General features: G+C 42.6%; 1 protein-coding gene across 2 annotated transcripts; it reads right to left on the bottom strand.

Moving 5' to 3' along the window:
• Positions 1 to 51,383: 51,383 nt before the first annotated feature.
• PKP1 (plakophilin 1) lies at positions 51,384 to 128,246 on the bottom strand. Of its 2 annotated transcripts, none has more exons than XM_088445774.1 (14): positions 127,864 to 128,246; positions 113,063 to 113,166; positions 94,562 to 95,031; positions 94,273 to 94,420; positions 85,365 to 85,572; positions 73,398 to 73,575; positions 72,246 to 72,360; positions 63,810 to 63,968; positions 57,818 to 57,994; positions 56,852 to 57,005; positions 56,574 to 56,760; positions 56,018 to 56,102; positions 54,701 to 54,813; positions 51,384 to 54,540 (listed from the first exon to the last, which is right to left on the bottom strand). In XM_088445774.1, the coding sequence occupies exons 1-13, from the start codon at positions 128,069 to 128,071 to the stop codon at positions 54,739 to 54,741; spliced, it is 2,268 nt and encodes a 755-aa protein (XP_088301900.1). In that variant the 5' UTR covers positions 128,072 to 128,246; the 3' UTR covers positions 51,384 to 54,540; positions 54,701 to 54,738. The 2 variants fall into 2 exon arrangements, with proteins under 2 accessions (XP_088301900.1, XP_088301902.1); XM_088445776.1 differs by having other exon boundaries at positions 51,384 to 54,523.
• Positions 128,247 to 144,179: the final 15,933 nt, after the last annotated feature.

Below are 144,179 nucleotides of genomic sequence, written 5' to 3'. Positions count from 1 at the left end.
ATATTCAATCTCAGCACAACAACATTAAATAAAACACCGGAATCGGTATTGAACAAAGGTCTAAAATTTGCCCCTTATAGAAACCTGAACAAATTTGAGACATACAAACCTGAACTAATTTGAAATATCACAATGACAATAGCAAGCTAGACTACAGACCAAAAGAGGGCACATTTGGTTTTAAACATTTAGATCTCAAACCTATCTCCAGATTCTACAACACATCAGAGGCTCATTTTTCAACACATTTGAAAAACTTGTTGTGAAGGATCTGGAGACCATGAAACCAAAGAAGAACTTAAAAATAAACTTTACTAAAGCAGAACAAACAGCACTCAGGGAGTTTTAAAAAAACAACAGGGATTTAATAGTCAAATCAGTAGATAAAGGGGGGAGGAATTACATTACTGGATAAATCAGATTACATAGCAGAAAGTAATAGATTATTAGAGGATAAGGACACATATGAGGTTCTAGACAGAGACCCCACAGTTACTTAGCAAGTACAGTTGAAACAACTTCTTGATGCAGGACAAAATAGAAGCATCTTAAACAAATCAGAGCATCAATTGCTAGACAATAGAATTCTGGTAATTCATGTCTTCTACTACTTACCCAAAGTCCATAAAAACCCACAGAAACCCCTAGGTTGACAGATTCCTACAGCCATATGTACACCAACAAAAATCATATATTCAGGACACATCAGATATACTAAGGATTCTTCAATTGACCAAATGGGAGGATGTCTACTGGCTCTGCAATATGATGTCACCTCCCTATATATGGTAAAAGAACATGAACAGGGTTTACAAGCAATTGAGGACATTCTTAAGGCAGATGCAGAGTTACAAATAGATCAATTTGATTTAATTACTGAAAGCATAAAGTACATACTCCAGAATAATTATGTGTGGTTCAACAACCGCTTTTTCCATCAGACCAGGGGCACAGCTAAGGGTACCAGATTTGCGCCAAGCTTCACGAATCTATTTATTAGCAATTGGGAAGACATTACCATTTTGGACAAGTGAGAGCTTGACGCAAAACTGGTCTTCCGGCGATGGTATATTGACGATGTTTTCTTTATTTGGAGGGGAGATGAGACCTCCCTCAAGTTTTTTTTAACATACATTAACAATAATGACAAGAACACAGTTTTCACAGTAGAGTGCAGTCAGCAGAAAGTAAACTTTCTAGATCTCACTATATTTATCAAAGATAAAAAAAAATACATACAAAGACGTTCCAAAAAAAGTTGATGTAAAAAGCTACATTTTGTCAACCAGTGGACACCATCCAAATTGGGTAGCCAATGTTCCCCCAGGTCAATTCAAATGAATTAAACACAATTGCACATTAGACACTTACTACATACAACAAGGTAGAGAAATGAAAAACCAATTCATAGTAAAACATTATGATCCCATGATGGTAGATGAAGCATATGACAAGGCCCTGATCAGACAGAGATACATTGACTCAACCTAAACCCAAAGCACAGACACAGAATGACAAATACAAGACATGCATGGTAACACAATATAGTCGTGACTCAGAAACATTGTGGAAAATACTTAACAGGCATCAGCACATTCTACTGAAAGATGATAAATTATCAGATATGCTCCACAGCAAATCAAAATAAATTTTCAAGAAAGCACCGGATATTAAGTGTCAGCTCAACAAAAGCCACATCCCACCAGCAATACCTAAACAAAAACACTATCAAATACATTAGCAAAAGGAGGCTTTTTCCATTGTGGCACATGCTCCTCCTGCTGGACCTGTATAATTACCAAAAAGAGAATAAGCTCGTTCACATCCAAACAAACAAATAAGTAATAATAAATAGAGCACAAATCCTGCACCAGCCATCTATTTTGTAATTAATAGTTAACAGTTTGGTTTGTCCTCTCTCCAATTAGCTGTTATTCAATTCATCTGTATCGACAGAATAAATATAAAGCTTGCTGAGGTGCTACCCACTACTTAAACATTATAGAAATCACATATACAAAGAAGAAAAGTGAGTAGCTTTAATGGGTGCACTGGGACCCACGTTGGTAATTTAAAATGTAGTATTTTTAATAGGTTTCCATTAAAATATCACTATATTAAATTTGCTAAGATAGTGAAATATAAAAAGATAGAATTGTGCAAAAGAGATGAAAATTAATGTGTACAATAAAATATGCAAAACAAAACCATTGTCAACTTGTCATTGTTTCAATATGATCAGTGTTTAGTAGCACAGTGGTTCATTGCTTATTATAGTTTATTCTGTTATTTATGTTGCAAATAATTATTTCTAAAGGTTAAATGCCTTCATTAGCTCCTAGAAGGAAGTAGCAAATTGTATAAAAAAATACAGTGACTGATATTGTGTAGTCAGTTTTCTAAACTGATACAATGTCTTCTCTTCCTGTACTTAGATGCCTTATCCATATGTATTGCCATGCAATGCTTATAGTGAATATTTGTTAGCTATGCAGTATACACAAGTATATGTTGTATTCTGAATCCCTTAGCTGTAAGGTTAAATCCCACACAGCAGGTATATGTTAGTATATAATTGGTCAACACTCCTAGTATTAATGGGTCTCCACTACGTGATATATTATAGTAGTAGTTCCCATTATATCATGTGTGTGTGAACCACATACCATAAAAAAAGATTTTAAAGGTAAAAATGTTAACCTTTGCAGCTCTGGGTATTCATGTATACAATACTGCAGCTGAACCTTTAGGCAATTGTAATCATTCCCAGCACTGCATATAGTACAAGTATCATTTTATACATCAGTAGCTGGAGCATAGGCCTCATATATTTAGCATAGCTTTCACTAATTGCAGGCAATAGCAATTAGTTTTAGCACTATGTATAGTGCATATATCATTTTACTTTGACATCAATGGCTGGGATTTATATCTATTTAGCAAGTCCTGATCACCGGCACTCACGGGTTCCACAATGTCCTGGGCCGGGTGCCCTCCACAGTCAGTCGCTGCCAAACAGGACGAACTGAACATAATCTCCACAAGGCGGCACTCCGTGTAAAAAACGACCAAATGTGACAAGATGCTGTCTGCAACGTTTCAGCGCCTATTTAGCAACATATTTAACATTGAATTTTAATTACATGACATTGTCAATTGGTTACAGATAGCCTACGGCCATTTCACCAGTCATGCTTTCTGGAGGCATCACCTGTCATGTCATTTCCTTTTCCTTAAATCCCCTTCCCTAAGTTCTGATTGGTTGTCAGCAAATCAATCATGTTTAACATTATTAGAATGGTAGTATAGTCTTAATAGTAATCCACCAACATCCACTTCTTAAAACATAAATATGAACAATTTTTTTCATTATATTAAGTATAATATTAAAATACATTCTCTGTGATTTCGCAGAAAGATATCCTATATAAAATTTGATTTTGAGTTTATCCATTATATACATATAAATTATTCATTTATGTCAGATCTTCTATATCTTTCCATTTGATGTCCAATTTAATCAGATATTTTTATATATCTCTCTCATAGGGAGTGATGATATTTTTATCATGATGGAAAGAAGTATGCATTGTGACAGTGATTTATGTTCCCTAAATTCTGATTGGTTGTCAGCAAATCAATCATGTTTATTATTTTTTGAATGGTAGTTTAATCTTAATAGTAATCCATCAACATCCACTTCTTAAAACATACATATGAACAATTTACTTCATAATATGAAGTATAATGTTAAAACACATCTTCTGATGTTTTTATTTATGATTTCACAGACAGATATCCTATATAAAATTTGATTTTTGAGTCTATCCACTATAAACATATAAATTATTCCTTTATGTCAGATTTTCTATATCTTTCCATTATTATTATATTTATATATATCTCTCATAGGGGTGATGATATTTCTATTATAATGAAAAGAAGTATACATAGGGACAGTGACATATAAGACACATATACCAATATATATCCAAAATATATCACAATCCATCTCCATCCATCTAGCATTATCATGGTACATATTATAACAATGTTCAACATTCATTGTGTTCGACTTTTAGATCACTTCATTTCAGTATTATTATCTTTTAGATATTGATCACATTATTAGAATGGTGGTATAGTCTTAAAAGCAATCCACTAACATCTACTTCCTAAAACATAAATATAGTAAATTTACTTCATAATATTTGAAGTAACATTAAAATAAATTTTTTGATGTTTTTATTGTTGTTTAATGGCCCGATGTCCTTTATAAAATTTGTTTTTAAGTTATCCATTATATCTATATGAATTAATGCTTTTTACCAGATCTTCTATATCTTTTCCATATGATGACTAATATATTATCCAATCATGTATCTTTTATTAATTAATATCACAGGGAGTGGTGATATACCTTATGAGAAAAAGTAATGGTATATGTGACATACATTTCACATATGTATAAGGTGTATCACAATCCATCTTCATCCATCTAATGTTACCAATTATCATAGTAGATTTAGTAACAGTGATTTAGATTTATTATAATCGAATTTTAGATCTTTTCATTTCAGTATTATTACCATTTCAGGTGATGTGATCATCTTAATCATGTTTAACATGGTTTGAATGGTTGAATAGTCCTAACTAATTCAAAATGGTTATAATAAAGTTTTCTAATTAGAGGGGGATTTTTAGCCTCAGTTATTTTGTGATCATATAAAAGGATTAAACAATGTGCTTAAACTACCAAATTAACCCTACTATTGCTAAAAGTGATAGTGATAATTTTTATTAAATACCGTGCACTGCAAATGTGTTACTATCTCAAAAAATGCTAATTCAATGTGTTTGTGCAGTTCTAATACACATATGTACTAAAATATATAATAAGTATATTAATGTGAATATTTAATAATTCTCTGTGCTCTTATAAAAGTGAAGTAATTGAGTGAATACAGTTGTCAATTTAATAATCTCCTATAAGTATTTAAGTAAGTGATCATATTGTGAATTTTTAATGAGGCTAACATATAATATGAGGTACTGTAATATCTGGTAAGTACAAGGTGTGACAGATGATGAATTGTCTATATCACTCTCATTCTCTAATCCCCTAATAATATCCTATCTTAGATCTAATAATGGTCCTTATTGATATGTTGTTTCCCCCTTATTGTTAGGGGATTTGTATATTCTCGATACTCTCCAGTTATTTGATATCAGTTTTACACAGACTCTGGGCCTAATGCAGACCCACTCACGAGCGCTGAGCGCTCACAAGCGGGTCGATGTTGGCCCGGTGAGCATGCGCACGAGGGAGCCGGCTCCGTCGTGTGCATGCGTGATACCCAGATAGCGACAGCCAAGCCGTCGCTCCGGGTCTTGCTACAAAGGGGGTGAGCCGTCGATGGTGAGTGACAGCTCACCCCCTTTGGTGGGCGTGCTGGGGGTGTGGCTGCCCAGACAGAGGCATTCCCATGGGAATGCCTACCATCTGTCTGGGTCCGGCCCCACTGACATCACAAGTGATGTCAGTGGGAGTGCTCTCGGCTCTGATAGAGCCAAAAGAACTCCAGGGCTTGCGGCAACAAGACCCTACCACAAGGGTCTTGTCGCAAGCCCAATGGTCGTGATGGTCTTGACCATCACGACAATCTTTTTGGCTGCTCACTATAGCTGTGGGTGGTCACCCACAGCTATGCAAGTGGAAAGGAGGCCGCTCTAAAAAAAGAGAAGGATGGCCCTGATTCAGAGCGAGCGCTCTGTCAGAGTGTCCGGCTCTGAATCAGGGCCTCTGTTCTCAAGTTTGTATCGTTGTGGGGATAATCCATTTATTTAAAGGGATCAGAGAAAGGCAGCAAATTGGTTATTTTCATTCATTCCCTTTGGTTCAATACTGTCCATCAGGAAGATCCATCTTGCCTCCTTCCGGAGAAGATATTGCGTCATATTCCCTCCTCTGATTCCCAGATATATTTTTTCCATTCCAAATGCTGTCAACAAGTCAGTATTTCCATTATGTGCTTTCAGAAAGTGTCTGGCCACACTAGTCAGGGTTTTGAACTTTCATGGTCCAGCTTGGCATTTTTAATGCTCCTCAAATATTCCATCACTAAATTCTCATGGCTCTGCTGGTCATGCCTATGTACAATTTTCCAGAAGGGCATGAGAGATAGTATATTACTCCAATGGATCTACAATTAATGTAATTTTTAATGACATGGTTCTTACCAAATCGGTCCTGAAATTGTTGCATGGGTGTTATATACTTGCATGTATTGCAGTGTCCACATTTGTGGCATCCAACAAGTCTCTCTTTTTTGTTAATATTTAATGAGAAATGGCTATGCACCAAGATGTTCCTAAGGTTGGGTGATTTTCTCCAGCTTGTATATATACGATTCCCCAGTAACTCTTTTGGATCTTTATCTGTTGTTAAGATGTTCTAGTGATTTTGGAGAATGTTCTGAATGTCCCTCCATTCTGTGCAAAAAGTGCCTATAAACATTATTTTTTCTTCCATTTTGTCAGGTTTTCTTTTTACTTATCAGTGTCTCTCTTACTGTTCTTAGCCACTATGTATCCCTGCTTAATGATAGTTCCAATATATCCTCTCTGCTCTAATCTAAGACTCAGTTCCCTTTTTCTGTGATTAAATTTTTCTTCAGTTGAGCAGTTCCATCGCATCTGGAGGTATTCTCCTTTTTTAACTCCTTTTATGGTAGTGGGGAGATGTGCACTTTCAGAGGCAGAATACTGTTAGTTGCTGTTGGTTTTCTAAAGAGATCTGTAGTGACTCTTCCATCTTTCTCAACTTCAATCGTCAGGTCTAAAAATGTCACCGATCTCCGGCTCATCTCTGAAGTCAGTCTCAGGTTCAATTAATTCATATTTAGGATGTTAAGGAAGTATCTTCTGTTCTCCTTCCCATATTATCAGTACATCATCAATGTACCTGTACCAACTTATGATGTGATTGGTATAGTACTCATTGTCTTCTGAGAAGACCAGTTCTTCTTCCCACCACCTGAGGTAAAGATTGGCATACATGGGTGCACATGTACTTCCCATCGCTGTACCTTGGGTCTGTAGGTAGAACCGCTCGTTATATACAAAATAATTTTTTGTGAGTACAAAGTCTAGAAGTTGGAGGATAAAGTCTATATTCCTTTCATTTTGATAAAGTACTCCACGGCTATCTTTCCTTTGGCGTGGTCAATACTTGTATAAAGTGACTTACTATCGCAGGTGCAGAGCCACATATTGGAGGTCAGTGTAAGATTTTCCAATCTCCCCAAGATATCCAGAGTATCCCTTGTGTATAAGGGTAATTGGAGGTCTTTTCTAGTATCTTCTGTTCTCCTTCCCATATTATCAGTATGTCATCAACGTACCTGTACCAACTTAGGATGTGGTTGGTATAGTAATCATTGTCTTCTGAGAAGACCAGTTCTTTTTTCCACCACTCGAGGTACAGATTGGCATATGTGGGTGGACACATACTGCCCATTGCTGTACCTCGGGTCTGTAGGTAGAACCGCTCGTTAAATACAAAATAATTTTTGTGAGTACAAAGTCTAGAAGTTGGAGGATAAAGTTGTCAAATGTCTTCAATCCTTTCATTTTGAGAAAGTACTCCACAGCTATCTTTCCTTTGGTGTGGTCAATACTTGTATAAAGTGACTTAATATCACAGGTGCAGAGCCACATATTGGAGGTCAGTGTAAGATTTTCCAATCTCCCCAAGATATCAAGAGTATCCCTTGTGTATGAGGGTAATTGGAGGACAAATTCCCTAAGTTGTTTGTCTACAAAAGTACTCGCCTTTTCTGTAAGTCCTCCAATTCCCGATACAATGGGTCTTCCTGAAGGTTTTTCCTTGTTTTTATGTATCTTGGGTAATATTTAAAATGTGGGTATTTTTGGAAGTTCTACCCATAGGTAATCCCTTTCTCTTTCTGTGATAACATTGTTTTTGAAGTTCTCTTCAATCATATTTTGATATTTTTTTAGAAAGTTAGCCGTAGGGTTAAATATCAGTTGTTGATAGCATTCTTTATTATTAAGCTGTCTCATCACTTCCTCCAAATACAGTTCTTTCTTCCAAAGGACCACATTGCCGCCTTTGTCGGATGTTTTCACTTCAATATCCTCCCATATTTCTATCTCTCATAAGGCTTTATACTATTCTGTAGTAATATTATAGTGTTTATTTCTCCTTTGTATGATAAGGACATCAAGATCTTTTGAAAGTAGATCGAGGTATATTTTTTCTTGAGGACATATCTGGAAACTAGGAATGAAGGTAGACTTCTTTTTCAATGTCTTATCTCTATTGTAAAGGTTTTCACTTGGAGCTGGTTCCACATTCTCTGTGAGTAGTTCTTCTAAAGTATTGACAGCTTCTTCATCCATGTTATCCAGAGTAGGGCCCTCTGAAATCAGGAAATCCTAGTTTACTTGGTTAGTATAAAACTTTTTTAGCAGGATTTTTCTCACAAACAGGTTGAGGTCTTTCTCAATGAAAAACCTATCCATCAGTCTTGTAGGGGAGAATGATAATCCTTTAGCTAATACACTACAGTGATGTTCATTTAGAACCCTGTCAGTGAGATTGACAATTTTCAGGTTGTCATCTGGTATCATCTCCTAAAGCTGTTGTATTTCTTTTGTGGGTTCATTTCCCAATCTCCCCTTTCCCTTTTCCTTTTGTTTCTTATTATTTTGTCCCCTCCGAGTTCTCTTAAAGGTCCTGGGTATCCTTGTGTGGCTGGGCCTAACCCTAAAAAATGTTGTCTTCTATCCTTACTTTGGTTGCCTCCTGTTGGCTGATCAGACATCTCACTTTCTGAGGTTTCAAATTCAGATGTGGAATATTTTTGTTCCCTTCTTCCATCTGTCTTGTATTGTCTTTTAATATTCCACTTGAAAATATTTCCTTGCAAATAATCATTTTTATCCCTAATGAATTTTTGTTTTTTACGTTCTATAATTTTTTTTTCAGCAATTTCCACTTCATTTTTGTATTTGAGGTATGTTTTCTGGAATAGTTCTATACTTTCAAATTGTTTCAGACTTTCCCCTATCTCCGAGATCTCATCTGTATAAATTTTTAACTTAATCTTGTCATGTCTGATTAGAATATTCATGAGATTTTTAGAGCAGGTGAGTAGTGTATCTTCCCATTCCTTTCTCAAACTTTCCTCCAACTCAAATGTTGGGAAGATTTTGGGCCGCAAACCTCTGGGCGTCAGATTATTCTTCTGGTAGCTGTCAAACATGGTTTTGTTCCAGAATGTTTTTGTTTGTTTTAGTAATACATTTTTCAAATCCAATAAACCACTTGACCACTTAGCACCCAATTTTCCACTCTCTCCATCAATACCTCTCCAAAAGTGGTTGCAATATTGGTCTGCCATTTTTCTTGTCTACTATTAAGATCCTGACTTAGATTGAATGATGCCATGTTTAATCAAAATCCGTAATAATCAGATAAGTATATATAAGGGTGATTTCAATAAGTATTTCAGTTATATGGAAATGTCAGTATTCAGGTGAATATTAGTTTGTAATAATATCAAGTGAGTCCTCACTTATAAGATGCTTAATTTGTGCTGTGCAAGGATTTTTAAGAACGACTGGTAAAGTACCAGTCTTTTGATCCAAAAGTAGTTACAAATAGAGCACAAATCCTGCACCAGCCATCTCTTTTGTAATTAATAGTTAACAGTTTTGTTTGTCCTCTCTCCAATTAGCTGTTAATCAATTCATCTGTATCGACAGAATAAATCTAAAGCTTGCTTAAGCATTATAGAAATCACATATACAAAGAAGAAAAGTAAGTAGCTTTAATGGGTGCACTGGGACCCAAGTTGGTAATTTAAATTTTAATATTTTTAATAGGTATGCATTAAATCTCACTATATTAAATTTGCTAAGATGCTGAAATATAAAAATATAGAATTGTGCAAAAGAGATGAAAATGAATGTGTACAATAAAATATGCAAAACAAAACCATTGTCAATTTGGCATTGTTTTAATATGATCAGTGTTTATTAGCACAGTGGTTCATTACTTATTATAGTTTATTCTATTATTTATGTTGAAAATAATTATTTCTTAAGGTTAAATGCCTTCATCAGCTCCTAGAAGGAAATAGCAAATTGTATCAAAAAATACAGTGACTAATATTGTGTATAGTCAGTTTTCCAAACTGATACAATGTCTTCTCTTCCTATACTTAGATGCCTTATCCTTATGTATTGCCATGCAATGCTTATAGTGAATATTTGTTAGCTATGCAGTATACACAAGTATATGTTGTTTTCGGAGTCTCTTAGCTGTAAGGTTAAATCCCACACAGCAGGCATATGTTAGTATATTATTGGTCAACACACCTAGTATATTTGGTTCTCCACTACATGTGATAAATAATAGTAGTAGTTCCCATTATATCATGTGTGTGTGAACCACATAGCATAAAAAAAAGATTTTAAAGGTAAAGATGTTAACCTTTGCAGCTCTGGGTATTCATGTATACAATAGTGCAGCTGAACCTTTAGGCAATTGTAATCATTCCCAGCACTGCATATAGTACATGTATCATTTTATACATCAGTAGCTGGAGCATAGGCCTCATATATTTAGCATAGCTTTCACTAATTGTAGGCAATAGCAATTAGTCTTAGCACTATGTATAGTGCATATATCATTTTACTTTGACATCAATGGCTGTGATTTATATCCATTTAGCAACATATTTAACATTGAATTTTAATTACATAACATTGAGAATCAGTTACAGATAGCCTACGGCTGTTTCACTAGTCAGGCTTTGAGAAAGTGATGCCTTGAGAAAGCCTGACTGGTGAAACGGCCGTAGGAGTTGATGAAAGCATTTAACCTTAAGAAATAATTATTTGCAACATATATAACAGAATAAACTATAATAACTAATGAACCACTGTGCTACTAAACACTGATCATATTGAAAAAATGCCAAATTGACAATGGTTTTGTTTTGCATATTTTATTGTACACATTCATTTTCATCTCTTTTGCACAATTCTGTCTTTTTATATTTCACCATCTTAGCAAATTTAATATAGTGAGATTTTAATGCAGACCTATTAAAAATATTAAAATTTAAATTACCAATGTGAGTCCCAGTGCACCCATTAAAGCTACTTACTTTTCTTCTTTGTATATGTGATTTCTATAATGTTTAAGTAGTGGGTAGCACCTCAGCAAGCTTTATATTTAGTCTGTCGATACAGATGAATTGACTAACAGCTAATTGGAGAGAGGACAAACAAAACTGTTAACTATTAATTACAAAAGAAATGGCTGGTGCAGGATTTGTGCTCTATTTGTAACTACTTTTGGATCAAAAGACTGGTACTTTACAAGTCATTCTTAAAAATCCTTGCACAGCACAAATTAAGCATCTTATAAGTGAGGACTCACTTGATATTATTGTAAAGTAATATTCACCTGAATACTGACTTTTCCATTTAACTGAAATACTTATTGAAATCACCCTTATAAATACTTATCTGAATACTACGGTTTTTGATCTAAGTCAGGATCTTAATAGTAGACAAGAAAAATGGCAGACCAACATTTTAGAGGTATTGATGAAGAGAGTGGAAAATTGGGTGCTGTGGTCAAGTTGGATTTGAAAAATGTATTACTAAAACAAACAAAAACATTCTGGAACAAAACCATGTTTGACAGCTACCAGAAGAATAATCTAACACCCAGAGGTTTGCAGCCCAAAATCTTCCCAACATTTGAGTTGAGTTGAAAGGAGTGAGAAGATACACTACTCACCTGCTCTAAAAATCTCATGAATATTCTAATCAGACATGACAAGATTAAGTTAAAAATTTATACAGATGAGATCTCGAAGATAGGGGAAAGTCTGAAACAATTTGAAAGTATAGAACTATTCCAGAAAACATACCTCAAATACAAAAATGAAGTGGAAATTGCTGAAAAGAAAATTATAGAACTATAACAACAAAAATTCATTAGGGATAAAAATGATTATTTGCAAGGAAATATTTTCAAGTGGAATATTAAAAGACAATACAAGACAGATGGAAGAAGGGAACAAAAATATTCCACATCTGAATTTGAAACCTCAGAAAGTGAGATGTTTGATCAGCCAACAGGAGGCAACCAAAGTAAGGATAGAAGACAACATTTTTTAGGGTTAGGCCCAGCCATACAAGGATACCCAGGACCTTTAAGAGAACTAGGAGGGGATTAAATAATAAGAAACAGAAGGAAAAGGGAAAGGGGAGATTGGGGAATGAACCCACAAAAGAAATACAACAGCTTCAGGAGATGATACCAGATGACAACCTGAAAATTGTCAATCTCACTGACAGGGTTCTAAATGAACATCACTGTAGTATAATAACTAAAGGATTATCATTCTCCCCTACAAAACCGATGGATAGGTTTTTTATTGAGAAAGACCTCAACCTGTTTGTGAGGAAAATCCTGCTAAAAAAGTTTTATACTAACCAAGAAAACTAGGATTTCCTGATTTCAGAGGGCCCTACTCTGGATAACATGGATGAAGAAGCTATCAATACTTTAGAAGAACTACTCACAGAAAATGTGGAACCAGCTCCAAGTGAAAACCTTTACAATAGAGATAAGACATTGAAAAAGAAGTCTACCTTCATTCCTAGTTTCCAGATATGTCCTCAAGAGAAAATATACCTCAATCTAGTTTCAAAAGATCCTGATGTCCTTTTCATGCAAAGGAAAAATAAACACTATAACATTACTACAGAATAGTATAAAGCCTTATGAGAGATAGAAACATGGGAGGATATTGAGGTGAAACCATCTGACAAAGGCAGCAAAGTGGTCCTTTGGAAGAAAGAACTGTATTTGGAGGAAGTGATGAGACAGCTTAATAATAAAGAATGCTATCAACAACTGATATTTAACCCTACGGCTAACTTTCTGAAAAAATATCAAAATATGATTGAAGAAAACTTCAAAAACAATGTTATCACAAAAAGAGAAAGGGATTACCTATTGGTAGAACTTCCGAAAATACCCACATTTTAAATATTACCCAAGATACATAAAAATAAGGAAAAACCTTCAGGAAGACCCATTGTATCGGGAATTGGAGGACTTACAGAAAAGGTGAGTACTTTTGTAGACAAAAAACTAAGAGAATTTGTCCTCCAATTACCCTTATACACAAGGGATACTCTGGATATCTTGGGGAGATTGGAAAATCTTACACTGACCTCCAATATGTGGCTCTGCACCTGCTATAGTAAGTCACTTTATACAAGTATTGACCACGCCAAAGGAAAGATAGCCATGGAGTACTTTATCAAAATGAAAGGAATATAGACTTTATCCTCCAACTTCTGGACTTTGTACTCACAAAAAATTATTTTGTATATAACGAGCGGTTCTACCTACAGACCCAAGGTACAGCGATGGGAAGTACATGTGCACCCATGTATGCCAATCTTTACCTCAGGTGGTGGGAAGAAGAACTGGTCTTCTCAGAAGACAATGAGTACTATACCAATCACATCATAAGTTGGTACAGGTACATTGTTGATGTACTGATAGTATGGGAAGGAGAACAGAAGATACTTCCTTAACATCCTAAATATGAACTAATTGAACCTGAGACTGACTTCAGAGATGAGCCAGACATCAGTGACATTTTTAGACCTGATGATTGAAGTTGAGAAAGATGGAAGAGTCACTACAGATCTCTTTAGAAAACCAACAGCACCTAACAGTATTCTGCACTCTGGAAGTGCACATCTCCCCACCACCATAAAAGGAGTTCCAAAAGGAGAATTCCTCCGGATGCAACGGAACTGCTCAACTGAAGAAAAATGTAATCACAGAGACAGGCAACTGAGTCTTAGATTAGACCAGAGAGGATATATTAGAAAGATCATTAAGCAGGGATACAGAGCAGCTAAGAACAGTAAGAGAAAGACCATGATAAGTAAAAAGAAAACATATGACAAAATGGAAGAAAAAATAAGGTTTATAGGCACCTTTTGCACAGAATGGAGGGATATACAGAACACTCTCCAAAAACACTGGAACATCTTAACAACAGATAAAGATCCAAAAGAGTTACTGGGGAATCGTATATATACAAGCTGGAGAAAATCACCCAACCTTAGGAACATCTTGGTGCATAGCCATTTCTCATTAAATATTAACAAAGAGAGACTTGTTGGATGCCACAAATGTGGACACTGCAATACATGCAAGTATATAACACCCATGCAACAATTTCAAGACCGATTTGGTAAGAACCATATAATTAAAAATTACAATAATTGTAGATCCATTGGAGTAATATACTGTCTCTCATGCCCTAGTGGAAAAATGTACATAGGTATGTCCAGCAGAGCCATGAGAATTAGGGTGATGGAACATTTGAGGAGCATTAAAAATGCCAAGCTGGACCATGAAAGTTTCAAAACCCTGACTAGTGTGGCCAGACACTTTCTGAAAGCACATAATGGAAATACTGACTTGTTGACAGCATTTGGAATGGAAAAAATATATCTGGGAATCAGAGGAGGGAATATGATGCAATATCTTCTCCGGAAGGAGGCAAGATGGATCTTCCTGATGGACAGTATTGAACCAAAGGGAATAAATGAAAATAACCAATTTGCTGAGTTTCTGTGATCCCTTTAATTAAATGGATTATCCACACAACGATAAAAACTTGAGGACAGAGTCCGTGTAAAACTGATATCAAGTAACTGGAGAGAATCGAGAATATACAAATCCCCTAACAATAAGGGGAAAACAACATATCAATAAGACCATTATTAGATCTAAGATAGGATATTATTAGGGGATTAGAGAACGAGAGTGATATAGACAATACATCATCTGTCACACCTTGTACTTAGCAGATATTACAGTACCTCATATATAGGTTATCTGTCTGAGAAATCATAAATAAAAACATCAGAAGATGTGTTTTAACATTATACTTCATATTATGAAGTAAATTGTTCATATCTATGGTTTAAGAAGTGGATGTTGATGGATTACTATTAAGATTATACTACCATTCAAAAAAATAATAAACATGATTGATTTGCTGACAACCAATCAGAATTTAGGGAACATAAATCACTGTCACAATGCATACTTCTTTCCATCATGATAAAAATATCATCACCCCCTATGAGAGAGATATATAAAAATATCTGATTAAATTGGACATCAAATGGAAAGATATAGAAGATCTGACATAAATGAATAATTTATATGTATATAATGGATAAACTCAAAATCAAATTTTATATAGGATATCTGTCTGAGAAATCACAAATAAAAACATCAGAGGATGTGTTTTAATATTATACTTAATATAATGAAATAAATTGTTCATATTTACGTTTTAAGAAGTGGATGTTGGTGGATTGCTATTAAGACTATACTGCCATTCTAATAATGTTAAACATGATTGATTTGCTGACAACCAATCAGAACTTAGGGAAGGGGATTTAAGGAAAAGGAAATAACATGACAGGTGATGCTTTGAGAAAGCATGAATGGTGAAATGGCCATAGGCTATCTGTAACTGATTGTCAATGTCATGTAATTAAAATTCAATGTTAAATATGTTGCTAAATGGATATAAATCACAGCCATTGATGTCAAAGTAAAATGATATATGCACTATACATAGTGCTAAGACTAATTGCTATTGCCTACAATTAGTGAAAGCTATGCTAAATATATGAGGCCTATGCTCCAGCTACTGATGTATAAAATGATACATGTACTATATGCAGTGCTGGGAATGATTACAATTGCCTAAAGGTTCAGCTGCACTATTGTATACATGAATACCCAGAGCTGCAAAGGTTAACATTTTTACCTTTAAAATCTTTTTTTATGGTATGTGATTCACACACACATGATATAATGGAAACTACTACTATTATATATCATATGTAGTGGAGACCCATTAATACTAGGTGTGTTGATCAATTATATACTAACATATACCTGCTGTGTGGGATTTAACCTTACAGCTAAGAGACTCAGAATATAACATATACTTGTGTATACTGCATAGCTAACAAATATTCACTATAAGCATTGCATGGCAATACATAAGGATAAGGCATTGTATCAGTTTGGAAAACTGACTATACACAATATTAGTCACTGTGTTTTATTATACAATTTGCTACTTCCTTCTAGGAGCTGATGAAGGCATTTAACCTTAAGAAATAATTATTTGCAACATAAATAACAGAATAAACTATAATAAGTAATGAACCACTGTGCTACTAAACACTGATCATATTGAAACAATGACAAATTGACAACGGTTTTGTTTTGCATATTTTATTGTACACATTAATTTTCATCTCTTTTGCACAATTTTATCTTTTTATATTTCACTATCTTAGCAAATTTAATATAGTGATATTTTAATGCAACCCTATTAAAAATATTACATTTTAAATTACCAACTTGGGTCCCAGTGCACCCATTAAAGCTACTTACTTTTCTTCTTTGTATATGTGAAACAAATAAGTAATACATTATTAGAAATTACATTACATTTGATAGTTCAGGAATTATATACCTAGCAGAGTGCCCCTGTAGGCTTCAGTATGTGTGGGAGAACAAAGAGGAAACTTAAGGTTGGAACTGCTGAGCAATTGAGGAATATCCACAGTTTATCGAACCACTTTAAGCATATGCACAACAGTAATCCCAAAGTGTTGAAGATTGTAGGCATTCAACAGGTTAGACAAAACTAGAGGGGTGGAGATTTTAGTAAGAAGCTGGACATGGAAGAGTTAAAGTGGATTTTCACATAAAAAACAGACTCCACGGGGGCTCAACATTGACAATGAAGTCAAAGCAATTATCAACCAATGAGGAGGTACATTGGTCATAGCTACTTTTACACACACAATGGTGATCAATTATCTAGAAGGATGATTCAAAGATCCTCAAAACAACAAGGTCTGCATTACATCAACAGTATTCCAAATGACTCCAACTCGATTAAATCCCAATACACAAAGGGAGGGAAGCAGATGATGTTGGTGGGATATTACCAGTCAAAGTTAAACATAAATTAGGTCTGAACAAACAGATATATTAGACATTATTGATCAGGAACCTCATCAGAAGATCTGTCACTTTATGCATCACTCATAGACCCAACTCCCACCTGGTCCTTAAAACAAGATTATAGGCTACATTAATTCTATGCACTTACTAGGTTTATTTCTGTATTAGAAATGGGTTAACTTATTGTACATAGGTGTACACTTGAATGAGGAATGGAGGCAAGAAGATCTGTTACTTTTATCAACTGCTTCCATATTCACTTAATCCACACCCTATGGACTGTATTAAATTTGAGCCGAAAAGTCCCGACTTTTTTGCCTGCTGGACTTTTCACCTGTTTTCCAGGTGGAAAAGTAGCGCATGCGTGCCCACTATTCCCCGTATTCAATTACAAAGTAGGCAAAATCTGGAACAGGCAAAACTTGGATCGGCAAAAAAAATGGGAATTTTTGGGAAATCATCCTAGGACCCCCCTAAAGATGTCCATACATGGGGGATCACTATGGGTACCCCCATTTTTGCCCACCAGAAGAAAGTCTGTTTTTTAAATAGCCGCAGCAGGTGCATAAATGCGGCTTTGAAGAAGGTGATGCAGAAGAGCATTTAGAAGTTTTTTTGGGGGAAAAATAACTATGGGCATCAAATTTGGGGTACTTGAAAATGGGCGCAAGCATATTTTTACGTCCCTTAAATGATTTTTAAAAATGCCCTACCCCTTTGTCGCTGCAACTTTCCTTGTCCTTCAAACCTTCTTCAGTAAGGGAGCATATATCAATGAAATCTCCTCTCTCGATTTCCTTCCTAAGCTTCTTAGGCAAATGCGCTTCCAATGCACCAAGCTCATACTCCGCTGAACTCCCTTGCTGCAAGAAACCTGATTTAGCAGTTTCCATCTGCCCCAGCCTGCTCGTTGCTACGTTATCCCCCATGGCAGATAACCTTTTTCTTTTACAGTTCACACTTGCCAACTTCAGTTGTTCCCTTAAAACTTTACATGATGCATCCTCTTCTGAGTCAGAAGTGCTGCTAATAGCAACGCCCTACTCTGGCCGCTGTTCATGTTATCTACAGTAACATCTTGACCCTGAACCTCTGTCAGCTTAACACTATGCAAGCTGTTAACATTGTTTAACATAACATCCCCACTCTTAGCATTGCTACCATGACATAACATAACATTAGCATTTTGAACATTATTGACATGACTCATGTCACTGCTCCTGTGTGATGTGGCTATGTGCTCTTGAGCCGCACTTGCCATGGCGTTGGCGATGCTCACTGCCGATGCTGCTGTGCTTGCCTTGGCACTAGGCAGTTCCGAAGTCCCGCTGGATGAGGCATGGACTGCGCTGCATTGACCTTGTCTTGCACAGCACTGTGGCTCCCTGGGCCGGTGGTTCCTGGACCTCTGCTTGCAGCATTCTGTTGCCCCTATTGACAAGTTCCTGCTTTCCAGATGTAACACCTGTTGTGCCATCCTGTTCTTCTGCCCTTGTGTATGATTGCCTCCTATAGATGTTGGTGTGGGTTGATGGTATCCTTCTTGGAGGAGAGGGGTACAGAGGGGATGGTCAAGATGACCCTGAGGATCCCCCATGATGTCCATATCCTGTGTGCCTTCTACGTGAACTTGGGACGGTGAACGGGGCTATTATACTGTTGAGACTCCACAATAAACACCCATTTTCCCCGTGGTTCATGATCTGGGGACCCAGTCTGGTTTGGTGGGTTGCTTAGTTTACTCTTCCTTGCCCCCCGCTTTTTATATAATCTTCTGGGTCTGTTACTTAAAAGACCTGGGGATGACTGCAGCTTGCTGGCATGCTCCTGAGGGAGGAGGTATATTGGCCTGCTGTGGCATGTGGAAACTCTGCCCCCCCCCCCCAATACTGGACAGTCTGACTCTGTGCCTTCTGGAGCCAAGCCCTCAAGCAATGGGTTCATGCTCCTCCGCCCATTGCCATTGTTTTTGCCTGATCCCCGTGAAAGATGACTTCCGCTGCCCCTGTGCTCTGTACATTGACTTTCCTTTAGTAACTCTTCGCTGGGTATCCTGCTTCCTCTTACATGTTTTTTGTCCACCAGATGGCGCCCCTGTGACTCTCCTCTTGTAACCAGGATGCTGGATGGGAAGACTGGCTGCCTTGTGGAGCTGTATCATGGAAATGCTGTTCTCTCCTTCCCTGTACTGGAACGGGAGAGCCCTTCTTCTCTCTGGGTGCTCAGTTGTGAGATGCTGATCAGCCTGCATTGTGCCCAGCTGCTGTTGCAATTACTTATGCAGCATGCTGGCTACCTGGTGACCCAGTCGGAAGTGTGTCTCGGATGTGGGAGAGAGGTAACCGTGCCCACTCCCCTGCAGTCAGCCCCACTGCCTCCCACTGGCAAGTGGGGCTAGCGAGGTGCTAAAAAGGGGACAGGTCTGGCCCCTGGCCCCCTGTGTCCCCCCTCACCCAGGGATTTGTGCCGTTGGCCCGCAGACTGCCTAGCGCTCCTCCCCCTTATCCTGTTGCGGTGCCATTTCTCGGCACCTTTGCCCCTGTTAGTATCACAAGCTTCGAGTTCAGTTCTCATAAATCACCAGCACACCATCAGTTATACACCCTTCTCAGGTCAGATAATGGGCGCTATCTAGGTATTCAAATGCCTGTAATATGGCTACAGTGGTGATGAATTTATATAGTGATAGTTATCCTGGTTGACAACTGGCTGTATTGTGTACAGTAATCAAGACTCATATTTGTTCAATGTGATATCTGATGTGCTGCGACCTGCCTGCTAACACTGTATAGCTTGTTCGTTCTCTCTGATTTACATGTGGCAAACAGTGATTATGCTTCTTAGTATATAGTATGTGCAGTAGCCTGATGCCGCTATTGCACCGATTGTCACTATTTATAGTGTAGTACTCTGTTCTGCTTGCTGACAAACATCCTTCACTTATTGTATTACTCCATTAGCGATCAGTTTCCGTGCCACTTTATCAATAATCATTAGTGCAGCCTGATATTGCTAACACATAAACATTCACATACAGTATATTCACATTTTTCTTTTTGCATATTAGGTAAACACTTTGGTACAGAGGGCACTCATACCGACGTACGTTTCGCTCAATGCTTTTTCAAGGCAAACAGATTGCCAAGAAGACCGGGACTTTTAAACCTAGTTCATCCGATCAGGTAAGTATACGTGGATGTCTAGCTTCCTCCTCTTTTAATTATCTCCTTCAGGGAATTGAGTATATAGTATATGGATGCTACATACTTTCTAGTCATAATTTAAAGATCATTTGTTATATGTAAATTATGGTATTTTCAGATTTGTTCTCTTATCTTCAAGTACATAATTAATATGCTTGTAATAGTCGACAATAATATATTGATCTGTTCTTATGTTATTGATCCAACAATATTATAACCCTTATAGGTAGGACTACGATGTTAGTATTGTTGATTCCTAAATAGATTGCTATTTGCCCATAATGGATAATATTATCAATTTGGTTAATAAATGATTCACCTAGTTAGTAACAGTTATTTATCAGACATGTTCATTCCTGCAGAAACTTCTGCTGTGTCAGGGATAACAGAAACATACTGTGTACACGTAATTAGACACTTTGGGGTCTATTTACTAAGCAGTGTTAGGAGACAGAGTGAAAAGTGATAATGTGCCAGCCAATCAGCTCCCAATTGTCATTTTTCAAACACAGCCTGTGAGATGGCAGTTGGGAGCTGATTGGCTGGCACCTTCTCACTTTTCACTCTTCACTTTTCACTTCTCCTAACACTGCTTAGTAAATAGACCCCATTGTGTCAGATTACCAAGCTAAAAAGTAACAACTAAAACTTCAAGCTATTAGCAGAGAATAAGTATTAAATCTTAAACCAGTGACTTGAATCCAAAGTCAGCGGTAAAAAACATTAGAACACTTAAATAATAAACACAGATATAACAACATTTACACAATGGATAATAATTAACTCCTTATCAACCAGACTATGAGAAACAATTAAACATCTCACAAGAGATTAATTGAGTGTAGAATAATTCCCATAAAGAATATCACATATTGTTAACGTAGGGGCACTCCTCCCAAGAGGAAGATTTTAAACACTGTTTATGTTTAATTGCACAGTTACTATTTTAATATTTCACTATTATTTTATGAGATAAATTAAATAAAAGTTAAGTTTTATTTTAAATATATTGATACATTGGATAGATATATACTTGTGTGTTATCAGGGGTAAGTGCACTAAATAAGTGAACCCCTTTCTTTTCCCTTTTCACTCCACATTAGAGTAGAGACAAACCAGTACCGCCAGATATCGCAATACTTCCCTTGATCCCGACATATCTCTACAAGCTTCTGGGGATAATGTGAGTGTGTAACAACGCACACACTCCCCCTGCCACTGAACTACTTCAAGTCTCCCCACATCCAGTGTAGAGCGGCCAGCTGCAGTCTTAGACAACCAGAGAATCTCATGACTGAGAGGGAACATGAGACCCGACTGTCACATCGCTTCTGGTGATTCAAAGAGGACCACATAGCGAGTGTGTAACGTTGCACACACTCCATCAGAGGCAGCAGTGACGTAGGACTACTGACCACTTGGAAATAAGAGTAAGTTGTCAAACCAGAGGGCACGGGATGCCACCCAGAGCGCAACAACCCAAAGACTATATATATATATATATATATATATTTGCATCACCTTAAAGATTGGTACCTTATATGGACATAAGTCTGTAAGGTGTTATTACCTACATACCACTTAGTATTTTATCTCAATTTCATTATAAGGGAGCATTGTGAGTACCCTTATATTCTAGCTATTCTCAATAAAAACAAAAATTTGTTTTCCTCGACAATTATATGCATAATCATTTATGAATACTGTGACCATTTACAGATTATTATCAGGGATTTAATTGATTTCCCACTTTTACTGAAGTGCAGGCATCTATATGTAATTTACACAAATTAGTAATGGAGATTGGGATTATCTCCATAGTGCCAGCAGTTTTTTCATTTAGATCATTAGAGTGAGAGCAGATCGAACACTGATTTCTATGAAGTACAAAGTAAAGCCAGCTTAACTGTCACCAATTTCTTACCTAAAGGGGGGTCCCAAAACTCATGTGGTGGAGTAACTGTGAAAAAAAAAGTATGCGCAGTCAGTTTGCCTCATTCTGAAAAAAAGACCCCTACACTATGTCTTTAGGTGAACACAATAACACAAACAAATACATAGAAATATTGGATTACTGTACACATGAATACTGTACCAATATAGTACTGTACACTAATTACAGAGGGCAAAAGTGAAAATATAAATCCTAGGGAATTTTGGGGTAGTAAAACACAACATACTGTACAGTACACCAAAACAAACAGTCTACTGAAAGAGTGTACATAGTGCATGAAAAGTGAAAAATACAGTAATACAGTACAAGAAAAACATCTTGGCTTGTACAACTAGTACAGCACTGCACTGTTGTTACTGGGCAGTACTTGGAAGCAATGTGGCCACCTTTGTAGGGTACAACACAATGAGTTCAAGTGAGTTAAAATGATGGGATGCAATGCAAAAAAAAGCAATAAGAAAGTAAAGTACTGAGATGCTTGGTTGTTCAGGAGACCATACTATACAGGGAATCGGTATGAAATACTGCCGGCCACACGGTTCAATTCCCGGCAGCCCGACAGTGCTAGAAATCTCAATCGTCCTCAGGTAAGTAATAACTAACCTAACCTAATCCCCCTAACCCTTCTTAGGGGTGCCTAACCCTAACCTCCCCCCAAGTACCTAACTCTAGTCCCTCCTGTAAGTGCCTAACCCTAAACCCCCCTTCCCCGCTGCCTAAACCTAAGTCCCCCAAGGGGGTACTTACCCCTAAATCTCCCTCCCCCTAGCCTAACCCTAACCCTAGAACAGTATTGTACTTTAGTTACTGGGAAGTACTTGGAAACAATGTGGCCACATTTGTAGAGTACAATACGATGACTTCAAGTCAGTTAAAAGGCAGGGAAGCAATGCAACAAAGCAATGAGAAAGTAAAGTACTGTGAGATGGTTGGTTGTTCTGGAGATCACATTGTACAGTATCTCCTGAAGTACACAATAACGCTGGAAAGCAAGGTGAGCAAGGGAGTAATTGGAGAGTACAGTACTGTACTTACTGGCTGGGGGAGGTCCACTTGGGCCAGCTTGGGCCTGTGGTGGTGGTGGTGTCTGGACTGTGGAAAAATAACACTACCATAAGTTTCCCTCAAAACAATTGAAAACAAATAAACCCCTACTGTATGATTCTTTACCAGACCCTCCATAACACCAAAAACAAACAAGGTCTACTGAAAGAGTGTATATAATACACAATAAGTATTATACTGTACAAGAATACTAACTGCTTGAGGGATGACAGGTTCCTCCTCCTCCTCAGTGTCAAGGTCAATGATAAGGGCATCTGTGTGTATAAGAAAAAAAAATATTATACAAAAAAAGAAAAAAGACAGTGACAGTAAGTGTGTCCATAACTGTTGTAATCATTACCACTATCAATTTCATCATCATCCTCCTTCTCCTCCTGTATAAGGTGGCATGGTTCTGGTCATGTGAAAACAAATAATGTAATATTGCCTCAAAATAATTTAGAAAAAATTCATAAATAAACCCTGACCATACAATTATTACAAGTGTAGGGAAAAAAATAACAGATTAAAATCCCCAAAAACACTCAATACATGATAAAGCAAGGAGGGTACCTACTGGCTGGGGGAGGTCCACTTGGGCCAGCTTGGGCCTGCGGTGGTGGTGGTGTCTGCACTGTGGAAAAATAACACTGTACCATTAGTTTCCCTCTAAATGGTTTTAAATCCCTACTGCACAGTACAAATCTTTACCAAAATACCACATAACACCAGAAACAAAGACAGTATACTGAAAGACTGTATAGAAATTACCAGCTAGGCAGTTCTGGTGTCTCTGCAAAGAGACCTGGACTTGTCGGTACTCCCTTTGCCGCTGCTGAATTCCTGTTAACAAAAAAACACTGTAAAGTACAGTACAGTAATTTACAGTAGCCTTACAGACATTATGCCACATTTTACTAGTGCCTTTATAGACATTATGCCACACATTAGCAGTGCATTTATACACATTACAGTACAGTATGCCACAGATGACTGTAATGTCCTTAGACACAAGAGTAGAGCCATTATACTGTAGTGTTCACTCTACTGTAGTACCCTGCACTTAATAATTGAGGAGGGAATAATCTACTATAATAAAAAATTAATTATATTAAAAACATAGTACAGTAGCTGTAGCGATACATCACGTCTACAATGTTGCCTTTAAAAAAAAACCAATAGTTATGTCCACATACAGGACTTCATTCAGAGTCGGTCGAAGCGGCCGCACCACGGACGTACGCAGCCGATGTTCGGTGATCTGCGCATGCGTACAGTTCGCAATGCGCTTGCGCAAACTAGCAGCTACGATCAGAAATTTCTCTCTCCTTGAACACCGCCAGGTCGGTAGTTTGAGTGACAGATTGCAGCGTTTGTGGGTGGTAACATGGGAAAGTGCTTGAAAACGGGGGTGTGGAGATCCGAATGCAGGCGTGCCTCATTATGTGAACGACGTTTTAAGGGAGTGCATAATTAACAAAGTAGTGTCATGGCACACGTGACAGGGGAGGTTTTACACTGACATGATCGTAGAGCTTAAGAGACGGTCAGGTCAACCTTTAGCTCTACAACCAGTTCCGATGGCATACGATGCTCGTGATTAATCCTTATGTAGCTGGAGATGACGTGTTATGCATACGAGTAGTGGGCGTATTTTTAGCGATCCGACCGCATCCACCCCTTGGTCGGCCAGCTAACGATCCGACCTTAGGGACGCAACATGCGTGTGCATCATTTGCATATCCGGCCAATTTTTCTATACGACCGTGCGGCCGCTTCGACCGACTCTGAATGAGGTCCACAGTAACTGATTAGGCAACAAAGGGTGTCAGAATGAACATTACTGTACCTTAAGGTGTGAAAAACAGTTCAGGGAGATTGTGAAAGCAACACCTATAGTATAGTATGAGCACGTTGTTAAAGTGGACGTGTACTGCTACAGTACATGTGAAAGGCATGTCATAATACTGACTTACATACAAATGTAAATGATCCCCAAAGCAGTTAGTAATATCTACAGTATTTGGTGATGAAAAAACACTGATACTTTTAGAAAAATACATGTAGTCATAGGGATCATTGTGCTTAATAACCAATGCAGATACTGTACTAATAATCCCATTTTAGTGTACAGTATATACAGATCAGGAAGATCTGTGATGCATGCCAGTGGCAAACGCAGGATTTCCAGAGGGGGATTTCCAAATGCTTCATTTTACAGCGAGTGTGGCCTGTCAATGAAGAGGACAGAATTAGTACTTTAATAATCATTATACAAAGTGTATTGTGTGTAATAATTCCAGCATATACAGGACCAGTGATCACAGTAAACCATTAAATGCATCAGCAGGCCATATTGCCTGAGCAGAAAGTATTTATTTTAGATGTGGGCACCATTCCAGAGCATTGCAGCAAGTCCGGGAGCCTGGAGGAGCAACAGAAGAACCTAGCACTGCCTTAGACATATATGTACATATTTGGCTATATAGCAGTTCATCTCTAACAGAGCATGTTTTCCAGAATTCCTAGATGGTGCACAGGTGACTTTATACTGGCTGATACATGTTAAAAAATCCACAGGTGGTGCTAATTATAGTAACATTCTATTATATTACTATTTCTATTGTGGTCATGGTGTGGGCTGGGGAGGGGGGTTTCCAGGTAGGTGGAAACCCCCCCTGCATTTGCCTATGCATGCAGCTGTCTTTAATAAAATAAACACAGATGCAGGGATGGATCAGTGAGAACTGTCCATGCATCTGTGAAAAAAAAATTAATAACTTCAGTGGTGGGAACCGCTCATTGGCTGAGAGGTGGAAGGCCACTATTCTCTCATCCAATGATCACTCAGCACTGGGATTTCTATAGTGAAATTCCGCGGCAGAGCGGTTATTCGGGCTGTCCTTAGAGGAAGTACTACTGCAAGTTCGATGATCTGGGTATTTCTGTTTTTTTGTTTTACATATAGGAGGAGGTTGATTATGGATTTTTTTTTTTTTACAGGTACCCTATGGATTCTACATGGAGAAAATGATGTGATGGCTTCGGGGATACATAGGTAATTACAGTATGTGAGATAGTGTGTGTGCATGTATGTTTTAATAAACTTTTACTTTCTACGGTGTGTGTTTTGTGTTTATTTTAATATTTATATTGCTGTGGAAGTACAGGTGCCAGCAGGCCTGTAATGCCCTCCATGCTGGTACTTGTTGTTCTCCAAGTACCAGCATGAAGGGGAGGCTTGCTGGGACCTGTAGTTCCAAAGCAAAATACTATATTTTTAACTCTTTTAAAATGCACCACACAATACATAATCAACCCGGCGCCAACCGCTGAGGAATGCCCCTGGCTATCAGCCTAGGCCAGTAGTGCCCTGGATAGGGGGACCACTTTATTGGGGGCCTGCTCCCCAGGGATCCCCACCCTGGGCTGACTAGTGGTATGGGATAATGCTTCAGCTGGGGGAACTGGTGAAAGGGATCCCCTGGCTGTGGCATTACCCCCTCTAGAAAAAGTTTGGTGCTGGTTCTGGAAAATACAGGGGAACCCTACAAATTTTACCTCCTGTACTTCCAGAACCAGGACCTGCTCAGAGCCCAGTGCTGTTTGTGCTAAATACAGGGAATCTCTATGTTTTTTGTCCCCTATATGTTGACAACCAGGAGTGGCTCTGAATATCCCAGTGCTGGTTGTGCTATTTACAGGGGCTCCCTACGTCATTTGTCCTCTGAATTTAGCATAACCAGGACTGGGTCTCCAAAGGCCGGTGCTGGTTATTCATTTTTTTTTTTTTTTTTTTTTTAGGGGTGGGGGCCACGCCATATTTTTATTTTATTTTAAAACTTTCATAAATTTTTTTTAACAGATGCACAGATCTATCCCTGCATCTGTGTCTCTTGTCGCAGGTGCTTGCCGCACAGATCGCACTTATCTGTGCATGCATCTGTGTCACCACACTTCTATCATTTACAGTGCATTAAGGCAAACAGTATGCCCCTATTCCAGATACTGGCTGTATAATGACAGTAATGTATAGTACTGTACAGTACTTACTATGCTGAACTTGGGCCCTGAGACACTGCAGCCACCGGGGGTCTCTCCTGACTAAATCGCTCTACCTCCTTTGAAGGGAGCAGTGTGTCTATTGCCAGCCATACTTATATAGTATGTCATGGCAGGCATTCATATATACCCGCCATTCCTTGCTATTGTTGGCGAGTGCCCTGTCCCGCCAATGTACCAGGATCAGCAGATCGCCCTGCAGTAAGGCCTAAAGCGAGCTGCCATATTGTCAAGAATGAGTAAGTATCAGGATGGCATGATGCATGATGCAGGACACCCTGAAATGTGTACAATACAATGTCTACTGCATAGAAGTTTAGCATAAAATGCAGCTGGGTGGCATACAGTAGCATAGAAATGCCAGGTGGTGGGAAATAGAGAGCAATGTATTGAGTTCAGTAGACTTGCATAAGAATACTGAACTTCACTTGCTCGGCCTTTATGTAATGCTGGGTGTGCGTCATCTGGTCAACACAGATACCTGTATGTACAGTCAGGTGCATAAATATTGGGACATTGACAGAATTTTCATATTTTGGCCTCTATTCACCACCACAATGGCTTTGCAATGAAACAAATAAGATGTGCTTTAACTGCAGACTTTCAGATTTAATTTGAGGGTAATTACATCCAAATCAGATGAATGGTGTAGGAATTACAACAGTTTCAATATTGCCTCCCACTTTTTAAGGGGCCAAAAGTAATGGGACTATCAACTCAAAAGCTATTTCATGGACAGGTGTGGGCTATTCCCTCGTTATTTCATTATCAATTAAGCAGGTAAAAGGTCTGGAGTTGATTCTAGGTGCGACATTTGCATTTGGAATCAGTTGCTGTCGACTCTCAATATGAGATCCAAAGAGCTGTCACTATCAGTGAAGCAAGCCATCATTAGGCTGAAAAATCAAAACAACCCATCAGAGAGATAGCAAAAACATTAGCTGTGGCCAAATCAACTGTTTGGAACATTCTTACAAAGAAATAATGCACCGGAGAGCTCAGCAACACCAAAATACCCGGAAGACCACGGAAAACAACTGTGGTGGATGACAGAAGAATTATTTCGCTGGTGAAGAAAAACCCCTTCACAACAGTTGGCCAAATCAAGAGCACTCTTTAGGAGGTAGGTGTATATGTATCAAAGTCAACAATCAAAAGAAGACTTCACAAGAGTGAATATAGAGGGTTCACCACAAGATGTAAACCATTGGTGAGCCACAAAAACAGGAAGACCAGATTAGAGTTTGCCAAACAACATCTAAAAAAGCCATTACAGTTCTGGAACAACATCCTAAGGACAGATGAGACAAAGATCAACTTGTACCAGAGTGATGGGAAGAGAAGAGTATGGAGAAGAAAAGGAACTGCTCATGATCCAAAACATACCACCTCATCAGTGAAGCATGGTGGTGGTAGTGTCATGGCGTGGGCATGTATGGCTGCCAATGGAACTGGTTCCCTTGTATTTATTGATGATGTGACTGCTGACAAAAGCAGCAGAATGAATTCTGAAGTGTTTCAGACAATATTATATGTTCATATTCAGTCAAATGCTTCAGAACTCATTGGATGGTGCTTCACAGTGCAGATGGACAATGACCCGAAGCATACTGCAAAAGCAACCAAAGAGTTTTTTAAGGCTAAAAAGTGGAATGTTATGCAATGGCTAAGTCAATCCCCTGACCTGAATCCGACTGAGCATGCATTTCACTTGATGAAGACAAAACTGAAGGGAAAATGCCCCAAGAACAAGCAGGAACTGAAGACATTTGGAGTAGAGGCCTGGCAGAGCATCACCAGGGATGAAACCCAGTGTCTGGTGATGTCTATGCGTTCCAGACTTAAGGCTGTAATTGCCTGCAAAAAATTTGCAACAAAGTATTAAAAAGTGAAAGTTAGATTTAGGATTATTTAGTTTGTCCCATTACTTTTGGCCCCTTAAAAAGTGGGAGGCACATATAGAAACCGTTGTAATTCTTACACCGTTCACCTGATTTAGATGTAATTACCCTAAAATTAAATCTGAAAGTCTGCAGTTAAAGCACATCTTGTTTGTTTCATTTCAAAGCCATTGTGGTGGTGAATAGAGGCCAACATATGAAAATTCTGTCAATGTCCCAATATTTATGCACCTGACTGTATAAATGACAGATCTCGCATACGAACTGATTTATTTTAACCCTTTAGTGAAGATTCAAAAGAAAAAATAGAAAAAAAAAATATTGATGTCCATTTATCATTCATGACAAATCACAGTCCAGTCAGCCAAGCAGCAGACAATGCTTGAGTTGTACATAACTCCACTTGTGGAGAGGCATTACTGGGTATAATGGGGCATTTGCTAAGTTCACTGAGGTTACGTGGAGAGAGTGGTGTGTACATGTAACCCCCCCCTGACTTTAGATGTCTATCTTGCTGGTACAAGAGTGCATTGATAATAATGATGGCTTTCAAACCAAGGCCCTGATTCAGAGGCGCTCGCTATTTGTGAGTGCTCGCTCTGAATCAGGGCGGGCCAGTTTTTTCTTTAACCCGGCCTCCAGGATTCTCGCTAAGCTGTGGGTGACCACCAACAGCTTTTGTGGGTGGCCTATCAATGGTCGCGATTATCGCGACCATCGGGCTTGTGACAAGACCCTTGTGGTAGGGTCTTGTCCACCACAAGCCCCAGTGAACTTCCTGCTCTAATAGAGCAGGAAGTTCACTACTGACATTATGTTTGATGTCAGTAGGGCCGCCAACAAACGGCAATCGTTCCTTCGGGAATGCCTCCGTTTGTGCAGTCACCCCCCTGACCCTGAGCTGTCGATCAACATCAACAGCTGCCCCATCTTGTTGCGAGCTCCAGAGCGAGTGATTACTCAGTCTGGGGCTCGCCTGCACACTACCCGACCATCGACCCGCTTGTGAGCGCTATGCGCTCGCAAGCGGGTCTGAAACAGGCCCCAAGTGTACAGATACGGAATAGTCCGGCCTCATAGATGTACATAACACAGCATTTAGTTGCATGCCATGGAGGAGCAATTATGACTGACATGAATATAACCCTGCACCAACCCCTTTATAGCTCCCTCCTATACTACACAGAATAGGAAACATCAGCAAATAATAATAAAGAGAAATAACCCTATCCTGTAAAGTTCTGATGGAATAAAAGGGAGTAGATGGATATAATAACAAGCATTTACAACAAAAAACGATCCTTAAAAAAATAGATAAAAATAAATAAAATTGGTTTAAAATAAAAAATATAAAAATGTAGGTACTCCATGAAATATATACAGTACACATCCCATTGGACTTATCTCATAGCGCTTGTTTAAAGTATTACAGATACAGTGCATTCTAATTTATCTAATATTGTAAACCTTGTGCTATTTAGCATGTGCTTGTAAGATATTTCCCAGTTCTTGTCTTTAAACCACTTAGTTTATGCTATTTATAGTGTATCTGCATTAGTTTTTATCGGTGCATGATGAATCTTATCTATTACCTCCTACTATCGTTATAACCTCTACTCACACAAGGACACATATGCACACATACACTGCCAGGTTATCAGAGAAAGAAAGGGAAAGAATGAGTTTTTCTCTACATATGTGAAGTGAATCTTAATATATATGTAAATAATATTATTGCCTCTCCCAGCAGACAAGGATTCCTCTATTATATAAAATATGCCTTGAACACATTCCACAATAATATAATTTGTATTACTATTCCCCTTATACATCAGTTTATACAGAAACTGTCATACAATACATATTCCAAAATATTAGAGGATAAATGTAACAAAAAGTAATTGCTACTTACATAAATCATATACTGTACCATGAACAGAATACAAAGAAGAAAATGTAAGATGTACTGATCACAATGGCCTGATTCAGAGGAGCACACAGTGTGGATGCTGCATGCTAGTGGCCAATGTTGTCAGTCAGCACATGCTTCCGAGCTACACTGCGCATGCGTCCTAATTGTTACCACCAGGATCTGCAGCACAAATTCAGAAGCATAAAGATGCAGTTTCGGTGGGTATTTGTGGGTGGTAATTGGGATGGATAGCCAAATGCAGGTGCAACGCGAGCACATCATGGTCAGCGACTGTGTCTTAAAGATGTAGTTGCACTGACCCCATTGGCCATATTCAGATTAAGAAATTGCACTTACATAGGGCTGGTACAATCTCTGATGGAGTGTCCATTTGTACAACCAATGCGGCTGATGGCCCGTCTTAATATGCACAGAGGATTAGCACATCTGAATCCCAGCAGCTGAGGCACTAGCATTAAAACTCAGTTGCACTGCAGAATAAGACAGTTGTACTGCAGAAAAAGACACAGTTGCACTGCAGGAAAAGACAATTTGCAATGCAGAAAGACACAGTTGCACTGCAGAAAAAGACACAGTTGCACTACAGAAAAAGACACAGTTCCACTGCAGAAAAAGACACAGCTCCACTGCAGAAAAAGACACAGTTCCACTGCAGAAAAAGACACAGTTGCACTGCAGAAAAAGTCACAGTTGCTCTGCAGAAAAACAGTTGCTCTGCAGAAAAAGACAGTTGCACTGCAGAAACCCATATTTACACTGCAGAAAAAGACAGTTACACTGCAGAAAAAGGCAATTACACTGCAGAAAAAGACTCAGTTGCACTGCAGAAAAAGACAGTTGCTCTGCAGAAAAACAGTTGCTCTGCAGAAAAAGACAGTTGCACAGCAGAAACACATATTTACACTGCAGAAAAAGACACAGTTGCACTGCAGAAAAAGACAGTTGCACTGCAGAAAAAAATACAGTTGCACTGCAGAAAAAGACACAGTTGCACTACAGAAAAAGACACAGCTGCACTGCAGAAAAAGACACAGTTGCACTGCAGAAAAAGACACAGTTGTACTGCAGAAAAAGACACAGTTGCACTGCAGAAAAAGCCACAGTTGCTCTGCAGAAAAACAGTTCCTCTGCAGAAAAAGACAGTTGCACTGCAGAAACCCATATTTACACTGCAGAAAAAGACAGTTACACTGCAGAAAAAGACAGTTACACTGCAGAAAAAGGCAATTACACTGCAGAAAAAGACTCAGTTGCACTGCAGAAAAAGACAGTTGCTCTGCAGAAAAACAGTTGCTCTGCAGAAAATGACAGTTGCACAGCAGAAACACATATTTACACTGCAGAAAAAGACACAGTTGCTCTGCAGAAAAAGACAGTTACACTGCAGAAAAAGGCAATTACACTGCAGAAAGACACAGTTGCACTGCAGAAAAAGACACAGTTGCACTGCAGAAAAAGACACAGTTGCACTGCAGGAAAAGACAATTTGCAATGCAGAAAAAGACAGTTGCACTGCAGAAAAAGACACAGTTGCACTGCATAAAGACACAGTTGCACTACAGAAAGACACATTTGCACTGCAGAAAAAGACAGTTGCACTGCAGAAAAAGACACATTTGCACTGCAGAAAAAGACACATTTGCACTGCAGAAAAAGACAGTTGCACTGCAGAAAAAGACAGTTGCTCTGCAGAAAAACAGTTGCTCTGCAGAAAAAGATAGTTGCACTGCAGAAAAAGACAGTTACACTGCAGAAAAAGGCAATTACACTGCAGAAAAAGACAGTTGCTCTGCAGAAAAACAGTTGCTCTGCAGAAAAAGACAGTTGCTCTGCAGAAACACATATTTACACTGCAGAAAAAGACACAGTTGCACTGCAGAAAAAGACACAGTTGCACTGCACAAAAAGGCAATTACACTGCAGAAAAAGACAGTTGCACTGCAGAAAGACAGTTGCACTGCAGGAACATACACAGTTGCACTGCAGAAAAAGACACAGTTGCACTGCAGAAAAAGACACAGTTGCACTGCAGAAAAAGACAGTTGCACTGCAGAAAAAGACAGTTGCTCTGCAGAAAAACAGTTGCACTGCAGAAAAAGACAGATGCTCTGCAGAAATACATATTTACATTGCAGAAAAAGACACAGTTGCACTGCAGAAAAAGACAGTTACACTGCAGAAAAAGGCAATTACACTGCAGAAAAAGACACAGTTGCAATACAGAAAAAGACACAGTTGCACTGTAGAGAGACACATTTACACTGGAGAAAATGCCACAGTTGCTCTGCAGAAAATGTCACAGTTGCTCTGCAGAAAGACACAGTTGCACTGCAGAAAGACACAGTTGCACTGCAGAAAGACACCTTTACACTGCAGACCAAGACACCTTTACACTGCAGACCAAGACACCTTTACACTGCAGAAAAAGACACCTTTACACTGCAGAAAAAGCCACAGTTGCACTGCAGAAAAAAACACAGTTGCACTGCAGCGGCAGTGAGACGCATTGCAGGATGCTACCCGCTGTGCATTGGCTTGGTGAGTCTGAGTCGCTTTACTAGCAGCTGGGTAGGTGAGTATGGCAGGCCAGCCATAAAGCACAGTTGCTCACACTGCAGAAAAAGACACAGTTGCACTGCAGAAAAAGACACAGTTGCTCTGCAGAAAAAGACACAGTTGCACTGCTGAAAAAGACAGTTGCACTGCAGAAAAAGACACAGTTGCACTGTAGAGAAAGACACATTTACACTGCAGAAAAAGCCACAGTTGCACTGCAGAAAAAGCCACCGTTGCTCTGCTGAAAATGTCACAGTTGCACTGCAGAAAAAGACACAGTTGCACTGCAGAAAAAGACACAGTTGCACTGCAGAAAAAGCCACAGTTGCACTGCAGAAAAAGACACTGTTGCACTGCAGCGGAAGTGCGACGCGTTGCAGGATGCTACCCGCTGTGCATCGGCTTGGTGAGTCTGAGTCGCTTTACTAGCAGCTGGGTATGTGAGTATGGCAGGCCAGCCATAAAGCGCAGTTGCTCACAGTGATAATTTGCCAATGTATATAAAAATTGTGCACAATATAAAAACTACTTAATTCCTGTGTATGTGGGTGAATGGCCAGGGAATGTGGTGCAGTTTTAAGAGAAGCCAGCTGATATAGATTGCTGGGAATCTGGCTTCCAAAAGAGAATTTATAAAGCCTCCTAAGTTTGTCCATAAAGGGATAAAGCAGTGTAATATGGAGGAGCTTTTGAAAAGTTTTGCTGAATTAGCAGAAGGGCAACAAGTTCTGGAAGCAGGGCAACAAGCACAGATACAAGGACAACAAACTCAAATTCAGTTATTACATGCAGAGTTAACTGAAATAAGGAAAGTTAGGCATGAGAAGTGTTACAGAAGCTTACTCCATCCGATGACATTGGAGATTTTCTATGCACCTTTGAGCATACTGCTGCATGTTTAAAATGTCCTGAGGTGGAGTGGGCTGCCAGACTTGCTCCCTGTCTCACAGGGGAACCTCAGAGAGCATATGTTGATTTAAACGTGACTGAGGCAAACTCCTACCCGCACTTGAAAAAGGCCATATTAAGCAGAGTTGGAGTGACTGGACCTAGCCAAGCTCAGGAGTTTCAGGAATGGTGGCTAAACTCATCTGAAGCACTAAGGGTCCAGATGGCCAAATTAGCCAGGCTGAGTAAGGCGTGGTTGCAGCTGGATAAGAACTCTGCTCATCGTACAGTAGAGATGGTGGCTGAGAGGGTACTAGATTGTGTGGTGCAACAGTGTACCCTACAGGCTGATCCTCAAATGTTTGAGGAGTTAGCAGTGGTGATTGAATGGTACCTGACTCTTGGGAAGTGAAACAAAGCCAAACAGGAATTCCAGCCAATACCCAAGCCTAGAACCCAAGTCCCAGTTGTTAATGCCAACAACCCAGCTCCAGTTGTGTGTTTTGACTGCGGCAAGCCTGGTCATTTGTGCCAACACTGCCCAAAGCACAAACCACCTTATTTCATTTGATGATGTGAGTGGAAAGCCGGGAGGTCTGGGCCTTAGTGGATACTGGCAGCAAATTAACCATCATCTCTGCCAACCTGGTTCCACCTGGGGCTGATCAGGTGCTACCCCCGGTAAAGGTTATATGTGTACATGGGGATGTAGAAGAATGCCCGATAGTGCACTTCCCAATAAAGATCAAAGGGCAATCCCTGAAGGTGATAGCAGCAGTAGCCGCCAGGCCACCATACCCATTGATCCTACGTCAGGACTTTCTGTTATTACAAGAGGTGGTTATGTGGCATGATGCAGCAGAAGGTCCACATCAGAGGTGTCCCAGGAGCCAAGCTCTGCTGTTTCCCAAAGTTTGGTGGTTGTAACGCCCTCCTTGGCCAGTGAGCAACTGGAGGGGAGTGAGACCAAGACACAGTGGGTTCCCATTGGCAAGAAAGTGTCCTTGCAGGACTTTGACCAGGATCAACAGAATGATGGGAACTTGATAATTGCATTTGAAAATGTTGTAGCGATAAATGGTAGTGATCACGGCTTTACCAGCAGAAGGTGTACCATACTTTGCATAGAAAAATGATTTGTTATATCGTGTAACCTATTTGCAGGGTAAGAGAGTAGACCAATTGTTGGTTTCCCAGAAACACAAGCAGTTGGTGTTAAGGGCGGCTCATACACACCTGTAGGGTGGCCATTTGGGGGAGGAAATAACTCTCTAGCATATTCAGTTAAGATTCTTCTGGCCCGGCATTCATGCAGCAGAAAAAAAGTACTGTCAGGAATGTCGTCTGTCAGAAGACAGCACCCCTGCCAGGGTTTCGGGCACCCTTGGTTCCCCTCCCTGTCATTTCCGTACCTTTTGGGAGAATTGGTATGGATCTGATAGGGCCGTTGGAAAAATTTGCTCATGGGCATCAATACATAGTGGTGGTAGTTTATGCCACAAGTTACCCAGAGGCCATCCCTGCTACGGAGAGAGAGCGCACTCCTCAATAATAGAATACTTCACCAGATAATCGCAGGTACCTTCCAAGTCAAAAAGACATACAGTGCAAATCATTTCCAATGTGACGGCACTCGTTGCAAAAATAGACACATGTACACTAATTTGTTATCAACATTTAAATACAAATATGTATATACACACATATATATATATATATATATATATACATGCACATGTATATATAAACTTGTGTTTCAATATATTTGTATATATGTTGAGGATATTTATATATATATATATATATATATATATATACACACACAGGTGCATAAATATTGGGACATTGACAGAGTTTTCATATTTTGGCCTCTATTCACCACCACAATGGCTTTGAAATGAAACAAACAAGATGAGCTTCAACTGCAGACTTTCAGATTTAATTTGAGGGTAATTACATCCAAATCAGGTGAACAGTGTAGGAATTACAACGGTTTCTATATGTGCCTCCCACTTTTTAAGGGGCCAAAAGTAATGGGACAAACTAAATAATCCTAAATCTAACTTTCACTTTTTAATACTTTGTTGCAAATCCTTTGCAGGCAATTACAGCCTTAAGTCTGGAACGCATAGACATCACCAGACGCTGGGTTTCATCCCTGGTGATGCTCTGCCAGGCCTCTACTGCAAATGTCTTCAGTTCCTGCTTGTTTTGGGGGCATTTTCCCTTCAGTTTTGTTTACATCAAGTGAAATGCATGCTCAATCGGATTTAAGTCAGGGGATTGACTTGGCTATTGCATAACATACCACTTTTTAGCCTTAAAAAACTCTTTGGTTGCTTTTGCAGTATGCTTCGGGTCATTGTCCATCTGCACTGTGAAGCGCCATCCAATGAGTTCTGAAGCATTTGACTGAATATGACCACATAATATTGCCTGAAACACTTCAGAATTAATTCTGCTGCTTTTGACAGCAGTCACATCATCAATAAATACAAGGGAACCAGTTCCATTGGCAGCCATACATGCCCACGCCATGACACTACCACCACCATGCTTCACTTATGAGGTGGTATGTTTTGGATCATGAGCAGTTCCATTCCTTCTCCATACTCTTCTCTTCCCATCACTCTGGTACAAGTTGATCTTTGTCTCATCTGTCCATAGGATGTTGTTCCAGAACTGTAATGGCTTTTTTAGATGTTGTTTGGCAAACTCTAATCTGGTCTTCCTGTTTTTGAGGCTCACCAATGGTTTACATCTTGTGGTGAACCCTCTATATTCTCTTGAGAAGTCTTCTCTTGATTGTTGACTTTGACACATATACATCTACCTCCTGGAGAGTGTTCTTGATTTGGCCAACTGTTGTAAAGGGGTTTTTCTTCACCAGGGAAATAATTCTTCTGTCACCCACCACAGTTGTTTTCCGTGGTCTTCCGGGTCTTTTGGTGTTGCTAAGCTCTCCGGTGCATTCTTTCTTTTTAAGAATGTTCCAAACAGTTGATTTGGCCACACCTAATGTTTTTGCTATCTCTCGGATGGGTTTGTTTTCATTTTTCAGCCTAATGATGGCATGCTTCACTGATAGTGACAGCTCTTTGGATCTCATATTGAGAGTCGACAGCAACTGATTCCAAATGCAAATGTCATACCTAGAATCAACTCCAGAACTTTTACCTGCTTAATTGATAATGAAATAATGAGGGAATAGCCCACACCTGTCCATGAAATAGCTTTGGAGTTGATAGTCCCATTACTTTTGGCCCCTTAAAAAGTGGGAGGCACATATAGAAACCGTTGTAATTCCTACACCGTTCACCTGATTTGGATGTAATTACCCTCAAATTAAATCTGAAAGTCTGCAGTTAAAGCACATCTTATTTGTTTCATTTCAAAGCCATTGTGGTGGTGAATAGAGGCCAAAATATGAAAATTCTGTCAGTGTCTCAATATTTATGCACCTGACTGTGTGTGTATATATATATACACACACACACACACATTATAAGGGCACGGACGTGCCCTTATATAAAGGCTGCATCTAAAAAAAATTATTTCTCCATAGAGAATTCCAGAGGGGGGGCATGGTGTTTAAGGGGCGTTAGCTGCGGCAAGAACCCGGGGACCGTAGCGGGCCTCAGTGGCTGCGGTGCGGCAGGCGTTGGACCCAGGGGAGGTAGCAGCACACAGAATGCAGGATCAGATCTGGAAGATCCGTGATACCTGCTTCTCTGTTTATAAAAAAATAAAAAATGGTGTGACCCCACATCCCTTTGGAGACCCAGTACTGGTTGGGCTAAATAAGGGGAAAAATGACATAGGGGTCCCCTGTATTCAGCACAACCAGCACTGGGCTCTGAGCTGGCCCTGGTTCTGGAAATACAGGGGGAAAAATGTATAGGGTCCCCCTGTATTTACCAGAACCAGCACCAGACTCTTTCTAGTGGGGGGGGTGATGCCACAGCCAGGGGGACCTTTCACCGGGATCTCCAGCAGCAGCATCACCCCTTACCGCTAGTCAGCCCAGACTGGGGATCCCTGGGGAGCTGGGGACCTCCCAATAAATGGGTCCCCCTTTCCAGGGCACCCCAGGCCCAGGCTGATAGCCCGGGGCTATCCCCGGCACCCCTGGGCGGTGGGTGCCGTGTTGATTGTGTAGTGTCAGTGTTGGACTGCGGCATTGAGGGCCCATCAGGAAATACAATGGTAGGTGCTCAAGCTTAAGGGGTGTGGCCAGCCACCAAAGAGGGTATGGCTAGCCACAACAGATGGACCTGGCCAACTATTAGAGAGAAAATGCAAGAACAGGGCCCCTTTATAAAAGAGGACACTGGGGTGTGTCAGCACCACCCACTTTAATAGGCAGGAGGGCTAATCTTAATGTAGTTTCCATAGAAATAAATCAAGCACCCAAGTTCATCTGACCCTGCTTCACCCCTAGAGGAGGGGGTGGGGTCCTCAGGCAGTAGGGCCCACCAGGGATTTTCCTGTACCCCTGTGGGCCAGTCCGACCCTGTGTAGTGTTGTGCAAGTAAAGTTAAAATATTGTCTTTTTCTGTGGCACTACAGTTCCCAGCAAGCCTCCCCCACAAGTACAATTTTATTAAAACATACATGCAAACACACATATCTCACATATTCACTTAGCATCCCTGAAGCCAATCTGTCCTCTTCTCCAGTAGAAAATCCAATGAAGTACCTGTAATACAAATTCCATACTCACCTCCTCTTATGCATGGATCTGTCCTCTTCAGGCAATCCAGGGTCTTGGCAAAAAAAAAAATGCAATTATGCAAGCCCACGGACATTAGTAGTGTCCTGTAAGGATACTACTACCCGAATGACAGCTCTGCCCAGCATTTCAGTTCAGAAATCCTGGTGCCAGGCGCTCATTGGCTTAGAATGGCGTGCCTTCCGCATCTTAGCCAATGAGCTGTTCTCACCATTGACTTCAATGATGAGAACGGAGCATGCACTTTGCAAAAATGGCGCCTCAGTGCCATTTTTTAAATTTAAAGATGGCCACCGCAAGCCAATCATTGCTCATGATGTCATCACCCCGCCCCCTCGGCTGGCTTATGGGCAGCCAGCGCAAGGCGTCGTCCACTCACAGTCCGTTGGGCAGGAGGCAGCAGAGAAGAGCTGCCAAAGAGAGAAGATGCCGCGGAAGCCCTGGATCGGCGGTGGGCGGGAAAAAGAACTTAAAGGCTGCCGTGCTCCAGGTGAAGTTGCCATAGAAGTCCTGGGGGAAGCGGCAACCATGGAAAAGAGCTTAAAGGTTGCCGCCCCCCAGGTGAAGGTGTGCGGCATAATAAAATATTTTTTAATAATTGTCTTTTTTATATTATATTTCTTTTGCAAGCGTACTATAGGTACCAGCAGGCCCTTAATGCCCCACCTACTGGTATTTGGGGTTCTAAAAGTGCCAGTATGCGGGGATGCCTGCTGGGACCGGTAGTACTACTGCAAAAGACAATATTTATATTTTCATATGCACCATGCAACACAGTCAACCCAGCACCCACCACCCAGGGGTGCTGGGGATAGCACCGGGCTATCAGCCTGGGCCTCTGGTGCCCTAGAGAGGGGAACCCTTTTTTTTGGGTGGGGGTCCCCAGCTCCCCAGGGATCCCCAGCCTGGGCTGACTAGCAGCCAGGGGTGATGCTTTGGCTGGGGGGCATGGTGAAAGGGCTCCCCTGGCTGTGGCATCACTCCCACTACTAGAAAGGGTCAGGTGCTGGTTCTCATAAATTCAGGGGGACTCTACACATTTTTTCACCCTGAATTTCTAGAACCAGGGCAAGCTCAGAGCCCATTGCTGGTTGCTCTGAATACTGGGGACCCCTACATCATTTGTCCCCAATATTTTGGCAACCAGGGCTGGTTCTGACTAGCCCAGTGCTGGTTGTGCTTAAGTACAGGGGACCCCTACATAATTTTCCCCTGTGTTTAAACACAACCAGGAAAGGCTGTTAATGACCTGGTGCTGGTTGTGTTTTGGGGAGGCACCTTTTATTATTTTACACATGGATCTCACTGCTGCGTTGGTGCATCTGTGACTTTTTATTTTCTTAGGTGCATATGCATTACCAGTGAGCCCTCTGTTGTCCACTGATGCCCCCTATGCACTGCACCACTTATACTGCTCTGCACCACCACTGCTGCCGCTACCCCGCATGCCTACAGTTGTCTCGCACTCTGCACCACCCAAACCACTTCCTGTGTGCTGTCCCCTCTTCCACCTGTGCTAGTGTACCATTTTGTTGCCTTTCTCTCCTGCAGATGACCCGGTTTGCTCATCCCAACCCTGATAGTTAATACATTTCAAAAAAGCTATGAATTTCCATAGACAAAAAATCTTATGGTTTCACATGTCTCATTAAAGCTGCTTAGACAAGAACTGAAAATTCACAAAACCTATTGAATTTCTGCCACTCAAACTCCAAAAAGCATTGAAATTATGATCATTAAAGCTGACGCCTTAATGGATGTTTTCCTGGCGTAATATAGATATGGTATGCCATGACACCATGTGGTTAACTGCAGCTTCAGCACTCTCACAGAGTGAGAATGCTGTCACTCACAAAATGGTGGAGTTGCTAATTCACAGAATTGTGTGCTCATTGGAATACACACATGTAGTCTATGCAACTGAGGTCTGAGCAGAACATACAGCTGCGCAGATTGGATAAGATTATAGTGGATGGGGGACAGGAGCAGAACTATGGGAGACAATGGAGGTGCCTGCCATCGGGTGCCAGCACTGAAGGGGCACCTCCTCCATTGCCCATAATATATTCACCCCGCTTAAGGGTATTTTATATTAGTGTTTTTGTGCATATGTAATACATATAAAGATAGATATACACAATATATATTTTCCCTTTTTTTATGGGGGGGCACCAAATTAAAACTTGCGTCTGGGCATTTGGGATGAACTTACACCACTGTGGAGGAAGGAAACATAGCGGTATGGATGGGGCAGAAAGAATGGCATGTAGAGGGGAAGATTAGGCAGATGGGGGCGAGCCAAAGTGATGCAGATTGTGGAAAATGGTGCACATGGGAGGGAGTCAGAGTGGCACAGTTTGGGGGAACAGAGCGACATGAATGGGGGTTACAGAGTGGCATGTATGCGGGAAGACAGAGGAGGGGTAAAGCCAGATTGGTGTGGATGAGGAATACAGACTAACACAAGTGGAGAAGACACAACAGAAGGGATTGGGGAAGACAGATTGGTACAAATGGGTGGGAATATAGAGTGGTATGGGTGGGAGGGGAAAGACACAGTGGCATGGTTGGGAGGGACAGAGTTGTGCAGGAATAAAGAGTGGCAGAGATAAGGGGAAGACAGAGTGACGTGGCTGGGCGCAAGGCAGTGGTGCAGATGGAGAGAAACACAGTGGCACAGATGCAGGAAGACAGGGCGGTGCACATGGGGAAAGACAAATTGGTGTGGATCAGGGCATGCAGACTAGCACAGTTGGGAGAACACACAGCTGTAGGGATTGGTGAAGTTATAGCAGCATGGAGGCGAAGATAGTGTACATGTATAGACAGAGTATGATAGTTTTAGAAATTGGGAAGCTGAATGTGTATATGAATGAGATGGATGTATGGAGTGAGAAGGATGTTGGAACTCAGTGAAATTTTTGTGGTGACTGAATGGGAAGATTGTGGGCACTGAGTGGGATGTGTTTGCCGCATAACTGCTCAGACCTCAGTTGCATAGACTGCATGTGTGTATTCCAATGAGCACACAATTCTATGAATTAGTAGCTCCATTTTGTGAGTGACAGCAATCTCACTCTGTGAGAGTGCTGAATCTGCAGATAACCACATGGTGTCATGGCATACCAAATCTGTATTACACAAGGAACACATCCATTAAGGCGTCAGCCTTAATGAATGTAATTTCATTACTTTTTGGAGTTTGAGTGACAGAAATTGAATAGGTTTTGTGAATTTTCAGATCATGTCTAAGCAGCATTAATGAGACATGTGAAGCCGTAAGGTTTTTTTGTCTATGGAATATATATATATATATATATATATATATATATATACACACACACACGTGTGTACATATATTTAATATATATTTCTATACATGTGTGTACAATGTATACAGTGCCCATGTCTTCTCCTGGCATCAGTGAAGCGTGTGAGATTGTGACCCAGCAAAAAAGCTGAACCCTCAGACTGTGCATAACCGACTAGAAGTTAATGCATGCATGGGACAAAATACAGGAAGGTCTAGTTTTTGGATTTTTTGGATAGCTGGGAAAAAAATTGATGAAGAAAAAAAGATGTTACTCTGTTATTAATTTCTGTATAGACAGGTGGATTGGTTCCCACAGGAGCACCCCAGCAGATGAACTCAGGTTACCGTGAGTGCATGATTATATATATATATATATATATATATATATATAATTTTTTTTTCTCTCTTTCCCTCTCTCTCCTGTATGTCTATCTGTGTATGTTTTAAACCACATAAATAGACTAATATGTGTACACATTAATGCCGCCATATACACTGCAGGGAAGGAGATCTCAGAATGGCATTATATACTATAAATAATCTTTTCTGGATTTAATTTTTTTTAGGTTTTCATGCTTGCTGAATAGCAAAAAACGTTAAAGAGCTGTAAAGAGCAATGACTTGCTCTCTACAGTGCGGTTCTGTGGGAGCTGGGTATTAATGGAGTACATAAATTTTCTCTGCAACCCTTTAGTGACTAGTGAAAATACTTTAAAAATGCAGAACGCTCATTTCTGTATTATTTAAGTGGAAATTTGATTGCTGGAAAGAGCCCATATCGGCGTATTTCCGTGGATTCGGGTTCAGAGCAGGCCGCGGAGGGTGCAAGGTGCTGGTCCGTTGTCGGCGTTCTAACGCCGTTGCAATGGCAACTCGCACCCTTCGTGGCTAATTGGATTGACCCCTAAAGCTGGGTATGCACTGATCAGATATATCTGCAGATGATGATCTGAACGACTGTCTCTGGCCGTGGATCCCGCTGAATGGGGGGAGGTGTCCTGCTCCTCCCAGCGGCCCCTACTGCAAGTGTACGGGCGGTCTGCAGACCGCATGTACACACTGCCCGATGGACAGATATAGCTGCAGATATATCTGCCATCAGCTGTGCAGCAGAGCCGCCGCGATATGTCTGTGAACGACGTCGTTCACAGACATATCACTGATACAGACTGGCCGATGGGCACCCGATATATTGGCTGATCAATTGATCGGCCAATATATCTGTCAATGTGTACGCAGCTGTACACTGAACTTCCTATATGTTTGCTATCAGAAGATGACACCCGCTAGCACCCGTAATCATCTTGTGTTGACAGACAGGTTCCACACTATAAGCAGAAAAAAAGTCCAACCAAACTTGACTTTGCCTGATTTGTCAGTCTTTTAGCAACCTTTTTGTGGTTGGTACTGAATATTGTTCTACTTCTTATCAGTGCACCCATTTAAAATCTGATCCTAGAATGTGAACTGTCCCAACACTCGCAAATACTGCATCATACTTTTCGGGGAAAAAGGATTTGCTTTTTCTCCACAATGCCACAGGATCTGTCTGCAGGCATATAGGAATGTATGTATTTGTGTGCCTCTGTGTGGGGGGAAGTTATTTGGTGCTGTGTGGGATTGTTAATGGGTAAATAGTTTGATGGGTGCTGTGTGGGAAGATCTTTCTGGGAGCTGATAGGGTGGATGAAAGTATTAATGGGTGATGGGAGGGTGAACTTTCCACCAGTGAAACTAATAACATGAGTTGGTATCTTTTGCTATGAAACACTGATTAGATGTGGTATTTATTGCTGTAAAATACCATTTTCCAAGCCCTGTACCAAAGGGATTTGGATCAAATTGGTAGTTTGGATCTGGAAGTAATATTTTAAACCTAGCCAACAATTTGCTGCCACCTAGAATTCATTTAACATTTTTGGGGGATTTGGTACCTTTTGGAAACGAGCTCCACATATGTGGACACTAACTTACTAAAAAGAGATTTTATGAACCTTAATACCTTCCTGCATGGAAAATTTACCTGTATATGTTGTCCTATGGATAAATAGTTATTAAGCTGTTTTATATGTTGGTTTATTAACGACTCCGGCCGGTGTTAAATTGTATTACAATTTTTTTTATTTATATTAAAAAGAAATTTCTGACATATATCGCTTCGCTTTTTGGAATTTGGTACATAGGGATCAGATCGTCGTTTCCATTGATAATAATGGGGACTGTGATCTGCAGTGCTCATTAACATTATGCATTAGATTTCTGTGAATTCTCCTGCATTGTTCTATTAGTACATAGCAAAAAATAATAGCAGAAACTGCAGTTTCTACATAATTTTCAGAAAAAAAAGCTAGATACATAGGCCCCTTAAACTTTAAAACTTGAAATATTCTGTGATCAGATTGGGGAGCAAATGAAGCAGACAGATGTTCTTATACTAGATACCTAGTTCAATTAGCAGGTAAGCTGGTCAAGTAATTTCAGTGAACTATATCATGAGTGAGTAAAAGATATTGCCAATATACTCACTTAAGGACTTACATCACAAGCACTTCACGTATTTCATGAAAAATGTGGGCTGAAATGTGAAGATTAATGATATTATTATTATTGTTTGATGCTTTTAGTATGTTTTATTCTAGGAAGTTTTGTGAAAGTTTTAGATATTTAGAACTCGTAACAAGAGAAATCTCTAAGCGAGGGGGGTGTTGACATGTGGTTAATTGGTTAAACACTACCAGCTGTCTCTGAACTGAGTGTTATTGTGCATGACTCATCAGCCACAATAACACCACATGTTGTTTGTGTTATTGTGCAAAACTCATCAGCCTCAATATCATCACATGCTTGAGTCACCGGACTTAAAGGTCAAGCTAATTAGACTGCAGTTGCAAGACTTGTTTAAAAGGGTACTGTGTATTGGAGCCTCACAGTGCTGAATGGCTATACAGCACTTAGTCCAAGAGAGATTGATACCTTATCATATTGACTGTTTCTATCACCTGTATCCTGTTATCTTCAATAAAACCTACTCTAATTTGGATTCAACGTGTGGACTAACCTCCTTGCTCACATCCGCTATGCAACTTGTAGACATCTGACAATATATCTATCGACAGCTTCCAATACGGCCAGCTCTGCAAGATAATATAAATGTGCCTTTTTCTGCGGCCCCTTTTGCACTTGGGATGTAGAGGCAATTTTTATCCAACTCAGCAACTGTATATAATTATTTCTCAAAAGTTCTACAGTGTCCCACAAAATATCACCTCTGCTACAAACTGGGAACACTGGATTTTCCTATTTCCCACAAGAGCTGCAAACCTCATCTGTATCCTGTACATAAAGGAGTAGCAGATCCTACACTTCAAGAAAATAAAAAGTGTACTGTATGTGGTCCCTAGAGTGTTGTAGTGAGCACAGATAAGTTAGTGTAGGTCATGATGGTACCTTACAGTAGAGACGGCAGCTCCACTGGATATTCCTCTTCTGTCTCTGACAACAACTACACAATCTTATTCGTTTTTGGCTTTAGCAGAAGGGCTAGCTCCCATACACACAGTAAAGTGAATTAATGTGACAGCCTTGATAAAGAGAATAATTTAGTAGATTTATTAAAGTGGAGTAAGAGCATTTGTGTACAGTGAACATGGGTATGGATAAAATAAGAATTCTCATACAAATGACATGCAATCTGACACAAATGAAACACTACAACTATATGACAATAATTAGCAGTATGGTAATAGCATACCTCCCAATAACCAGAATTTCAGAATCTGGACTTTTACAAGTGAAACTAAAGCGTGCAAGAGATAGGTGTGGCCACTTTTCTACTAGATCATGATCTCTGATGTGTGAAATTTTAGGAGCAAGAAAGCGTGTGACACTACATGCCTCATTATGCTGGGGGCAAGCCCAGCACTCAGGCAGTTGCTGAGCTGTCCACAGCCTCCTCCCATCTCTAAATAGATGCTGGGCATATGCGCCCGGCATCCATTCACCAGTGTTCAAGTATGCAGAGCAGTGGTGACAGAAGCCCTGATTCAGTGCCGGACGCTCTGACAGAGTGCTCGCTCTGAATCAGGGCCGTCCCTCTTGATGTTTAGAGCGGCCTCCCGGCTGCTCGTATAGCTGTGGGTGACCACCCATGGCTATAGCGAGCGGCCAGGAAGATGGTCGCGATGGTCAAGACCATCACGACCATCCAGCTTGCGACAAGACCCTTGTGGTAGGGTCTCGTTGCCGCAAGCCCTGGTGTGCTTTCGGCTCAAACAGAGCCGAGAGCACTCCCACTGACATCACTTGTGATGTCAGTGGGGCCGTTCCCATGGGACCGCCTCCATTTGGTACGAAACCCGGAGCGACGGTTTGCCCGTCGCTATCCGGGTCTCGCGCATGCGCACGACTGAGCCGGCTCCATCGTGCGCATGTGCGCTGGGCCAACATTGACCCGCTTGCGAGCGGGTCTGAATCAGGCCCAGAGTGTCCTCTAACCTCCCGACCACCAGTGGAAGAGTGTGACCTATGGGTGGGACAGTGCTCAAATAGCGGGACTGTCCTGCTAAACTGGGTTGGTTGTGAGGTATATAATAGATAAGCAATAGGCAATAAATCTCTTTATTAGTTAAAAAGCTATTTTATCCTAACTGCTGCAGCACCTCTTTAGATATAGAAAATGCAGTTTATAAATTACTCTCATACACAATATTCTAAACACACAATATACTTCTCAAAAACATATATAATAGCAAAATAAATTATTACTTAGCAAGCTAGCAAAACTCCAGACTGGTCAGTCGCATACTTTAAAGTGAACACAGAGTGCCTGATTCAGAGATGTACGCTAATGCATTCATTCACAACTGCAATCTCTTAAGGACTGCAGTTGCTAAAATATGCTAACGCTTTCCAAAGCTTAGCCGTGCAGGACGTCCACTGCTGCCTTCTCATATGTGTTTGTCAACGTGCAACAGCATAGACATTGGTACCACCGATGCAAATTGTGCAGCCACGCAGTTTGTAAGTCAAGTCTGACCAGCCGCCAAACACTGCAGCTCTCCTGACACGTAGAGAGCTCACATATGCAGCAAAGGAGATCGCAATGGCTAATTTATGCACACCCATGAAAAGGCATTTAAACGGTCTAACCACCCCTCCGTTACCACCTCCAAACATTGATTACCTGTCACTCATTTTGTGAGTGGTTCCAATGTATGATTGTAATCACAGTGCAATCGCTACACGTGCGCAGTGCGGCTTTCGCAGATGCACATTTGCAAACAATTGCTCGATCTGCAAAAATATTGACTTTGCATAAATCCCCGCATCAGGCCCTGAGTTATTTTGTTGGAGTGCTCTCTTGCTAGGTGGTCACCATCCTATTACATGCAAGTACATACTTTTAATCCTCAATAGGTAAAGCTTTAGCATCTAATGCTGATCTTTCTTGATTGCTGAGAAACAATAGCTACAATTTCCCAATTTTAAGGCACAATGAATACAGTTCAACTTTAGCAACAAAATTAACATTCAACACTCACAATTTGTATCTCAGTCCGAAATGTACTTGTAGTCAGCTCTTATATTTGTCGTTCTCTCAAATTGGCCTCCTCTCTTTGCAATAGTCAGGCCCTTAGTTCAATTATACATACTGATTCAGAGTTGTACGTAAACCCGAAGGTTTGCATACAACTCCGATGTTTGAAAATCTGTATTGCTCATGTGCAGATTTCCGTCTGTGAGCTTGACAGGTTGTGGCCATTAGGGGTAGGCTTCAGGCAGCATGCTGGAAAACTGGGGAGGAGGTGTTGGCTTCATATTCTGGGCATGCTGATTCCAGTGGCTGCATCCTTCTATGCAGCTTCACTGGCTTCAGCTCTGTGAAAACACCGGCCATCCTGAGTAACCTTAAGTACGAACTTAAAGCTGTCTATGCAATACAAAAGAAGCCACACCCTTGCTCCAACAGAACCAGAACATATGTGTAAAAAAGATATCAAGTGTATGCAATGGCGCTAAATGCAAAAGATTGCAAATGACAAAAATCACACTTCCCTTGAATCTTTACGGTTGTCCACCAGTCAATTGATTCTCAGATACATTTGCAAATTACACAAAAACATCACAGTTTAGGGTAAACAATAATCTCTGAAATTTCTTGGCCCTGCACCTTTCCTTAGTGTCTCCGGAGCTCCACCTCCACTGTGACCTGCCTTGGTGAGTCATTATTCTAAAATCCAGAAAAATCTGAAATACAACATGCTTCTGGTCCCAAGCATTTTGAATGTGGGAGACTCAATTTTTATTTAAAAGAAAAAAAAAAAGAACAGTAACAGTGGAGAAGCACTAGAGGTGTAGCATGGTGGCTACGGCACCCCCCCCCCCACCAAAAAAGAAAAAAAGTGTGTGCTAACTAATATATCTAATATACCTGCTATTTATATGTATATATATATATATATATATATATATATACACACACACACACACATACATACATGGCAGGTTCATCCATACATACAGGCAGGGTCACGCATACATTCATTCATACATACATACAGGATCGATCACACATACAGGCAGGGTCACATACATACACACAGGGCTGGCTCTAGGGGTGTTCGACCAGTGCAGTCGAACAGGGGCACCACACATAGAGGGCACACCCCTCCCCAACATCCAGTACTGTCCCGCTGTTCCACCCGTGGGCCGAAGTGGCCCGTGGGTGGTCCAATCGGGAGGTTGGGAAACGCTGGAACCCGGAGTCTGAATGGATGCTGTGCGCATGCGTCCGGCATCCATTCAGTGACGGGAGAGAGGCTGGGGGAAGCCCAGCTAGTGAGTCTTCCCACCAGCCAACCTGACGTTATTTGGAGGTGTGCCATGCGGGCACGCCCCCAAATAACGACATGTAGGGGGCATGGCCTACAGTAATTAGGCCATGCCCCATTTCCAGTCGCACGCTGTAAAGAGCAGTCACAGGGTGATCCAACCCCTGGAGCTGGCCCTGCATACACACATACAGGCAGGGAGGGTGATAGACATAACTGGGGTACCTCTCACCTTAAGGTGGACCCTGCAGCTTCTTCCTCGTCAACATGCTACTGTAGCCCCGCTCTCTGCTGGGGTCAGATGAACATGTGCTGAGCTCCACCAATCAGGGCTCAGCACAAGCTCCTCTGACCACAGAGTCTCTCACTAGAGCAGCAGGAAGGCAAGACAAAAACGCTGCTGCTGCTCTATATCACAGCACCTGGAAGGCTGGGCACGGACCCGGCAGGCTGTCAGCTACTTGACAGCTGCTTCCGGAGTCTGACTTCAGGGTGCCCTCTGGCAACCAAGGCGCCTGGAGCTCACGCTCCGGTGGAACTGCCCTCCGTACGCCCCTGGGTGGCTACAGACACTGGCTCGGGGAAGGTGGTGGATACAATGTGCTAATTAATGGATATGGACACGTGGTGGATACACTGTGCTAGTTCCTGGACCAGGGCAGGTGGTGGATACACTGTGCTAATTCCTGGATATGGACAGGTGGTGGATACACTGCTAGTTCCTGCTCTGGACAGGTGGTGGATACAGACACTGTGCTAGTTCCTGGCTCTGGGCAGGTGGAGGATACAGGCACTGTACTAATTCATGGCTATGGGCAGGTGGTAGATACACTGAGCTATTTCCTGGCTCTGGGCAGGTGGTGGATACCGGTACTGTGCTAATTCCTGGATATGGACAGGTGGTGGACACACTGTGCTAGTTCCTGGGCCTGTAGTGGATATACACTCCACTAGTTCCTGGCCCTGGGAAGTTGGTGGATACAGACACTGTGCTAGTTCTTGGCTCCGGGCAGTTGGTGGATACAGACACTGTGCTAGTTCTTGGCTCCGGACAGTTGGTGGATACAGACCTTATTGCTGGTTTCTGGCTTTAGGCAGTTGGTGGATACAGACACTGCTCTAATTCCTGGCCCTGGGCAGTTGGTGGATACAAACACTGTGCTAGTTCCTGGTTCAGGGCAGTTGGTGGATACAGACACTGCTCTAATTCCTGGCTCTGGGCAGTTGGTGGATACAGACATTGTGCTAGTTCCAGGTTCTGGGCAGTTGGTGGATACAGACACTGTGCTAGTTCCTGGCTCTGGGCAGTTGGTGGATACAGACCTTATGGTTACAGACCGTATGGTCTGACTCTAGGCAGATGGTGGATACAGACACTGCTCTAATTCCTGGCTCTGGGCAGTTGGTGGATGAGACAAAATAAAATTCTTGCCTAGGGTCTACACATTGTGTATGTGTACTACTGTCAATGATATTTTTCTAAAAGAATGTTACTTTTCTAAAAGGTGGCTAAGATTTTAATTACGCTTTAGAAGAAAATCCACATTTGAATGTAGTAAATGTAATTATGACATGTCAGTAGCAGTCTACTGAAGTTCATGGTAAATGAACCATTACATTTTCCAACAGTGTTATGTGATTACTACCATTGTCATCAATAACTGCAAATGGTGAAATTTCAAACCTGAGGTACCTAGCCAAGAATCATAATAGTCCAGATAGCTGCAATATCTAAAAATCCTGCATTCGCCATAACTGTACATTTTACAGAAAACAAATACCCAGTCAGGAGGATAGGAAAAATATAGTCACATACTTGAATTTAATCAAAATTGTATATTTTTATTCAGCATTTCCACAAAATGATGTATGCGCAGCACAATGCAAAGTGACTCTGGAGTTTACAAACTTAGAATTCAGACATTTTTCAATATGTGCATATATATATTTATATAAAGGGTACATGCATAGGCAGCAAAACCAAAGTGAAGCTAGATTAAGCTACGAGTAATCTCAGTTCTAACTTTAAAAGTTTGTTTAAACAGCTACAAGCCAATGAACATACAGTAACATCACATCGCTTACTCTTTCTCAATACTGATCACGGTTTATATTGTCAAGTTTAGTCTTATATATAATTAGCATTAACTACAAACACTCTAGAGTGGTATGGAATTCCCAATGTAGAACATCCTCATTGTATAGGTCTTGTATGTCTAACATTGTCTTCTCTGTACCTTCTTGGTAAAATGGATTGGTATGTTTCTGTAAACCTTTAGAGAAATTTACTGATATCATTCTTTTAAAACAGAACCAGTGATCTCTGTGTTGCTGGACTGTTTGATTATATATTACATCTTTCACAATTCTGCTTTTTCACTGGTTATTTGTACTGACTGCTGACTAACTTCATCTCAAGCTAAGCTCAATGTTTCCATCTGAATGTAATCATTGTCCAGCTATTTCAAGTTGCTCTATTATGATCTTAATGTATCTACCTTATCATTGGCTTGAATAGTCGAGATTGGAGTGAGCTATTCATACAAATGTTACTTCCACTGATGTATTTGTTTGGAGTGGTTGAAGTTATTAGGGTCTGTTTTGGCAGCAATGCCCCTATGCCATATCAACTTGCTGATGTAGTCAGATATGAGCAAAGTGGGAGCTTCACGACAGATAAGAGCTATGTACACTTTATATACTATAGCAGAGTCTATACAGAAAATGTTTAAAGACAGGATAGATAGATATTTTTAAAATAGGCCTTTAGGGTTGGATTACAATCAATACTGCTGATTATCCAGTTTGTGCTATTTGAAGACTCAGTATACCTATTGTGTACAGCACAACATGTAAAACACTATTACGCTGTACACCTAATGGATAAATATTGACAGGGATATTCATTGATTTATTTTTTATAAATAATAAAATACCTGATTCAGTTTTACCTGAGTCCATGTTTTTAATAAAGTGCCACGTTGTCACCTTACATGACATGATACATTTCAAACAATTATTAGGTACTTTACATGAAGCAAAAGATATGTTTTAAACTACTTGAAAAATATTTATTCAACAAATACTGAGAGTCATTTACAAACCAGAAAACAATATTAAACAGCTGTGCCTATTGGCACACAATGTCTATGTAGTAGCTCTGTGCAGTATTTTGTTGGCTTGTGATGCATAAAAAAACATGTAGATGTACTAACATTTTGTCTGACCACCCCTTTACTTAATTACAATTTTTTGTTCAATAGAGCCCCATTCATATCTTATATAACACATTACAATAACACGTATGTAAACATCCAAGCTTTATTTCAAGTGTCAAATGACTGCACTTTCTGTTTAGATTAAGCAAAAAGACTGCCTTTATAATTTGTAAAAGTATAACGTAGCACCCAACGCCTAATTAAATTCACCTCCAAGGTAATTTAAAATCTATTTTGTGACCCTGATGTCTCCTCAAACATACACAGAAGCTCATCAGTCACATCCCCATTGCATCTAGACACCTAATAGCAGTCAATTGAAAAACAGCCAAACTCCTCCCTTCCCTCGATACGTATCTTAATCAAGAAAGTCTGGCAAATTTACTCTCTTGAATGTATTACTAGTATACTTCTTGACCGTCATTCCAAATTTTCCAAAGTATGGGATGCTTGGCTATCCCACTTCACACCTCGCACCACATCTCATAGCTAAGGTACTTTCCTTCCCAAAGTTTTATCCCTTATAACCGATGCATACTTCAGAACCTCCCCCCTCTCATTTCTTGTACTAACATGGCCATGCTTCTCTCCCTTCCTATCCTGGTCCACCCACAACCAACCCAAAACTTGTAGTACAACACCTGAACAGCTTTTTGTGGTTCCCATTCCTTTTGGTAATGCTTCGTAGCTCTCTGCACTATGACATCTGCGACTAATATATGCCATATGTTGTTTCCACTATTGTTCACTCTTTGATATGCTCCCACTCCCCTCCCCTTTTTTCTTATTTCTGTATCCTCTCCCCCTTCTGTAAAAAATCTATAAAATGTATGGTTACAAAAATAATCTATTTTGAAAGCCTACCAATAGTGTACTGTACAAACAAGTGCTAAAATGGAAAGCCTGCATAAATACACACTGTGCACACTTCTAGCCCCACAGAACAGAATGTTGTCTCTGCCATCTTTCCAAGAAGCATTTTCAATATTGCAACTAGTCCATATTATCCATGGAACTTCTGCCCATACAATATCTGGCCGTCAATTTCATTAATCCCTAATAATGTGTGTGTGTCTTTGTGTAAAAAAACATGGACCTTTGCTTAAAAAAAATAAGCACATAGAACACCAGAGCAAGTAGACTTTGCTCTGTACATCTGCTTTTTTTGGCTTGTAAATAACTCACACAGTGAGATTTCGGTAGCATTGCAGTCGTTGTACGCAAATTGCTGCTCCTGCTACGTTCCTGATACTGGTTGTACTGATTGCTAGTGCACGTTTTGCAGAGTACAGTATATAAATACAAAATTAAGAAGGAACACTGATCTCTTCAGGATTTGGCAGTAAATAACATGACATGTTTAGATGAAGGATACATTTTTTACAATAGTTTCCCTTTAAGGCATACATCTATAATTTGTCAGGCTCACCCCAATGTCACAAGTATACAATAAATTGAAAAGTGGACAAAGATACAGTATTTACATATATTTTCTAACACCATGGAAAAACAATGATTGAATTACAATGCAAAGCTTTAGCTATAAAATACTATGGAAGTGATCTTCAATGGGTTGCAGAGACAGTAATCCCAAAGTGGAGTGTAGTATTAAAAATATTTTAAAAATATATAATTCAAAAAAGCAAAAGTTGTGCAATTTTTTAAGTGTATTGTTTATCTTCTTAAAACTGTACTCTTCTCCCAACGTTTCTGCAGACTGCAAGGACGGATTCTGTACAGTGACTGAAAAGAGAGGAAATCTGTAAGGAAAAAATACATTATTTTTACATGTTATACTTAGCTGGTGATAAGAACATTCATATTGTACTGTATACATAGCAAAACAATACAAGTTCACATATAAACTTTTTGTAATATGTATCTAGTTAATAGTGGCAGACAATGGCAATGTTCTATTACCTTTAAATATACATACTGTCTTTCTACTGAAAGTGATTTTAGAAAGCCCGCAACACTGTACTTCTAAGGGCCGAACTCGCCAAGGATCCCATAAGGCTTTTGTCAAGACCTTGCTGTTTTGGAAAAGAATGATATACAATGACATGATTGCTTTCAAGGAGAAGACACCTTAGAATAATGTTGCAAATAAGTTTATTAACTAAAATGGTAAAAACGTAAAAAAAATTCATACCAATGATAAAATAAATTTGCTTTCATTGTCTAGTAAAAAAACTCAGTGAACAGTTATTTCAGACTGGTTGATATGGACATTTGAATTGTATTAATAAATATTCACCAGAAAAGCAATATGATGCCAGAAAGCTGATCCAGACAGAGGACATATGTATACACAATGTGCGCTTCCTGCAGTACATGTGCCATTTGCACCTACTGTACTGTATATCTCCATGCCTGCACATGTCTTTACAGGGAACTGCATTTATAAGTCAGGATGTGATGTCTGCAAGATGTAAAGTAGTACATCTTATAATGGTAGGTGCTGGGTATATGAGGGAATGTATATGAGAGAAACCTTGCAAAAACCAAGATTTCATCTCGAGGGAGAAGATTATTTAAATGTGTATTTGATGGTGGCAAATTTCCATTTCAGCGGGGGTTGCATAGGACTTTCCTCCTAGCAAAAGTAACTGAATTTTACATTCTCTTGTAGTTCTTTGTATGCTCCAATTGTGGGAAAGTTTATCTTAAGGCCCCTACAAACTATACAATATTTTTGACGATTTGGACAATTCCGACACATCAGAACGACAGATCGTTGAAAATGTGTAGTGTGTATGCACTACATCTTGTAGTGCGTGTTCCTGTCTGGTTCATCAGCATCATCGCATGATCTTTTGTACATGCAGTAAGATCAGGCGATGCGGCTAACGATCCCATGCAGCACTATGCGGGGGGAAGGCGGCAAATCGGGTGGTCGGGCACCGGATCGCCCAGTGTGTACGATCGTGGGCGACATAACTGGGTACACAATTGTTTAGGGTGTACCCAGCTTTAAGGTGAATTTTGACCAATGTAAAAGACAATACACACAAAAGTGGCACATATAATAACTACTTTCATTTTTTTTTACTAATTTAAGACAAAACAAAAGTCTAAATGAAGCAGTACTTTACAAGAAAAAGTGAAATTAATAAAGGTGGAAGCCCAGGCATTGTAAAATGTTACACTGTCAAAAATTACTTTTAAATAAATGTACAAAATGATGATTGCTAAGAATAATGATATAGAAAATACATTTTCTGGTTTATACTTCACCTGTTTCAGTATTCCTTGTAACTCTTTCTGAGACCACATGTCAGTCAGGAAAAGACGAGCAGCCTCTGCAGCTTTTGGTGAAGCTCTGTAAGAGTAATATATAGAAGAAACAACTAAGACATTGCTCAAGCATTATCTTATATTTATGTACAACAAAAAGATTAATTATTATTGTTAACTACTTTATACATATAGCAAATATAAGGATACTGTAAATACATATTTGAACCACATAAAAGAACACTTACTTATACACAATTTAATATTACATTGTGCGAAGACAAGCAGAAGTGTTGCTCTTGCAAAGAGGACAGCTTTGATTAGGGTATGTGAGAAGATAAGCTGGGAATGGGCATAAGGTAATTAGGCTTCCCAAGGAGCAGTCCTAGAGTGCTTGACTATCCATGGGTCACATATAAACAGATGTTGGCATAAACCTGGCTACTTATCAAAGTTGTAAAATATTTTCAATGACTATGAAACCCCATATACTTATCACTGTCAAAATTTAAGCAACATAAACCATTTGAAGGAATACGATGCTAGAAATACAAACCCAGATTTGCACATATTGACCAAATTTCCCAGGAGGTTGCTAGAAAGATTCTGCTTTGCCAGCTGAGGCTGGGCCATTACAAGGTTTCTCATGGTGTAGCAGGCTGAGGACAAGATATCTTCTGAATTTGTTGCATTTCCAGAGGTTTGTGACAGGAGGCGAGAAACATCAGGGAGTACCTGTGTTCCTATAGACAAAATAAATTGGTAAAATGAAAGGCACTATGAAAAAAAGATTGCAAAATAAAAAATAAATAAAATAGTTGTAAGACTTCTTACCCATGCTCCTGTGAAGAGATGGGTGACGGGACATATTGCTAAGAAGCGAAGTTCCCGTTTTCACCACATCAGAGTTTCCGGATTGAAGCAAGCGTGTGATTTGGGGCAGTCCATTTTCTTGCAGGCCAATGATCTGACTCATCCCATTGGACATCTGAAAACAAAAATAAATATAAAGTTATTCTCCTTCACAGTGTTTGGCCAACAGCAGAAATAGGGGAGGCAGCTGTACTGTAAGGCCTGGTGCATCTACTTTCACTACTTACAATTTAACGGCTGAGCTCAGGAGGCAAAAGCACAAGCACAGCCTGCGCACTTCCCCTGAATTATGGAGCAGCTACCGACCTATTGTACAGTAGTTACCAGGCAGTTGTCACTATTGTATGTTGGCCATGCCGCCAGAGAATGGGCACTAATGAACACTGGGCCACCACAGAATGGACTTTTCATTGTACACCAGTCACTAGACAATATATCCTGAATTGTTTATGAGTTAAAGTGGACTTTGAATACTATATGTGAGGTTGTGGCTTTGCACTGTACAGTATACCACACGCTAAACAAATGGCTTTGCATTGTACACCAGCGACCAGGGAAATGGCTCTCCATCATATACTTGTTTGAAAAATTGGCTCAGTGGTTACTGCACTTATATATTGTGATGAATCATTGCAGGTTCTTATGTATGGAGGCCAAATTGGGTAACAAACGAGCTTGTCTCGTCACTGCTCCGTTAAGTAAAGCTTTGCTTCGCCTACCATTGACATAGGCCAATAGCAAACCATATTGATATCTATTTTTTTTAATTTTCAATGAATGTATTGAACATAATAAATCACTTTAGTGTCATCTTATGTTAATAAAGTTATTGAGAGTGGCAGCCCAATAAAACTACAGGCTGATGTAAACAAGAAAAATAAATTACAACATAAAGTTATTATGGTTTATTATGTGGTTGTAACTCACCGGTCCCTTGCTAGCAGTCAGATTTTGCAGCGCTCCAGCACATGCCTCCAGAGTGGAGTCTTTCTTGCTCTGTCCCAGAAGAGACAGATATGTTTTTATTGCACTAGAGTGAGACAGAAGCGAAGGGCCTTTGGGGTTAGCATCCTCTTCTGGAAGTGGCAACTCAAAGTTGTTATTCTGTAGAAGAAATAATAATAAGAAAAATTGACAGCAATGAAGGTTGGGAGAGAGCTAGAAATAAATTAGATTTTTACATTCAGGTTTAAACATCTTATGTAAAATGTATACTGTACTCCATTGTATCACTATATTGACTATCTTTCAGTTTTCAATTGTTGGTTGATTACAAATGATACTTTGCTTTCCAATCACTATTTTTATTGCACACTACTTGCTAAACAGATAAGTTAAGTTAATAACTATCAGATATTTTAAATAATCAATAAGGACTCAAAATTGCAGAATTTAGACAAAATAAATTAGTAGACAATTACACTTTAAAACGGAATGTATCATCACAACATGAATTAGCAAACCAAAACATGTATCATCACAAAATGAATTACCATCCAATACCAGGGTAATGGTGGCCTCATTGTTGGGTGATAACATTGAGCCTCCATCAATTCAGAAATGATCTTCTGAGCATAGTGTGTGGCCTGTCTCTAACAAAATCCTCCAGTTGAATAACATTATAAAGCCACGGTGGGTATCTATTGGTACTGGGACTATTGAATGTTATTACATCCAACTAAAGCAATGAGATGAAAGGAAGCAGCTATCTCTCCAGTCTCTCACCTTGCAGTGTACTGTAACTGGTGAGGGATCTACTTAACCACTGGCTATTGCTGGACCAGACGTGCTGGAATATTATGCATTCCCTCTGTTGTCCCTTCAGTCTGTGAACTGAGACAATGTGTTCAATCCCTGCAAACACTTAAACGTTTATTGCACCATTTTTCTAATAAATGTATTTTCAACACTTTTTGTTGACCTACAAAAATGTATATTTGTCTAATTAGAATATTTTTCCTTCTGATTCACTAATGAGACTAATGTTTTGCTTTCTTTGTGTTTTTTGTTAACCTTCTATTTGAACATGTGAGTATGTAATAAAAGCTCTGATTGCATAAACGTTTGAAAATGTTAAAAGGTCTGAATTTGCAAGTAACTGTATTTAATTATACATCTTCAATGGACATCATCTTAATGATATGTATAATAACTTCCCTATTTTGCTATACATATGGAGTGAATCAGAGGGGTGCCCTCTTTCATTCTGCTTTTCAACATTTCTATAGAACAATCTTCATACAACCTGTAAAAAGCTCTGCCCCCAGCCTGACCAAACAACACCAACAAGTTAACCCATGTCCAGTTTCCCAATAGGCTGCAACCTTTTCTGGGTCACAAAATTGGAATAACTATGCATTACATTGTAAAACCTCTAATGAGCAGGGCCCTGCCTACCCTTTTTGAGTTGAATTCTTTATGCTTTCAATCATGTAACCCTTTCTTCTGTCACGCATGGCTTAATGGATTCCCCTACGGAGGGGATGGAAGCTGAGGTTCCTGGAGGAGAGAGAAGCCGAATGCATGGGACCTGAAGATAAGATTTCCTCAACCACAGTATCAAACATTGACGAGACATGCCCAAAGGTGCGGAGTCTAACCAACTGGGAGGTGTTCACCAGTGACCCTTCCAAGCAAGATATGGGTATTTTGCTGTACCCAGCTGACAGGTCGCGGCCGTTTGAACAGGTGTCTGAGACTGAGGGAATAGAGACCAACTAAGCGATAGCCCAAGAGATATACTTCTACCAGAAGTACCTGGACACTGATACGGTACTGAAATGGCAGGTGCTTGAGGCACTATCACTATGACCTGGTGACAGAATATATGACGCACAGGTGCATCAGATGTGGGGTTACTAGTGTTGCCCACCGGTGGGGTAGTTGGACGCCTAATTGCATTGGAAGGATGTAATTGGATGCCCAGTTGCGTCGGCAGGTGGTACTAGTATATCTGGTGAGGTATGCCGGCGTGGTATCCGTATTGCACACAGACGAGGTGTTAGACGCACTGTGGCTCGAAGTGTTGGTATTTATATCGCACACATGCAGGATGGTACAGACACACTGTGGCTCGAGGTGTAGGTACTTGATTAACAAGGAGATCGTGTAGGGAACCTGCAACATGGTATCAGCAATACACAGGGTAGCGACAACGTTGCACAGGCCCGAGTTTGACAGCACTGATCTAGACCCATAGGTTCACATTGTAATACATTTTACAAACTATACATCTATAAATTATACATAAATATATATATCATATATATTACAATAATCATTCCCTTACACAATGTATATAATCTATTTATGACCCACAAGTAGTATTTACCTCAGAACCTATTAAATTTATCTGTAAATATACACTTTAAGGGTTAGGCATCTAAATATTAGCCATGCTTGATATGGCTACACTCATATTATTACTCAGTTGAATGCATCTATATTTTTCATTATATTAGTACCTATGTTACTTCCATGATGCAAATGTAAATGCACGGATCACATCTAAAAGATAATAATAAGATTTCATACCCAAAAACAATTACTGTACAGATCTACCGACATTAATGAAGAATTGTGAAGACTCATGTTATTAGATAACACATGTTACTATGTGATTATATCTTGGGAAGAAAATCCCAACTCCTTCAATCACAGTTGCATGCAATCCAGTATTATACTTCTGAATTAAATGTATTGTGCGCCCTCCACACACATTACACTGTTACCGAGAGAGCAGTCCTTTGTGCTTTCCTTTAAGCATACCGGCGTAATCAATGCCGGTATGCATGCGAAGAGTGGTGGGATGCATCGCATTATGTGCTATTCGATCTAATTCTAACTTTTTGAACAATCAGATTATAACATGTGTTGGGTATCGTATCTGTTTTTCAATTAAATGTGAACTAATATTGTCTGCCACTTACAGGAGCTAATTCTGTTTGTAGATGACAGTGTTTGTTACATATTAATTTAATAAAGAACAACAAAGATGTATTCTGGAACTATGAATGATGATAGCTCCTTCTCTCTGTATAGGATCTAACATGAATGTTCTGTACACTAATATTTGAAGTGAAAAATGGAGATAAGATCAATGAAAATGAAACTATTGCTCATATTTTGAGATCAAAGATTAATAAAGTAGAGATGTATAACAATAACAAGTGAGCCAGCAGATTGCTTGCATTTATAGGCTACCCTACAACTGGGGTTGTCAACTGCAATCCTCAACTACCCCCAAAAGGTCAAGTCTGCATGAGTTCTGCCTGTAGAAGCAGATGGGATAATTACTGACTAAGCAAAATGTGCATGATTAAAGACATCCTGACATGATGGGGAGTACATGAGTACTGAAGTTGAAAAGCCTTGGCCTAAGGGGTCTATGTATTAATAATCGCGGCACTGCCTGAAAGAGACACACAAGAAAAAGACAGTCTCAGGGGTGTATTACGGTAGTGTCACGGGCGTATCAGTGAACGCGGCTGTGTTCTCAAATCAGATCCACAACCACAGATGCCATGTTTAAAGGATTCAGGCAAGTAATGTGCTATTGAGATCATGCACTATGTTAATCAGGCTGTCTACCATGCCAATTGCAAACACGGCAGTGTACTAGGGCATGTATGAGAGGGCCCACTTTAAAATAATTTAAGAGACAGATGAAATATATATGAACCAAGAGGCAATCCACTGATGATAGGCCTGATTCAGAGGTGCACACAGTGTCCATGTTTGAGCAGTTGAGCGATTAGTTGCTACTGTGCATAAGTGAAAAGTCCTGGAAACCCTTACGGCGCATGCATACCACTGAGTGTATGCAGAGACTGCTGTTGCGTATGGGATTTTAGCTGGCGGCAGAAAGCCATGGGTGTTCATTGGCGGTTACTGAAAGGTGGATTAAAGTAGACACACACAAAAAAAAAAAAGACAGTCTCATCAGCGTATTATGGTAGTGTCACAGGCGTATCAGTGAATGTGGCTGCGTTCTCAAATGCAGATCCACAACCACAGAGGCCATGTTAAGAGGATTTTCAGAAGGAAACATTTCGCCAATGTTGAAGTGTTTACAACTGGCGGCAGACATGCACTGTGCACAAGCATTGAAAGCGTCCGTCATACGCTAGGACACGGCTTAAATTTGCAAATTGCTGCCACTGCAACTCCACAACAATTTGCAGCCGCGCATACAAAGCGTCCACCTCTGAATAAGGCCCAATATCACTTGTTATGTTGAATGATGAGAATAATTAAACTGAAGATGGTTTCCATGTGTAGCATTTTTCGGAAAACATATGTGATGTTTAATGTGCATATGTGTTCTTAGGGCTATTTTTCAGCAGGAACAAACATGAACTCAGGGCCTGATTCAGACCCGCTCGTGAGCACTCGCAAGCGGGTCGATGTTGGGCCAGTGCGCATGTGCAAGACCCGGATAGCGACGGGGAAGCCGTCGCTATGGGTCTCACTACAAAGGGGGCGTGCTGTCGATGGTGAGTGATAGCATGCCCCCTTTGGGTGTGCCGGGGGCGTGGCTGGCCAGACGCAGGCGTTCCCATGGGAACGCCTACCGTCAGGGGCCAGCCCTACTGACATCACAAGTGATGTCAGTGGGAGTGCTTTTGGCTCTGATAGAGCCAAAAGCACTCCAGGGCTTGCGGCAGACGAGACCCTACCACAAGGGTCTCATCGCAAGCCCGATGGTCGCGATGGTCTTGACCATCGCGACCATCTTTTTGGCCGCTCGCTATAGTTGTGGGTGGTCACCCACAGCTATGCGAGCGGCCAGGAGGCCGCTCTAAAAAAAGAGAGGGAGGGCACTGATTCAGAGCGAGCGCTCTGAAAGAGCGTCCGGCCCTGAATCAGGCCCTCAGTTCCTGAAACTCTCATTAACTATGACATAATATCCTGGGCCAAAATGTATTTTCCATAAAATATTATTTTAAAGGCCCATTTGAGTGCCTTCTTCTCTAAATACTATATATATATATATATATATATATAATATATATTTCATTATATATAATATCTATCTATATACATCCACACAGCCCCAGCACTCCAGTCACCGACTTGCGTCGGTGCCCTCCTCAGGGGTCAGTGCCCCCTCTGTATAGCAATCCAAAACATGAGGCAGCACTCAGAGGTTTGAAAACAGTGAACCCAGCCTGTGGGTACTTTGGGCCTGATTCAGAGCCGCTCGTAAGCGGCCGCTCGTTCGCTCCGAGCGATGTTCGCACATCTGCGCATGCGTATGGGTTTTAGAACGCATGTGCGAACCAGTCATTGCGGTCGAAAATCGTGTGCTCGCAAAATAGCGAATGCCTGCTAATTTGAGTGACAGAATGAGGCGTTTGTGGGTGGTAACAGGGGAAGGTGCTTGAAAACGGGGGAGTGGAGATCCGAACGCAGGCGTGCCAAACGGTCAAAACGGGCGTGTTAAGGGTGTGCATAATTAACAAAGCAGCGTCATTGACCACGTCACTTGGTTGTCTTTTAGCCTGAACTGCTCGCATGACTGCGGTAGGAAAATCCAACCACAAGCACTGCGAGCAGTTCATACGCCTATCGATGTACTCGATTAATCTAATAAATAGCGGAGATGACGTATGATGCGAGCGGCCAGGGGGCGTTTTTTCCAAAATAGTGAGCGCATGTTTCGTTTGCTCGTTCAGACATAGAGGCGTCAACAGACCGCAAAGAGCGAGCGCTCTATTTAAATATCCGGCCCCTTTTTCTGAACGAGCGACCGCAAATAGCATCCGGCTCTGAATCAGGCCCTTTATTCCGTGGTTTCTCTATTGCTCCACCTCCAGTTGCTCAATCCACAGTTCCTGAACCTATTTTTCCAGAAAAATATCCCTGTGAGTGATTAGCGTAGAAAACAATAATTACAGTTTATTATTCCACTATTCACCTGCAACTTGTCACTCTTGTTACTGAAGCAGCCTGTGGAAGTCTTGTCTGTTTGCTGATTGCGCAACATTTGTTCATTCAATTGGGAGTATTTATTTGGTACTTCCGAGTCCAAATGGTAAGACAGATTGTGCAGGATACAGGCACAGTTCTCCACTGACTATAAGTGAGATACATTCAAGTGAGAATTATAACAATGGACTTTAAAATAATATTTAATCTGCACCTATTTATTAACACATGGATAAACTACGGATTATACAATCATCCTGTTTTATATGTAGGAAAATCAGTTATTACAACCAATTTAAATTCAAAATGACAGGCAAGGATGTTATTATCTGAAGCACAACTCAAAATAAAAGCAGATACTTCAGATAGACATGCAATCTGCTAACAAGAACAAATGCTCTGACCACACAGTAATCATAAAGCCCCCATCCACTCATCCAGACCCTCTTCCTTCTCCCAATGGGTGTGCACCCTATGCGGATTGCAAAATCACCACCAGCCCTTACACAAAATTTGCTATAGGGGACTAGCAATGCACTGTTCTGCTCTTAATTTATACACAAGCATCTACTTTCAAGGCACAAATGAATACAGTACACAAAAAAAATTGAAGTATATTTATATATTTTTACTGCTATTTTATACCTTGATCAGCATTAAAATACCAACCTACTATTACTAAACTACTGCTCGTGAGCTTACTGATAATACAATTTACAGCTATTTTAATATTGATTCCTAGCTATAATTACTATACCTTGAATGATTCCTCTTACATGCAATACCATGCAGGACCTTAATAACTACTAAAACATATGGTTGTTACATAGAACGAAAAATATATGAGGAGATATATCTAGCATGCTGAAATAGAAAGAGTAAGAATAGTAAAGTAAGTAAAAAAATACAGCAGGTAAGGACCAGTAGTTAATAAACAGTTATTGTTTATGGGATTATATTGTATTGCCAATACTGAACAGTATTATATGTAAATTAATATATGTACAACTCATCTAGACTCAACACGCCATGCAACACGATATGCCTACCGTGACTGAGCAGTCAGGTCCCGTGCAACTCTGATAGCGCCAGGCATCTTTTTTTCCCGAAAATGAGTCTAAGTCACAATGTGATGAGACTATTACACAGCAGGAAACTGTGCTGATCACTTTGATATGTGACACTTGTATATCTGTGCGCGGCTGAGACTTTAAACGGAACCTGGCGTGGAAAAAAGATGTGGCTGCTGCATCTTAGCACTTTGCATGCTGACTTAGAGACTTAGGCCCGTATTAAATTTCAGGTGAAAACCCGTTATGGGCGATTATTTATTGCCGATTGTCATTATCCCCGTATTCAATTACAAAGACTTTTGGTGCGAAAAGTCTTTGCAAAAAAAACGGGGATAAGTTTTCTCCAGCCTTTAGGTGGTGAAAAAAAGTGCAGAATTGGGGTTTAGGGGTGCAGGCTTAAAAAAAATATCCAGCACCCCTAGGAATGTCCCCTAAAAATTATCTGTGTAAAAAAACGTTTTTTTTTTAAAAATCGGTACACCCCAAAAAATTACATTTAATTTTGGGGTGACAAAAAAAAAAAAGGGGTGCAAACTTCTAAAGTACCGAAATTAATTCCAGAGGGATTCCCAAGCATGCGGCAGGAGTTTTCTTCATTGCGGGTAGTAGCGGCAGATGCATTTTTGAAGAATTTTTAAAAATCATTTTAGGGACTTAAAAATATGCTTGCACCCATTTTCATCTACCCCAAATTTGATGGGCATAGTTATTTACCCCCCCAAAATTGCTAAATGCTCTTCTGCATCACCTTCTTCAAAGCCGCATTTATGCACCTGCCGCGGCTAAACCTGACTTCCCTTCAGCAGGCAAAAACGGGGAGTACCCATGTCTGGATATCATTAGGGGGGTCCAAGGATGATTTCCCGAAATTTAACATTTTTTGATCGCCGCCTCAAGTTTCGCCGGGTCCCATTTTCGAGTCCTTTCAAATTGAATACGGGGAATATCGGGCACGTGCACGATACTTTTATGCCTGGAAAACAGGCGAAGGAGGCGAAAGGTTCAGCAGGCGAAAAGTCCAGACTTGAATACGGGCCTTAGTCGCACACACATATACAAGTATCACATGAAGGAATAATCAGCACAGTCTCCTGGTTCGGCCTAATCACATTGGACTTAGATACATTTTCGGCAAAAAATACGCCCATATCTAGCAGAGTCTCGGGGGACCAGGCGCGCAGTATGCATTGCGGCGATTGTAGGCTATTATAGATATATGTGCATACTGTAAATTACAGTTTTAATACAGTTACGATTGGGCAACAACACTGTGGTTGCATGATATTTATGTGATGGAAAGTAGTGGAGTAGGTGTACTATGTACTAAGGTGAAATAATATGAGATATGGTAAGAACTTACCCTTGTTATCTCTATTTCTACGAAGTCCATAGGGTTCCACAGGATACCTTGGGGTATAGGTGTGACGTCAGTCGCAGGGCACCAAAGAGTTAAGCTTTCAGCCTCCCAGGATGCACTAGGTCCCCCTCCTATACCCCGCCCCCGGGCCAAGGCACCTCAGTTAGTTACCAAGCCATAGGCCGGAGGAGGAGAAGGAAGAGAGAGAACAAAGATCTGGACACATACAAGAATCACATTCTCACCAGAGGGAGACGGAAAACCAGTGACCAGAGCAACGCCCATCTGCAGCACAGGTGCGACAGGGCGGGAGTCCTGTGGAACCCTATGGACTTCGTAGAAATAGAGATAACAAGGGTAAGTTCTTACCATATCTCATATTTTCTACTTCAGGGTCCATAGGGTATCCACAGGATACCTTGGGGATGTCCCAAAGCAGTATCCTTTAAGGGTGGGGACGCTCCTGTGCAGAAAGGAGAATCCGCCGCCCGAAGGAAGCATCCTGAGAGGCGAAGGTGTCAAACCTGTAATACCTCACGAAGGTATGGACAGAAGACCACGTAGCAGCCTTGCAGATCTGAACTGCCGAGGCACCACGTCGAGCTGCCCACGAAGGACCCACAGACCTAGTGGAATGAGCCTTCAGAGAAGGAGGGACCGGTAGGCCTTCATGAAGATAAGCTTCAGAAATAGCCATACGGATCCAGGCTGCCAAAGTTTGCTTTGAAGCAGGCCAACCCTTTTTACGGAAGCCAAAGAGGACAAACAAAGCGTCCGACTTCCTAAACGAAGAAGTGCGGTCAACATAAGTCCTTAAGGCCCGCACAACATCCAAAGAGGCCTCACCCACGGAAAGACCCGGTGAGTTAAAGGTCGGAACAACTATTTCCTCGTTAATATGAAACTGGGAAACAACTTTGGGAAGAAACTCGGGCCGAGTGCGGAGCACTGCCCTGTTCCCATAAAAAACCAAGAAAGGGGGTCTACAAGAAAGAGCCCCTAACTCAGAAACACGTCTGGCCGAAGCAATGGCCAGAAGGAAAACAGTCTTAGCTGTTAGCCATTTAAGATCCACTGAGCCCAGTGGTTCAAACGGCGGTCCTTGGAGAGCCCTCAGGACCACAGCCAAATCCCAAGGCGCCACAGGTGGAACAAAGGGCGGCTGAATGCGGAGAACACCCTGCATAAAGGTGCGCACATCCGGGATTGTAGCAATCCTACGGTGAAACCAGACAGATAGGGCCGAAACCTGTACCTTCAAAGAAGCAAGGCGAAGCCCATGATCTAGTCCCGCTTGCAGGAAGGCGAGAATCCGAGACAGACGAAACTCCCGCGGTGCATAACCTCTCGGTCGACACCACTGGAAGAACGTATGCCACACGCGATGGTATATCCTCGCGGAAGACGGTTTCCGAGCTCGCAACATGGTACGCACCACAGAGCTGGAAAACCCCCGGGACCTCAGCATGGCCGTCTCAACAGCCACGCCGTCAAAGACAGCCGAGTCAGGTCCGGGTGAAGGCAAGGACCCTGAGACAGAAGGTCCGGTCGTAGCGGCAACCGCAGAGGAATGTCCACGGACAGACCCTGAAGGTCTGAGAACCAGTGCCGTCTGGGCCACGCGGGAGCTATCAACAGGAGCGTCCCTCCTACCTGTTTGAATTTCCGGATTACCCGTGGAAGAAGGGAGACCGGAGGGAACAGGTATGCGAACCGGAACGTCCACCGGACGGACAGAGCATCCACCAGAGACGCCCCTTCGTCTCTTGTGCGAGACCCGTACACCGGCAACTTGTTGTTGTGCCGGGACGCCATGAGGTCGATTTCTGGAAGACCCCACCTGTCCACCAGTAGTTGAAAAACGTCCGGGTGCAGGGACCATTCCCCCTGGATGAACGTCCTGGCGACTTAGAAAGTCCGCCTCCCAATTGAGCACTCCCGGGATGAAGACCGCTGATATGGCCGAAAGATTGCGCTCCGCCCAAACCAGGATCCGAGAGACCTCTACGAGAGCCGCCCGACTGCGAGTTCCTCCTTGCCTGTTTATGTAGGCCACGGTGGTAGCGTTGTCCGACTGGACCTGCACCGGGCGACCCTGGAGAAACCGCTGTGCCTGCTGGAGAGCATTGAAGACCGCACGGAGTTCCAAGATATTTATTGGAAGCTCCGCTTCTGTCGGCGTCCACCTGCCCTGGAACAAGTGTGGACCCGAAACTGCTCCCCAGCCCCGAAGACTGGCGTCCGTTGTCAACAGGACCCAATTTGGAACCCAGAACGGACGTCCCTTGTTGAGGTGGGTCGTCTGTAACCACCACGTAAGGGACAGGCGAACCTCCTGGGTGAGCACAATCGTCTGGGACTTCAGAGACTGAGTCAGCCCGTTCCACTTGGACAGGATCAGGTGCTGCAGAGGTCTGGAGTGAAACTGGGCGTATTCCACCATGTCGAACACCGACACCATGGAGCCCAGTAACCTCATCGCCGAGTGTAAGGACACCCGGCGGCTGTGCAGACAACTGCGCACCCTTGACTGTAAAGCAGAGATCTTGTCCTCCGTCACGAAGATCCTTTGCTGTCCCGAGTCCAATAAGGCTCCAAGATGCAGAATCCTCCGAGACGGGATTAGAGTGGACTTCTGCCAGTTGATTAGCCAGCCGTGCCGTTGCAGCAGTGCAATGGTCAGGTCCAAGTGGCGTAACAGGAGCTCTGGAGATCCTGCCACCAATAACAGGTCGTCCAAATACGGCAACATGCGGACTCCCTGCAGCCGCAGAGAAGCCGCCATGACCGCCATCACCTTGGTGAAAACACGTGGTGCTGTTGCCAGGCCAAAAGGTAACGCCCGAAACTGGAAGTGGTCGCTGCTGATTGCGAACCTGAGGAACTGTTGATGGCGCCAAAGAATAGGGACATGCAGGTAAGCGTCCTGTATGTCCAATGACACCAAGTAGTCCCCAGGTTCCAGCGCCAGAATGATGGACCGTAGGGTCTCCATCCGAAACTTCGGGACCCGCAAAGACTTGTTGAGTGCTTTGAGGTTGAGAATCGGACGATATGACCCATTGGGTTTCTGTACCAAAAATAGATTTGAATAGAAACCCTGGCCCCTCTGGGAGAATGGAACCGCCACTATAACTCCAGCCTGGAGCATAGTGTGCAATACCTTCCGCAGCTCCGTAGCCTTGTTCCGGTCTGATGGGAGACCCGTGGTGAAGAAGCGAGCCGGGGGTCTGTGCCGGAAGGAGAGGGCGTATCCGTGAGAAACCACCTCCAGAACCCAAGTGTCTGTCGTAGTGGTCGACCAACACTGGGCAAACTGTAGCAGGCGGCCTCCCACCCTGGGATCCCCCGAAGGGAGGCCCGGACCGTCAGGCCGCAGGCTTGTCATCTGGCTTGGGGGCCGGACGTCTGGTACTCCATGCCTGCTTCCGGGGCTTGACCGATTTCTTAGGGCCAGCCTGTCGAGGAAACGACTGTGGTTTGGGCCTGCCCTGGGCCCTAGATGACCGAAAGGACGATGGTCCCGAACCAGAAGGAGCAGCGGCCGACGGGAGACAGGCAGATTTGGCTGCCGCCAGCGTGGCCACAATCTTATCCAGATCCGGACCGAAGAGAACTTCTCCGGTAAACGGCAACGCTTCCAGACCTTTCTTGGAATCTGCGTCCGCCTTCCAGGATCGCAGCCACAAGGTGCGACGAGCAGCTACCGCTGCTGAAGAAATTCTAGACACCAGAGTACTAATGTCTAGAGCCGCCTCGTTGATGTAGGTGGCCGAATCACGGAGATTGCCAATCAACTCCGCCTGATCGGCCGGACAGTCGGATTCAAAAGAAGCCTCTAATGAATCCGCCCAGCGCTCCATCGCTCTGGCAACCCAGCAAATGGCCATAGCCGGCCGTGCTGCCCCCCCTGCAAGGGAATAAGCGGACTTCAGGCAGATTTCTACCTTGCGGTCCGTAGCATCCTTAAGGGAGGACATGGATGGCATCGGCAATGTGGCACTACGGACAAGACGGGTCACGTGAGAATCCACCTGTGGAGGGGATTCCCACTTCGCAAAATAATTATCCGCGAACGGATAAGCCACCGCCAGGCGTCTCTGCGGCTGGTATCTTTTGCCAGGTTGTTTCCACGCCTCCTCTAAATGGTCCACCAACTGACCCGAAAGAGGAAAGACTGTGGCATCGCCCTTCACATCTTTGAAAAAGGCATACTTAGATTTAGCCGCTGGGGGAACTTCGTCCTCAATCACCAAGGCTGTGCGGACCGCCCGAATAAGTCCAGGAATATATACTTTGGACTTAGCATCAGCGTCCTTAGTATGGAGAGGTTCCTGATCGTAAGGATCTAGAATCTCCCCATCATCAGACGTCCCTTCGTCATCCTCATAAGGAGCGGACAGAGACGCCACCGGCCTTTTATGAGACCGCATCACAGACTCCCCTTGCAACACATCCGACAAGTGCTGTACAGAACTCGTCAGGGAGTTAACCCACGCTGGCTCCTGAGAACCCGGGAGCGGGGAAATAGGGAGACTGTGGGGTACCACCAATTGTCGTGGGAACCCCTGCATGGGTGACGACACCACAGACTGCTGGGACAAACCCATCGGAGTAAACGCGGGCTGCGGAGCTAACTGGCCCACTAAAGCTGTTAACGCCTGAGCGAAACAAGCCCAGGGCGGCTCCTGTACCGGTGCTGTAACCGTAATAGGCCGCGCCATGGACAAACACTGCCGGCAAAGGCCCTCCGCGCTACCCTCCCCCTCCGCTAACGATACTTTGCACGTGGTACACTGTAGCCGGAGGGGAAAATCACTTTCAGACATGATGGCACCACGTATGTGACCTCTCTCACCAATTAAGTATTAAATAGGCGAGAGACCACCCTGCAGCACCGCACCGCAAGGGCTTTAGCAGAAAGAACAGGGACAGTAATAAAGCTGACAGTTTAGATGAAGAAAAGATTACAGGCAGCAGCGCTAGCACAGTCACATACAATGCAGAGAAATAACAATTCCTGCACTAACAGCGCTGATCACTCAACTACACAGACACAGGGCCTGGTAGGACACAGCGCTGCATACACAGACCTGACCACAGCGGAGGAGAGGTATGCGGGGGGACCCAGACCACGATGCTTCCGTCCAGCGCTTCCAGCAGCGTTCACCATGCGTTCTGGAGAAGATGGCCGCCGAGGAGCAGAGAGGAGGCTGGCCTGGGGGAGGAGCGCTGCCACAGGACCAGTCGGCAGCATGCAGAGAGGGCTGTGTGCAGCGGGGGAGGCGCCGGCTGTGAGACAGGGAAGGCGCGCTCCCCTGGCATGCATTTAACCCCTGGGACGCCGCAGCGCTACCGCACTGCTGCGGTCCGCTGTCCCAGGGGGTAGTGGAAGCGCAGGTTGGTCGCCTGGCTCCACGCTGCAGCCAGTCCCCAGGGAGCCCCCTGCCTGGGGACTTAGGACCATGTGATCAGCGGGGACCCACCGCGGGACCCCGCTGCTTACCTCTGTCCCCCTTGAATCCGGCCATGGTCCGGAGCATCTGGGGTCACCGCTAGCTGTGACCCCAGACGCCCACCAGCATCCCCGGATCAGTACCGGCGTTCTGGTACCGGCGGGGTGTAGGGAAGACAGCATGGACGTCAGGACTGACTGTCCATGCTGTACATCCAGTTGTGCAGCCACAGCTGCATGAAGAATAAGCTTCAGGGGCTCTTCTAGCCCCCACTCCAACAGGTGCACCCGACTCCGGCCGGGCACCAAACTAAACTGAGGTGCCTTGGCCCGGGGGCGGGGTATAGGAGGGGGACCTAGTGCATCCTGGGAGGCTGAAAGCTTAACTCTTTGGTGCCCTGCGACTGACGTCACACCTATACCCCAAGGTATCCTGTGGATACCCTATGGACCCTGAAGTAGAAAAGAAATGTGTAACAACATTAAAGAATAAGCATCTATTTTCCTACTTCACATAGCAAGATCAGATTATAATACTACCTTGTCATCAGAACAATTATTGGCCACACACTGCTGGATATAATGCATTAGAGAGTCCACTAGTCCGGGGGAGTTGCGCATGGTCTGGCGTCCAACATCTGCAGAGCTAAGGTTCCTGAAAAGGTTAAGAGACAATAGTCTTGCACAAACTTCATATAAAAGGAGAATTTGGAAGCTAATAATTTCACAACATTTTTTTTTTTTTTTTATTTGTGTATAATCTAGACCAGGGATGGGGAACCTCTGGCCCGGGGGCCGTATAAGGCCCCCGGAATCATTTGGTCTGGCCCTCTGAGTTTTTTTGTGCTAGCCTCATCTGGCTAACAGGGTGCCTAGATTGGCAACCTGCAGCCAGAATCAATGCAGCAGTGCAGTCTGGGGCATCCTTAGGATGCTTCAGATGGTCACAGCGCTGCCCTTCAGGCTCCCTAGAACAGCCTCAGGATTATACGGGCATTGCTGTAATCACCGGCGATTGTAGTCCCGCCCCGTGTGACATCACACGGAGGGGCCGGGGCCTGCACCAGGCCCGTAATAATGTTATATATATTAAAATGGCCCTCGGACGAAAAAAGGTTCCCCACCCCTGATCTAGACAAATTGACGTATAAAGGGTCTGATTCATCACAGATTGCAATTGCAACAGCGTACGTAGATCAGGTGATGTAGCGTACTGCGCATGCACCTCAGTGCGCAGGATCGAATTGCGATCACACTGCGATCATGTACGCAGATACAAAGCCATCGCAGAATGAGTGATGGGACATCAGCGTTTGGGGGGTGATGATGGGGGAGTGGTCAAATTAGCCACTGAGATGGCATCCACAGCTTGAGTACTCACTGCATGCGGCGAGACTTGCAACTTCTGATACAGGTCAGACCTGCTGTAATTCAGCGTGAGAGTCCGATGTTATCGATGTATACGCAGGACTGCAAGGTCTTACGTATGCGGGAAAGCGGTAGTGGGTGTCTCTATGCTGGCTGTGCAGTTGCAGACATTAGCATATTTTCGCAGCAGAACTGCGTGCGTAATCGCAGCTGCGATCGCAATAGCGATCCGTAATGAATCAAGCCCATAGTTATAAACAAATGAATAATCATTTGAAATAAAACATTAAAAAATTGCAACATATATACATTATCATATGTCACCTTAAACATCCAGTTGCATTGAAGAATATTTCGGGATCTAATGCACTCTTTTCACCAGATATCGAATTATTTGGCCAACCAGAAAACGGTATCACAACATATTCGTTCAAGACAGGAAGAGCTTCCTTAATAAGTTCCTCCTTCAGCTGGTCTGTAGAGGATAAATTCCAGAGCAAACCTGTAAAAAAAAGGATAAAGTATTACACAATATACTTATGCAAAGGATCAGAATTTTATATTTTTCAAATTTCTATTTTGACTTTGCAAAATATTGTGAAAGAGGTCAAAAATAGCATTTTTGATTACGTACCGTTGAATCCTTTTTTCTACCATGGGGTTGCCGCTGGGTGAGCAGATGCCAGCACTCAACTACTGTAACTTTAAGAACATTAGCTCCTCCACCTACAACCCCCAGAAGGTCAGTACAACTTTATAAGAGCCCATCAAGGAGAAGCAATAACCCAGTGAAACTATTGGAATCAACAACCAAACAGAACCGTAGGGAATGGACGAAGAAGAACAAACCACCGCACGACTGAGTGTGAGGGAGAGAACACACTGTCCCACAGCCTGATTCAGAGAAAAGGATTCAATGGTAAGTAACCAAAAGTCCTATTTTCTATCATCAAGGCTGGGGGACACTGGACCATGGGACCTTCAACAGCCGCCCCCAGGGGAGGGAACGCTTAGGCTGCCTGACCAGAGAACGGTACACCCAAAGTAGATGTCACCGGAGGCATAAACCTAATAAACCTAAAATTGTTAAAAACATGTGAACAGAGGACCAGGTAGTTTCACAGCAGACCTGTTCTGCTGAAGCCCTGTGCCATGCTTCTGAGGAGGTCGCCACTGCATGTTTAGAATGCGCCGACACCTGGTCCCGTACCAGTCGACCCACACTAGAATAAGCGTGAGTGATGACCGAGCGGATCCAACACACAATGGTTTGCATTATAGCTGGCAAAACACATTTCTGGCGTCGTAAAAAACAAGCAGGGAATCTGTGCGGCAGACAAAGGAAGTTGTGTCCAAGTAGACACTCAGGGCTAGGACTACGTCTACCAGAGTCAGATCATCCCGGTCCTGGGAAGTCGTTGATGGAGAAAATACTGGAAAGAAAATTTCCTGCTACAAGTGGAAAGCTGAAACAACCTGCGTTGGCACGTGGGAACCATACCTAGCATCATGGAATATGAGAAATGGTATCCTGCAAGACAAATTGCAGAACTCGGAAACACGCCGAGGCACTAACCATAATGAAGACTAACATCAAAGTGACTAACTGAAGGTCTGCCAAATCCAAGGCGAGGACCAGGTTAAGATCCCAAGGAGCTCCCGGCGGATGAAATGGTGGCTGAATCGTAACACACCATGTAAAAATGTCCAAACCTCTGGAAGAAGGGCGAGACACCGCTGGAAATTAACAGACAGTGCCGCTGCACTTTCAAAGAAGGAAGCCATAAATTGGCCTCCAAACCCTCCTGAAGAAATGCCAAGAAATTAGGAAGGTGAAACCTCGAAGCATGAACTCCACGCTTTTTTCACCACATGATATAGATCAGTGATTCCCAACCTCGGTCCTCAAGGCACACTAACAATCCTGGTTTTAGTGATAACCAGGCTTGTGCACAGAAGGTTAAATCAATATAACTGTGGTACTAATAAAGTCACCAGTGCTCAAGTATGGCTATCCCTAAAACCTGGACTGTTAGTGTGCCTTAAGGACCGTGGTTGGGAACCCCTGATATAGATCTTCCAGACCCTGTGATAATTGTATGACGAAAAGTAGTTTCCGGCCCCGCAACATAGTACAGATCACCGAGGGAGGAAAACCCTGAGCCTGCTACAGCCCAGTCTCAAAATCTAGGCCGTTAAAGCCAACCAAGGAAGGTCCTTGTGCAGAAGATATGGCCTCATTGGAAGATGCCACCCGGGGCTTACGGACCGATTGAGAACATCGGCATACCAGGACCTGCGCAGCCAGTATGGAGCCACTAGGATGACCGTCACCCATTGATCCTTGACCCGCTTGAGCACCTGAGGCAACATCGGGGGAAAAGGTAAGCCCCCAGAACAGTCATGGCATCCACCACAAAAGCCGTCTGGCATCTGGACCTCACACAAAAAGCACTCGGGTCTCTGGACCTCACAAGAAACAGTGGAACTTTGCTATTGTGACGAGAGGCCCTGAGGTCCACCTCCAGAAGACGCCACCACCAAACCAATTGATGGAAGACCTCCGGATGAAGTGACCACTCCCTGGGAGAAACGTGGTTCCGCTGAGAAGTTCCATCTCCCAATTTTCCACACCCAGTATGAACACTGCCGACATTGCAGGAACAAAGTCCCCTGCCCAGGAGAGAATTCAGGCCACCTCCTCCAGTGTCCCCTGTGCTCTTGGTGCCTGATTTATATACGCCACCGCCATGGCATGTCCGACTGGATCTGCACTGGCCGGCCAGTTAGGACAGACTGAGCCCCCAAGAGAGCTAGACAGATGGTAGATCGGTAGGGAAGCCTCCAATGATGACCAAAGACCCTGAAGTTGAAGATGTAACGTCACGGCACCCCAACCGAGGAGTCTTGCATCTGTTTCCAATGCAGCACTAGAACCGGAGCAACGACTCCTACAGAAAGCAGAGAATGTATAGCTTGGTCTAAGGCCACTCTCTTCTCCGCATCTCAGGGAAGAGCGGTGGCGAAAAAACGTTGTGTAAAACAATTATGGGCCTGATTCCCATAAGCCTTTTACTTCAGCCATGTCTGCATCTTATGCTATGTGCTAATGCTAAAGTACCCACTTGCAATTTCTTGCCGTGGTGCATTTTCGACTTGGAGCATCATCGAAACATGCACCAGTCCTATGGAAGATGCAGTTTCTCCATCTGAATATGGCATCCTGGGTGTGTCCTTGGACGCAGCCGTTTCCAGCAATATGCCCGCGTCTGCTTAGGCACCGCTGTTACCCCCCAGGAACACCACTGAAATCCACAGACCCTGCGTCCAAATCTGTTCTATGTCATTACCACAATGAGGGCACATGCACTGCGCGACTCAGACACATGCGCAGAAGAAGAAACATCAGCCGTTTGTGTGAATATCGCATAGGGTGCGACATTGACTATAACACATATTGTCTTATTCAAAGTGACTTCTAATTAAATATAGCAATTTCCTGAAAATGGTTTTGATGGTAAAAATATCTCATTTAACTGATTCCCTTAAAAGTTGTTTGTCATACTGTACAAACTTTTATTCATGTTCACACTATGGGGTTGATACAAGAGTAGAGCATGCCCCTGTTTGCGGAGCATATCTTGTGTGTTTTCTCTTCGCATGCTCCGAAACAGCGGGTATGCAAGTACAGACGATGCAGAGTCGTATGCATTTCAGTTACATCTCTACTTGCGGCTGACGGGACGCTCTCATTCAATCAATTTTCAGTGAGGTGAGATATCTGGATGTGTATATAGCTATCAAAACAAGGCTTCCTTGATACAGTTGGGAACCTGAAGTGCAGGGAATTAACGTGACAATCATATTTTCATAATAACTGTTATATATTTAGAAGTTGACATTGTACAGCTTGACCTCCCTTGACCAAGCTGTTTTATACATTGCTATCCCTGCACTGACCTATATAATCTCTAGAAGTGTGGACTTCCTAAATGCCTTGCAGGGAACATCTCTCAAGCAACTGGTGAGGGAGCCCACTCGCAAAGATGCTATACTAGACATCATACTCACAAATGGTAATAAAATATCAGATGTAAGTGTTGGAGAGAACCTAGGATCCAGTGACCATCAAGCAGTATGGTTTAGTATAAAGACAGGGTTCGACTCATGCCACACAAAAACAAAAGTGTTAGGAAGGCTGATTTTGCAGAGATGGGGAGATGTGTAAGCAATTCATTGGCAGATTGGAGGCACTTGGAAGGAGTGCAGGAGAGGTGGGAAAAAATATAAAATGCAATACTGAAAGTATATAAATGAAAGAAGAAAATCAAATGGTGGAATAATAAGAATGAAGACAGACAGTGAGAGTCTTATGGATGGAGACAAGACCATAACCTGAACGGTTATTTTTGCTCTGTATTCACTACAGAAGGAGAGGGAAAAGCGCCACAGTTAATTTGCAAGGATATACATGAGGTAGATACAAGTATACTTACAGAGGAAAAGGTTCTAACAGAACTGACAAACTGAAAGTGGCCAAATCAATGGGGCCAGATGGGATACATCTAAGGATACTAAAAGAGCTTAAAGGGGTGCTGGTAACACCATTAACCAAATTATTCAAACAGTCTCTAGCTACAGGAGTAATTCCAGAGGACTGGAAAAGAGCAAATGTAATCCCACTGCACAAGAGTGGGAGCAAGGAAAAAGCAAGTAACTACGGACCAGTGAGCCTTACATCAGTAGTAGGAAAAGTAATGGAATCATTATTAAAATAAAGACTTGTAGAACATCTCAAATCCAACAAAATACAGGATCCCAAACAGCATGTGTTTACTAGGGGGAGATCATGCCAACCAAATCTTATTGATTTTTTTTACTGGGTGACTAAAGTAATAGATGAAGGTGGGGGGGGGGGGAGGGGCGTATAGATGTATCTTATCTAGACTTTAGAAAGGCTTTTGACATGGTCCCACATCACAGTCTGATAAATAAACTTGAAAACTTTGGACTGTATTCTAAGATGGTTAAATGGATAAGAACTTGGTTGCAGAATAGGAAGCTGAGTTGTAGTAAATGGAGTGCAGTCTCAGGAGGGAATTGTGACAAGTGGTCTACCTCAAGGTTTTGTACTTGGACCAGTGCCATTTAATATCTTTGTTGGTGACATTGCAATTGGTATTAAAGGGAAAGTATGCCTTTTTGCAGGCGACACCAAAATATGCAACAGGCCAGGAGGGGTAAGAAAAATGATGGAGACTCTAGGTAGGCTAGAGGAATGGTCAAGAACATGGCACCTACAGTTTAATGCTAAAAAATGCAAAATTATGCACTTGGGTCTCAAGAACCCAAAAGCTAAATATAGTATTGAGGGTACTCTCATGGAAACTACAGAGGAGGATAAGGATCGAGGAGTCACTATGTCTCGTGACTTAAAGGCAGGTAAGCAATGAGAAAGGTATAACAAAGCAATGAGAAATGTAAGTCAGATGCTTGGTTGCATAGGGAGAGAAATCAGTAGCAAGAAGAAAGAAGTAATAATACCACTGTATAGATCATTGGTACGGCCTCATCTAGAATACTGTGTTCAGTTCTGGAGGCCACATCTCCAGTTGGATATATATATACACATTAGAGACTGTACAAAGAAGGGCAACTAAAACTTACCAGGAAAGACTAAGAGATCTCAATATGTATAGTCTGGAGCAGAGAATGGAAAGGGGGGACATGATAGAAACTTTCAAATATATCATGGGTTTTAACAAGGTGCAGGAGGAAGACATTCTTCAAAAGAAGAGTAGTACTAAAACACGAGGACATGCACTGAAACTGGAGGGAGGTAGATTCAAAGGAAATTTGAGGAAAAATTACTTCACAGAAAGGGTAGTAGATAAGTGGAATAGCCTCCCATCAGAGGTGGTAGAGGCTAAGACAGTAGAACAATTTAAACATGCTTGGGATAGGCAAAAGAATATCCTTACAAGGAACTGAGGATCACAGGGTTGAGGTAAAAAAGGGCAGACTAGATGGGCCAAGTGGTTCTTATCTGCAGTCAAATTCTATGTTTCTATGGTATCATCTTATTATCTGTTTCCCCTGCACCTATATATATCTTTATCACCCTCTAATGTTATTATCTCGTAAGCCTGCACTGTACTACTATTGTACTGATATTAATCTGTATGTATGGATGACTACTTAGTGCAACTTCATCGGTACTATTTGCTTGGTGTAAACCATTTCCTACATATAACACCGGTCAACAAAAATATATATATTTTTTGAGTCTTTATTTTGATGACTATTTTCTGATTCTCTATATTGAAAAATAACCAAAACCTTTATTTATTTTTGAAAAACTTTGCTTTTGTCCCTTTTACAATGAGCAATAAATATTAAAGTTTTTGAATGACCATATAAGGAGAAGCGTGATTTTGTAAGTAAGGGAAAGGACGAGTGGGGAGAAAGCAAGTGGTATTCTGACCCTCATTACACGTAAGCAGTGTGTAAATATTCAGATAGCTAAACCATGTCCATCTCTCAATGCACAGGCGATGAGATTTCTGGAACTGTAAACCTTTTATTAATACAGACTAGAATGATTGTCTATATAATATAGCTGTAGTTCTGCAGAATAGATCACTATACATGTACCAAAATACCTCTGGTCCCAAGCATATGGGAGACCTGTATACCTAAATCAATTACAAATCAAAATAAGGGTGACAGAACAGAATGACAGTGAAATCCAACAGTCTGTACATAAAGACATACACACAGTACAACGTATCTTCTTCTGTGTGCTGGATGTAAATACCTTGGTGTAATCTGTATGTACAGTATAGCTAATTTTATTTCATGTGCCGAGTGCACTGTTCGTAGTGGTACAACTTCTCATCTTATGTGCAATGGATTGCGCCTTGTCTGTTCCTAATCGAAGTTAGGGGTTATACGGTGTACAATGGGTATGTAAGACTAATGTTTTTTACGATGAGTGCGATTTTCTGGGTGTGTAGCAATTCACTGGGTGCGCCTTTGATCTGTGTATAACTACTTAATATAGCTCCTGCTGTCCTGCATGTTGAGGGTAATTTGCTGGGTTGTGTTCTTAACCGGCAGGTATGACAACTACTTAGAGTAATTGTTGGTTAGGATGCGCTAAGGGGTGTGGTGGTGTTTGGGGATATGTAGTTAGGGTTCGGGGGGGGGGGGGGGTAGTGGGGATGGAGTTGCAGCGTAAAGTAGGGGTACCTGATCCTACTTGTGGGTTAAAGTGATAAGAGATAGGTAACATGTGCTCCCGGGTTGTGTGTGTATGGTCAGGGAGGGGAGGGAGAGAGAGGAGGGAGTGGGTGGTGAGTGTGTATTGTGGTGTGGGATAAAGAACACGCAGTAGGCTGGGTAGGTGAGTGAAGGTGACAGATTTTATTCGTGTTTATATGTGTTGGTCATAGTTTCTTCTTTTGATTGGAGGCACAGTGCTCCTCGGGGATTGTTGCGTTTCTGTCTTGTTCGTGGGGGCTTGTAGTTGCCCAAAGTGGTTGTGGAGGGTATGAACAGGTGCAGTCCACAGTTTGGGAGATAGGTATACCCTTTCAGGGGGCTCGTTGACATGCGGTCCTTACTACTGCATGTTCCACTGCTGGACCTTTGGTCTACAGACTTGAGAACTGGGATGCCCTGGTTGTGGTGGTCGGGGGTTGTCCCCAGTTGTGGCGTCCCGCACTGGTGAGGAGGGGTGATGCTTACCTACTGGTAGGTGCCCGAAGTTCCAGTTGGGGCCAAAGTGTCTGTTTGGCTGACGTGGATCTTCCACGTGCCTGTGGGTGCAGAGCAGGGATTGTCCTGTGGCTGTGTGTGGTCGCCCTTGTTCAGGTGCGACGCAGTCCCCGTATGACGGTTGTCGCTGCGGAGTGTGTGGTGCGCCAGCTGTCCGTGCTTTACTCGACCCAGCAAGCCTGATGGGGAGTGGGCACGGTGATGGTGTCTGGGCCGCATGTGCTGCACGGGTCGCGAGGCGCACAGCCAATGGTGAGAGATGCGGGTGTCCAGTGTGTGCACCGTGGCCGCCACTGGCGGGTGGGTGGGCGCCTGGACGTTGATCTGTGTGCCGCTGGTGGTCACGGGCTGGTGAGTGGTTAGGCAGTGCGATTTCAGGAACGGTAGTTGGTTTGATGGGTGCAGAAGTCTCCAATATATTTCGGCCCATTGGCCTTTCTCAAGGTGTTACTGAGCTGTAGTGAGGGCTGGCTTTTAAGAGCAGAGTTTTTGACTGCTGGTTATTTATTATTATTTATTAACAGTTTCTTATATAGCGCAGCAAATTCCGTTGCGCTTTACAATTTGAAGTAACATTATACTGGGTTGCAAAAGACATACATACATAAAAGACATACATAAGGGTAAGAGGGCCCTGCTCGCAAGCTTACAATCTATAGGGAAATAGGTGTTGACACACAAGGAGAGGTGCTACATATTGGTCCTGCCCGATTGCAGATGTTCTTGGTGGGCTGTATAATCCAATCACACTGGAAAGTTGGCCTGGGGTTAGGAGGATGTTAAATTGAAGAAAGAGAAGATGTGATAGGTGTTTACTATAAGAAGAGAGTTAGATATGGAGCTATAAAAGGTTAGGTGGGCAGTCCTAGAATCTGATAAGCTTGTGTGAAGAGGTGAGTTTTCAGAGAACGCTTGAATGTTTGGAAACTAGTGGAAAGTCTTATTGTGCGTGGGAGGGCATTCCACAGGGTGAGTGCAGCCCGAAAAAAGTCCTGTGACCGTGCATGGGAACAAGTAATGCGTGGGGATGAGAGAAGCATGGTTCATCATATGTCATAGATTGGGCCAATCGAGGAGCAGGTGGGAGTGGTTCAGTGGGATAGAATGATTGGTGTGGGCGGTGGTGGCGGATGTCCAATGGGATGGTAGAGGTGTGTGGACGTGTGTGAGGCTGATGGAAACTATGGTTACCAGTTTGTATATGTGTGTATGGAGGTGCGGCTGTTTGATTAGCTGGGTGACGTGACATGATGTGTATGGGGTATCGGGGGATCTGTGGGGATGTGCGGGTTGTGGGACTGGAGTGGCGTGGGTATTGAGTAGGTTGGGGTAAGCGGGAGTTGGCGGGGATGTATAAGGGGTGACTATGTGGCGGGCAGATGATGTGGTGGGTTGTTCGGTCTGTGTTTGGATGTGTGGTTTGGTTGTGGGGACTGTGTATGTGTGCTGCTAAATTGGGCAGATGTAGGGTCGTGCTTACTAGATGGGTTGGTTGCGGCTGTATCGATGTGTGGCACCTGTATATTGAGACACAGTGCTAGGTATGGCCGTAGTGACGGTTGTCTGATTGTGTGTAGGGTACATGTCTCTGTGTGTGTCTTAATTGTGTCAGTGGGTAATGTTGGGTGTTTGTGATAGGGTGTGGTCGCGTCTGATTTGTCCGTCATGTGGGTCGTTTTGTGTGTCTGTAGCAGGGGAACATGCAGTAGTAAGGACTGCATGTCAAGGAGCCCCCCCGAAAGGGTATACCTATCTCCCAAACTGTGGACTGCATCTGTTCATCCCCTCCACCACCACTTTGGGCAACTACACGCCCCACAAACAATACAGAGATGCAACGATCCCCGAGGAGCACTGTGCCTCCAATCAAAAGAAGAAACTATTACCAACACAAATAAAATCTGTCACCTTCACTCACCCACCCAGCCTACTGTGTGTTCTTTATCTCACACCACAATACGCACTCACCACCCACTCCCTCCCTCCAACTACCCCCTCTCTCTCCCTCCCCTCCCTGACCATACACACACAACCCAGGAGCGCACGTATCTCTTATCATGACAACTACTTAGTACAACTATAGGCTGAGTGTAAGTCATTGGTGTACATTATTAATCCGTATGCATAGATAACTGCATAATACAACTCCTCTTTTAATTCTCTGCTTCTTTAATTACTACTTGGTACAATTTATTATATTCCATATGCTATGTGTAATCTCATGGTGTGTTACACAGTACAACTTCCCTTGTTCAATAAGCTGGGTGCAACTATGCAGTTATTATTTATTTGTATAGATAATTGCACAGAATAACTTCCCTTGTTCTATAAAATGGGTAACTATCTTGGTATTATTAATCTGGTTGCATGGATAACCACACAGTAAAATTTCCCCTGCTCCATAAACAGGGGTAACTATCAGGGTGTTATTAATCTGTACGTACACAGTGCAACTTCACTGGTTCTATAAACTGGGTAACAATGTGGGTTGTATAAAAGTCTCTATGGATTGACTATACAGTATAACTTCTAATTTCTATATGCATCCAGCAATTGTTTGCAAGTGTTTTAATCTGTATGTATGAAAAACTGCTCAGGACAACTTCGGAAGTACGACATGCAGGCCGTAATTCTCTGTGTGTGTTCTCAATCTGAGGGTATAGGTCCAGTACAACTTATTAGGTTCTGCATGTGGGGGTAAATCTATGGGGTACTGTTAAATTGTACGTACTGTATGAACAACTACACAGTGCAAATTAACATCGCTATTCTGCTACACAGGGCAACCTCTAATGGTGGGTACACACTGGGCGATATTACTGAGCGACTGCACGATTACGACATCGTAATCGTGCAATAGCTCAGTAATCGAGCACTTTTATGTCGGAAACGACCAGCGATGCGCACTCCCGCTGGTCGTTTCCGACATTGTCCATCGCCTGAACATGCAGCACAATCTGACGACCTCGTCAGGTTGCTGCATGTTGGGCAATGGGGGAGAGAGCCCGGCGCTGAACGATATCGTTAATGATATCGTTCAGTGGCTGTGCTCAATGTCATGAACGACATTGAGCACAGCCTGCCGGGGACACACTACACGATATCGCTCAGGGAGCATATGGCTCAGATTTCAGTATGCAGCCACTGGATCCCTGCAGACGTACAATATTTTGCTGGGATGGGATGTAGTCAACATCCCGACAGTCAGAATCCTAGGCTGCGGTGGGGAGGAGGGTTAGGTTACGGGAGGGGTAGGTTAGGGTTAAAGTGAAAATGCACTCAGTAGTGGACTGTGGGCCTAATTCAGCAGTGCACGTTAGTGCACTACTCATCACAGATTCCCGATGTTCAGGAATCTGCGCAGGCGCGAGACTCATTCTGCGTATGTGCAGAACGGATCTGCGAGGCCGCACGCAAACTGGCAGCAGACTGTCAGTGATTGACAGTCTGCAGCCATTTGTGGGTGGGGAGGGGGGTGGCGATGCCCTCCGTTTACAGAACAGAGGCGTGTTGCCGCCGTTGCGGGGAGATTAAAGAAGCCAGGATCCCCGTCTCGTGACGGAGATTTCCTGGCCTCCTCCTGTAAACTGCGGCGGCCAGCTGCGGGACTCTGGCCGATGAACGCAGATTAACCGATGCTGTGTTGGACAACGCAGCTCCGTTAAGTAATGCACAGGAGGCGTGATGGCTCCTGCTGCATTACCATATATGCCTGCGTGCAGCTCTGCAATTACGATCCTTACAGTATCAGGCCCCTGTGACCCGAGGGTAAGCACTGATTTTTTAGTTGGTTGGGTTTCAGGGGGCACAGATGAGGGGTAATAACCTGCAGGAGCTACTACTTAAATGTCATAGTTGAAAGTAGTAGCTTCGGCTTATGCAGACTAGCCGAGGGCTGCGACCATCGCGACCAGTCGCTATGGTGATCCAATGCTGCATTTTTGGACGCAGTACTTTGAATGCAGATGCATGCAGGAGGCTCTCTATTTTCCTACAGATACCTCCTGCTGCATTTGGATTTAAGTTGTACGGTATTGCTCAGTCGCTTCCCTGCGGCTGGTCAATACTGTCCACATCAGAATCAGGCCCTTAGTACCTGCCTATTCATCTGCCAGAACACACACTCCTGGGTATATATCCCATGCAAAATACCTATGGCAAAAATCCATAATTCCTACCTGACAATGGGCCTGATTCAGAGATGTTGGGGAAAATTGTAGTAGTATAAAATGTATTTACTATTTTTGTCTCTTCAATGTTATTTTAGATTGTCTGATTTGACAATATAGAACATAGGTATTGCTATAACATAATTTGGTCTTAATAAAAACTGTTTAGTAAAATTTTTATTCATAATACTCTGCATGGTTTGTTTAAATTTAAAGGGTTTACATAAGATAAGTAAATTATGAGAAAAAATACTTTGCCCCTACCATTGATACAAAGATAAATACAATTTAATACAGATACAGAAGTAAATACAAATTTGGCATTTTATCACAAATTGCTGACCTGTTATCTGTTTCTGGGTTTCCTGATTGGGGGTCCTCCTCAAAAGATTGACCGCCTCACGAACACCTCCTTGCCGGCTTGTCTCAATTTTATTTGGGTTATTTTTAAATACCAAATTTCTCAGGGCGCCAGCTGCTGCCTGCTGCACATTCTGATTGGAGCTCTGAAAAAGGTTGATTAGCCTGAAGATACCATTTTGCTGGTAAACCTGAAAACAGAGACCAAAAGAATGAATTGTCATCCAAGCTCTATTCATATACTAAGGGATAAATATACTAAGATTCAAATTTGGTCAAGTTTTTTTTTTTTTTTTTAATCTCGATTTGCATAGCCGAATCTCGGGTGATTTTCCCGTTTTTCATCTCGCAAATTTACTAAGTGAGTTTAGCTGAAAGTGAGTTTTCCGATGGTGAAGTAGATCGAGATATCTCCCCCGAGTTGCAAGTTTAGATGAGATTATCTCACCTGAGACTGCAGTGTTTTCTCTCTGCAAGACTCTCCCGAGCTAGCAGCCTGCACATATCAGTGAGATATGTGAAGGCTGCTTGTGTGTTGTAACTGTAAAAAACGGGTTAAATGTTTTAAAAAAATTGACCCAGGGTCGGGGGGACCAAAAGCATAACCAGCCCCGGCCTGGTCAGCCAGTCCTGGTTCCAAAAATTACTGGGAACAAAACGAGTAGGGTTTCCCTGTAATTTAGGAACCAGCAACTGGCTGCAGGGCCAGTGCTGGTTGTAGTTCCACTGTAAAATACAATAGTTTTCTACTATTTCACACTTTATTACCCCTGTACCCACAGCCCTGGAGTGTGGAGAAGAGCTCCAGCCTTCAGACCAAGCCATGGGTTTTGGGAAAGGGGGGACCCCTTCTTGTGGGAGTTCTCACCTCCCCTGAGATCCCCAGCTTGGCCTGACCGGCTTGGGGTGAGAATGCTTTGGCCATGGAGACCCGGTAATAGGGTCTCCTGGCTGTAGCATTACACCCCGGTCGGTTTGGGTCTGGTGCTGATTTTAAATATAGGGGGACCCTATGCAATTTTCCCCCCCCTATATGTAAAACCAGCACTGGCCCTGCAGCCAGGTGCTGGTTCCTAAATTACGGCAGAACCCTTCTCTTTTTTTTTTCCCCGTAATTTTTGGAACCAGGACTGGCTGACCAATCCGGGGCTGGTTATGACTTTTGGGGGAGGACCCTACATAATGTATATTTTTTATATTATAAATAAATTAAGTACACATGCAGAAACATACACAAATCACACTGATCTGTATATGTTTCTGGCAAACTCGCAGCTCAGGAGTGTGAGTTTGCTCTAATCTCACCCGAGATTGAAATCTCGAATCTTAGTAAATTTGCAAACTGCATCTTTTTCATGAAAAGTACTTCCGAGTTTGCCCGATGGTGAGAAAATTCGAGTTTGCGATCTCACCCGAGTTTTATGAGTGAGATTAAAGAACTCTCTCCCAAACTCACCAGAGTTTGCCTTTGGTAAATATGAGAGATGAAAAACATGCCTAAACTCACCCGAAATTGTCATCTCGACCAAACTCGAATCTTAGTAAATTTACCCCTAGGAATGGAGTAAAATGTTATTTTACAGATACAATGCAAAATAGCCATTACATTAAATAGTAAAGAAAAAGTGGAATTTGAAGTCTAGCATGAAGGATGGGGCAGTGCTAAGCCAATTAAAGGGAAGTGGTACCACTCAGCAAAATTGCGCAGAGGAAGGATGTATTTTCCCGTCCCATTAAGTAATTATAATAATAAATACAACTTTTAGTTGGTACAGTATGCGTTAAAATGGTTTGCATGTCATAGACACGTAAAGCACACATTAATAATACAACTGGCACTTTGGGTTTTAGGATTTGGCTTTAACTTTACCTAGATCACCTTTTCCATGCATGGAACCTTTGTGCACTGCTAACCAAAGCTTTGTGCTTATCATCAGGGAAGCTGTGTGATGCATTGGGCTACTTTTATTTTTTAGATTGATCAGTGCCTAAAAATAATTTAAATCAATCAGTTGTCCAGCAGATGCATTTAAGAAGGCAGTGGCATGGTAATGGCCTCCTAGTGTGGGATTGACAATATAAATCTACATTAAAATCTACAGTGGTAGGGATTAAGGGCAATAGCCTACAAACAGTACTATAATGGTGCGTACACACTACACGATATGCTCCCTGAGCGATATCGTGTAGTGTGTCCCCGGCAGGCTGTGCTCAATGTCGTTCATGACATTGAGCACAGCCGCTGAACGATATCATTAACGATATCGTTCAGCGCCGGGCTCTCTCCCCCATTCCCAACATGCAGCAACCTGACGAGGTCGTCAGGTTGTGCTGCATGTTCAGGCGATGTATAATGTCGGAAACGACCAGCGGGAGTGCGCATCGCTGGTCGTTTCTGACATAAAAGTGCACGATTTGTACACGATTACTGAACGACTGCACGATTACAATGTCGTAATCGTGCAGTCGCTCAGTAATATCGCCCAGTGTGTACCCACCATAACTGTCTTCTTAACATATAAATGATGACTCCTAAACATAGTGGGCAATTCAATTTCAAGCGATGTTCATACCATACTGGCTGGTAACCATACAATACCACAATGCCATCCTAACTGGATTAAAGGACCATAGCTACCCATAGTTATGAAGCCCTATATATAAACACACACTGCTCTTTGGGTAAACAGAAAAAGGGGGAAAGGGGTAGTATTGTGGTCGAAGAATTGTGGTATTGAAGCACAACATTTAACTTTTATTTAGTGCTGGTTAAAATACAAGGACCCAAAAAGAGTTGGTTGGATGGCGAAGTATTAAAATTAAAAGAGATAGAGAGAATAGATAGGGGTATATTTACTAAAGTGAGAGTTTTTATAAGTGGAGATGTTGCCCATAGCAACCAATCAGATTCTAGCTAATATCTTCTAGAACACAGATTCTCAAACTCGGTGCTCAGGACCGCAAACAGTGCATGTTTTCCAGGTCTCCTCATAGAATCACAAGTGAAATAATTAACTCCACCTTTGGAACTTTTAAAATGTGTCAGTGAGTAATGAATACACCTGTGCACCTGCTAGCTGACCTGGAAAACGTGAACTGTATGGGGTCCTGAGGACTGAGTTTGAGAACCTCTGTTATAGAAGGTGCTTGTTAAGCAGAATCTGATTGGTTGCTATGGGCAACTCTCACTTTAGTAAATTTACCCCCTACAGTTTTCCAACTCTTGAACAGGAGTCTGCCTTAACTTGGGAAAAATAATTGTATTCAACAGATGGAGCAAGAAGAAAAACAACACAGATCTATCGTCTTATACTTCTCTACTGTATACTTTTCCTGATATTAAATGTTATACATTGAATAAATAAAATAAGAGAGCTATGAGTTGTTTTTATTTCTCACTACTATATATGGAACACTGTGTAAAACAAAACTGTAATAGGAGTAAAGCTGGGCATCCACTATATAATTTTCTGTCAGATATCTGTCCAATTTGGCTGGTTGGAATGAAAACCTGGTAATGTATGGGAGCAAATGACAGTCAGTCATATGGTTTTAAACATTGAAAAAAAAAGGACAAAAAAATTGTTGTTCAAATTGGTTAAATTTGTGTGTTTTAACCAAGTTGTCTGAACAACCATTTTTGGCTATTTTCCAGTGTTTGTGAGCAAATGGACGATTGTCATTTGCTTCCATACATTACCAGGTCAGATTGGACAGATATCTGACAGAAAATTGTATAGTGGACGCCCAGGCTTTAGTCTCTACTCAGCACACCTAAAATAACATCTTCTGTTGAATAGAGAATCCAATTGTAAATTACAAAGAGTTGTGCGTATTATAAATCCTCCTTGTTGATCCTCATAGTCAGTCAATTTGTCATAATTTGACTGCTGAAGGAGATACCGCTGCGCTCACTACCTCCTATATACTGATAGTGGTGCCTGAAATTATGCACTTCCGAACAAAATCTAATATCCCAGAGGTCACTGATTGTCGAAACATTCTGCCATATTATGCTACAACAAATACTGATATAATCAATTGCTTCTGAAACTCAGTTGTATAACCATTGTGGGTCAAGGTTATCAATTGGGTATCTCCTGTCAAAAATCTCCCTGCAGAATAATTTTAGTGACGCAGGTAATATCACCATATTTGTACAACAAAAGAAGCCTCCAATCGCTTCAGAGGCCAGCGTTCCCAGTGATGCACTGTGCGGGTGACGTCATGGCGTCGCCCGCGATTTGAGGAGCCTGTTCTGTGCGCCTGCTGGATCTAGACAGATCCAGTCAGAGCAGAGGCAGCAGCGCTGAGATAACGGGAGACAGCGGGAACGGGAGCCAGCATAGTAAGGTAAGTACTGGGCTGGGTGGACCTGCGCATGGGGTTCTACTTTAGGGGGCACTAATTTAGGGGGTACTGCATAAGGGGCACTACTTTAGGGGGTACTGCATAAGGGGCACTACTTTAGGGGGCCATGCATAAAGGGCTCTACTTTAGGGGACAATGCATAAGGGGCACTACTTTAGGGGACAATGCATAAGGGGCAAAACTACAGGGGGCACTTCATAAGGGGCAATGGATAAGGGGCAAAACTACAGGGGGCACTGCATAAAGCACACAAATACATGGGCACTGAATAAGGGGTAAAACTACAGGGGGCACTGCATAGAGGAAACATATACAGGGGGCATTGCATATGGGACACAACTACAGGTGGCACAGTATAATAAGCACTATTGCCTGAGAACCAGTGGGGGGGTGGTTTGAGTGATACATGAGGGGCTGCTGCAGTGGCATGGGGGGGGGGGGCAATTACACACGTGGGCTGGAATGGCAAGGGTGGGGGCTGGAGTGACACATTGAGGAGCTGTGAAGTATTATGTGAATCTTGCTTTTTCAATGCATTTTATGTGGTTCTGGATTTCAAAATGTATTTTATGTGGCTGTGGCCTTTTCAATGTATTTTATGTGGAAGTGGCTTGCTGCAGGGTAATTTATGCTGAAGTGGTTTTTTCAGTGTATTTTATGTGGATCTGGCTTGTTTCAGTATATTTTATGTGGACCTGGCCTGTATTTTCAATGTGCTGGGCTTGCCCCCAGCATGACTAAAAACGGGGCTGTATCTCACATTTATTTATACATGTGTTTGCTCTAGTCACTATGTCTTTAGCTATATGTATCTCTTATTGTACTATGCCTTGATAAAGTTTCTAATGCGGACCAAAATGTTGGCAACTATTTCTACGCATGCTAATAAAGCTTATGTATTATTGTGAATAAACAAGTCTGGAGAGTGCCTTAATCTCCGCAACCTGTGGAGTTACTTTTGGTTATTATTGGGTTACCCATATGATAGTGGGAACTCTAAGGATCACCCCAGCATTCATTGTAATAGCATAAAAGCTGTGAGTGCCAGACCATAGACCGTCATATATATATAGATATATATAGATATATACAGTCAGGTCCATAAATATTGGGACATTGACAGAATTTCAATACAAATATGTATATACACACATATATATATATATAAACTTTTGTGTTTCAATATATTTGTATATATATTGAGGATATTTATATATATATATATATATATATATATAAATATATATATATATATATATATATATATACACACACACACACATACAGTCAGGTGCATAAATATTGGGACATTGACAGAGTTTTCATATTTTGGCCTCTATTCACCACCACAATGGCTTTGAAATGAAACAAACAAGATGTGATTTAACTGCAGACTGTCAGATTTAATCTGAGGGTAATTACCTCATCCAAATCAGGTGAACGGTGTAGGAATTACAACGGTTTCTATATGTGCCTCCCACTTTTTAAGGGGCCAAAAGTAATGGGACAAACTAAACAATCCTAAATCTAAACTTTCACTTTTTAATACTTTGTTGCAAATCCTTTGCAGGCAATTTCAGCCTGAAGTCTGGAACGCATAGACATCACCAGACGCTGGGTTTCATCCCTGGTGATGCTCTGCCAGGCATCTACTGCAAATGTATTCAGTTCCTGCTTGTTCTTGGGGCATTTTCCCTTCAGTTTTGTCTTCATCAAGTGAAATGCATGCTCAATCGGATTGACTTGGCCATTGCATAACATTCCACTTTTTAGCCTTAAAAAACTCTTTGGTTGCTTTTGCAGTATGCTTCGGGTCATTGTCCATCTGCACTGTGAAGCGCCGTCCAATGAGTTCTGAAGCATTTGACTGAATATGAGCATATAATATTGCCCGAAACACTTCAGAATTCATTCTGCTGCTTTTGTCAGCAGTCACATCATCAATAAATACAAGGGAACAAGTTCCATTGGCAGCCATACGTGCCCACGCCATGAAACTACCACCACCATGCTTCAATGATGAGGTGGTATGTTTTGGATCATGAGCAGTTCCTTTCCTTCTCCATACTCTTCTCTTCCCATCACTCTGGTACAAGTTGATCTTTGTCTTATCTGTCCATAGGATGTTGTTCCAGAACTGTAATGGCTTTTTTAGATGTTGTTTGGCAAACTCTAATCTGGTCTTCCTGTTTTTGTGGCTCACCAATGGTTTGCATCTTGTGGTGAACCCTCTATATTCTCTTGTGAAGTCTTCTCTTGATTGTTGACTTTGACACATATACATCTACCTCCTGGAGAGTGTTCTTGATTTGGCCAACTGTTGTTAAGGGGTTTTTCTTCACCAGGGAAATAATTCTTTTGTCATCCACCACAGTTGTTTTCCGTGGTCTTCCGGGTCTTTTGGTGTTGCTGAGCTCTCTGGTGCGTTCTTTCTTTTTAAGAATGTTAAAAACAGTTGATTTGGCCACACCTAATGTTTTTGCTATCTCTCTGATGGGTTTGTTTTGATTTTTTAGCCTAATGATGGCTTGCTTCACTGATAGTGACAGCTCTTTGGATCTCATATTGAGAGTTGACAGCAACTGATTCCAAATGCAAATGTCACACCTAAAATCAACTCCAGACCTTTTACCTGCTTAATTGATAATGAAATAACGAGGGAATAGCCCACACCTGTCCATGAAATAGCTTTTGAGTTGATAGTCCCATTACTTTTGGCCCCTTAAAAAGTGGGAGGCACATATTGAAACCGTTGTAATTCCTACACCGTTCACCCAATTTGGATGTAATTACCCTCAAATTAAATCTGAAAGTCTGCAGTTAAAGCACATCTTGGGCCTGATTCAGAGCCGGACGCAATTAGCGCTCGCTCGTCCTGAAAATAGGGGTGGCTATTCAAATGAACCGTTCGCTGTTTGCGGTCTGTTGACGCCTCTAAGTCTGAACGAGCGAACAAAACTTGCGGTCGTTTTTTGGGAAACTACGCCCCCTGGCCGCTCGCATCCTACGTCATGTCCGCTATTTATTAGATTAATCGAGTACATCGAACAGGGTATGAACTGCTCGCTATTCTTGTGGTTGGTTTTTGCTACCACAATTTTGCGAGCAGTTCTGGCTTAAAAAAAACCCAGTGACGTGGTCAATGACGCTGCTGTTTTAAATATGCACACCCATAAAATGCCCGTTTTGACCTTTAAGCACGCCTGCGATCGGATCTCCACTCCCCGTTTTCAAGCACCTTCCCCTGTTACCACCCACATACGCCTCATTCTGGCACTCAAATTAGCAGGCATTCGCTATTTTGCGAGCACATGAATTTCGGCCACACTGACTGGTTCGCGCATGCGTATAACGATCCGTACGCATGCGCAGTTGGGCAAACATCGCTCGGAGCGAACGAGCTGCCGCTTACGAGTGGCTTTGAAACAGGCCCCTTGTTTGTTTCATTTCAAAACCATTGTGGTGGTGAATAGAGGCCAAAATCTGAAAATTCTGTCAATGTCCCAATATTTATGGACCTGACTGTATTATATAATATGGAAGCCCCCCTAAAAATCCTGCATTTGTCCCTGCTGGCAGGCAATACAAAAGCTGCCAATTAAAAATGTATTATATTATTTATTATTAAACAAACATGTTAATAGGAGGAATATGTTGAAATAATGAACAAAGACTTTCCAATATTGCACATTGTTATGTATTTTGCTATTGTTATTAGTGTACTTACTGTATGCTGTCTTAAACTCGCAAAACTAAAAATTTGCAGTATGCTGTGCACAGCCTAAGCGATGAATGATGACCAACTATGAGCAGCAATACGCATGACAGATCGCATTTAAGTTAATACACCTGCCTTTTCTACAAGTCATCATGATCATCACCTGCCATGTAGCAGGTGGAAAAGATCTGTCTCCTAACAGCTACGTGCCAATCTGTATGAGCCGCATATATGTGATATTTGCCTTACTGAGCTTTGCTAATGTGAGAAAGCCCCTTTCCAACTACATAGTGACTCTCCAGTCATAAGGTTTGACACATGCAAATTCCGGACAATATAGGAGCATACCTGAGCATCTGCTCTGTGAGCATACTCTGTGCAAATTCATGCAAGGTTTTTATTCGGCATCAGCCCCTTAATGATCAATAGATGTGCTTGGCAAAAAAAAAAACAAGGTGCACTAGCTATATTAATCCTGATAAAGAGCAATTCAAAAATATTAATTTTAGCTACTGCATATATTATTCTATAATTGTTACTACACCAGTCCTACAGAACAGATAGAATTGAACATATTCATCCCAGCTCTATAGATGTACTGTAGACATTAAATTCCAAGAAACGTGAATTTACACACACATTGTTGAATGGCACTGCACAGAACGGAGAAACAAAGCACCTCTAAACAACGGTAACGTCCAAACTTCAAAACAGTCTGTTCTGCATGAAACACGGGCTGTGTGAAATCTAAACTTTGCTCAGCTTTATGGGTTACCAAAACTAACTCCTGTACCAGACATACCAAGCTCTTAGCATTCTCATCTTGATAGCATGTATGCTGTATGTAGTTGGCTCCAGAAGTCTGATACTTTTCATTTGTAGATGAAAGGAGTTCCACTGCTCGTTCTATTGACATAGACGCTCCATCAAATTCATCACGGGAATCCATCCTGAAATTAAAAAAAATGGGCACAGGGTAAAAAACTGATGACAATAAAAATTGATGAAGGTGAAATAAATAAAAGTATGTATGTAGAAAGATAAATTACTAGAGATTCATCTGCTATAGTCGTTAGAGATTACTGACTGACCTGGATGGCACCTGCATACATCCATAGTTATCCTGCTTCTGAATATAACATGTATCATTTTTCTGCATTGCGTTGTGAATCAGTGGCTGCCGTACAGCCGAGTTGGAAGATGGTGTGCGTGTTGGCTGCATGGTCCCTGTCTTCCAATTCTGTGCGCTTTGATGGCTGTAGAAGCTTGAGTTGTGGACACCTTTCCCAGTGCGTCGTTGTTGTTGCTGCTGCTGCTGCTGCTGAGCGTACTGGTTTTGTGTGTTATTACTGAGGTTTTGGCGTCTCAGTGTGGCCTTCATATTAGGACCTGTGAGGTCTGGCTCACTTCGACTGCTTTTGAGGTTTGCAAAATAGCCATATTCACTTCCTGGACTTAAAGGACCTCCAACAGATATGTACTGTTGTCGACCCCAATTGTCAAATTGACTTTGGGAGCTAAAGCGTTTGTTTTCCTTCTTTAGAGTCCCATTATACTGAGGCTGTGAAGGAGTAAAGGCAGAAAAAATCAAACATGAATTGTCATTATCAGTGAAAGTTTATCTTTCATCATATAAACAAGTTAATACTGATATATATATATATATATATATATATATATATATATATAACCATTCCTGTGACATGAGACACAAAGGGTGTGGTCTGCACTCATAGAATGCAGCATGGCGCGTCCCTCCACACCATTGGACCCGGCATCGGCAAGGGTGTATGCACTTGCTGCATGCCACGCCCCAATGCCCGCAACTTCGGGCTGAGTACACATTATCTGATGTGTACCCAGCTTTAGAGAAGTGTAATATGTATATTCACAGGCCAGGTTTTAGAGTGCCACAGGCTCATTTTTCAAAGTACATATGTCACCAAACATCTTTCTACCGTGCTGTATCCTGACTGTAATGCTAATGATGTTTACGACTTGCCAAGATTAATACAGTGTTAGACATTAATGGGCTGATTCAAGGTTACAGCAAATAAAATGAAAAAGCAATTTGCATTTTGGTAAAACCATGTTGTACTCTGGGTGGGGCAGATTTAATGTGCAAAGAGGTGGATGCAGTCCAGTTGCTTTGTGAATCCATCAATGTGCTTACAAAGTCCCACTATTGGACATTGCCTATGGCAGAGTGACTGGAACTGCGTTTTTACATGCAATCACTGACAGTGACACGCCCATGACAGTATGGAGATCAATGCAATATCAATGGGCGGTAACTAGGGGTGGGGTAACCTTAGTTACCACCCATTGATATTGCATTTATCTCCATGCACTTTTGCTCTGCGTCTCTTTGCGGTAAACATCAGGACGCATATGCAGTGCGTCTCGGACACATTCGCAGAAGTAAAACATAGGGTGCTGGTGAATCACCGCCTTAGTCGAAAGGATTGCGTCCTAACTTAATTCTAAATGCATTTTAAACACAAAGTTGCACTGTATTTGCATATTACATATAAAAGTGGACAATTTTTTCTTTGAATATAAAAAGAATAAAATCCATATGCGACTCTTGTTTGCACCAGGTGAAAATTGCTCATATTTTATTTGCTCCAGTCCTAACTCTGAATCAGGCCCTAAAAGTGTAAAACAACAAGTTAAAAAAAAAGTTTAAAAACAAATTGACATTTAAATACCTAAGACTATAAAATAGCTTTTCAATTACTATAGCCACAATTCTTGATAAATAAGCTTCCCCATTCAACGGCACAGGAATATTTGCCCATTTCATGTATAGGAGACAGCAACAGAAAGCCCTATTGCTGAAACAGCATTTTGCCCTTTACGACACATCAATGAGTCATGGCATATTTCAACAAAATTGCTAATTAATTAATTCTATCCGTATTGTGTTAAACTAAAAGGGTGTGTTATTACAATGTTATAATATTGAACCTGGCTAATAAAAATTAAATAAAATTGCATTATAATTTTGTACAGTTGTCATGTTATGTCTACATGCATCTGCCTAGTTTGTAAACTTCCTCTGTAAACTGTATGTATTTTTGCAATGATTACATTGCAGCTGACACAAAAATATAACTTGTTTTCCAGCCTGGATAGTTAATGATAAAAATGACAAATGTTAAAAGAATCCTGTGTGGAAGATGTACAACTGCAATGACTAAGGGGCCTATGTATCAAGCTTTTTTTTCCCCATAAAATTATGTTGAAACTGCAGTTTCTGCATAATTCTATGTATTGTAACTATGTACTAATGGCACAGTGCTATTTAGCACTGCAGATCGCAGTACCCATTATTATCAATGGGGACTACGATCTCAGCCCTATGTACCAAACTCCAAAGCTTTTCCCTGCTATTTTACACCATCTTCAGATGATGTAAAATTGCTTGAAGCCTAAGGTGGCTTGTGAGCAGGAAAGAGATCTTTCGATTTCTCTCCCGCAGCCTCAGGCCGCCGGCGGAAGCTGACACTGCTCATGCGCATTGCCACCTTCCACAGGAGACGTCTTTCACAAACATGAAAGACTTTAACAATATGCCGGGGATATTTCTCGCATGGACAGCGGTTCCCCTTTAAAAATGAAAATATCCGACAAGATATGAAACTAATAATTGTGGCAGTTCTGCGATTATTAATACATAGGTCCCTAAGAATGGTTAGGGCAAAAATTACTTTCTGATGCAACTAAGGATATATAAATGTGAAGAGTCCTACAGTTATTGGGCGGGTGCATCCAGCATCACATTTTGCATGCCATGCATCCCGCCACTCATCGCATGCATACTGGCGTAAATAATGCTGGTATGCAGGAATAAAATCACAAAGGACAGCTCTCCTGGTAAGAGCTTTCCTTTACGATAGAGGGAATTTTGGGTATATGAATAGGCTTCTATTTGGTATTTGCGGTGAGCGGTCGAATCTCTGAAAATTTCACTTTCGGAGGTTTGACCGCAAGAAACGCAATAGTACATCCCGCCCATCCCACAAATCTTTTCATAAGTCCAAGATTCATAATTTACACGAGTTAATTAAAGGTGCATTTTAGAAAAAGGATTGGTATGTACCATCTTGTATCCTGACACTGTTTATTACTGTGAAAGAAAATTATATAAATATCTATTGACATTGGATAAGCCCCTTTCCCTTCATACCTGAATTTAGTAGGTTTGCATTTTCTTAAATAATCTTAAAATGTATTTTTGAGGATTCATGTTTTAAAGATTTGCCACATATGTCCTTGGTTTTTAATATTAACCAGCAGAACACTACAATTACTTACAAATCATGGCACTTATTATTATTATTATTGGGCTTTTATTTATAGCAGAAGATTTAAAATACAAGGATTCCATATAAAGATGATCAGTAAGTCATTGTCTGGTTTCTGTCTCCCAGCTAGAAACTCAGCAACCTTGTATGAAAGTGGGGTGTTTCTTTATCCTTAGGATCTCTGTGTAGGTGTATGTGAATCAATTACCACTACATAGGAGTGCTGTCAAGTTCTGATTATAGTCATTGAGGAGTTCTTTGAGCATCTAAAAGCACAAGGTTGCAGTCTGTGCTTTCACACAGTACACAAACAACTTTATTTTTAAATCCTGTGCTATGTGATGTATTACTATTCTTACAAAACACGAGTAAGCATTTTAGTACTCTGGTATCCACTATGGTAAATTATATTTTGGTATATTTTTTTAAATTATGCTTTTTATTTATTTTGTTTTAATTAAAAAAATATACAAAAATAAGTTGCCTTGTCACACAGTTGTGTTTTCCAGATAATTCTATCTGTGGAAGGATCCTGCATAAGGAAGAAACTGAGACTGGCTGATGATGGTTAATATGTAATTAATGCTTGGTATATATGTAATATATCTACTTCAGATGTATTTAAAGGCAAAGAACAGGAGATAAGTTGTAAGCATAGTTCAAAGGCTGTTAACAAATGTAAAGTTTTTTTTCTTTGTCGCTTTCTGGTATTGATTAGCAATATCATAATATGACCACCACAGTGAAATATATTATACAGGTTGAGTCTCCCATATCCAAATATTCCGAAATACGGAATTATTTTGGCATGACTGAGATAATGAAACCTTTGATTGTTGATGGTTCAATGTACACAAACATTGTCTAAGGCACAAATTATTAAAAATAATGTAGGAAATGGCCCACAGGCTGTGTGTATGGGGTGTATATTAAACATAAATGAATTTCATCTCTGTACACAAACTTTGTTTGAGCCACAAAATTATTGAAAATATTGGATAAAATGACCTGCAGGCTGTGTGTATAAGGTGTATATAACACATAAATGCATTCTGTGTGTATATTTGGGCCCCATTCCCAAGATATTTCATTATGAAATGCAAGTATTCCAAAATACGTAATATTCCGTTATCCAAAATACCCCTGCTATTTTGGATATGGGAGACTCAACCTGTATCACTTTGAAGTCTATTGGTGTCTGAGGTTATCAGAAATAAGGATATGTTTCACTGTTATTTGTGCAAGTTTACACAGCATTTATATTTTAAATCATACATTCCAGCTGTCCTAATTTTAGCAGGACAGTCATCATTTCAACCACAAAATAGGGGGGAGGGCTCATTATGTCCTAATTTTCTGTATCCAAATGTTGGGAGGTATGTTATATCATCATTACATTTTATTTAAAACGTGCCTTTAATTGTTTTTTTTTTTTATAATAAAAGCATTTTGAAACAAAGTTTAAATATTTTCAGACATAACATATTGAAATCATGGTATCCTTAAGTACTTGATCAATTTATTCTGTACCCACAAGTCATATTTGCTTACTCTCCCAAAATGTATTTCAGGGACTGCTCCCGAATCATGGTTACTGTTCTAATGAAGTGGGCAAGGTGGGGGGCTGGAGTGTTATTTGCGACATCTCATAGTGGCTTGGTAATACTTGTCATTACAACCCCAGCATTTGTCATTTGGCCCTAAGATCCAAATAGTAGGCAACAACTGATCTAATCCATTTTCCTTGAAAGCTTGATATATTTCTTATGAATAAATAAGACCAGTGCCAAATGTTTGCTGAAATTACATACTCGCTGGGTTGAACTAGTTATTTCCTCTGAAAAACATTGGAAGATTCTCTCAGAAAGGCCATGGAATACAGGTTATATACTTTACATTGAAATTAGACAGCCGCAGTGACAAGCTGAACCTCAACAAGTGGACATTTTAAAGAGTCCACATTCTGAAGGCTGTGTTCCATATAGTGTTTTTCCATCGCTGCACCACTGCCTGAGGGACTTGAGCCTTTTCATACTGTTCCTAACCCCACGATCTGTACACACTGGTAAAAGATTGTACACTGTGTATTTGTAATGCAGAATGCAGTGTTAGGGCCAAATGTAATAGGGTGAGAGTTTAGCAGTAAACTATGACACTTTTTAAACTCGGCCAATGTAAGAGACAGAGAACAGGCAAACTCACATGTTTTTAGACAAAAAAAACTCTCACGATTTAAACTCTCATCCAGTTGTTTTCCCATTTTGAAGATAAAACTCAACCAATGTAATAGATTCCTGCTAAACTGTCACATTTTCTAAACTCTCACTCAATTACATTTGGCCCTTAGTATGGGAAATACTGTGAATTCACTAGGACAACTACTAGTGTTATGTATGCTAGAAAAAATGCCACTGCCATTCTGTATTAATAGATTCTAGTACAATGCATCTAGTATTAGATGAATTTCCAGTTATTAGTGTTAGTAATAAGGAGTAGTAACTGCAGTACTGTATTTTATGGCTTCTGAAAGCACATCTGGTTAAAAAGAAAAAATTCAAAAGAGGCATCTATGCAGATCTGAGGGCATATTTAAAAGTGTCCTGAAGAAAGTATTTTGCTACATATTCAGACCTGCAATTAGATGCAGCAAATTCAGCATAGGCCACAAAGTGTAGACGTCAGAGAACAGCAGATGAAACTAATGCAATGAAAGTGCAGTATATTTGGAGTACATTTGGAGAAGACAAAATCTAATATTGATGCAGAAGATGAGAAATTTGCAAACATAGGCAGTTGAAAACAAGATAACAACAAAGATGGAGACTGTTTTGTACAAAAGATAATTGAAAACAAACCAAGGGGGAGATGTATCAAGTTTTGGAGAGAGATACAGTGGGTAAAATTGCCAAAAGCAACCAGTCAGCTTCTGTCACTTATCCAGCACAGTCTTTGAAATGACAGAAGCTGAATGGTTGGTACATCTCTTCCCAAATGTGAAGATTAATACAGCTACACAAGTAGACCGCATAAACCTGTGTAATACCCCGCTATGCATAGTATTACGCTGATACTGTGGATTGCGCTGACATGTATATGCATTGCACAGGCAGGCTACAACTCCCAACAGCCTTTGCAGCTGCTCAAGAGGTCAGGAGCACAATGTGCAGGAGTGTGTCAGGTGGTAATGCAAGTAACAGTTGGAGGTGGCAGTTGATCAGGGGAGAGCTGAGGTAACCTCTAGGGAAGGAGGAGCTGCACTGCTGAGGTGCTGGCTGACAGGATGGCTGGGTGTGAGCGCTGCAGTGTGATTGAGACCAGAATTGTGTGAGGTGGAGATTCTGGAGGTACAGACCAGGCGGAGCTGGGATCTAAGACTGGCCACCCCTTCTTGCCAGACAGGCATCCTGCTGTGTCCCTGCAGCTGACGGCACATCAAGGCAGACACAGGTGGCTGTATAACTGGAGGCAGACCCTGGAGAGACACTAATAAGAGTCCTGGCTTCCATAGACTGGCAGCCAGAATGTGGTGCTGAGCTGAAAACAAGGAGTCAGTGAGTAGTGCTGAGCTCCAACTGTACCTCAGGAGAGGGTTATACCTATACAGAGCAGCACAGACAGCGGCAGCCCTCACTGTGTATAATGAAATCTGCATTAGAAGACTATCACAGGAGGACAATCACCCATACTCACCGGAACATAAATTACAAAGGAGTCCACATAACCTGGGGTAGTAGATTTCCCATATAAGTGCACCAAGGTTTAAAACTGGCCAGTGGACATTCTTTTGATAGAGAGTTATAATTATTTTGTGTGGGTACATTGCCTATATCTTATATGTTAACTATTAGTACAGCAAGATAATGTATGGATGTCAACTTAGTAACTGGAAGTAGTAATTCCTGAGAATTGGTGATGTGATATAAATGTAAAGTATTGCATAAATATATTATATTGGGCTATATATTTAAGTGGTGTTGCCAACTGTGTGCTTAAGGAACCCAGAGTTGTTGAAGAGTTCCAACTTAGTAAAATGAACACTGTTTTATTTATCGTGTCATTTATTGTGTTGTTTGGGAACCACCTGCCTCTCTGCTGTCTCGTGGAAAACTAGAAGAAACAGGTACGACTAGAACGGTGAGAAATTACTCATCAATAGATGCTCAAACACACTTTGGGGTATCTCACCTGCATACTTGTAAACATGTTCTACAAAAGAATATGCTCTTGATAAACAAAACAACCAAGTCCAAAGTAATAAGCAACATTTAAATTCACATTCAAACATCAAACAAAATTCCCTAGCAAGTATCACAAATTTTCGTCAAGAGACTACATCTGGTTAAATGAATAAGGAACAAATAGGGGACACAGGACCACAACTGACTATTTGGACATAAATTAAAGACTATTGGGCAGATGTATTAAATATTTTAAAATAAACTCCATCAAATTATCTGAGTAACAACCAATTGTACACCAACCGATAAAAACTGTCACGTCACTGCTCACAGGCCATAATAGTATAGCACACTACCAATATTGGATACCATTGTAAACAACCTGGCAGTAGTAGAGTTATTCAGTGTTCTTGATGCTTAAGCTGGCCACACACTAAACCAACTTACATCCAACCATCCAATTAGTTGATTGGTTGGAATGAAAATCTGGTACGGTATGAAAGCAAATGACAATCAGAAATTTGCTCCTAAATGCCAGAAAACAGATGAAAATGGTCTCGTTAGACAAGTTTGTTAAATGATTGATCTAAACAATTTGTTCAAACAACAGGCGTTTGGTAGCAAATAGCTGATTGTCATTTGATTTAACACCTTACCAGATTTTCATTCCAACCAGTTAACTAGTTGGCTGGTTAGACAGATAATCTTTAGATGTGTGGCCAGCTATAGTCATGATACTAACAATTAATGCAGGATAAACAGAGCAGAAAATGTACCGGGATTCAAACACCAAAAGGAAGGTACAGATTAAATCACACACCATCTTTACAGGAATTATTCCTAAATAAGGTACATGATAAAACCCAAAATGGCTTACAAATAATTACTGATGATAACCTGGTATATTAGAAAACAAGGGGTGAACAGGATACCAACATATATTGCGCTGCTACAACGCTGCACACAAGGAACAACATTAACTCATAGCAAATAAACCACTATAACACATTGTGACCGGACGCCTTTCGTCTAGGCCGGCCCTGGTCACGGGTTATCGCTTTTGGACTCCCACTCACCGTCAGTGACCGCCTGTGTAACAATGCTGCCACCACCAAACTCTACCATCGGCGTTTGGAACCGCTTGCTAGTTACCCTCAGGCTCCTACCTCGGCATCTGGAACCGCTTCTGCTGCGTATGCGTTTGATTAACTGCGGACACACCTCCTGTTTGGTGTCGGCTGTTCCCACCTGATCCCTCACAATGGACCATGTCTGCACGGTAGCTTGGCAGAGGGCTTGAACTTGGAGACGCTGAGCTCTTACCCAGAACAGCAGGAGAACGGAATAGCGTTTTGCGCAATTCTGTTGGTCGCAGGGTACAGATGTAATAGAATTTAAAGGCAAAAAGTGTTTATTTGCTCAAAGTCTTAAAAAAGACCCTCCCTTCGGATTGAAGGGGAATAATCAGCATACATAAGATGTTACAGCAATTCTTCTCCACACAGCATTTTCAAAGATGTGCAATTTTACCAGGCACGAAGCCTTCTTTTATGCCACTGTAATACACATTTCCACAGGGGGTAAGCCCGCCCTGTGGTTTCCAACCAATCATCATAAGTGCATTACCTGTGCATGTGCTAGCCACATGCACGTTTAACATTGTCCCCTATGGACAGAGGGGAGTGGTCACTCCCTTGAGCCTGAGACTACCTGGGGTTTTGATCGCCACCCAGGAGTCAGCTCGTCTAGGGCCGGGGGAGGTTTCCCTCCAAAACCCTACTTCCAGGAATCTGCTAAGGGACCAAGCTTCCTACCTCTGCCTGAATCTGAGCTCCAGGGGTAGCCAAGCAGGGTCCCCGGGCACGGTTTCCTGACCATGGAAGGGAAGCGATTTGAAGCTCCCTAAACCCACTTAGCTGGCTGCATTAGCCAGCTTCCTATGCACCCCCTCATACCACTTCCAGGCATGTGGCTGCATAGGAGAACATTTTATTCCCCTAGGGAAGAGGCTAGGAGACCCAGCAGCCCACAGGATCCCCCTGAAACTTCACAGACCACAGGGTAAGTGCACTTTCTTAAATTACACATGTAAAATTATACCTTTCACATACAATTTATATACACATTTTATTTAACATTATGTACCCAGGGGTGTGCTTTTTATACTGTGCCCAGCGCTCAGCGCTGGGCTTTACTTAACTCAGCCCTTCCATGCTGGGACACTGGGAGCCGAGCTCCCAGTCCCCAGCATCGGGCTTTCAGCTCTGCAGCCTGGGACCTATGCCCTGGCTGCAGCAGCGTTACTTTTGCTCAGCAGCGCTCAGCTGCTGCTTCCTTCTCAGCGTTGGGGTCCAGGGAGCTGGCTCTCCCTGTCCCCCAGTGTGCAGCCACTTGGCCATGCGGCTGGGGCGCCGGGAGCTAGGCTCCCGGTCCACAGCGCACCATCTAACACTGCACAGGGAGCCGGCTAGCCCGGTCCCCCTGTGCACCCTATCTTGGCTAGTCACGATGCACTGGGAGCTGGCCTCTCCTCCTGCGCTGGGGTATCGGCAGCTAGTGCTCCTGACCTCCAGCGTGCAGCTATGGCGGTTCTCCCCTCGGAGCCACGCACCTAGGGTTAACTGCCAGCCCCACTGCGTTGTACAGCTGGGGCGCCGAGAGCATCGCTCCTAGTCCCCAGCACCACCTGGGGGAGCCGGCTAGCCCGGTTCCCGACCCCTGAGCTACTTAGCCCTGCAGTCCGGGATGATCGTATCCCGGCTGCAGTGGCTTCCTGCTGTCCTGGGCACCGGGAGCTCTGCTCCCGTTCCCCAGCGGTCAGCATCCCGCCCTGCCCTCCGCTGCCTGGCCGCAGTAAGCAGCCGGCACGGAGGGACCAGCGGCGTCCCTGTGGAGCTGGGATGCCGGGAGTCACACTCCCGGGTCCCAGCATGAAGCGCAGAGCGGCTCCCTGCCCTCCGTTCTCCCCCAGTGTGGCACACCGGGGGTTACCTCATCCCTGCCGCGGTCGCCAGTGCGGGGCCAGACTGTGGCAGAGAAACCTAATTAAACCACTCGGCGCCTAGCGCCGCTATTAAATTTCCAATATGGCGCCTAGCACCCTTTAAATATGGCGCCGTAGCACAGGGGGTTAACCCTTTCAGTGCTGCGGCCGATATTAGCCACGTGTGGCCAGCCTCCGGCCACACACACATTTCAAAAACTTTCACAGGTACTGCAAATGATAATGCTGAGATTATAAAAATGTGAATTATTAATACAATACATCCAGACGAAGTATCCAGGAAATTCCCACCGAAAAACAATCTGGAGGAACAAGTGCATTGCATAATAACACACTTTTCACTGATAAATGCGCAAAGGAATGCTATGTGAAAAGCAACAACTGATGATGATGATGGGCTAAAAGAAATACATGTTTTGTGGATGGCCTGTAAAGGAATAGGAATGCCATTCTGCAACCAAGGACTGTTGGCATCTGCAGAACTTGCATACTTGTGGGTGACAGGATTCTGGCTTTTGTCAGAAATATTGACACCTGATAACCATGTTAGCAGTAATGTAGTGTCCTAGTCACAAATAAATGAGGACCTGAACACTATACTAAAGTGTCAGACACGTCAACATAGAACCATTGCTGCCTTGAGAAAGTTTTATGATTAGGCCTGTTCACATGGAATGGAGAGAATGTCCTATTTGCAGAGTATTCCTACAGCAAATATTTTGTAATACAAGTATGTACAGCAGTTACAGAAATATGCATCCCGAAGCAATACTAGGAAGACATGGTGTATGTTATAAACGGATTCCAGACAATTGCCATTAATAATATACATTGTAGGAGATCCATGACACAATAAAATGGGGAGATAAGCTTGCCACACATTACCCGATTATCGTTCTAACCAGCCAACTGTTATGTGTCCTGTACATCTGTAAAGAATTGGGAAAATTTCGCCAATCCCCAGACGCCGGGACATTGGTGAAATCCAACAATGAATTTTCCTGATTTGCCAATCCCGACCAAAATATGATCTTGATCAGCAAATTGGGAATTGTTAACATGAAGAATTTCACCAATTCCCTTACAGGTCAGTGAACATTGATGGCCGCAGATCAGCATTTCATACCTCCGGAACGGGGAATCGGCTGCTTGATGTATGGGGCCCTTAAGATTGTAAGCTTGCAAGCAGGGACCTCTTATTTTGTCTATCTGCTATTACCCAGTCTTGTTTTTTTTTTACTATTCTATTACTATTTTGTTCCCAATTGTAATGCACAATTAAATATGTTGTCACTATGTAAGTAAATATTAATAATATTAATATATAAAACAAAATCAAGAAAATTTTCAAATATGGTCCATGTGTTTTACTTTAACCAGAAATGACACTGCCAGCTTTATTTCAAAGGAGCAAGATGTATCCAAATGTATACTTTCAGACGCTCATACACTGATGGTAAAGCTGACATTCCCCTGGGCTTAATCAGTGGGAAGTGGAAGCTAAAGCCATCTACATGCTGAGATAGAGATCAATGGAGACGGAGGTATCCGCTGTTTACTATATTAACGTTGGAGAAATCAGTGATTTCTCCTGCGCTATGGGACCAATAAATAGCCCAAATCTAAAAATTAGCCTTTCTGTGGTGATAACTGACTTTTTTTTTCCTGGGTTAGGGTTTAATAAATGGGCACCATATATAGTTACATGGCTTGCCAGTAATTGCTGTATTGTGTATGTCTGGAAAATAAATACTGAGTTAATAGTTAAGCAGTACTTTCACAACAATACAGCATTCATGGAATAAATGAAAACCACAGTATAAGGTAGGCTTGTGCTGTATGCACGAAAAAATAAAAACTCATTCGATACATGTTTAAGTTTGATTTTATCTAGTGTAAAAGAAGTCTGGGGAGGAAGGGGGAGGTGTAGGTGGATCTTCACTATACTACTTCCTCTCCCCACCACCTGTCTCTCCCTCATTTTTGGGAGAAATGTATTAAACATTCTAAAGCAGTGGTTCCCAAAATTGGTCTTCAAGGCACCATAACAGCCCAAGCACAAATGGTTAAATCAAATTGACTGATGTGCTAATTAAGCCAACTGTCCTTAAGCATGTGCATCCTTAAAATCAGGACTGTTGTGGTATCTTGAGGAGTAAAGCTGGTCACACATGTCAATAGGGCCGCCCCCAAACTGCAGGCGTTCCTCCGTTTGGCCAAACGGAGGAACGCCTGCCGTTTGGGGGCGGCCCTATTGACATCACGAGTCAGTAGTGAGATTCCGGCTCTAGGGACGGACGGAGGAGCTGATAGCGGCGGCGGGTCTAGGAGCAGGAGCGGGGTTTCAGGTAAGTGGTTTTTTTTTTAATTACGTGTGTCTCTACTGGGGGGGCACTACATGGGGGGCTACTACATGGGGGGGCTACTACTGGGGGCACTACAAGGGGGGACTACTACTGGGGGCACTACAAGGGGGAGGATTACTATGTCGAAGCCGGATAATTGGCTGAGACAGGATCGGTTTAAATTAAAATCTGCGCGACGCCATTTTGCAAATGGCAATGAGACGCCATTTTGCGACTGGCAGCCCAGTGCCATTTTAGTGAATCTCGCCCATTATAAGTACATACGGCGATACTATTATTTAGCGTTGTGCGATTCCCACGTAATAGAAATAAGTTAAAAGTCCTCACCATATAAATACAGACAGTCACCAAAACATATAAAATGATTATCCCTGCAAAACACATACCATGGTGTACTCCACAAACACGTAGTCGCACAGCGCTAACTAGCGTCTTTTCTTAATTCCCCAATACTTACACACTGCACACTTACATAAAAGGTTCCCTAGCATTAAAGTGTAATATGCAAGGTTTATTCAGTAATTATTAATGTTGTGAAATAAAGGTTATTTGATATCTAAGGTTTAGTACATGGTGTTGTACTGATCCACTATGTCTCAACAGATTTCCGGTATCATCGGTGAGAAGATCGCAACATGCGTCTGCAAACTATGGACTATAGAGAGTTAAAACATTAAAATGTACTCTGTAATGTTATCAGCTTAGATTAGCATGCAGCGGGAAAAAGGACACAAAGGGCTGTTGGAGGCTGTTTGTGTCCATTCGAATTTACCTATGAACTATACTGTAACAGAAGAACCAGGAAGAAGAACCAATGGAATCATGCCAAACTGTTCTATTGTAGTACCTATCCCTGTAAAGAGTATATATGTGGGCTCTCTGAACTCATAAAAGAGTCTTCTTGCTGTGCTGTTGACGGAGGTTTCTATACTGATGCCGGTATCTGGGTCCAGAGTGCGTGCGTATGTAACAACTGTACCTTGGGTCTGTATGATTTATTTGCGCTAATTGTCTTTAGATCACAGCGCGTAATCATCTGTTTTTATATTGAATAATAACGTTTTGTGCTTTGGAACCACACTCAAAGTCTGAAAGCATTTATTTCCTGTGCGACTCATTACGCTAAATAGTGACAATTTAAGGTATAGGCAGGATTTTAGAAGGTATAGACAGGATTGCATAGAGGTTTTAAATAGGTATCCATAACTACTGGGAGCACTAAAAGGGGGAATTACTACTGGGGGCACTACAAGGGGGGGGGACTACAAGGGGGAGATTACTACTGTGGGCACTACAAGGGGGGATTACTACTGGGGTCACTACAAGGTGGGCACTACAAGGGGGGGCTACTACTGGGGGGCACTACAAGGGGGATTACTACTGGGGGCACTACAAGGGGGGGATTACTACTGGGGGCACTACAAGGGGGGGATTACTACTGGGGGTACTACTACTGGGGGCACTACAAGGGGGTTACTATTGGGGGCAGTGCATGTGGGGGGAACCTCCACTGGGGGCACAACAATGGGGGGACTACTACTAGGGGCACTACAAGAGGGGGGACTACTACTAGGGGCACTACAAGATGGGGGACCACTACTGGGGGCACTATATAAAAGGATAACACTGGGGGTACTGCATAGGGGGGAACTACAACTGGGGCCACTGTTTAAAGGGCACTGTATAAGGGGTACCACTATTGGGGCACTGCATGGGAGGACTACTCCTGGGGCACTATATAAGGGGCTAACTACTGGGGGCATAAGGGGCACTGCACAGCAGGGACCACTACCGGGGGCACTGTAAATGGGGCACTGCATAGGGGGGCGCCAAAAAATATACTCGCTTACCAAAAACTTTGGGCTAGGGCCGGCCCTGAGCTGCGCCCTGCAGTGGCCGGCGCTCTTAGGCAACTGCCTAAGTTTGCCTAGTGGTAGTGCCGGCTCTGTTGGTACATTTCCCCATAATTACCCCTTCTTTGCACTTGGTTGTTTTTTTCCTTTATTTTTTCTTGAAAAGCTACAGGAAAAATACCCCATACCAGATTAGTTTGCACTTTCCCTGTCAGCTTAAATTACTGATTTATTCAGTTTCTGGTAATCATGATTGATGTATGCTTCAGTGACAATTACTGTAAATTCACACCGGCACTGACACTTTACACCAGATCTCTGTGAGTGTAAAATTCACTTTTCTTGCTGAAGTTAATACCTGGCAATTTTCTGATTTAAGTAGCACATGGGTGGAGGCAGAATTGCCTGAGGTGCAGGAGGGACACATTCTCTCTCTGTCTGTTACTATAGAAACAGTTGTGAAAACAGCAGCAGCTACTGTACAAAGACACAGGGTGTATTAACATATCTTTCCCTTTACATTGCAGGAATATTGCCCTTGCCACAATATACCCTGTGTGTAAATGCCCTATATTGTACGCTTTTATTATGTTTAGCATGTCTATACAGATAAGACAATGGGAAATAAAGAAGTGCTCTGTAGCAGCATTATCAATGCTTAAATATAAGCAAGGTCGGATTTAAGGCCACAAAGGATTGGGGCTGAAAATGATCAAGGGCCTATTGTGAGAAGCGGAGGAGATGTGTCCAGTGCTGTGTGGGTGTGGTCAGTGCCATATGTGCACCCTTACATTATCAGCCCCAATGTCTCCCTAAATACATAGCAGTAGAAAAACTGCATTATTTTGTGAAGAAAATAGAAATACAATTTTAATACGTATGAATTATGACTGAAAGTGTAGTTAGCAGTCATGATGATGGGCCTATTTTTATGTGGAGGTCTAGGCTATACTCCCATCCACCCCATTGTCAATCTGGCCCTGAAAATAAGTAAAGTTTGACATCCAATTGTAGTATATAAGTGGCCTCTCTTGAGTCTCTATTCTTACAAACCTAAAAACAGTTTTAACTGCCCTCCAATAGCTCACATATTACTTGGGGAATTTCCTGCTCTTCTACTTCCACTATTTTATGGAGCCAGAAACACAACTGCACACTTTTGTTGCAGTTCTGGTATATTCATAGCAGGAAAGATAAAATGCAGCAGCTTAAATTTAATCAGCTGCTGATTGGGGTGACTGGTGTCTGGACTGAGCAGTATAATAAATAAAGTCAGTTGTTATGGATATTATTAATAAGTAAAGTTGACAGTGAGCAGGTGCGTAACTACCGTGGGTACAATTGCTCAATTGCCTTGAGTGGTTCTTTCCAACACTCAACACTGAAAAGTTGTGGATGTTCCATAAAAGTTTAGTGTGTTTCTTACTGTCATGGTTTGAACTCAGTCAGTCATTCCCTTACAAGGCAAGGCAAATGTTTTAAACACTTGTTACCTGACGGATGTCTAACAGGATGACAATACTCCTATCCACAGAGTAAGTATAGTCATGCAGTAGTTTGTTGAGGATGACACTGACAGTATACATAAACAATCAAATATTTATGGGATATTTTTTTTCCACCACCATCAACCAGGTGTCGAACGAGCAAATATTTTGTGGAAGAATGGCGCTGTATCCCTCCAGCACAATTCCAGACTCAATGCACATGTATATAGGCCACACTGGTCACGAGGCCCAACACCCTTCTGGCTGTCTTCATATTTGTATTTACTTTTTTTCCCCCACCGCCTTTGTAAGTATCCATAGTATGCCAACATGCTTACTTTTATATACCTTCTATAGACAGAAGCTTTATGAGACTTGTAAAACTGATATCTATAGTACATGTTGCACGTAAATAGATTTTGTGTTTATGAAGAGGTTAGCCTTCTTGCTGACATGTGGAAACCTGTTGTACTAGTGGTGTGGTGCTCAACCCTGCCCTCAAAGCACACCAACAGTGCATGTGCTAGCGATTTCCCCTCGGGAGCTCAGGTGAATGAATCAACAAGTCTGTATCATTTACCAGTGCTTCTTCTGTGAGCAAATCCACAAGACAAGCAGTTTTGGAGTTACACTAAAGAGGTGTTTGGGAACCACTCTGAGTGAGCACTACATTTATATTCTATTATATATTATTCATGCAATAACATGTATTGTAACATGCTTAGATAAACTGTGTAAGCAGGTAGAACATATGCTGCAACATCCTTTTCTAGAGAAAGGCAGATTATTGATCACAGACAGACAGACACTGAAATGAGACAATTTAACATAAAATACGGAGTATGTAGTAATATCTGAATTCAGAGTATACAAAGCTGCTTCAGTTTAATATTTACAATTGTGATTAAAATTATCGTTTTATGATAAACAGTACATACAAAATTGCTATATGTTATTGAAATTCTTGTTTTGTTGTAAATTTCTATTATTTATCGTCTGTCATCTAACATTCCTACTTGCTATTTCTGTACAACATCAGTGGCATCCATATGTAAATGTGAGGATTTTAGCCATGTAAATATCTGTGATCACTGTACAGAATGCCAAATAAATTGCTAATTTGTAAAGTGACTTGGAAATGGCGCCTTATTTACCCACTGCAGAAAAGGGGCTGATTTATCTAGATGGTCATAGCAGCACTCCGCTATTACTTAAGATGGCTATACACTGCAATTATCGGCCAGACTGACAAATTAGCGGACAGTGGGCCTGATTCAGAGATGGAACCTGTTAGCATTGCCCCTACGTCTTTGGACACAACAGCGATGCTCACATAAGATAATGCAAATAGGATAAGAGTAGGTGTGCTGGTGCCCAACCATATTTACCCTGAATTCAAAACAGCAGCTTACACAGTGGGCTCTGCTCCCCACTAAGACAATATAGTAGGACCTTCTACAATTAATAAGGGAGGCTTTTTTGCAACATTGTCCTCAACTTAACATCACGGGATCTAATGATTGCAACATTTGTTGGAGATTATAACAACATTTTCTGTGAACTCATTCACCATACAGGATTAGAAACTCTGCAGATTTTTAGATTTTTAAGGCTATTTACTGCTAGCAATATTATATCAGTCTCTGTGCCATTAGGTTAACAGTGCTTTTAGCATACAATATTCAATCTAAGTGTGCATAATTGAATCTAATGTTTTATGACTATTTGAGAACTAATGTGAAATTTATTGAATTCCTGACAGCGCTCCACTTTTTGTTTTTTTCTACCATATGATAATGCAGAAGAAATCGTCTGAAGAGAAAAGACGCCCTATGACAGTACTGCAGATGTTCTGTGAAACCATTGGCCAACTCAGTAACCTTGAGGTCACTCAGACTAAACCTTACAGCTCCTTTGCGGAGACTAGAAAGTATGCGTCGGAAAGCGTAGAACATGGCCTCGGCACTCCCAGAAAACCGGGGCAACACACCCCCCCCCGTCCCCTAATGGCCGCAGCCTGTCAATCGGGCTGTGGCTCAGGGTGCACATGCACAGAACAGGTACTGCACATGCGTTGGCACCCCACCAATGGGCTTGAATACATCTTCGATTGAGGCCCAGTGTATGGCAAAGTCAGTTAACTGGTCTATCGATCTGATGGAGATTTTGATCTCACAGTGCATTGCCACTTTTACAATTAAAGGCATTTGTATTGCCAGCATCAATGCTTAGAAGGAGAGTGGAGGATGAATAGTTGGCACATTATCCATTCCCACTATAATTAATTTCATAGTGGTGTTCATTCACTTCATGAAAATAAAGGTTGATGTATAAAAATTGTGGGTAGCGGTCATCTTCAGTCAACTACTGGAAAACTTTTAATCAAGAACTTACCTGATTCCCCCATGTGCTACCATTCTGGTACTTAGTATAATGATTGCCAATGCTGTTGCGATTCATGTTGTAAGAATCTTCTGTGGTCTCGTACATTGAACCAACTATTAAAGAGAGAAGATAAAAACAACTAGTACTGTAGTAATATATACTAGCAATATACTTTAAGGGCAGTGGAGTAAGAAAGCAAAGATAACTGATGACAGAGTGCACATTATTATTTACAGAGTAAAACACATTACATGGTCGCATGCAACAAGAAAATACCAAAAGAATATATTTTGCTTTCTGCAAAAATGAAATAGATTAGGTGCTTATTGCATATAATTAGTGTAGTCTGTAACTAATAAAGGAATACACTAGAATAGTCAAAAACTACAAAATATAATATGGCTTTTATATGATTCTAACAAGTCATTATCCAAAAATATTTTTGACAAAGCTAAAATATTTATTTTTCTCTTCCATTATCTATACCTATAATAAAGGTGCACTGGTTGTGTCTGTACATAGAATTTATTTGCGAAATGTACTCCTTGGAACTGTGTATGAACTTTTTTTTCTGAATTTATGTTTGTCTGTCTGTTCGTTCCTGCATCACGTAACAACAACGGGAAGAATTTGGATTGTGTTTTTATATTGTATAGCTTAGTCACCTAGAAAGAAACTGAGATATGTATTATCTCAATGCGACATCAGGGAGAGGAGCAATAAAGGAAAAACCAGACACTTGACACTGTGCGTGCGGTGTGTAGGCTACTCAAGACAAAAATAACGATGTATATAAATATAATTTTTTTGTAACAAATATACTTTTAGGGCCTGTTTATGAACTATGGAGACAAAAATATATTTTATCGGAATTTGCACAGGCTTCTCAAGTCTTAATTATATGTATAGAAATATATATATATAATATACATACACAGTATGTATATACATACACAGCAATATACATATATTGCACACCCCGAGCGCAAAATGTTATATATGTATGCATATATAAATACAAAGATATATATATATATCTCAATAACTATTTCGCAGGAAAATCCAACTTTATATTAAGCATTAATCAGGCAGCTAATCTTGACTCATGACGTTGCAGTATACATGTCAATCCAGTAAATGGCGTACCAAGACAAATTCTACATATCATAGAGTCGCTGCTTATGTTATTTCCAACCTTCTCAGTGTTACTGCAGGTTAAGTGACTTGCTCGCGAGTTAGTAGCCCCAAGCATCTATTTGTGTTATGGTGCATACACACGGTCAGATATGTCAGATGAACGATTTTAGACTGTATTAAAATGAATGGAATCGTTCAAATCTGACTGCAAACACATCAGATGTCAGATATCGTTATCTGACATGCGGGAACGCGCATCGTTCATCGTTGCAGGCTCACATGTCAGATTTTCTTTCAGATATGAACGATTTTTAAAATAGTTATCGTTCAGATCTGACAGAAAATCTGACCGTGTGTATGCACCATTAGTCCCTGAAGGAAAAACTGCAAATATTGTTTACAAAGACATTTTGTGACCAATGACTACAATATAAAATATACATCACAATATTAGATGCACTAATGTCTTTGAAAAATTACTTAAAATGTAGATGTTAAATTGATATTTCTGCTGATAATTTAAAATATGTATCTTTTTTCATTGAATGGAAATAAAACTGGTTTAGAAGGAGGAAAAAGAGACAGGTGTCTGTATTGGAGACCTCATATTTAGAAAACTAATTGCTGAACAGCTTTTGGTACCACACAACTGCAATATAAAAAATGCAAAATAAAAGATTAGCAATTTCTTTATGTATAGCTTCCTCATTAAAATGAAGGATAACTTTCTGTAACTGCTGGGAAGATATTGTGAAATATGTAAATTATTTTCTGCAGAAAATGTTTTATTAATTAATGTTTATAATTTATTAACATGTCATCATAGTAGTTTATGTTCACATTAAGCACAACACGTGTCGATGAGCCACATCTGGAAGTAAAAGGGCATTTACCGTGGACCACAGCAAGCTCTACAGAGATACAGAGACCAGGGTCCCCTAGATCTGCCCTCCTTTGAATTGAGTCTCACTGTGGTTGGGGACTGGAGATTCCAGCACACCTGCAATGAGACTTTGTATTCATCAGTACTGTCAGTCAACAGGGAATGAGCTTCACACTGAGGGAAGGAAGAATGTGCTGTTACAGATGGTTGGGTACGGGATGCCGCCGGTCGGAATACCGACAGCGGCATCCCAACAGTCAGAATCCCGACGCCTGAACATAAGTAGCCTAACCCTAACCCACATTTTTACGCAGCCTAACCCTAAACCTCCCCCCCCAGCGTACCCTACCCCTGCTACCCACAGCCTAACCCTAACCATTCCCCTAGTGCCTAATTATAAACCCTAACCCTCCCCGTAACCCTAATACTTACCGCCAGGATGTCGGCAGTTGGGATTCCAGCGCCAGTATTGTTAGCACCGGCATCCTGACCTCCAAGATGGTAACTACGTCCCGTTACAGAGGGTGTGGTAACAGGTTTGTGGGGTTCATGTGCCACTATAAGTATAGGAGAACATCCTGCTATGGGGAAGGGAAGAATGAGTTGATATTGGGTCGGTGGGCAATGTTTTGCTACAGGGTGGAGGAAGAGGTTGCTGCTTGAAGAAGGGGGGAAATGTGTTACTACAGAAGTGATGGGGTATTTGTTACTACATAGGTGGTGGGGTATGCGTTGCTACAGAGTAATGGGGGATGTGTTTCTGCAGGAAGGTGAGAAAGAATGTGCTACTAAAAAAGTGATGGGTTTAAGCAGAGGTGATGGGGAATGTGTTACTACAGAAGTGATGGGGATGTGTTATTACAGAGATGAGGGAAAGTGGAAGAATGTGTTGCTAGTAATGAGGGGAGAGTTTAAAGGGAAGTAATGAAGGAATTGAGTGTTACTACAAATTGTGTTGCAGGCTCGATTAGGGTTGTTCATCGACCATCAATGGTTAGCAGTCATCGATGGACTGATGGCAAATAATTTTGTCATTGATGGAGGACTACCGGTGGACCCCATAGGTTGTAGGGGTCCCAATGGCTAATGGCAGCCGCTGAACCATCAATGGTTGAATCATTGATGGTTTCATAATGATGGTTATAAACTATCGACTATTGATGGACAACCATAGACTCGATCCCTATATGCCATGATGACACACTTCTCTGGTTGTACACTGCCCATATTTTAAATATTGTGTATAATGATAGTTGATGAATCAGATAAGGAAAGAACAAATAATTAATAATAATAGCGTGTACTGCCCATATTACATAACAGTGATCACATAAATGTACTGACACCACTCTATTAATAAGATTATTCTCTGCTTTGGCTAGGTCTATAGATCTGTCACACAAGGGAGTGGTAGTTTTAGGAAGTCCTGCTAGAGGGAGAGTGGCAAAGCAAGTTCTTAACATGTTTCAAACAATAATAAAGCACAGACATAAAAGAATTACTAAAGGTGCCTATCCATTAGGCGACCTGAAAGTCTGAACGTCTAGTGTTCAGACCTTCATGTTCTTCATGTTGCCGAGGTGCAAGGTGCGGTGCCTGCACTGAACGGCGTTCACTGAACGTCATTCAGTGAAGAAGCCCGACCTCCCATCTCTGAACATGCCAAATCTGACGAGCGTCGTCAGGTTGACGGGCATTTTCAGTAGATAGTCTGGGATGGCAAGGACTCAGCGCGCACGCGCATTGCTAGTCCTTGCCGGCTATCTATTACCTGACTTTGTGAACAATGCGACCAAAACCAGGAGGTTTTGGTCGGATTGTTCACAAAGTCGGGTAATGGATAGGCCCCTTTAGTTTATTCACTTTCAAAGCCAAACCAGTCTAAGTAAAATTTTCAGAAATCTAAAAAAAGTACTTGCAAGTTTTCCTTTGCACCCCATAGAGGTGTGAGGGAAAACCTGCAAAGTCGTCACTACCGTACCTGGCCAATATGTGTGATAAATAGCTGATGCGATTGCATTAGCATATATCTCTGAATCTGAATGGTCCTGTATCTCTACATAATCTAACTGTGGGCCTGATTCACTACTGATCGCTATCGCGATCCTATTGTGATCACAGCTGCGATTACGCTGTGAAAATATGCTAATGAATGCAATCGCAAAGCCGTCGCACAGCCAGCATAGACACGCCCGCTATCGCAATCTCACATCCGTAATACCTTGGAGTAATGCATATACACCAGGAACATCGAGTAACATCGGCCCCTCACGCACATTTACAGTAAGTCTGACTGTACTCAGAAATTGCTAGCCTCGTCGCACGCAGTGAGTACTCAAGCTGTGTATGCCGTCGCAGTGGCTTATTTATGCACATCCCCATGCATTTCTCCGACTACTCCCACATCACCACCTCGAAACGCTGACCTCTTGACACTCACTCTGCGATGGCTTTCTTTCAGCGTGAGTGATCGCACAGCGATCACAAGGCTAACTCACACACGCGCACTGCAATGCAAGCGCAGTATGCATCATCAACCGATCTGCGTACGCTGTTGCAGTTTGCGATCCGTGATGAATCAGGCCCTGGGTCACTAATGTGCTGTAGAAAAGACCTGCCTCTTCAATTGACTAGGACTGCTTACCTAACTGTGTGACTTTGATGGCTTTCTTGTATACACAGCCTTATTCAATTATTCTCTGATACATGATAAAATGCATGGTTACTTTATTAGGGGCATAATGCTGCAAAGCAGTCCAAACTTATAATGTTCCATGTACCACGCTGTACAAGTGGTATGAGGTCCTTCTGTTTAAAAGTAGTTATAAAGGGGCATATACACTACACGAGAGTGGAATGACTGTACTATTACAACACAAGATCGTCAGGTTGTGCATGTTCAGGGATGAGGGCAGGGGCGTATCTATAATGGGTGCAGAGTGTGCAGGGAACACGGGCCCCTGGGTCCAGGGAGGCCCCGCATCGCACAGCACACCCTACACCCATAGATTCACTTACCTCTCCGGAGTCCCACGTCAGCGCAGGGACCCGGCGCTGTGAAAACGACTGGAGAATGGCCGCCGTGGCCATTTTACCGTTGTTTGCGCATGCGCAGTACAGGGAAAATGGCCGCCGCGGCCATTTTCCCAGGGACTAGTGCATCCTCTATAGACTCTGGGAGCACTCTAGTACCCAGAGTCTATAACTAGTGCGCTGGCCGCACACAGCTCAGTGCGCTGCCGGCCACCAGACAGAGAGGAGGGGTCCGTGTCGGAGACTGCACATGGGCCCCCTTCTCTCTAGAAACGCTCCTGGATGAGGGAGGGTGCCTGCACTGAATGACATATCGTTTAGTGTGGGTACATTATCCACTGCACAGGATGACGAACGATTTACAGTCATTCCACTCTCGTGTAGTGGATATGCCCTTTTACTGTGACATCCACCATTGCACTACTCCTTTATTTCATCTTTCCGAAGCTCATTGTTCCAGATTCGTAAGGTATGCCCAGGTGATCTCCAGAGCTCAGCATTCTTTCTCCTGAGCCTCACTTGTAGGCCAAGTTTGTTCAATCTCATTATGAAAGTTAAGTCATCCATATTATTATTATTATCATCATTGTTCTTTCAGATAGTTTTTGACATTATTGGTTGTAACAAAAGATGCATATAGATTATTTAAGGTTAGCCAGGTTTTTTATTTTTTTAATACTTAGTTGACTCTGTTTTGATACTGTAAGAGTGTGAGCTCACATTTGTGGGATGATCTGCTAGTCATAGGTTTTCCATGTCAGGAAATTGAATGGCTCCTGGTTTTTACCGAACATCTAAAAACTACAATATTTGGGGGCTTATTTTTTTTTTTATTATAATTAGTCACTTTAGGAGAATGTTCCATCCATGTTCCCTTCCAAATGGTGGACATCCAAACTAGAAGACTCAATACAAAAATTAAGTCTGACCCTACCCTAGTCAAACACACCCTGAAAAGAGGTAGCAAGAGTGAGCTTTTTGTGAGCTATAAAATATATAACACAATAACATAGCATATTACAATCAGAATAAGCGACAGTGGTGTTTGAAAAATGTGGCAACTCCAACAAAGAATGTTGTCTTGATAGCAGACAAGGACCAAGGGCCTGATTCAGCTTGGATTGCAATTGCTAATGCGCACGCAATTGGGCGATTGTTGCATACTACGCATGCGTATGCATCGCAGTGCGCGAACTAGCTTTTGCAATCGGGACTGCAATTGCAGTGGCTATTCAGACCCATTGCAGAGTCATTGACAGGAAGTGCCGTTTGTGGGTGGTGATGGGGGGTGGCCGAACGCAGGTGTGCCAATGTGTTTGAACGCCATTGCAGAAGCGTGCATAAACTATCTACTGAGATACCCTCATAGGCCTCATAGCATGCGCTGAAGTAAGCAATTCCTGAGTGAGTTCTGGCCACTCTACAGTCAGCGCGGCCGCTGTTTGGCTCTCGGGACTGCCAGCTCCGTGGATGTGCCGTCAGCTGGCATTCGGGAGCTATGAGTATGTGTGGCAACACACATACTCATAGCTGTTGCGTGGATTGTGTAGTTGTTTTTTTTTTTTTTTCACAATGCCATGGATTACTGCGGAGACCAAAACTGGATGTAGGTGAGTATGATTTTTTATTTGCAGGGCCATGTTTTTGGGATATTCTACGTGGAGAAGGGGACTGAACATCTGGTATAGGTGAATGGGTAGGTGTGTGTAATAAAGTTATACTGTCACGGTGTGTGTGTGTTTTGAATTTTTTTAACTATTTATTTTACAGTGAAATTACAGGTGCCGCATGTCTGCTGGCACTTGTAGTTACACAAGTGCAAAATGGCAAGCATGCTGGCACTTGTAGTTCCACTGTAAAGTACAATAGTGTTACATTATTTGGCCCCCCTATTACCCCCATACCCACCGCTCCAGGGGTATGGGGATGAGCCCCAGGCTTCAGCGTAAGCCTGTGGTGCTCGGGAGAGGGGGGACCCTTTTTTGGGGGGTCCCCGACTCCCCCGAGATCCCCGGCTTGCGCCGACTGACTTGGGGTGTAATGCTTTGGACCTGGAGCCCCGGTGATTGGGCATTACACCCCAGTCGGTTGGGTCTGGTGGTGGTCTTAAATATAGGGGGTACCCCACGTCTTTTTTTGCCCCCTATATTTACAGGTTAAAAAAAAACGGGAATTTTTGGGAAATATTCTAGGGACCCCCTAAAGATGTGTAGACATGGGGGATCACTATGGGTACCCCCATGTTTATCTCCTGAAGGAAGTCGGGATTTCTAATAGCCGTGGCAGGAAAAAAGCTATTTAAAAACCCGACTTTCTTTTGCAGGCAAAAAAGGGGTACCCATAGTGATCCCCTATGTCTGGACATCTTTAAGGGGGTCCCAGGCATATTTCCCGAAAATTCCCGTTTATTTTCGTAAATGGGGTCAAGGGTCATTTTTAAAAAACAGGGATAAAAATTAACTATAGCAAGTGTAATAGTTTAGATTTGGGGTTTAGGGGTCCAGCCTTATAAAAAATAGCCTGTACTTTTGGGAATGCTCCCTTATAACGAAATGTTGCAAAAAAAAATGTTTAAAAAAATAAAATCGGGACACCCCAAAAAAAAGATGAAAAAAAATTGGGGTGACAAAAAAAAAAATTGTCAAGCAAAAAGCCAAACTAACGAAATTAATACTGGTGGGGTCCCCAAGTATGTGGCAGGTGTTTTTTTTATTGCGCAGAGTAGCGGCAGGTGTATTTTTGCAGAATTTAAAAAAAATACCTTAAACTTTTCTTTTAAGGGACTTAAAAATATGCTAGTACCCATTTTCATGTACCCCAAATTTGATGGGACCACTTTTAAAAACGAAAAAAAAAAGCTAAATGCTCTTCTGCATTACTTCTTCAATGTCGGGAAAAAAAACACCAGCCGCGGCTAATTAAAAACCCAGACTTTCTTCTGCAGGCAAAAACGGGGGTACCCATAGTGATCCCCGAGGTCTGGACATCTTTAGGGGGCTCCTAGGATTATTTCCCGAAAATTCCCGTTTTTACCGCCGATCCAAGTATCGCCGGGTCCCGTTATTGTCTACTTTCAAATTGAATACAGGGATACGTGGGCACGCGCGCGATACTTTGACGCCTGGAAAACAGGCGAAGCCAGCGTTAAGTCCGGGCCGCGTTAAGTTAACGCGGCTGAGCTCAAATTGAATACGGGCTATAGTGTTGTACTTCTTCAATTTAAAATGCTAGGATGCAAACGTCCATCTACTCCTTTGGGGTTTTCCCGTCTCACCTGAAGCCTAACAACCATTGGTCGCGATGGTTGCGATAGTGATCCCAGGCTGCGACCTCGGTTGCAGCGCTGGGATCGCAGATGCAGCAAGGAGGTGTCAGGCACCTCCTGCTGCATTTGCATTTTAGCAAGGACTGAATTGCAAAGCTGCTGGTATGCGGCTTTGCAATTCTGTCCTCTGCTGAATCAGGCCCCGAGATAGGTGGATAATCATCAAATTATATTAACAACAACTAAAAATGAGGCATTGGGACTCAGACACTGACTTTCCGACGAGTATTTTCTTCTACAGCCTTAGGGCCTTATTCAGACCCGCTCCCAAGCGGGTCGATGGTGGTCTCTGCACACGCGCAACGGCCGCACGGCGTGTGCGCAAGCCCCAGAGCGAGAGAGAAATTCTCTCGCTCCGTGGCTCATTACAAAAGGGGTGGCTGTCAATGTTGATCGACAGCTCACCCGTTTTGTAGGCGTGGCTGGGGGGTGGCTTCACAAATGGAGGCGTTCCCAAGCGAACACCTGCCGTTTGTGGGTGGCCCTACTGACATCACCATCTATTAGAGCCGGAAGCTCTCTGGGGCTTGCGGCCACGAGACCCTGCCACAAGGGTCTCGTCGCAAGCCCCGATGGTCGCGATGGTCTTGACCATCGCGACCATCATCCTGGCCGCTCGCAATACCTGTGGATGGTCACCCACAGCTAAGCGAGCGGCCAGGAGGCTGCACCAAAAAATCTCTGAATCAGGCCCTTAGTTCCTTATGGATGAAACTCCACTAACCTTCTGGGGATTGGGTACATTTCTTAGACAGTCAAAATTCAGACATTCAAATTATAGACACCATAACGTCAACCAAAATATCGACATGGGTTATAAATAGTCAAAATGTTGACAGGTACATAATTTAAACATGGGCATAATTTAAGCATTCAGGGGGTCATTCAGACCCGGTCGTTAGCGCAGATGCGCTCGGACCGGGTCGATGGCCCCCCACAGAACATGCACACGACGGCGCCGTCGTGCGCATGCGTGAGACCCGCTACGACCGACAGCGCCGGTCGTAGGGGGTCTCGATCCAAAGGGGGCGAGCTGTCGATGTTGATTGACAGCTCGCCCCGTTTGGAAGGCGGGCCGGGGGGGTGGCAGCCCAAACGGAGGCGTTCCCATGGGAACGCCTACCGTTTGGGGGCGGCCCCACTGACATCACTAGTGATGTCAGTGGAGAGCTTCCGGCTCAGACAGGGCCAGAAGCTCTCCGGGGCTTACGACAAGGGAGACCTTACCCTAGGGTCTCGTCGTAAGCCCCGATGGTCAGACCATCGCGACCATCACCGGAGCGGTCGTTAGAGCTGTGGGTGTTAACCCACAGCCTAACGACCGCAACAGAGGCGGGCGGTCAGGATGCAAGTGGCCGCCCAGTTTCTGAGCGACCGCTTGCATCCTCCGACCGCCTCTGAATGTGTAGATGGGATGTGGTCATAATCCCGACCGTGGGTATTTCGGACCTCAAAATACCGGAATCCCGACACCTGTCAGAGTCCCAGCGCTGGCATCCCGAAGGTAATTAGCGGGGTTTAGGGGAGGGTTAGGCACTAGGGGGGAGGGTTAGGTTTAGGGTGGGGGAGGGTTAGGTTTAGGGTGCGGGGTGGGGGAGGTTAGGTTTAGGCACTAGAGGGGGAGGTTAGGTTCAGGCACCGGGGATGGAGGGTTAGGGTAGGGAGAAGGTTAGGATACCTACCGACAGGTGTCGGTATCCTAACCCTGACGGGATGCCGACGCTGGGATTCTGACATCCGGGATCCCGAGCACCAGCATCCCATACCCAACCCCGTGTAGACAGTTTGAAATGTAGACACAGCTAAATAAGTCGACACTTAAATATAGACAAATTATAATGTCAACAACCAGAATGTAGACAGTTAAAATGTCAACAGTCATAATGTCAATATAGCTAAAATAAGACCTAAAGGTGACCAGTGAACCTGTCATATTAGATGACACTACCCTCCATTGTAATGTTAATTTCCATGAAATCACTGGAACAGGGCATGCTGGCATGTGTAGTTCCACAACAACATACATTAATTGCCATTGCCGTAATTGCAGCACCCGCTAAAGCCCATCACAGTATTACTGCTGTTAAGGCCTGCTCAAACTGTGGCAGGGCATGCTAGCATGTGTAGTTCCACAGCAGCATGCATTAATTGCTGCGGCCTAATGCCCATCATAGTAGCTCTAAGTAAACTACAAGAACAGTAGCACCAACCGCTGCTAAATAAGTGACAATCAAAGCATGTACACCTGCCTAAATTTTAACTGCAGGTTACAGTATATGCAGTGACTTATATTGGCAATGTCGACATTTTGACTGTCTATATTTTGATTTGGTCAAAATGTCAACATCCACACTATAGACATGCATATATTTTGAATGCAGGGTAAAACACCGTATAAACCTGCTAATCGCAATACTAACTTGATATTAATTTAATATGTATCTATGAATGCCATTCTATGGGGGGGGGATTCCATTTTTTGGGTGTGGCAATAATTAATGTAAATGTAAAATGCTATGGTCAGTTAATGTTATTTTAATAAAATAAATTAAAGATTGTTTTCAAGTTCCTGCAACCTTGCAACATGATTTAAAGCAGGGGTGGGCAATAAGCGGCCCTCCAGCTGTTGTTGAACTAAAAATCCCAGCATACCTGGCAACAGTTTTAGCGTGGCCAATTAGCAAAACTGTGGCAGGGAATGCTTGAATGTGTAGTTCTGCAACAGCTGGGGGGTGCTTATTGCCCACCCCTAATTTAAAGTAAAAGGGGCTGACCTTGAGCATAACAAACTGACATAGCATTCACTTGCTGTGGCAATCTAGTCGGAAATTGTCTGTCATATCTGCAATTTACCACTTACATATTGTCACTGATGCCTCCTAACAAATGTCCACAATGTAAGAAGAGGACCCAGCGAGACAGTAATAAATTGAAGAAAATAGTTGTGTAAATGACTACCATCCTTGATGGACAGCCACTTTAAGGGGCCTATGTATTAATAAATCGCAAAACTGCTGCGATTATAAAGGTTCCATATCACAGCGGATATTTGAAATTTTAATGAAATATCCCCTCTATGTACAAAGGGGAACGCATAGTGAACCACTGTCCCTGATAGTTATATCCCCGGCATTATGTTGAAGTATTTAACATTTGGCAGAGTTTTCTCCGGGGGAAGCTGAAACTGCGCATGCACACACTGGGGCCCATTTAACAAAATGTATTTGAGGTAGAATTCCCAAATATACCCGTTTTCGGGGGTTTACCTCAAATACTAAGTATCCCCCAGACGTATTAAGGAGGGACCACAGTAGGTATCTCTGATACCTGCTGTGATCCCTCCATTACCGCAGGTGTCTATGGGGGAAGCGTTGCTGCCAAATTTACCAATATACGGAATGCGATGCATTCCAGATATTGTCCCCAGCTGCCAACGCCATCTGAAGATGACATAAGCAGCTGTAGACTATGGGCTACACCACGCACTTTTAGCCGGCGGAGGGATCTGCCGAAACCCTCCCCGGCTATGGCGGATGTGCATGTGCAGACCGCGGTACTGCGCATACGCACCACCCCCTGTAGTGGCAGGCAGCTCTCCGGAGACATCGCACGAATGGGCTCCTTTCAGAGCCCGTGTCCCTGCATGTCCCGGATGATACATCCAGCCGAATTGATCGCTTTTTGCGCTTTTTTGGGGGGAGTTACTGGCATGCCCTGATCGCATTGCAAAAGCGTTCCTTGATAAATGGGCCCCAGAATCAGTTACTACTCCCAGAAGGAGATTTTCGTAAGCTTCCATAAGCAGTTGGATATTGCAGTTTCTACATAATTTTATCTTAAAAGCAGCTTGATACATAGGTCCCTAAATGCTAAATCAGTCATTTTCAACCTTTTTCAACTCGAGGCACACTACACAAGATTATAAAATTGCCAAGGCACACTATCTGGCGATGCAGCGTGCATAACCAATGATAAAACACACATTGGCTCTCACATAAAAATAAATACACATTGGCCTCCACAGGAATAAAACACACTACACTGGCCTCCACAGGAATAAAACTCACTACACTGGCCTCCACAGGAACAAAACACACTACATTGGCCTCCACAGGAACAAAACACACTACACTGGCCTCCAGAGGAACAAAACACACTACATTGGCCTCCAGAGGAACAAAACACACTACACTGGCCTCCAGAGGAACAAAACACACTACATTGGCCTCCACAGGAACAAAACACACTACGCTGGCCTCCACAGGAAAAAACACACTACGCTGGCCTCCACAGGAATAAAACTCACTAAGCTGGCCTCCACAGGAATAAAACTCACTAAGCTGGCCTCCACAGGAGTAAAACACACTACAATGGCCTCCACAGGAATAAAACTCACTACATTGGCCTCCTCATGAATAAAACACACTACAATATAGGGGCGCTGAGCTGACCGCCGCGGCACAGTGGTTGAAAAACACTGTGCTAAATAGTTTTCAGAATATCCTACTTTGCCACTTGTTGAGGTTGACATTTGTGCCAGTAGCAAAGTATAGAGATCAGTAATAAAAAAAAACAAGACAGTACTACATTTCACACTTACAGGGCAATTCAATTTGGAGCGAAAAGTCAGTTTTTGCGATAATTTCGCACCGATGACGTAATTTTCGCTGGTTTTGGTTTTACACCATATTCAATTTCAAAGACTTTTCGCAGGTTCGAAAAGTCTTTGAAAAAAAACGGGGATAATTTTTCACCACTGAATAGGTGGCAAAAAAAGTGCAGAATTGGGGTTTAGGGGTGCAGGCTTAAAAAAAATAGCCTGCATCCCTGGGAATGTCATTTTAATATAAACTATGTAAAAAAAAAGTTTAAAAAAAAAATAGGGACACCCCAAAAAATTAATTTAATATTTGGGGTGTAAAAAAAAGGGAAAAAAGTGTTTAAAAATAGGGAAATAGGTTCAGGGCTATTCTGCAAGTATGCGGCAGGTGTTTTCTAGAATAAGTTATTAGCGGCAGGTGCATATTTGCAGAATTTTTAAATAAAGACTTTAGAGACTTAAAAATATGCTAGTACCCATTTTCACGTACCCCAAATTTGATGGGACCACTTGAAAAAATGAAAAAAAAAAACCTAAGTGCTCTTCTGCAACACTTCTTCAATGTCGGGAAACCTGCAGCCGCTATTTAAACCCCCGACTTTCATTTGCAGACTAAAACGGGGGTACCCATAGTGATCCCCCATGTTTTTACAGCTTTAGGGGGGTCCTACAATTTATTCCAGGTAAACTTCATTTTTTTTTCGCCAATCCTACTTCGCCGGGTTCTGTTTTCGTAGCTTTTAAATTGAATACGGGGATAAAGCGGGCGTGCGCCCGATAATTTATCCCAGGAAAATCTCTTATGTGGAGAGAAAATTCCAGCACGGAGTTTTCGCTCCCATATTGAATACCCCTCTTAGGGGTCTATGTATTAATTATTGCAGCACTGCCGCGATTATTTGCCGAGGATATTTTTATGTTTAATAAAAATTTCCCGGCTATGTACTACTGGGAACTCTCAGGGACAGAGGTTGCGGTTACTCTAATGGACAATGGTTGCGGTAGCCGCTGTCCCCGCAAGTTATATCCCCGGCATTTCTGAGAAGTCTCCAGAGGGAAGGTGACATAGTGACAGCTTCCTGGACTGGCTGGTGGCTGCTGGGGTAGAGATCTAGGCTCTAGGCAAACAGTAGTTTACACCATGGTCTGAAGTGCTAGTTAGCACTTTGCCGTAGATTTCTGTGAAATCTCCAGCATTGTGCCATTAGTACAAAGGATCGATACATAAAATTATGCCCCATAATCCACTCATCAATGTTCTAATGCCACAATATTCATTCCCTGGGTGATTATGTCATTTTTAATTAATTTTTTTACTGTTTCATGCATGTTATAAATACATAAATAACAACAGTAAAAAAATGTTTTATGCACTGTACTTGTCGGTAATAATCATTTATCAGGTACTGTCGAGAATTTTTCGAATGCATTTGCAAACAATATTGTTAGAGACGCAAGTCTGTAATGCAGGGCACAGGAGCTATCCATAACCAGCATAGCTGTGCCACATGCAGGGCACAGGAGCTATCCATAATCAGCATAGCTGTGCCACATGCAGGGCACAGGAGCTATCCATAACCAGCATAGCTGTGCCACATCTTGCTACAATGTAAATGTTTCTATCAGAACAATTTGGGGGAATGTAATAGCCTGTGAGATGCCGGCATCAGCTCTATTCCAGGAGGTATGCCTTATATTTTAAAGCGGCAATAATTTAAAAGGTTAAACCAACATAAAAACAGTTGAAGAGCGTCTGTTTCCGGCAGTAACTAACAAAAATGATCAAATTCCATTTTCTGCCCCTTATCCATCCAGGTTATAATGGAGCTTACCTCTATTTCCTTGAATGAAAGTGGTTGATTGCGAACTCCTTGGTTTCTGCCTCCTCGCTGTCATCATTACTTGATCCTTAACCCGCTGGTCCCCGCTGACCCGGCTCCTGAGAAGATTATCTGATGGCACTGCCAGGGAAGATTCATTTGGCCACAGGAAGACTTCAGACGCCAGAGCAGTTTTCAGTGGAGACGGTGAGGACAGCATGGCTAGTATATTGTGTCTATATATAATGTTATATGTATATATATATATATATATATATATATATATATGTATCTCTCTTTCTACGTCTGCTATAAACCAAGTCCCAAGAAAATGGATTCGCGATTCCCCTGCACACCTCCAGAAGCGTCTCCAGTTGTGTTCTGTGTTGGCAGCTTTCTTCACAGTGAAGTCTGAGCAGGTCTAGGCGTATCAGCGTCCGTGAGACACACCTCGCCACTCCCCGCCCGCCCTAGCTGTGACCTAAATCTCTGCACAACCAATGTCAGAAAGTGCTGATGAGTTAACAGCAGACTATCGCACTCGAGTCAAATGTGTATGTAAGTAAAGCGTCCAGAAGGTTGTTTACACCTCAATAGAGCAGTCTGGCTGCTGCGGTCATACAAGGAGGCAAGTTTTTGTGCCGATCTCGAGTCGGTAGAAATATCCTGATGTAATTTCTCTTCTGAAGTAGCAAACTATTTAGCCCTCATGTCAGTCATTAATGTATAGAACTGTTCAGTTATCTAAATTAATCAGAATATTCCAAAATAGAGACCCTGCCTTGCAATTTAGTTAAATGAGAGAATCTGTATACGACGAGTTAGTTACGTAATGTGAGGGTGTTAGCAACTATTACACATAATACAACATATTCACAGACAACTTGTTACGCATGCTGTTACACACACCCAGGTAACACACATGCACAAACATGCTGTCATACACACTTATTTTATAGACAAAGGGCCACACCTTTACCATCAGTCAATACAAAACTCATACTTGCTCAGATCCCCTATTTGTTGCCCAACTTTTCTACCCCTTTCAGCCTATGGGGCCTATGTATCAATCTGTTAGACAAAATTATGCAGACATTTTATGTATTGTTCCTATGTACTAAGGGCATACCTCCCAACTTTTGTTCCTTACGAAGAGGGACACTTCGCGCGCTGGAGGCGAGCGTGCCCGAGAAGGGAGCGTGGCTATGCAGAGCAGCGGTATGTGCTCTCCCTAACTTCCCCCCCACCGCGGGTGGGACAGCGGGACAGTCCCAGAAAAACTGGACTGTCCCGCTGAATGCGGGACAGTTGGGAGGTATGCTAAGGAGTCTATGTACTATTATTATTATCATTTATTTATATGGCGCCACAAGTGTTCCGCAGCACCTTTGAAAGTACATAAACAAATAAGTGACTTACAGTACACTACAATACAATGCAGGATAAGGATAATATACATTGCAACATTGGCGACCATTGCTACATTGCTGCAATTATTATGTATCTATCTCGCCAGAAATATTTTCATTTTTAATTAAATATCCCTGCTATGTACCAAAGGGAACTTGTAGGGACAGCAGTTGCGGTAATCGCTGTCCCCGCGAGGTATATCTCCAGCATTTAGGAGAAGTCTTTCACAGAAGTGAAAGACTTCCCCGGGGAAGCTTCCGGAGCCAGCTTGGAGCTGCAGCGGACTGATCGAAAGATCTCTCTTGCATCTGGAGCCCCCATAAGCTTACAGTAGTTTACACCATCTGAAGATGGTGTAAACTATTGTGCTAAACTCCGAAAAGCTTTGCTTTTTGGAGTTTAGTACATAAGGGTCAGATCGTAGTCCCCATTGATAATAATGGGGACTGCGATCTGCTTGAGATTTCTGTGGTCTGTAATCTTCTCATGTCACTAATCTCAATGCTTAGCTTTATGCTAGCCTCCATTTATACTGTCTGTATCTTGATATTCACCTGTCACATTCATTATTACCTCATGATGGGGCATATTATTTTTTTGAGAAACCACCGAAAATTATTATTCCTTATCATTGCATGTCAGATCAATTCCGAATGCATTTTGGGGGTGTTTGTAATTACAGACATACCGGGTCACAGGCTCCTGTCATGTTGACATAATGTCATAATGTTGAGAGCATAATGTCAACATGAACATGTCATGTTCAGGATAAAGAACAACAAGAAAAAGGTATTTCATTGTGCACTTGACTGATAAGTATTCCTATATAACAAAATTGTTGCAATAATAAATCACTAAAGATCCTATCTGTTATCAATTAAAAATGAGAGTTATGGTAAGAACTTACCTTTGTTAACTCTCTTTCTTCGAAGTCCACAGGGAGACCTTGGGGTGTAGGTGGTGAATCTGGAATCCGGGCACCACGCAGTTAAAGCTTTCAGATCCCAGGATGCACCAGGCCACTCTCCCTATACCCCACCCCCGAGCCAGAGGCACCTCAGTTTGTGACAAGCCAAAGGCCGGAGGAGGATAAAAGAGAGAAAGAAGACTGGTACACACAAGAACTGGTACACACTCTCACAGAGAAGGAGACAGAAAACGGTGACCATAAACAAAAAACCCATCTGAAGCCAGGTGCGTCAGGATGGGTGCCCTGTGGACCCTATGGACTTCGAAGAAAGAGAGTTAACAAAGGTAAGTTCTTACCATAACTCTCATTTTCTTCTTCAAGGTCCATATGCTCCACAGGAAGACCTTGGGGATGTCCCAATGCAGTCTTTTAAGGGTGGGGATGTTCCTTTGTTGAGAGGAGAATCTGGTGAAGAATAGAAGTCGGTAGGTGCGCTCTAGTATTCTGTACCAAGAGTTACAAATGGGAGCAGCTTACTGCCTAGGTAACCACTTAACCTATAAATGATATATAGCAAAAAATCAAACATAAAGATGTTCATGCAGTAAGCGCTCAAACCTGCAAAGTCTAATGATCTAGCTAGGTGCATGTGCATATGGTAGGCACAAAAAAAAAAAAGGAAAACAATCACAAAAAAAAAAAAAAAAAAACCCTTCTGGCTAACAACTCGTAAGCAGGAGTATAGTCTAAATTGAATGCCACAGTATACAAACTATAACACAGGTAAGCATAAATCAATTATGTTTTAATCCCATAAATAAAGTGATCCTTGAAAAAGGCCGCCTTAGCCGGCCGAAACGCGTTGGAGACACCCAGGCAGTAACTACACATCAACCGCCACCCCAGACTGCGTGGAATCCGGGAGATAAGAACAACACGCCACACTCCTGCCGCCACCAGCCTTCCGGACTGTGCCCAGAGGGACCCCGGATCCAAGCGGTGTGAGTAGCCTCGCCCCCCGGTAAGAGATCTCCGCCGTGCACAAACCTGACCCGCATCCGCTCCACCGGTTTGCCGCCATGGACTTTACCCTCTGCTGCGGCGACTAGGTGGTGTCGCAGGTTAGCAGGACCAGGTCAGCACCAGACACCGGAGGGCGCCGTCGGCCACAGCACAGGTAGCGGGGACTTACATCCCGGCTGCCGTGCTGTCCCTAGACTGTCAGTGCCTGGACCTTAGATCTGGTTTGACGAGGCTCTCCCCGCTGAGTTCTGGGGAACCCTGACCAGAATCTGGTCGGCAGTGAAGCGGGCTGTGTGCGGGTCACGGTTACTGCAGAACCGTGGCCAGTGTTGGCACCATCACACCCCTGTTCAAACTTACCGGCCGCCACTCATTGACTGTATTGAAAGAAGATTTAAGTTTGTACAGATCCTGGGATTACATGCGCATCCAAGACTTTCTGGTACATTTCCAGTGACATTTATCCATCCCCCACTGCACCTACTCCGTGACATTTCTAATATCCCCTATGCCCCATTGGTACTCATTTGCACCTATTGTGTGGTATCTCTTTGCTACCACAAAGTAAATTTTCTGTCTTATGCATTTTTTGTGTATGCTTATTTGTTAATAGTATACCCACTTTATTTATGGGATTAAAACATAATTAATTTATGCTTACCTGTGTTATAGTTTGTATACTGTGGCATTCAATTTAGACTATACTCCTGCTTACGAGTTGTTAGCCAGAAGGGTTTTTTTTTTTTTTTTTTGTGATTGTTTTCCTTTTTTTTTTTTGCCTACCATATGCACATGCACCTAGCTAGATCATTAGACTTTGCAGGAGAATCTGGTGCCCAAAGGAAGCATCCTGAGAACCTTAGAAATGTCTGGACAAAAGACCACGTGGCCGCCTTACAAAGCTGAACAGTCGAGGCACCATGGCAAGCTGCCCATGAGGAACCCAAAGACCGAGTAGAATGAGCAGTAACAGAAGCCGGAACAGGAAGGCCTGCCTGCGAGTAAGTCTGCAAGATAGTCATACGAAGCCATCTAGCCAATGTTTGTTTATTGGCTGGCCAATCTTTCTTGTTAAATCCATAGAGCACAAATAAGGAGTCTGATTTCCGAATGGAACTGGTACGGTCCACATAAATCCTGAGGGAGCGGACCACATCCAAAGAGGCTTCACCTGCCGAGAGATCCGGTGATTGAAAGGCCGGGACTATAATTTCCTCATTAATGTGGAAACTAGAAACAACTTCAGGAAGGAAGCCAGGGCGAGTCCGAAGCACAGCCCTGTCCTGGTAAAATATCAGAAAAGGGGAGTGACAGGAGTACGCCCCTAAATCTGAGACTCTTCTGGCAGACGCTATAGCCAGAAGAAAAAGAGTCTTTGCTGTTAACCACTTGAGTTCCACCGAATCTAGGGGTTCAAATGGACGACCCTGGAGGGCCCGAAGAACTACTGCCAAATCCCAAGAAGCCACTGGGGGGACAAAGGGAGGTTGAATCTGGAGGACACCCTGGAGGAAGGTGTGGATGTCCGGCAGTGGAGCAATTTTACGTTGGAACCATACTGACAGAGCAGAGACATGCACTTTCAGTGAGGCCAGGCGGAAGCCAAAGTCCAATCCAGCTTGAAGGAAGGCCAGGACTCTTAAAATCCTAATATGAATACCTTTATAATCGCTAGAGAGAAATAATCGCTGTCCAGACAATAATTGTGTTTCCAACGCACAAAAGTTCTTATTGTAATAAAAGAAAGTTACACGCTTTCATCTAGCACAATGAGCGCAAAGGCAATAAAATACATAATGTGATACAGCCCAATACATACACGTGCGCGCCAGTCCCAGCAAACAGTCATCAGTCCAGAAGTCTGTGGTCATCCAAGAAAGAATGGCTGTAGACTAGGACCAGCATGCAAGCTATATACCCTCCCAGAACAAAGAAACTAGATAACGAATTTCCATTGGATCTTGCTCGTGGACATTCTGGTATGATGCAGGTTATTGGACAGTTCATATAGCATCACTAGGGGCATGTCCCAGTTCTTCAGTGTTGCTTTGTGTGGTTTTCCCACCGAAGAACTGGTTTAAACTAGTAGAAAAACACTACATACATTTTCACCATTCTAACCACTATTTTCATATTGTTCATATCTTGTGAACGCATGATGCTATTTCCTTGCGGGTCGAACCGGAAATCTGCAAACAAACAGTGCTTTAGAATGGTACCAAACATGATATGTTTACCAGCTTATGTATCTTAAATATTGTATACATTACATTTCACAACATGATTATTCGCTAATATAACCTCTAATATTAAGCCTTTAATGTGGGGAACCTTTTTATAAGGTTGGTATATTGGTAAGTGTAAGGATATTGCGTGTAGTCGCTAATAAGCGTGGAGCGTTTAGAGTGCTTTGCTAAACAGTGCAGCTGTGCGTCTTGTATATTATATGTATGATTTAAAGTGCGTTTGGGGTATGGTAGGACTTTTAACAGTATGCGGTAGCAATGTGGTCGCACGATGCTAATAATAGCATATTAGCATCGCACACAATGGTTTCATGCTGACGACGCAAAATGGCGTCGTAAGGGGCAACCTAAGATGGCGTCGCTCTATATTAATTTTAAGATCTGGTCTCAGCCAATCATCCGGCTTCAACACTAAACACCTGGGGGTCGTAATTTCTGTGACGACACCATTAGAAATAAGTCTGCCACACTCTGTGGTAGATCCAAGCAAAGGCTGGTTTACACACTCTGAGCATAGTACTACACTGACAAAGGTTGTCTCGGCATCTCTTGTTCTGGACTAGTACACAGTTTGTGATTGTGTCGGCACAATCCACCTTTGGGGGGCCCCATTTGTACACTAGGAGTTGAAACACTTCTTGGTGAAGCGACCATTCCCCGGGATGCACTTCATGATGGCTGAGGAAGTCTGCTTCCCAATTGAATGAATACTGCCGAAATGGCCAGGATGTGACCCTCGGCCCATGTCAGAATACAGGACACTGTTGTGGCATTGTTGGACTGAACCTGTACAGGTTTTATGTGAAGTATGTGCTGGGCCGGGTTGAGGGCCCTGTAGACAGCTCAAAGTTCCAATATGTTGATTGGCAGGGTTGATTTGAGCGATGTCCAACAGTCCTGAAAGGAGTGCGGACCGGTCACTGCGCCCCAGCGACTGGCGTCCGTTGTTAGAATTACCCAGTCCGGGATCCAAAAGGGGCAACCCTTCATTAGATGAGAAGTCTGTAGCCACCAAGATAGAGACAAACGCACCTCTGGAAAGAGCACCATCATCTGAGCTATGATCCGATGGGGTAACCTGTTCCACATGGAGAGGATCAGCCTTTGCAAAGACCTGGAATGGAACTGAGCATATTCCACCATGTCGAAGGCGGGCACAATGGATCCCAGAACCTGCATTGATGAGTATATCTAGACTCGGCGACTGTGGAGACACCTGCGCAGTCGTAGTTGAAGTATGGAGATCTTGTTCAGAAAGATTCTCTGACCCTGAGAATCCAGCAGGGTTCCCAGATGAATCATTCTCTGTGAGGGATTCAGGGAGGACTTTTTTTTTTTGATTAACCATCCGTGCTTGTGCAGAAAAGCAATGCTTAACTGCAGATGGTGGTGAAGCACTTCTGGGGATCCTGCTAAAAGAAGGAGGTCATCCAGATATGGTAACAGTCGGACACCCTGACCACGTAGGTGGGCCGCTATGATAGCCATAATTTTGGTAAACACCCGTGGAGCTGTGGATAGTCCAAAAGGCAGAGCCTGAAATTGGAAGTGTTGCTGTAGTACAGTATAGCAAACCGGAGATATCGCTGATGTGAGGGCGCATGTACATGTAGGTACGCGTCCTAAATATCCAGAGATTCCATGAAGTCCCAAGCCTCCATAGCTAGGATGAAGGAGAGTAGGGTTTCCATCCTGAACCTGGGTACCCTGAGGAATTTGTTCCAGGATTTGAGGTTGAGGATAGGCCGAAGAGACCCATTTGGCTTCTAAACCATAAAGAGAGTAGAAGAATAACCAGTTCCTCGCTGAGATAGTGGAGCTGGCATAATTACCCCTGCTTGCAGCAAGGACTGTATGGCTTTCTGGATTTGTATTGCACTGTTCAGGTCTGGAGGAGGGCCTATGTGGAAAAACTGGTGGGGAAGCCACCTGAGAAATGAGAGGGCGTACCTGTGAGAGACCACTTCTCTTACCAAAGCATCCGTGGTGGTTTGACACCAGCACTGGGAGAACAGAAGAAGTCCACCTTATTGCTTGGTCCTTGGTTTGGCGGTCCTAGTGGAAGCCGACTGTCTAGGAAAGGACTGACCTTTAGGCTATCCCTGAGGATGAAAGGACTTAAATGATGTAGTCCAAGGCCTAGCAGAAGTAGTTGCTGAAGGCAGAAATTCAGTTTTTGATGCTGCCAACGTGGTTGCAATCTTGTCAAGGTCTAGGCCAAACAAGATCTCCCCATTGTAGGGTAACCCTTCTAGGCCTTTCTTGGAATCCGCATCTGCCTTCCATGAGTGTAACCACAGGGTACAACAGGCAGACACAGCCGCCGCCTAAACTGTAGAGGTTAGGAGACTGGCATCCAATGTCGCTTCTGCAATATAGGAAGCTACATCTCAAATGTGAGCAACAAAAGACATCTTAACCCTAGAAGCATCTGAGGGAAAGAGTCTTCAAGTGCGTCAGCCCAGCTCTCTATAGCTTTAGACACCCATGCAATAGCCATGGTTGGATGGGCAACAGCCCCTGAAAGAGAGTATATAAATTTCAGGCAAGCTTCCACTTTCCTATCTGTAGGATCCTTCAAGGAAGGAACTGTAGGAATAGGCAACATAGCGCTTTTAATTAAACGCGTAACATGTGAATCCACCGCAGGGGGTGTTTCCCATTTTCCACAATGAGCCACAGGAAAAGTGTAACCAATGCTGGTTGTACTGAGGGCCTGATTCAGAGCCGCAAAAAGCGCGAGCTCGCTCTGAATCAGGGCATGTGTTTTTTTTTTGTTGCGGCCTCTTGGCCGCTCACATAGCTGTGGGTTACCACCCACAGCTTATGCGAGCGGCCATAATGATGGTCGCGATGGTCAAGACCATCGCGACCATCGGGCTTGCGACGAGACCCTTGCGTTGCAAGCCCCAGTGGACTTCCTGCACTATTAGAGCAGGAAGTCCACCTACTGACATCACTAGTGATGTCAGTAGGGCCGCCCACAAACGGCAGGCATTCCTGCAGGAACGCCTCCATCTGCTCAGCCACCCGCCTTCCAAACGGGGAAGCTGTCAATCAACATCGACAGCTGCCCCCTTTGAATGCGAGCGCCGGACTGAGTGCTTTTTGCACTCAAACGTGCACACTGGGCCACCATTAACCTTCTTGCGAGTGGGTCTGAATCAGGCTCTAAGTGCAATGGAACCCTATGCAATTTTTTCCCTTTACTTAGACAACCAAGACTGGCTATGAAAAGTCTGGGGCTGTTTCTGTTTTGGGGGGGGGACCACACATAATTTTTTTTCTAAATGTAACTATTTATAAGCTTGTAACAATAAGATACATGCAGGCATCTCACTGATGTCTGCATGTATCTGTGTGAAAACGAACTGCTCATGCTCAAGCTGAAAGTGAAAGATAGAAGCAGTTCTTTACAGTCGGGGATTTTCACTTAGTTTTGTAGAGGGATTTGCTGTTCGATTTGGACATAAAAATGCAAAATCGAACAGAAAATCCCTTCTTAACATGAAACAAGATCGAATTCGATTTGAAAATCAAAAGCGAAATTTGAGATTTACTGAGGGATTTAACTCTTCAAGTTCAGGGCCTGATTCAGAGCTGAACGCTCTGACCAGAGCGCTCGCTCTGAATCAGGGCCGTCCTATTTAAATGTGGAGCGGCCTTTTGGACGCTCGCATAGCTGTGGGTTACCACCCACAGCTTATGCGAGCGTCCATGATGATGGTCGCGATGGTCAAAGACCATCGGGCTTGCGACGAGACCCTGCGGTGGGGTCTCGCTGCCGCAAGCCCCGGAGTGATTTTTCAGATCAGATCCAAAATCACTCCCACTGACATCACTACTGATGTCAGTGGGGCCGGACTCAGACGGTAGGCGTTCTCATGGGAACGCCACCGTCTGGCCGCCACGCCCCAGCACGCCCACCAAAGGGGGCGTGCTGTCACTCACCATCGACAGCACGCCCCCTTTGGTGCGAGACCGCGATCGACGTATTCCTCGTCGCTCGCCGGGTCTCGCGCATGCGCCCAACATCGACCCGCTTGCGAGCGTCCTATACTCGCGAGCGGGTCTGAATGACCCCCTCAATTCGATCTCAGGAGATTTCAGTGATTCCTAAAAATGAATTACAAATCGAACTTTAGTAAATTTACCCCCTGGGTGTAAATTTACTAAAGTTCGATTTTGTTTTCTGTTCGATTTTGCATTCGATTTTGGTTCGATTTTTTTATGAAAGGATTTATTTACTAAAGGCCAAATGGAATGTCAAATTGAACAGAAGGATGAATTTCAAATTAAATCGAATTTCTGAAAAACATTGATGTTTTCACATATAGAACAATAGGATCCCTTCATTTACTAACATTCGATTTGTAAATCGAATGAAAAACGAACTGAAACTCGAACAGGAAATCCCCAAATTAATTAAGAATTTCATGCATTCGTTTTCAGCATGAGCAGTTCGATTTGAAACAGATACATGCATACATCAGTGAGATGCATGCATGTATCTTAGTGTAACAAGCTTGTATAAAGAGTTAAATTTAGAAAAAAAATTATGTGGGGTCCCCCCCAAAACAGAACCAGCCCCGGACTTTTCATAGCCAGACCTGGTTGTCTAAGTACAGGGAAAAATTTGCATAGGGTTCCACTGTACTGTGGCCCTGATTCAGAGCCGGACGCTCTGACAGAGCGCTCGCTCTGAATCAGGGCTGGCCTTCTTGATTTTTAGAGCGGCCTCCTGGCTGCTCGCATAGCTGTGGGTGACCACCAACAGCTATAGCGAGCGGCCAGGAAGATGGTCGCGATGGTCAAGACCATCGGGCTTGCGACGAGACCCTTGTGGTAGGGTCTCGTTTCCGCAAGCCTCAGAGTGCTTTCGGCTCTAACAGAGCCGAAAGCACTCCCACTGACATCACTTGTGCCCCACTTGTGGCCCCACTGACATCACTTGTGATGTCAGTGGGGCCGGCCCCAGACGGTAGGCGTTCCCATGGGAACTCCTCTGTCTGGGCAGACACGCCCCTGGCCTGCCCACCAAAGAGGGCGTGCTGTCACTCAACATCGACAGCACGCCCCCTTTGGTACGAGACCCGGAGCGATGGTTTGCTCGTCGCTATCTGTGTCTCGCGCATGCGCACGACGGAGCCGGCTCCATCGTGTGCATGTGCACTGGGCCACCATCAACCCGCTTGCGAGCGCATAGCGCTCGCGAGTGGGTTTGAATCAGGCCCTAAGTACAACCTGCACTGGGCTCTGAGAACCAGTGCTGGTTCTGAAATTACAGAGAAAAAATTGCGTAGGGTCCCCCAGTAATTACCAGAACCAGCACCAGACTTTTTTTAGTGGGGGGCTGATGCCACAGCCAGGGGAGCCCCCCAGCCACAGCATCAGCCCTGACCGCTAGTCAGGCCAGGCATCCCTGGGGAGTTGGGGGTGTCCCCCTCTCCAGGGCACCCCTAGCCTAGGCTGATAGCCTGGGGCTATCCCTGCCCCCCCTGGGCGGTGGGTGGCGGGTTGATAGTGTAAGTGTTGTGTAAAAATAGATTACTGTAACATTGTCTTTACAGTAGAACTGCAGGTCCCAGCAAGCCTCCCCCGCATGCTGGTACTTGGGGAACCACAAGTACCATCATGCAGGGCATTAAGGGCCCGCTGGTACCTGTAGTTCACCTAAAGAAATGTTTAAAAAAACACAAGACACACTGTGAAAATACAGTTTTATTACATACATACATACTCACACATATTCACCTACATTACCTGGAGTGGTCCCCTTGTCCCTGTAGGCATCCAAAGTCTCCTTTAAATAAAAAAATGATAAACACGAACCACGCACTTAAATAACAACCAGGATGGTTGTTACTTCCCGAATGAAACGATCAGATGCGGCTTTTTCCTTTGAAAGGCCGTGTCTGAGCATTCATTGGCTGAGAGAGGTCAGCCCCCGTCTCTCAGCCAATGAACGGCTCCTTCATTGAAGTCAATGGAGAGAGGCAGGGTAACTAAAGTTTATTCTGCGGTTCCCACCATTGACTTCAATGGAGGAGCCGTTCATTGGCTGAGAGAGGCGGGGGGCTGACCTCTCTCAGCCAATGAATGCTCAGACACGGCCCTTCAAAGGAAGAGGCCACATCTGAGCGTTCCATTGGTGAGATAACAACCATTCTGGTTGTTATCTGTTGCTTGGCTCGGTTTTATTCGTTTTTTTATTTTAAGAAGACCATGGATGTCAACTTTGGAACGAAGAGGACAGATCCACGCATAGGAGAAGGTGAGTATTTTTATTTACCACAGATACCCTATGGATAGTCTACTGGAGAAGTGGACTGATGCTACAGGGATACATAGGTGAATATGAATATATGTGTGAGTGCATGTATGTTTAATAAAATTATACTATATACGGTGTGTGTGTCTTGTGCTTTTTTATATTTCTTTTGCAGAGGAACTACAGGTACCAGCAGGCCCGTAATGCCCCAAATGCTGGTACTTGTGGTTCTCCAAGTACCAGCATACGGGGAAGGCTTGCTAGGACCTGCAGTTCCAAAGCAAAAGACAATATTTAAAACTATTTCAAATGCACTATACTTACACTATCAACCCGCCACCCACCGCCCAGGGGTGGCAGGGATAGCCCTGGGCTATCAGCCTAGGCTAGGGGTGCCTGGAGAGGGGGACCACATTATTGGGATCCCTGGCCTGGGCTGACTAGCGGTCAGGACTGATGCTGCGGCTGGGGGGCTCGGTTGTAGGGCTCCCCTGGCTGTGGCGTCAGCCCCCCGCTAGAAAGGGTCTGGTGCTGGTTCTGGTAATTACAGGGGGACCCTAGACAATTTTTCCCTTGTAATGCCAGAGCCAGCATTGGTTCTCAGAGCCCAGTGCTGGTTGTAGTGGAACCCTATGCATTTTTTTTCCCTGTACTTAGACAACTAGGACTGGCTATGAAAAGTCCGGGGCTGGTTCTGTTTTGGGTGGGGACCCCACGTAATTTTTTTTCTAAATGTAACTATTTATTAGCTTGTTACAATAAGATACATGCAGGCATCTCACTGATGTCTGCATGTATCTGTGTGAAAACGAACTGCTCATGCTGAAAGTGAAAGCATGAAGCAGTTCTTTTCAGTTGTGGATTTTCATTTCATTTTGGGGAGGGATTTGCTGTTTGATTTGAACATGAATATGCCAAATCTAACAGCAAATCCCTTCTTAACATGAAACAAGATCGAATTCAATTTGAAAATTGAAAGGAAAATCTATTCTTTGTAAATTTGAGATTTACTAAAGATTTTGCTGTTTGAGTTCAGTTCGATCTCAGGAGATTTCAGTGATTCAAAATGAATCACAAATCAAACTTTAGTAAATTTACACCCTGGTGGAGGTTTGTTAACAGATTGTACCACTTCAATCAGGGTGCTTCCACGGACAGGGGGTTGTCAGTTACCATGGAGGTTTGTAATCAGGTGTAAAAGATGCTCCCTGGGGTAAAATGTACGTTCATGTTTGGGAGAAAAAGATCAGAACTTAGAGGTGGCACTTTGGCAGGATATTTGTGCAATTGAACATCATTTGTAGGACTTAAGGGGGAGCTTTATAGATTTATCCGAGAGAGAGAAAGTACCAACCAATCAGCTTCTGTCATTTTACAGGCTGTGCTTGAAAAATTACAGGAGTTGATTTGTTAGTACTTTATCTCCCTCCACTTTATCTCTCTTCAAGATTTCATAAATCTTCCTCTAGTGCCCACCTGTTAACTGATACTTGTGACTGATTTGCCTATTAATGCCTGTGCAGGCTTCGACTGGGCTGGGGATTCCCCGGTGGGCCCGCTGCTTCATAGCCACGTTCTCTATTGCTGGAAGGCGCGGCCTAGCGCTGGTTACTGGCTGCTAGATTGTCACTGTCACACTGTGGCTGCGGTAGGCTGGTGAGTGAGTGCAGTGAGCGGCAGTCTCTCTGGCACTGTCTGCACCGCTGATTATATTTTCTGAAATCAGCAGTTCCGGTGATGTCACATACCGCGGGGGGTTGGGGGGACGGAGGAGTCTGGAGCAAGTCAGCTACTGCAGGAAGTAGGGTGGAATCGCCCAGGCTGCTGCAGGGGGAGGTGGGGCTGGATTCTGGAAGCAGCCAGGTTGCTGCAGGGGGAGGTGGAGGAGGCTGGAAGAGCTTATGCTGCTTTAGGGAGGTGGAGGAGGCAGTAGCAGGAAGCCCCCCGATACACAGAGACCACATGGCACAGAGGAGCCAGGCTCTGCCCCTCCTCTCCACAGACTGCAGTGCCAGTCAGACAGATAGTGCTACTGCTTTCCTTCCCCTGCACAGCTGACTGCTCTCTATCACAGTGGCTGATGGCTGCGATATGTCATGCAGCATGCCTTATCTCTCCTTCCAGGAAATGTCTACAGGTAACAAAGGAGAATAAAAAATTTTGTGTGACCCAAACCCTTCCCCCATGCGTTCCTGTATGTGTATAATATGTGATTGTATGAATACTATGTATGTGTATAAGGGAGGGGTACGGGATGCCGGCAGTCAAAATCCCAACAGGGTTAGGATACCAACACCTGTCGGTAGGTATCCTTAACCTAACCTCCACCCAGTGCCTAAACCTAACCTCCCCCACCCCGCACCCTAAATCTAACCCTCCCCCTTAGTGCCTAAGCCTGCCCCCAACCCAGCTACTTACCATTGGGATGCCGGCGGTTGGATTATGGTACCAGGATACTGACAGGTGTCTGTATTCCAGCGACGGTATACTAAGCGACATCCCCTTTGCCGGGACACTGAATGTATCCCTGTGTATGTACATGTGTGTATGTGTATTCTAGGTATATGCATGTATGCTCTGTATGTATATGCTATGTATATGTACACTATGTATAGGTATTTTTACTATGTTTATGGTACACTGTATGTGTGTGTGTGTATAGAGATTATATATATGTGTGTATAGTTAACCTAAAGGGGTCAACGATTATTCATATTTTAATTAAAGGGGGCATGGATTATTGCCAGTCTAATAAAAGGGTAACAGAATATTGAAATCATAATAATGTGGGATGGCCACACCGGCCAAAGGCTTGTCACACCCCTTTACCAGGCCCCTGCCATTACGTTCCCCTGTGGGCCCTTCATGCCCCAGTCCGACGCTGTGCCTGCATTTCCTTTGTGAACCTATTGTACTGAATAAAGTTGTGTTGCATAACCTATAATGTTGGCCTTAGCAGTGCTGGAGCAGTGCTTCCTAATGCTCTGTGGTGGCCCCGCCCCCAATCCATGACGTGACACAGAAAGTGTGAAGATCTGCTCTGGGCATGGACTGAAGCTGCGCTGCTAGCCACAGGATACCGATCTAGGCACCCTGCATTGTGGGATAGTTACGGGGCCCTGGTAGATGGCGCCACTAGCACACACCTCCCTACTGCCCTGGGCCTAAGTGATTAAAATAACCCCAAACCCACACACCCATCTTGGAAATGAAGGCTAAAAGCTAATGTGTTAACTGACGCTTTTGCTTTAGTTCCAGTTTCAGAACTGTGGCATCCTGTATTAGTTTGCCTAACATAGGAGACTAATATCTCCTACATTTGGTAAATTATCCTGTTACTAAAATCATGAGAAAACTACAGTTTTTGCATGCAGTTTGGGGGAAAGTTACTTTTATAAATAGGCCCAATCATTAAAAGTAGTCTATAAACACTAAACACATATATAACTATCCATTTATGGGCTTCATTGAAGACTTTTGTACAATCCACCATACACCGTCCAAGTGAGAAAAGGAAATATATTCTTAAGGCTTTTGCAGTGAAGTGAAGCCACCAGTCCATAGCAGCTTGGTCCCCAGGGATGGATTTGGGTCCCATGCTAGATTTAATTTTTCACCTGTTGGATGTTCATTAAGCAGAGAGCAAGACCAGCTTCAAATAGATAGTGGAATGATAGTTTAATTAGAAGTACATGGGATCAAATCCCTGCATTTCTTAATATAATAGTAAAAGATGTTTATGGGTTCTTTGTTGTACTAGTTAAACAAGTTATGTACTTCAGCAACAAGTAATGTCACTTTTGTGGCTGGAGTATTTAGATTGTTTACAAAATTAAAGATTTTGGACTATGGATGAAAGCTCAAGTCAGAGGGGGCATCTTCCTGAATTATCTTCATCCCAAGGGCGTAACTACAGTAGGCACGGCTGCTACAGGGCCCGGCCCTACCCCCAGTCTTTCCAGTGTGCTCCTGCAGGGGACATTGCTGCCACGTGCCTGGCCGGCTCCATCTCTGTCTCTCCTTATTGGGTGGAGGCATCTACAATTATTACTTGTTGAACCATGTCATAACTCTCAGACTGCTTTATTAGTGAATCAGAGCCTTCTTATATACCATGTTGTATCAAACACAATTAGGATTAGGAAGACTGTAGTATTTGTGTGTGTGTGTGTGTGTATATATATATATATATATATATAGTACATGACAGCAGCACTCCCTGGTCTTGCGAGTGGCGTCTTCTGCCTGGAAGCAGACGGAGGGTGAGTCAGTAGATCCTCATGGAGATAGTGCACTATAAAGGTATGTTTGTGTTTCATTATATGTGTTCTTGCTAAAAGTCTTTGGTGACTGAAACGTTGAACAAACAACTAAGCTGTTGACTCATTCTTCATTGAAAGACCCGTGGGATCCAGTTTATAGATCTACAGTAAAAAGATCTACAGTAAAATGTCTAAATAGACATCAG

Source organism: Taudactylus pleione, unplaced genomic scaffold (assembly GCF_031769625.1).
Source record: "Taudactylus pleione unplaced genomic scaffold, aTauple2 ptg000387l, whole genome shotgun sequence".
Classification (NCBI taxonomy): domain Eukaryota; kingdom Metazoa; phylum Chordata; class Amphibia; order Anura; family Myobatrachidae; genus Taudactylus; species Taudactylus pleione.
This window is presented reverse-complemented; position numbering and strand designations above follow the sequence as displayed.

Coding starts and splice junctions, on each gene's coding strand:
- PKP1 (XM_088445774.1), bottom strand. CDS start 128,071: ATGCTGTCCTCACCGTCTCCACTGAAAACTGCTCTGGCGTCTGAAGTC. Junction 57,006..57,817: donor TGACTGCTAGCAAGGGACCG/GTGAGTTACAAC, acceptor TTTTGTTTTCAG/ATGTCCAATGGGATGAGTCA. Junction 56,761..56,851: donor ATCTCTTCACAGGAGCATGG/GTAAGAAGTCTT, acceptor TTTTGTCTATAG/GAACACAGGTACTCCCTGAT.